The 144,179-nt window shown below is 45.5% G+C and overlaps 1 protein-coding gene and 2 long non-coding RNA genes across 5 annotated transcripts in view; 1 reads left to right on the top strand and 2 right to left on the bottom strand.

Moving 5' to 3' along the window:
* LOC141097560 (uncharacterized) overlaps nucleotides 1-29,683 on the top strand; it is a 65,250-nt gene extending 35,567 nt beyond the window's left edge. Inside the window, exon 2 of the long non-coding RNA XR_012233997.1 lies at nucleotides 28,603-29,683. This is a non-coding gene — a long non-coding RNA (uncharacterized lncRNA). The remainder of the gene's footprint in view (nucleotides 1-28,602) is intronic.
* Nucleotides 29,684-60,251: 30,568 nt separating this feature from the next.
* On the bottom strand, nucleotides 60,252-98,136 carry SKA1 (spindle and kinetochore associated complex subunit 1). Of its 3 annotated transcripts, none has more exons than XM_073584780.1 (7): nucleotides 97,999-98,136; nucleotides 69,927-70,020; nucleotides 66,852-66,976; nucleotides 65,941-66,032; nucleotides 65,168-65,302; nucleotides 62,003-62,172; nucleotides 60,252-61,282 (listed from the first exon to the last, which is right to left on the bottom strand). In XM_073584780.1, exons 1-7 carry the CDS (start codon nucleotides 98,122-98,124, stop codon nucleotides 61,134-61,136), a joined length of 891 nt encoding a protein of 296 aa, XP_073440881.1. In that variant the 5' UTR covers nucleotides 98,125-98,136; the 3' UTR covers nucleotides 60,252-61,133. The 3 variants fall into 3 exon arrangements, with proteins under 3 accessions (XP_073440881.1, XP_073440883.1, XP_073440884.1); XM_073584782.1 differs by lacking the exon at nucleotides 97,999-98,136 and adding an exon at nucleotides 79,549-79,774; XM_073584783.1 differs by lacking the exon at nucleotides 97,999-98,136 and adding an exon at nucleotides 74,140-74,328.
* Nucleotides 98,137-132,190: 34,054 nt separating this feature from the next.
* LOC141097557 (uncharacterized) overlaps nucleotides 132,191-144,179 on the bottom strand; it is a 13,195-nt gene continuing 1,206 nt past the window's right edge. The window contains exons 2-5 of the long non-coding RNA XR_012233996.1: nucleotides 143,725-143,872; nucleotides 143,493-143,639; nucleotides 140,230-140,320; nucleotides 132,191-132,805 (exon numbers count right to left, since the gene is read on the bottom strand). This is a non-coding gene — a long non-coding RNA (uncharacterized lncRNA). The remainder of the gene's footprint in view (nucleotides 132,806-140,229; nucleotides 140,321-143,492; nucleotides 143,640-143,724; nucleotides 143,873-144,179) is intronic.

Below are 144,179 nucleotides of genomic sequence, written 5' to 3'. Positions count from 1 at the left end.
AATGATATGCTTGTTCTCCAGGGCGGCCTTTTTAAAATAGATTTTTCTTTATACTCCTCAGGAAAACATCAAGCACATTTATTAACTGCACAGTAAACATGCGATTATGCTGCAGCGCAGGTGCCACTTTTCTGCAGTATGTACGGTACATATATTCATTACGTAAACTAGGGGGCAGGTCAATGAGGGATCAGTGACCTGTCAGCAGTCTGCATTATGAATAGCTAATCAGAGCACCACATGAAGACCCCCCACAGGCCGCCCCGGAACACGAGTATATCATTAACACAAAACTGAAAATAAAAGATTAAACAACCATAAGGCGGATTTCATCACCAGGTATCATTGTAATCAGTATAACAGTGCCGACCTGACACTGTCTGTAGGTTACTGTGCACAATCCTGCTGACAGTTTCCCTTTAATGACCAGGCTAAATCTTTCAATTCTGACCAGTGTCCTTTTATGTGGTTATAACTCTGGAATGATTCAACTGATCCCGGTGATTCTGAGAATGCTTTTTCATGACATATTGTACTTCACGACAGTGGTAACATTTCTTCAATATGACTTGCGTTTATTTGTGAAAAAAATGGAAATATGGCGAAAATTTTGAAAATCTCACAATTTTCAAACTTTGAATTCTTATGCCCTTAAATCAGAGTCATGTCACAGAAAAAAGTTAAAATTGCTATTGCTGCTTGGTTGTGGCCGGCAGACCTTGGCGGGCGCACTGAACATGCGACCGCCAATTTTTTTTTCAGGAAGAGGACGCTGGGCCGTGGGATGGAGCAGGAGGGACAGGTGGATGGCAGAGGTATCGGGGGGTGGGGGGGTCTATTTTCTCTCTCCTTTGACATGTACATCAAGTCAAAAGAGAGAAAAATCATTGAAAGAGTTGGCACACTTTTTTTTTGTGATCAATCACGTGATCAGACACCAGAAAATCTGGCGCTGATGATTTTCTTCTGGGGTCTCAGGCACCCCCAGTAGCCGAGACCTCGGAGATTTTCCGACTCTGGGGGGAGCTGCAGCCTTATTCCCAATCTCCATTTTAAAAAGGTGATGAGAGAATAAGTACCCTTAGCCGCCGCTGTTTTAATGTGTATTGGCAGTCACTAAGGGATTAAAAGTGATGGCGTTTACGTTGTGTTTTGAGTGGAGTGTACAAAAAATCCACCCAAAAATTTGTGTTCTGTACTGGTTTGAATTTCCATGGTGGACCTGGTGATGGGACCTAAATGCTCCGATTTTACCACTGAAGTTGTTAATGAGTATGTTATTAGGAAATGCCAGAAATAAGATTATGGGGTCATATCCCTCATGTTCCATGGCACTGATGGAAAATCCACCATTCGCCCCATTGTTTATTTCTTAATCTGCTCTTTAAAAGTGCCTCTATACTTTTCAAGTCACTTTTTTAATTTCTTCCGTTCATGCTGCTAGATCATGGACCCAGGAAGGTCTGCAGATCCAAAGTCACATAATCCCCTCTCTCTCATAAGTGGTTGAGCCACGAGAGAGCCTCTCCTCCTAGAAGAGAGATAAAAAAAAAGCCACCAGGAAAACTGGTGAGCCAACAGTTCAAAGTGCAGTATGCACTGATTGATGAAGCATCGGCTTTTCTTGAGATCTCTGTCATATCATGGTGGAACAGACAAAAGAGGTCCAGTTCCATGTGCGTGGATAGCAGCTGTCGAGGTAGTGGCAACTTGACCTGGTGTTGGTACAGGTGAGGCAGCTGGCGTCAAAGCACTTAAATGATTGTTCACCAACTGTAATTAGGTCAGAATTTGATCCAAGTGATTACATTGCTGGGTCATCCCCTGCTAATACTCAAGAGTGGGGTATTGAAACCAGAAAGGTCCATGGCCTGAGCAAACGGTCATGCTCATGGATCGTGGACCCACTGCGCCATGGGCTGGGCTTACCCTGGAGGGAGATGACTGAGCTGCTACCTGGTTTTCACTGGAGTCTCTAATGGTGAGTTCAGGCTTGAGCTGTAGGTATCTGCCAGGTACCACTCCAGGGCAGTGTCATGTACTGTAGCAGAGGACCCAAAGGTCAGGGATTCTGGTTTGGATTCTGAGTCCCAGGCAGGACCATGTACAGGTAGTGCAGCTTCTGGAAACAAGACAGAATGGCCACTCATACGGGTTCAGACAGTGCGGCTCCTGGATATAAGACGGGACGGCCACTGGTATGGTTCAGACTGGAGAGGAAAGAGAGGAAGGAAAGGTATGGACAAAGCAGTTTTCAGGTACAGGACTAGATGCAGGCACAGGTTCAGACAGGACAGTTCAGAGTCAGGTTCAGGCAGGAAGGATTCGGGGACCTGACAACTAAGCAGCAAGTACAAACTGACAATTTACCAAAGTTGCTCAGGCACCTTCCAACAGGTGAAGGTGCCTTGAGTGCTAAGTACTAAAGGTACAGCAGTGGAGGACACCTTACATAGCATTTAGAATTTCTCCATTTACTGTCCATGATTGGTCCTGTATACCTGGACTTTGTATAATAATAATAATTCTGATGTGTTCACAGACAGAGGAAAGTTCGCCCTCAAGTTATTTCAGGACAACCTGAAAATAGTTGAAATACTTAGAGCAGATGAAGTTCTTTTGATAAAGTATCCCTTCATACTCATCTCTGCAGACTACAAGAGGGTAAAAAGTTAGAATAAAAGGCATAATATTAGTCTCTGGATACAATTGTCTAGCATGCAGCACTATTCTTGTTATAAAAATGGCAGAACTCAGTTATAATAACAAACAAAACCTACTAGTAAATGGAAAAAAGGGTCTCATAGACTTGACAACCTAAGGAAATAACTAGATCCCTAAAAATTTTTTATTAATGTATTAAAATCATGAACGACCCACAGCAAATATACCGATGTATAGTACAGATATACCATCAAGGTAAAGAATTTACTTATACATATTTGTAGGGTGTGCATAGGATTAATAATGACCTAGGCTTACCTGGTAGATACCCTACCGAACTGCGGAGGTAGGCACCCTAATGTAGAGGCGTATCTGGTGGGGGGGGCATAGGGGCATGTTCCCTGGGCACAGTCGGCAGGGGGGCGCAGTCGGGCCTCGTAATGCAGCGGACCGAAGTCTATCCCCCAGCGGCTGCATTTTGCCGCCTCTTGACTGGGGAGTCGGCTGGTCTCTGAGCGGGCTGTCAAGCTGACAGCCGACACAGAGAAGCTGCAGTGAGCTGGCTCCAAGGGATCAATCTTACAGATGCGATTACAATTATAGCTCTGACGGCTGGGTCAGTGAGATCCCGGGAGTGTGATCAGATTATGTGATCACGCTGATGATGTCACTCGCCGGCGTTTAGAAGAGAGAGGTGGTAAGTGCTACTGTGGTTGAGAGTCTGAAGACACCGAAGACTTAGCATGGGGGGGTTTAGTGTGTGTGTGAATTTATTCAGTGTGTGTGTTTGTAGGGAGATTTATTCAGTGTGTGTGTGTGTGTGTGTGAAGCGGGGTGGATTTATTCTGTGGGGGTGAAATGGATGGACACAGTATGAGTATGAGGAGGACGTGTGAGGAGGAGCGGGGTGATGAGATGGATGTGGACAGTATGAGGATGTGTGAAGAGGAGCTATGGGGAGCGGGGTGTTATGTGTGCGGACACAGTATGGGGACTTGGGGGGATGTGTGAGGAGGAAATATGGAGAGTGAGGGGGTAAATATGTGAGGAGACAGTTTGGTTAGCAGGTGGGACGTACATGAGGTGGGAAGGGGAAATGTGAGGAGACAGTATGGGGGAGGACAGTGTCAGTGGGTACAGAATAGAGAGTAGTGTGGTGAACAGTGTAAGAGCACAGCCAGGAGGAGACAGTATGCCAAGTAGGAGTGTAATGAAGGGGCACAGTATAGAGACTGGGCAGTATAGGGGGGCGGAGTGTTACAGGACAGTGTGAAGAGAAGGCCTAGTATGGAAAGGAGGGGGCTGTGTGGAGAGCATATACCAGAATAGAGACAATGTGTAGGGGTCATATTTTGTGCAGGGAATATAGTGAGGGGCAATCATTTATTCAGGGGCTCAGCGTAGGGCAGATATTTTGATTTATGAGCATTATAATGACACTGCTGTCTTTAAGGGTATCGTGTGGGGAAGTGCTGCACAAGGCTGAAGAAATAATGACTCCAGAGACAATGTCATGTATAAGGTACCTGAATGTAAATGTTTTTCATACTGACTAATTCTTATATTATTTACTTATGTTAGGGGTATTAAAGGGGTTGTCCAAGTTTGTGCTGAGCCTGTAGTCATTCTATGTGACTGCAGACTTCTGAATTCTCACAGTGTGCACTGCAGGCTGTCAGGATTCTCTGGTGCCGTCGATTTGTATACGTGTAGTCACGTGCCAAATAGTCATGCGTCGCCTCGCTAATTGAAAATGAACAGAGTGATGCCGGACATGTTTAGTTGGAAGGTGGCCAAAAGTATACAAATTGCATACATGTGTTGACATTACAGTCTACTCTTGCCACTGGCAAGGGACAATCCTAAAAGTGTGCAGTGCATGCACTGGGAGAATTGAGAAGCTTGCAGTCACATAGATTGACTGCAGACTTTGATCTCAAACCTGGACGCACCCTTTAATTATAAAGTGAATCTCTGTAGCCAATTCTAACAATGTGTAATATCCTCATTGTAAGGATTCAGCTCTGCTTGCAGGTTCCAGCAGTCATCACATGACCACTTCACTTATATGAGATTATCATATTTATGGTCCTGTGGTATCAAGCTTTTCGTCCTGCCTCTCTGTTTTTCACTGAACATTGAGAGAATTAGGGAGAGCAGCTCGTCGACACATGACTAAGGCCGGAGTCACACTTGCAAGAAATTCGCACGAGTCTCGCATCTCAATACCAGACACTGCCACCGGCCGGGGTTCCTTTCAGCAGGTCCTGCAGGGCTCGGCGGGCAAAGTTTTTCACTAAGCGACAGTAATATCCAGCTAGCCCCAGAAAGGCCCGTACATCTTTCACCGTCTCGGGGGTAGGCCACTCCCGTATCACAGCTACCTTCTCCAGAGACAGTGTCACGCCCTCGGCGGAGGCGACATGTCCCAGATACTCGATCTGTGTGCGGAACAGGTGGCATTTCTGGGGCTTTACCTTCAACTCGTACTTTTGTAGGCGGCCGAGCAACTGGCTCAGACGAAGCAGGTGGTCCTCAAATGTGGCGGCATAGATGACGATGTTGTCAAGGTGTATTAGGGTGGCCTTAACATCACTGAGTCCCGGGCTTCCACATCCAATGCCATTAGGACCACTTCGGCCTCTAGGTTAGGGGTCATCGGGTGCATCCTCAACAACCCCCGCATTTGCTCTGTCCAGCTCCACAGCATGGTGTTACTGCCTGTGAACCTGGGCAGGTTGTTCAGCATAGCCCCTAATGATATGCTGGACTGGGGGCCACCCTCGCCCCCTTGGTCTGCAGCATCCTCGCTCACGCTCGGAGACAGCATCCTGCCGACTACGCCAAATGTATTCGCAGGATGCAGTGACGAGCCGGAGACAGAGCAAGTGCAAACTCAACCTTTATATATATTATGATGGAATAACAGTAAAGCTGACAATAGTTTTCCACGCAGGGAAGCTGGACACAATTACACCAATAACACGATATCAGACTATACAGCAAGTGCCGATAACTATATGGCCGCAATATGGCCGACTACGGGTCCTTGGACTATAAACAACGAACAACAAAGTGTCACTTATCATGATAACACAGGCCCCACTCTCATACATAAGAAAAAAGGACACAGGATACCGAGTTCTAAGCTTGGCATAAAATGGCCATGGCGTTTATTTTGAGTTACTCAACAACCAATTTTATTTCATCATAACCATTAAAAATCTCCATCACTGAATAAAATTACTCTCATGACCCAATCCTCTTTAAAACAGGGAGATTATCCACACGCCGTGCATATTAATACATGCCCCCCCAAAACGCCACAGCCATTTTTCGATGATGTCCTGGAAAACCAAGTTAAAGATGCCCAGGCCAACATCTGAAAGGTGCACAAGGTCCCTTCTGTACATACCGGGGAACTTTTCTTCCAAGTCGACGTGTCTGTAAGAAAATCCGTCAATCAAAACCATAAACTTCTGCATACTCCGGTTAACCCTTTTTCTTATTTTTTCAACAAACATATTGTGTTCTGCCCATAACAATCTAGGGACAATTTCTGAAAATACAAAAAATGATTTAAACAATTCCATTTTTAGTAAACTCAAATCCTTCCTCATGAAGGCTAATAAATCGAGTGTGTTAACTTTACCTAAATCGTTACCCTCTAAATGCAAAATTATTAAATCAGGATGTGGATGACTGACAGCTGTTGCATAAATCCAACCAAATTCTTCCATAACTTTCCTCTTCTGCTAAACCAAAAAATGTGGAGGGAAGAAGTATTAAATGAGAGATTCTCTGTATAGTACCGCATCGTCGCCCTTTTTTCGGCCCGATAAATATACGAGTGTCCGATGATCCACACAATTAGCGGACCTACAAAATGAATAAGATGTTAGCATTCATATAAATCTGGCCGAACATACAATTTGAACCTTTTTGATTCCCACCTTCCAATTTTCATTATATTAGTCTTGAAAACCCAACCTAGCCGCTTCCGTTGCTGCTCCAATACGAAAAGAGTGAGACGTGATTTTAACATTTTTCAAACCCAATTGGACCAGACATTTTTTAAAAATAAAATTAAATTGAAAAAAGTCACCGGTTTACCATTGCGGTGAATGAAAAATGGACCTTCTAAACTTGGTCCCATGCTAAGCCATCTTTTCACATTCGAGACTGGACAAATGACTGAATCTGAGATTGCAGATAAACTAACTGAATCTCCTCTTCCTAACTGATCCGTTTTTGTCTTTTTTATAAAAAAAAGACAGAGGATTCAAATACCTTTATATCCTCCATTAACGGGCCAGAAGGTGAATTTTTTGACTGAGAAACTATTTCCCCGACACGAAGAGCTGCAAAAAATGCTAATGTAAATGTTGCTGAAAACAAACAACTTTCTTAAAAATTGTCGCAAACCGATGGGAGAGACACGCAAATGTCTTTTAGCAAGCGAAATGATATGGGACGCCGATCATCCTGTTTAAAATTAGCCCTTCTGAATCCTTTTAACAATTGTTTCATCTAAAAATTGTCATACAACGGTTTCTTGTCCAAAGTTTTAAGGATGAAACACCAGCAATGTGTTTTGCTAACGCTGAATAAGACAGACCATTCAAAACCAAATGCTCTGCAAATTTCAGAGCTGTTTCTTCCTTAGCTTTTTTATATGAGTAACCGTTTGCTGTACAAAATCTTATCCATACATTCCAAGCGCCCGAATAATCGGAACAGGTTTTTTTTAGCCAAGGACTTTCCAATAAAATATTGAATTAGACCTGTACTATGTCCCATATACCGCATTTTTCAGACCATAAGACGCACTTTTTTCCCAAAATTTTTTTGGGGAAAGTGGGGGGTGCGTCTTATGGTCGCAATGTTCCTACCTCCGAGGCTGGTGCGGGTGCCACGGGGCTCTGTAGTGCGGTGGTGGCAGCGGGCTGTGCTCCTGTGCAGGGGCGGCGGCTCCGCTGGCATTTCCTCCAAGCCCGGAGGCCCCCGCACATCCCTTGCTGGCCGCCGCCATGTTGCGGTGTCCTCCGGGAGCATGGACGCCGGAAAGATGGCCGCCGGTCCGGGGACGGCGCATGCGCAGGTTCAGATCTCGTCACGAGATCTCGTTGCCGAGATTTGAATCTCGTCCCCCGAGATCTCGGGACGAGATCTGAACCTGCGCATGTGCCGTCCCCGGACCGGCGTCCATCTTTCCGGCGTCCATGCTCCCGGAGGCCACAGCAACGTGGCGGCGGCCAGCAAGGGATGTGCGGGGGCCTCCGGGCTTGGAGGAAATGCCGGCGGAAAATGCCGCCCCTGCACCGGAGCACAGAGAGCCGCCACCCTCACCCCACAGAGCCCACCTTCCCCAGCACAGCCCTGCTGCCCCAGCCCACCTGCCCCAGCACAGCCCTGCTGCCCCAGCACAGCCCAGCCCAGCCCAGCTGCCCCAGTACAGCCCAGCTGCTCCAGCACTGAGCCGCCACCGCACTAGCCTGGACCACTGAATGACCCCTGTGACCACTCCTCCACCTGTGCCGGATCCCTTCCCAGGTAAGCTGTATTCGGACTATAAGACGGACCCCCATTTGACACATTAATTTTTTCCCTATTTTCCTTCTGAAAATTGGGGTGCGTCTTATGGTCCGGTGCTGCTTATAGTCCGAAAAATACGGTATTCTCTGGGCAAATCGTTCCTTCTTTGTCGGCTCCGGGAACATGCTCCAAAAACTTTGACCACTGGCAGTGACAAATAAGTTTAGCACAATCATTAATTAACTCATTTAAAAATGACGCTTTTAACCAGATATTACACTCCATACAGGCAAGAACTAACGGCCTAAGAATCTGGTTAGCCCATCTGTTTTTATCCGAAAATGTATTTAACATAAAAAACAAACCTTGGTTGTTAGAACAAAATAATATACGCTTATTGCAAAGGCTAGGTCCCCACAAAAGAATGGCTACATATATGGCGAAAAGATCTAAAATTGCTCCCTTCTTAATAATATTACTTGTAAGACCAAGAACTAGGCCATCTGTTTGATGACCAGTGTGATTTAAAAGATAAACCAAAACCTTCTGATTCGTCCGTAACAATATACAAATCCAAATCTTCGGCAAATACAAACGGGGTCTGCCACATTGTCTTGCCATTAAATTTAGATAGGAACGACAACCAAGTTTTCAAATCCTCCTTAAGCTCGCTACCTAACCTCAGGTGTGAATTAGGCGCAAGGTTACCTGCTGTGGCATCGTATAGCCTTCTCGAAAAAACCCTACCCATGGGTAAGATTTTTAAGGCAAAGTTCAAGGAACCTAATAACGAAAAAAATTTTCAATAAAACTTTTTCCTTCAACAAAAAACAGATTAATCCTATAACAAATTTTGTCAATCTTTTCAGCAGGGAGAAAGCATGTCATAGATTCACAATCTATCAGAATACCCAAAAATTCCAAAGAAGTACAAGGAGACACGTTTTTTCTTCTTTTTTTTGCCATAGGTATTCCAAAATGCTCGCAAACTTTAACAAACTTATCCATCAAAGCAAAACAAACGTCAGAATCTCTGGGACCAATAAACAAGAAATCATCAAGATAATGCACTACTCCGCCACCTTTTGATTTGGACTCCACTACCCATTGAAGAAAAGTTGAAAACGTCTCAAAATAATAACAAGATAATGAAGAAACCCCATAGGGAGACATTTATAAAAAAAAAAAAATTATCTTTAAAACAAAAACCAAGGGATTTGAAACCTCTCGGATCAACTGGTAACAACCTAAACGCAGCTTTTGTCAGATTTTGCTAGCAATGACTTGTGACCAAAACTTTGCAGAAACTCCACTGCAACATCAAACGAAGTGTAATTCACTGAACAAATTTCCATATCCATTTCATCGTTTAGGGAACTTCCTATGGGATACGATAAGTGATGAATCAATATAATCGAACCCACCTCTTTTTTTAGGAACTAAACCCAAGGGAGAGACCCTGAAATTATCAAACGGAGGAGAGTCAAATGGGCCCTCTACTCTACCTGCTTCAATCTCTTTTAATATTTTTTCCTCGACTATCATTGGATAATCTAACGCTGATCGCAAATTGTTCCATTGTTTACAACCAGTACCTGAAAATGTTGGAACAAAAAATCCGTTACAGAAACCATTTTTTTAGCATGTAACTACTCTCCGTGTCTGGGTACATTTCTAACCATGGGACCATATTTTGTAACTTCACTGGAGTCAGCGCTCTTTGAAAGTGCATCTTTATTGGGTCCTTGCTGACCATTTTGTGACTGACGTTTGAAGCATCTAAACATTGGATGTGTACCCCCGCAAAACGAGCACTCATGGCAAAAACGACAGTTTGCAGCCCACTTACAGCTTGATTCGTTGAATGCAAAACACACCCCTTTTTTACTAGGTGTAGACATATTCTGCTTATATGTTGGGAACTTCTGGGGTAACATCAAAATTAGCCATAATCCCAGGTCTTTTTTACCCCATGATAGGTTAGGGTGCATGGCTAATTTTTGACGAAATGCTTTGTCATATTGTAACCATGACATGCCCCCAAAGTTCCGATATGCATCCAAAATTGAATCTAAATGCTGAAACAGCCCCGAACATAACGAAGGGTGTTTTTCACGCAGTACAGCAGCATAGATAGCAAATGCCTTTAGCCATTTAATGACCTCTGAATAACCACCCGTTTCTTTTCTTCCAGTTCATCTTCTCTTTCATATCTATGATATTGTTCTTTAATTGTTGGTAAAAGGGAGAAAATATCAATGTATTCCCCGTGCCAAATTTGTTCTTTTACTGACATATTAATATGGAAACCAAGTGGGGACATCTCACATTACAAAGATTCTTTTAACAGGGCTTCTAGCAGCCCTGTTTTTACAACTACTCTTCTGCTGGCTGCAACCTCATGAGGGCGTAACACTGGGGCTGTTCCTGCAGACATACATACACTTGGAGATGATTCCTGGCATACTTCGGTAGCCATTGCTCTCCTTGATAAAGCAGCAGCCACAGCCTCGCTGTCTTCATTTGCACAGACCGCTGCTGAACGCTGCCTGGCTTGTACTGGGGTTCCCTGGGCCGCTGCAGCTCTTTTACGGCTGCCGCGGCTAGATGTCTCCAGTAAGTTCAACTTCACCGCTGTTTCCCCGGGTGCTCCTCCCCGTCGCCTCACCGACGTGCCGGCGTCTGTGTCTGATGACGTGGACCGGCTTCGCTGGAGTTCTTGCGTTGCCTCATTAGTATCTGCTGAAGTAGTGAATCCATCTCCATCCTGCTTATCTTGAAATCCTCTTGAGGTAAACTGAGGTAACGGTCTCACACAGCTGATTATACAACAAGTTCTTCCTGCTCATACTCTGTCAGCCAATCAAAACAGGTTAAAAAAAAGAGCGGGAAGCCAAATCTGCCTGACAACAGGGAACCTGCTCATGAAATATCACAGTTTACTGAAACATTAACTCTTTGTAAACCAGAGCTTAACAAACCAACTGAACACCATCAAATTAATAGTTATGGGAGCCGCGTTATCATGTGACCCCCCTTGTATTCACTAAGGGGAGGGCGTTCAATCTCTGATGTCCTGCAGAGTGGTTGTCTGGGAGATGTCTGTTTGGCGTCTCAGCCGCTGGGCCCAGCCGATGAGGAGTTATCGCAGGCTTCAGGCGCCCCTACGCCCAGGTGCAGAAAGGGCGCAGCAGGCCTTAGGAGGATTCCTCACCGTCGGGGCAGCCCCTCCCAGGGGGCGAAGTGGCGGCAGCCGCGGGTCTCGACGTACAGGCCGCAGCCGCGGTCTCAAGTGGGGCAGTGGCGGCCGCGGGTCTCGGCGTACAAGCCACAGCCGCGGGATGGAGCAGGGCAGTGGTGGCCACGGGTCTCAGTTTGCAGGCCGCAGCCGCGGTATGGAGTGGGGTAGTGGCGGCCGCGGGTCTCAGCGTGCAGGCTGCAGCCTCGGTATGGAGTAGGGTAGTGGCGGCCACGGGTTTCGCTGTTTCTCTTCCTTGCACCACGCGGTACCGTCCTCTCCCTGGGTTAGTCGGGCCTGTCTTTCTGGAAGACGCTGGCTTGCTTTTGCTCTCCAGCGCCACCTAGGCTCCTCCTGCCTGCCTCTCGTCTGTCTCCTCGAGTCCCCCCTATTGGTCTCCTGTCCTCCTTTTATAGTCGCCCCGCCCCCACACGTTCTGTACCGCCTTCCCCCGGGAACAGACCCTCTGAGAACCTAGGTGACAGCCCCCTTAGTTCCGGCCCGGTTACACAGTGGGCCCTTATTCCAGGGTTCTCTCTCCTACAGATTGCCCACCTTAGTTTTTTCTATATAAGAGATTGTCCCTTTACATTACTACTTTCCATAGTCTTATGTTTCATTTGTGTATGGTTCAGTTTTTATACAGTAATATATGTTGACATGCTTGTGGCACGCTTTGGATGGTATTTGCATGGTACAATAATGGGGGTTATGTGTATTATTTGCCATTCAAATGCCTTAGATGTAAAGTGCCAGTTGTGAGCGATGATGTTATATATTGATCAGCGCTCATTTAGGATCCTTTTATATAGGCTGATGCATACGTTATCACTGTTCGGCCCCAATACAATTTGCATTTTGCAGACAAGCTATATCCTCATTACACGGGAAGATGTGCTACCAACACAAACTATTTAAAGACCCACAAAAACGATCCAATCAGCCAACAAACGAGAGTTTTGCATGGTAGCGGATGAGTTTTGGCATGATCACACAGGCAGTTGATCGGGAATGATCCATCTTAAAAATATTCGTTCAGCCGATTATTGGACCGTGTAAGTCAAGGTTCATGATGTGTATTTAGTGTGGATTTTACACCAATAAAATCCACAGTACCAGCAAAATGGATGAGTTTTAACTAAAGTGAAGGACCAGGACTTTTTTACCTTTTTTGCTTTGGGTCTAAAGACTAACAGACAGGTAGTTGGTTGCAACTACCTGCTTGCTCTGTCCGGTCCGGCTCAGAGCGATCCTCTCCTGCCGGTGATTCGGCTGCTCCATATCAACAGAGCAGCTGTTTCTCTTCCGCTCTGCCGATGGGGTGTTACTGCTGACGTTATGCTTATTAACAGCCAGATCCCTGCAGTTAGGCAACAGGGAGCTGGCTGTCATACAGCATGATGTTGGCAGTCGCGCCGTCAACAGAGCAGAGCAGAAGCCGCTGTTCTGTCAATATGACATCAGCAGAAGCCGCAGAATTGCTGTCAGGAGCGGTGGTCAGTGCCGGATACAAGAAAATGGATTATCCGGACTATTGACGATTTATTTTTTTTTTTACTACGAGCCTAAGAACTAACAGGTAGTTAGCAACTACCTGCCTGTTAGTTCTTAGGCTTGTAGTAAAAAAAATAAATAAATAAAAAAAAGTTCTGGATAACCCCTTAATCTGAATAACTGTGTTTTTTGTGCAAAATCTGTGGAGAAATTGGCTGTTTATATTTTATATCTGTGTCAGTTGTACTTGTGGAAACGCACCTTTCTTGGAAAAGATTTTACCAATTAATTTCAATGGAGACCCTAAATCCAGAGGTTAAACTGTTGGCCTAGTTTTGCTTTGTTGCACTTTTTTGGGGATACTTTTAAGCAGTGAAAAAACAAACATCAGAAACTGCATACATATGTCAGGAAAATACGCATAGATTTTAGATGCAGAAATAGTTTGTTTAATAATCTGCACATAAAATCAACTCAACATAAGCAACATGCAAACTTAACCTAAAGGAAGATTTTGGGTAAAGACAGGGTGTGCAGGGTGCAAGGTCACTGGTGACGTCTCCAAAAACAGGTCCCCATTTTATTACTGTTGGAGCCCTAGCCTTTGACATACGGTAAATCATTTTATCTCCTCTTGCTCCAGCATCTACAGAAAAAGCCGAACACGGCCTCAAACGTAAAGGTCAGTAGAGCAGAATTAATTCCTACATTATAAGGCATGGGGGGGAAATCATGATATTAAGAGATGTGTTTGCCTCGGCCATAGACTGTGCCGCCGAGAGTGAAAATTACCATTTCTAAATGTCAGTTCAACACGTCGTTTCCCCGGCGTGGTCCTTTTTTTTTTTTAATACCTTTTTGTTCTTCAGCGTTTTGCCACAAAGTGACAGCAAATTGTTGCGGCGGCTCAGGACACAGTCACGTTCTTCCGCAGCCTTGGACTTAATTAGTGGCAAATCAGTCTCTGCGCATCTTCTATGCTAAGGTATGCCAATGGAATAAATGAATTCTGCCATATGTGATAACAAGCAAAACCTCTAAAATAACTTCAGTATGGAAATGGGGTTGATCGCTAAAAGGCCTAAAGTTAAAGATGGAAGTTAAAGGAAATCCTTTGTATTTTAGGCCAAAAAAAAAAAAAAAAATAAAAATATATATATATATATATATATATATATATATATATATATATATATATATATACACACACACACACACATATATATATACACATATACAGCATAAAAAAGGAAAATCTGATATCAATGAGTTGGCTTGATGGAACTGACCTGTGGATGACACAGAAGGGAGTTTCATATCAGACGTTTGGTCAGGCGCCATTGAATACCTCAACAATGTCACCTATCGCTCCTCTATCAATACCAGCCTGTAGGGCCGAAGAATATCACAATACAGTTTTCCAAAAAAAATCAATATATATAATGCCCAAAAGATACCAACAAACAAGTGCCCAAATAATATCACTGTCCAAATTATATAATTTTATAGTTCCAGAATATATTACACTGTCCAACTTAAAACACCATACAGTGTCCAGATAACATTCCTACAAGTGTCAAAATAAACACACCATACAGTATCTAACAGAGTACTCCTACATGTATCAAAATAACAAGGTCATATAGTGTCCAAATAATGCAAAACACTGTCCAACTCAAAACACCATACAGTGTCTAACAATACTCTACCACGTGTCAAAATAACACCGCCATATAGTGTTCAAATAATGGCACAAAACACTGTTCAACTAAAAACACCATGTAGTGTCCAAACAATATTCCTACACGTGTTAAATCAACACCGTCATATACAATGTCTAAACACTATGAAACACCGATATATAGTGTCCAAATAATGCCTAAAAACATTGTCCAACTAATACTGCAAACATAGTAACCTAATACGATCATAAACTGGGCAAGCAAAACAGAACACAGTGTAAAAATACCACCACCAAGCAGTGTCAAAATAATACTACTACATAGTGTCCAAACAATACCAACTGTGGAACAGTAAAGGGTGTTTTACTGAATGGGAGATACATTTCTCCCAGCAGGTTAATGTTTGGCCAGGTTTTTTCCCTAAAGACAGGACCTGCGATGATGTCATGGTCACGTGATCAGCCCATGTGATGTCTACCTCATGGGTGGGAGGGGTTATGGGCTATGTAATGGAGGTTGGTATTTGGCACAGGGTGAGTGTGTGTCCGGATGTTACAGGAACTTGGCTGGACTTAGCCTGAACTTGTATACAGGATCCCCGTGCTGCAGGACTATAGCAGCAAGACTCTCAACAACCCTGGGAATGGCACCTGGCGGATACAGCAGGACCTGGCAGCCACTTAGTTAAGTCCGTCCTGTGCAAGGGGTGAGTCTGGGACCAGTGGTTCTCCAAGCTGGAGTACATTTATGTTTTTCCCTTATTTTCTGTTAACCTGCTGTTTGCAAAGTGACATTAAACCACTGAAATTAGACTTTGAGCCTGTGTGTTGCCTCGTTACTGCAGCCTTGCCATTACCTACCAGAGCGAATCCCTACACAGAGGTGCTATATACTGGAATCACCCCACAAGACCTGCCATATACTAGGAATACTCCAAAAGCCTTGCCATATATTTGGAACACCTCACAAGTCTTGTCGTTTACTGAGAACGCCACACAAGCCCTGGAATATACTGGAAACACCCCACAAGCCCTCCTGCGTATCATTAACGTCCCACAATTCCTGCAATATACTGGAAACAACCCACAAGAACTGCCTTATATTACAAAAGCCTCGCCATATACTTGGAATACCCTACAAGACCTGCCGTATAGTGAGAACACTCCACAATCCCTGGCATATACTGGGAACACGCCACAAGACCTTCCATATACCAAGAACACCCACAAGACCTCTGTAAACCTAGAACACTCCAAAAGGCCTCCTGTATACCAAGAACAACCCACAAGGCCTCCCATATACTGGAAACACCAAAGACCTGCTGTATACCAAGAACACCCCACAAGACCTGCCATATACTGAAAACACCTCACAAGACCTGCCACGTACCAAGAACACCTTACAAGAATTGCCATGTACCTAGAACACCTCACAAGACCTCTGCCTTATACCAGGAACACCTCACAAGACCTGCCGCATATCGAGAACATCCCACAAGCGCTGCTATATACAGAGAACACCTAACAAGACCTGCCGTATACCGAGAACACCTCACAAGACCTGTTGTATACTGAGAACACCTCACAAGACCTGCCGTATACAGAGAACACCTCACAAGACCCGTCGTATACCGAGAATACCTCACAAGACCTGCCGTATCCCGAGAACACCTCACAAGCCCTGCCCCATACTGAGAACACCTCACAAGACCTGCCATATAACGAGAATAGCTCACAAGACCTGCCGTATACTGAAAACTCCTCACAAGACCTGCCGTATACCGAGTAAACACCCCACAAGCCCTGCCGTATACTGAGAACACCTCACAAGACCTGCCATATACCAAGAACACCTCACAAGACCTGCCGTATACCGGGAAAACCGGACAAGACCTGCTGTATACCGAGAACACCTCACAAGATCTGCCGTATACTGGAAACACCTCACAAGACCTGCCGGATACTGGAAACACCTCATAAGACATGCCATATACCGGGAACACCGGACAAAAACTGCCTTTTCAGAGATGCTCTAACCCAGTCACATAATTTTTGCAATTTGGATCTTGTCAACATCGCTCAGGTCCCCATGATTGTCCATTTTTCCAGCTTACAACATATCAACTTCAAGAACTGTCTGCTCACTTGCAGCCATAATGTACACACCATATGGTGTCTGCATGGTACTGTTTTTGCACTGAAGTATAACATGGCAATATTGGGGTAGTATTTTTTCTTAAACCAAAACAAAAAACCTGTGGCCCCTGACTTCTAAACCCATTGGTTGTCACAGTGTAAGGAGGTGACAGAGGTCGTCATATGCCTCCCCCTCTTTGGATTCACATTAAATGTGTGCGGTTCCATAGTGTTTATGACTGTAAATGTATTCCTTACATTTGCTGTAATGCGCATGCATTTGACCTGTGTTGTGTATAGGATCAGGGATAGAATAGGATAGTAGTATAGAATAGTGGGGTACCATAGACATAGGGATTGAGAGTGTTAGAAGCATAGTTAGCATAAGGGGTTTTCCAGGTTGGGAAGAGTGAGGAGTTACAGATGGGTTTAGTACAGAACAGTGGGATATAGTGATGGAACTTCCTGATTAGTGAGGAGAGCCCGGGTAGCCATGCCCAGGTAATGAAGTAGTGATGCAGCAGTGAAAGCAGTCAGCTAGCCTTGGGGGTGAAGTTGCTGAAGCAATAAGGGATCCCAGGCTGAGCAGTGTGCAAGTAGTCACCATCTTAAATGATAACCATTCCAAGGAGGATCCGGGGCCTACGGCCAGGATTAGGCGGAGCTGAGATGGCGAGTCTTTTACCTATTCTTGTTGAAACCGGACAAGGGGAATGGGAGGAAGCTGGTGGACGTAAAAGCACGGACGTTACAGGACGGGACAGAGATTGCCCCAATCCGACAGAGATTGTCCAGCGAGGCAGAGACTGTCCAGTGAGGTAGCGCTTCCCAGGATAGGACAGAGATTGTCCAGCGAGGCAAAGATTGCCAGGACAAGGAAGGGACTGCAGGAAAAACAGGGATAGCTCCAGGAACATCACTGCATGAGAACTTTGCTGTCTCTGTGTCAAGAAGCCTGTTATTAAGTAAAGCTGAACTGTTAAGCATGGACATAGATTCTGGAGTCGTTTGTGAGAATCGTGAATCAGGAGCCGAGATGGCTGACGCAGAAGTAACCCTAGAATTTAAGGTGAGTGTTCTACTTTATGAGGTCTTAGTTCATAAATAGTGTTTATCGTATGAAATAATGAATACATCTCAGTGTACGGCCCTTTGAGGACCTGCAATCAGATTGGAGCTAATTGAATTACTAAAAATATCATCCATGATTCTATAGCCAATGTGTTCAATGAATGGAATGAAAACATCATAATAAAACCCCAAAAAAGGATGAGGTTTATACTTCCCATCATTTCTCTGGCAGGATTTCAGAACGGACCATTAATTATTCGCCAGCTGAACTTCATGCCCCATCGAGGTTCTATAGCCGAGGCGATTGTAATTAAGTGTGCAGCCATGCATCTCTGGAAACTATTAGTGATATTAGGGGATGAGTGCCGATGGTTGTAGCCATGTACGGTAATTACACTACTGGATGCTTGTATCACTCGTCTTGTGTTATTAGTAATCACAACAGCGATTAACCCAAAGGAGGCCAATGGGTTTCCTATTCACAGGGCAGGACATCACTTTCTAGACCCTAACAGATACCATAAATTACTGAAAGAAGTAGGTGATGTTTGATACTAATTAGAGTTGAGCAAAATGATTTACAGGACCCTGGCGGGTATGTTGGTAGTCATTGGCCACTGGACAAGAGCCTTGCGAACCTTCTATCTGGTGGCCTCACTTGAGGTCTTGTAAACCGTCATCATCGAAACCAGGGATGCCGGAAGGAGGTTGACTGGCTCTGGTCCACTGGTCTCATTACACCTGCAAAACATTTTACTTAACCCTAATCTTAAATCACCCATTATCATAAAATTTGATCAAACTGCTAATTACATTACACCATCGTACATGGAAATCATTTTAAGAAGTTGGGATTTGGCGGTCTTATTTTTTATGTATTAGTTTGACGAAAATTTCTCAAACAATCCTGGAAAATCCGGGCATGTTCTGATCCAAAAAGTGGTAGAGTTAACAAATAAGCTGCCCAAAACCGTGCATTTCCATCATGATGTGATCGTTTGTGGGGCGGTCCTGGGGTGATCGAAATGTAAACATTTCTATTTTATCAACTAAATGTTGACAAAGGTTGAAACACAAAATCACTAAAGGTGTACACCGCTTAAATTGGCATATCTAATTAGTGGCTGGTACCTCACCAAAAATGTTACTCCAGTGTAGGACTGCAGTGACATCTCTGGCATAAGGAACGCTGCCACTTTTGAAGAATGTGACAGGTGAGCGTAGGCACATCCCGTTTCCTCAAAAGTTCAGACGATTTTTTCAGAGCTGATCAAAAGTGCTGTGAAAAGGGCAAAAGCTGCAAAATTTTTGTGCAACTTTGCATTTTCTGGCATAAGCACTTTCATTAATTGCGGCCAAAAATTGCCAACATTGTGCTTCCCCTCTCACAGTTACAGCTAGAGAAATAAGTACATGTCACCAATATTCAAAGTAAAATTCTCAACAGATGTCGGTAACAACCCATCCAATCCACACAGGTAAAGAAATCAAACCATAGATGTCCATAAATTAAGTTATGCGTAATAATGAGAAAAGACACAGGGAAAAAGAATTGAACATGCTTACTGAATATGCTTACTGAATATAACTACTATACTACTGTATAGACTGTAAGACGATAACTGTAAGACTATAACTACTATAATACTACCTGTATGTACAAGAATATAACTACTATAATACTGCCCCCTATGTACAAGAATATAACTACTATATTACTGCCCCCTATGTACAAGAATATAACTACTATAATACTGCTATGTACAAGAATATAACTACTATAATACTGCCACTATGTACAAGAATATAACTACTATAATACTGCCCCCTATGTACAAGAATATAACTACTATAATACTGCTATGTACAAGAATATAACTACTGTAATACTGCCCCTATGTACAAGAATATAACTACTACAATACAGCTCCTATGTACAAGTATATAACTACTATAATACTGCTCCTATGTACAAGAATATAACTACTATAATACTGCCTCTATGTACAAGTATATAACTACTATAATACTGCTATGTACAAGAATATAACTACTATAATACTGCTCCCTATGTACAAGAATATAACTACTATAATACTGCTCCCTATGTACAAGTATATAACTACTATAATACTGCTCCCTATGTACAAGAATATAACTACTATAATACTGCCCCTATGTACAAGAATATAACTACTATAATACTGCCCCTATGTACAAGAATATAACTACTATAATACTGCCCCTATGTACAAGAATATACCTACTATAATACTGCCCCCATGTACTAGAATATAACTACTATAATACTGCTCCTATGAACAAGAATATAACTACTATAATACTGCTCCTATGTACAAGAATATAACTACTATAATACTGCCCCTTTGTACAAGAATATAACTACTATAATACTGCCCCTATGTACAAGAATATAATTACTATAATACTGCCCCTATGTACAAGAATATACCTACTATAATACTGCCCCCATGTACAAGAATATAACTACTATAATACTGCTCCTATGAACAAGAATATAACTACTATAATACTGCCCCTATGTACAAGAATATAATTACTATAATACTGCCCCCTATGTACAAGAATATACCTACTATAATACTGCCCCATGTACAAGAATATAACTACTATAATACTGCTCCTATGTACAAGAATATAACTACTATAATACTGCTCCTATGTACAAGAATATAACTACTATAATACTGCTCCTATGTACAAGAATATAACTACTATAATACTGCCCGTATGTACAAGAATATAACTACTATAATACTGCTCCTATGAACAAGAATATAACTACGATAATAATGCTCCTATGTACAAGAATATAACTACTATAATACTGCTCCTATGTACAAGAATATAACTACTATAATACTGCTCCTATGTACAAGAATATAACTACTATAATACTGCTCCTATATACAAGAATATAACTACTATAATACTGCTCCTATATACAAGAATATAACTACTATAATACTGCTCCTATGTACAAGAATATAACTACTATAATACTAACCCTATGTACAAGAATATAACTACTATAATACTTCTATGTACAAGAATATAACTACTATAATACTGCCCCTATGTACAAGAATAACTACTATAATACTGCCACTATGTACAAGAATATAACTACTATAATACTGCTCCTATGTACAAGTATATAACTACTATAATACTGCTCCTATGTACAAGAATATAACTACTATAATACTGCCCCTATGTACAAGAATATAACTACTATAATACTGCCTCTATGTACAAGTATATAACTACTATAATACTGCCTCTATGTACAAGAATATAACTACTATAATACAGCTCCTATGTACAAGTATATAACTACTATAATACTGCTCCCTATGTACAAGAATATAATTACTATAATACTGCTCCCTATGTACAAGAATATAACTACTACAATACTGCCCCTATGTACAAGAATATAACTACTATAATACTGTCCCCTATGTAAAAGAATATAACTACTATAATACTGCCCCTATGTACAAGAATATAACTACTATAATACTGCCCCTATGTACAAGAATATAACTACTATAATACTGCCCCCATGTACAAGAATATAACTACTATAATACTGCCCCCATGTACAAGAATATAACTACTATAATACTGCCCCTATGTACAAGAATATAACTACTATAATACTGCTCCTATGTACAAGAATATAACTACTATAATACTGCTCCTATGTACAAGAATATAACTACTATAATACTGCTCCTATGTACAAGAATATAACTATTATAATACTGCTCCTATGAACAAGAATATAACTGCTATAATACTGCTCCCATCTACTAGAAAATATCCCCTTAACAACCACCGATACGCCTTTTCACGACGGTAGTTGAGGGTATGGGGCTTTCACGTCGGAAAATCTCTGGGGTCTCGACTACCAGGGGTAGCTGAGACCATGGAGAACATTATTCAGGTCAGATTTTACCGTCCCCAGTCACGTCATGGCCGTTATTCACAAACAAAAAGTAAAAAAAAAAATAAAAAAATAAAATCAGATTTTCCATTAATTTCTCTCTCCTCTGATATGATTTAGCATCCCAGGCCCATCCCAGCAACACTTACCTGCCCAGATCTTGAAACAAATGCACTACAGGGTGCAGCCAGCCCATAAAGCAAGATGTCAGCAACACAGGTGCAAAATACCAGATTAACAGCCACTCTCCACCTACCCACTCCTGGAGGGGGTGACTGCCGAGTATACAATTGCAAAAAAAAAAAGTAGGGGCGTGACTAATAGGCTGTGAATCAGACACTGTGCGGTACCTGTGTGTGAACAACGCCCTATGCGGGCCTTATTGTGCAATTGTATACTGGGCTGTCCCTCCAGGAATGGGTAGGTGGAGAGTGTCTGTTGATCTGGTATTTTGCACCTGTGTTGCTGACATCTTGCTTTATGGGCTGGCTGCACCCTGTAGTGCATTTTTTAAAAAACTGGGCAGGTAAGTGTTGCTGCCTCTTTGTCTGCTGTTTAAAAATGAATTTTTGGAGACCTTGAGTCTTCTTTAGTGGCTTTGCACCTTGAGGGGTGCAGTTTTTAGAATGGTGTCACTTTGGGTATAAAATGGTTTTGTAAATTTTGTTGGAAAAATGAGAAATGGCTGGTCAAGGGCAAAAAAATTAAAGTTTGAAAATTGCTAAATTGTCAACATTTTTGCCAAATTTCTGTTTTTTTTTCATAAATAAACACAAGTTATATGAAAGAAATTGTACCACCAACACAAAGTACAAGATGTCACGAGAAAACACTCTCGGAATCAGTGGGATACGTTGAAGCGTTCCAGAGAGGTGACCTCATAAAGTGACAGTGGTCAGAATTGTAAAAATTGGCCCGGTCACTAAGGGGATATACTGTACTATAATACCGCATGCACCTTGAAAACCGTATTCTGGCATGTCTTCTTGTAAGATATGTTGTAGATTTTCCTATATATTTTCCTGGGCTGCATTCATCGCACTCCAGTAGTATGCTAGTGCATTTGCAGTCACATCTGCTTCTTGGTCTTATTGTCTTCTCTCTCTCTCTTATTGATTGATTAAATGATCATTCTGCATGCCAGTCAGGCGAGCGCGTTCCGCTGAGATTCCCTTCCTCGCCATATTATTTTCCTACTTAATTAAAAAGTGAGAAATGAAACCCATACACGGTTAAGCTTTGTAAAAGGTTGCACGCGACTTCCTCATTGTAAGATGAAATATAACTATATATTTACACATTGGTGAAGTATATTCGCATAGATCACATCTTCTCCTCTGTCCCAGCCTCCTAAAAGTTCTCTCGCTAAAAGTTCTGTATTAAAGGGAATCTGTCACCTCATTTTCAGCTTATCAGATAAAAACATCATTGTATTGAGTGTTTTCTATACATTTCCCACCTAGTTTTGAATTCTCCTGACTCCCCATGTACCACCCAAAAATACCTTTTTTCTTTCACCCGCGCTGTAGTTGGGTCCGGTCCGATGGACGTTGTTTTTGCCCCTTCCCGCTGTACGCAGTATTTCAGGTAATTTTTGCAGTTTTGGTCCATATTTCGCGCATGCGCATTGCAATCTCCACTCGCGCATGCGCAGTATGCTTTGCCCAGCTGCTCGGCCGATCGCTTGTACTATATAAAGTATATTGCAGTTTATAGTAAAAATCATCATCTTGTATGAACGCCAGCCACAGGCTGATCTTCACACAACATCCATCATGGGGGTCTACAAAAGGCCCCTAGCTGTCAATGGCAACCTACAATCATGTCGTGGGGGGACCTGTGGGCATTTGGAGTAGTGTGCCAATCAGTGTGTCTCAGTCATTGATTGACAGCATTGCCATGAAAAACAGTCAGAAATGGGGCAGGCCCAACTCCCAACCAGCACCGTACATGTGCAGCGCTCGTAGCCAAAAGTATGGTGGCACATAAAGTTGCAATTTATAAGTATTTTTATGCCATTTTTCCAGTTTTCTTTAAAAAATTGGCCAGGCATTGTAGGAGGGTGACAACTGCAGTCCAACAAATTTACCAACATTTATGCATTTTTTTTGTTTTTTTTCAAACAGTTTAAAGATGCAGCAAATTTATTTTACTCTTTCCTGCCACGACCAATTTTCATTTTTGTGCTTGTGTTTTTCCTCCCTTTCTTCTAAGAGCCATAATTTTCTGATTGTTCCGTCACTATATAAAGGCTTGTTTTTTACAGGATGAGTTGAAGTTTTAAATGACATAATTTAATAAAAAATGGGAAAAATAATAATTTTAGCCCAGGTGAAATGGTGTAAGAAAGTTGTTACTCACCTGTGGCATTTCTGGTGATGGGCTCCGCTTTCTTTCCCAATGGTTCCCTTTGTGCTAGTCAATGAAGACACCTTCACGAAATATCACATTGATCCTCCTCCCCAGATTATTGTGTGGGGTGGTATAATGTACAGTAGCCGCTCCCCTCCAGTCTTCATGTGAAGGGTTAAGACTAAAATCAGAGCTTAAGTTTCACTTCTCCATTTCTCTGTAGGTTTCGTTTCTTAACTTTTGTTGCTGTAAGATAAATTTTTGTAATTGGCATGGGCTGTCATGAAACCAGACTGTTCCCATCTGTACAAAGATAAGGGAGACGGGAGTGTAAAACTCTGAAGAATATGTCATTATACTACTTTCTATTTGGATACGGACATATATGTAGTTTCCGGTTTTCTTGCAATATTATTGGCTTACAAAGTGAAATGATTTTATTGGTAGATGAGAACTTTGCATAATTAAGCAAAATGTTATAAAAGATGTGACTAAAATAAAGGGGCTTAGTGATCTGCCTCGATCCTCCCGTACAGAGACCCCCGTCTCCGTGTGGTCATTCTCAATTGCTAGCAACACTGGAATAATTTGGAAATCACTGGCTCAACCGTGAAGGGTTTAATTTAGCCCTCCCAAAACAGCTACCTGGACTGTGGTGCCCAACGTGGGGCCCCCGAACAGGGACGCCTCTGCCCCCGGAGGACAACACAAAGGACTCTCGGAGCGGACACAGGTGCTGGAAAATTGGGACTGATCACCCCCCACGACAACCACGGTAAGTTGGCAGTTATACTGTTCAGACTGACCGTTGGTGTGGTTTTCCTGTGCTTCTTGCTGCAAAGAGGATCTGAGGTTTGTCCCCTGGTGGGGTGATTCATGGGTGGAATCATATAGAGGTGTAGTCCCGTTGGGGCCCAGTGCTCGAACCGTACCTCATAAGGGACGGACACCACCGGATTGACCAGTGATTGTGACTCTCTTTATAGTCAAAATATCCTGAAATTCCCGATCATTATTAGTATTGGGCGTGGTGAGTGATCGAAGATGGGTAGGATACGTAACTCAGGTATACATAGATATATATACACACACACATATATATATATATATAACCAGAGGTGTCCGGAGCGATAGTCTGAGACGCCCTCCTCCTTTCACTGAGTACCGCGAATTTTGGGCAATCCCAGAGGGGGATTATTGACCCGGTGGAACAGAGACTGAAACGGCCGCCAGATCTGTGCACAATTTAAGTCAGGGTATTTAGCTCTAAAGGATAGAATTATGTTTCTGTGGAAGAAAAAGAAAAGTTTGGAATTGTGTGAGGGATCAGATACTGTTAGTCTTATGATTCAAAGACGAGGAAAGAAATCTGTCAGGAATGCAGGGAAAATATTTTCGATTCTGGGATTTCCTAAGGGCGGGAGGTTGCAGCCTACGCTATGGGATGAAGGAGTTAAAAAAAAAAATAAAGGGAGATTGACTGATGATGGATAACTTAAAGGCGCTGAGGAATTCCGTGGTTTGGCACATGAATTGTATAATGAAGGTTATGTGGACATTGAACAGCAAGTGAATTCTGATTGTTTGTGTTACTGCTATGTTGAAGAAGGAAAATTGTCTATTATGACAGGGACGGGATGTATTGTGGCTTAAGAAAGGGACTGTGGTGTGAGAAAGTGATTGATTAAAGAAGGAATTGAGATTAATGATACTAATGTGTTAGGCAGATGAATAGTTAAAAGTGATGATTTGAAAGAAGAGGTCTTCCTGCTAGATGACAAATGTACAAGGAGACCGAGAGTCGCAGCCCCCACCTCTGCTGATGGCACCTATTATCATCCGCAGCCAGCCTCAATCCCCGTTCACCCGATCCAGAGGGAAAAAAAAAAGTTTTCAGTAGACTTTAACCTGCTCTGTTCAGGAGAGAGAGAAAAAAAAAAGCAAACTAGCAAGCTAGCAGCTGCTTCAGTACCCCCTCCCATCTTAGCCCACACCATATCCCCCTTCGCCCCCACCACAGCTGCGAGTACATAGCCAGTCTCTTATCAGTATCACTGGAGCACACACCAAACTCTGGCCCCCCTCAGACTTCAGCTACTGGGAACCCTGCTCCTCAGCCCCTCCCTGCTAATGCTGGTGCTGCGGGAGACTTGAACACTTTCAGAGAGATTGTCATTCCCCTGCTGTTTTAATCGGAGTAGATGGTAGACCCAATTAATATACTTTTATAAACCCCATAAAACCCTTCCCCGAGGTTACTATTCAGTTTGTAATCTCCCCCACATGTCCAGTAAATTTACTGGGGGTAGATTTATTATCACAGTTCCGCTCCGGAATACAATTCCAAGATGATGGTCAGATGGCTCTTACGCTATATAATCCCTATGTAGATGAAGACAGTGAGGAAATCTGTATTTTGCATGCCCTTCCTACAGTTATGATGGCCCTGATAGGCCCAGATCCACCCCCAATATTGCCTGAGGATCAATGACTCACCCCATACCTCTCAGAGATACCATCTAAACTCTGGTCAAAAGGGCCAAATGATATAGGCAAAATGCCTGTAGAACCAGTAAAAGTGTTTCTCAAACCTGGTGCCTAATCCTCATACTCTTTTGTCCCAAATACCCCAGGATGCTGCTTGGTTTACAGTTATTGATCTTACCAATGCCTTCTTTAGCATTCCGTTACACCCAGACTGTCAGTTTCACTTAGCAGGGACGACAGTTAATATGGACAGTTATGCCACAAGGGGCCAAAAACAGTCCCAACCAGTTTGCAAAAAATATGAGCAGGTGTCTTTTGCCATTGTTGTCATTGCTAGCTTTCCTTAAGCATCTGTCAGCACTGAACTGTCGGGTTTCGGCCTCGGGACTTCAGTTCTGCCTTGGTCAAGTGATGTTCTTGGGTCACTGTCTCCTTCAGGGTGCCAGACACCTCGCAGAATAAAGAAAAATAGCTGTCAGCTCCCTTCCTTTCCCAAAAGATGAAACTGAACTCCAGCGTTTTCTTGGACTATGCACTTATTTTTGTCAGTGGATACCGGATGCATCACGCATAATGCAACCCCTTTACAACGCCTTGAAAGACGGTATAATGAACTACAAGGAAAGATGGCAGTGATGAGGATTACCTCCAACATGATTGTTCCCAACTTCTGATAGAAGAAACAGCTACTCCACCAAATGTCAGTGAGAATTCACTCCCAAATCCTGATCTGGTGTTATACACGGATGGTTCAAGATATGCTGATGAGTTTGGTAGATTCCACACGGGATATGCTGTTACCACAGAGGACACTGTAGTGCACGCAGCTGCGCTCCCGCCCTCACAGTCAGCACAAGATGCAGAACTCCAGGCTCTTTCTACTGCATGTACTTTGGCCAAGAACAGACGGGCTAATATATACACGTACTCACGGTATGCATTTGGTATTGCTCACGATTTTGGGGCTCTATGGGCCAATCGAGAGTTTATTACTACTGTCGGAACACCAGTGAAAAATGCTGAAGCTGTTAAAACCCTCATGGACTCGATCAAATTACCTACTCAGGTGGCTATTATCAAAGTTAAGGCGCACGGTCCTAGGAACAGCCCACAGACTGGTGGCAATGCATTTGCGGATATGCAAGCAAAAGCCGCCGCTCTCTTACCCGTTGAACCAACTATGGTGACCACACGCTCTCAGCGTAAACAGTTACAAGCATTGACCCTACAAGAACCTGATGATCTACAACATACTGAAGTTTTCTGTCAGACCCTGCGAGACCGCTTAATGACGATGCAAAGAATGTCTCCAAAGGAAGAGGGGAAGCAATGGAAGACTGATGAGGCACGTATGGATAATGGTCTCTGGAAAAAGGACCAACTCGTGTCTCCCTAAGCAAATGTACCCTGCTATTGCCACATGGGCACATGGACCTATATATCGAGGAAAGAATTAGGCCCTCGCACTGGTGCAAAAATTCTACTGGGCCCCGGTTCTCCAGTTGGCCGGAAGCATTCCCTGTTACAAACATGACTGCAAAGACCACAGCGAAGAAACTGGTGATGGAAGTTATATGCAGATATAAGGTCCGGCCTTTTCTTCTCATATGTACCAAGAAGTTCTGACAATGCTTGGATCCACTGTAGCCCTCCATACTCCGTATCACCCACAATCCAGTGGGGAAGTTGAGAGGCTGAACGGCACACTGAAGGGACAATTGACCAAAATGATGCAGGAGTCTATGGCTCCATGGCCAGACCTCCTACCCATTCTACTATACCACATTCGTACTACCCCTATTGCAAAACATGGCCTGTCCCCATATGAGATATTGTTTGGTGCTAGGCCTCCAGTTGCAAATTTCCAGCCCCAGCAGTTATCAGAAGAGACTGACCGTGCTGTTAAAAATCTTGCTAACACCCATGTTCTAGTTTCTTCTTCTTTTCCAGATTCAGCAGAAACCGACACCTGTCATAACCTGAAGCCTGGTGATTTGGTAGTCGTGAAGAGGCATGTCAGGAAGCACGGACTAGAACCCTTGTATGACGGTCCCTATCAAGTTCTCCTCATCACCCAACAAGCCAATAGCAAATAAAGGGGACATAATGTTTTGGTTTATCGCATTTTCCATATTATTATTGGTAGAAGTTAAAAGTTAAAGTTAGAAGATATTCAAAGACTCAAAGATCAATACGATAAAGACAATGATTGTAATAGGGACAGTTGGTGGTCAGACACCTTCTCCATTCTCAATCCAGGCAATTGGTTTAAGGGAATTGGGGGCTGGATAGCTGGGATCTTACAGAGCTTGTTACACATTGCTGCCTGTATCCTTGTTGCATATGTGATACTAAAACTTGTTATTTGGTGTATTTCTGTATGTATTAGGAAAGTCTACACTAAGCCAGCTAATGATGATACCAAAGGTGTCGTTGCCCCTGCTCTTCTCTGCACCGATCTCAAAAGGCTACTTGATGAAGATGTTGAAGCCAAGCACATGCCTACCTACAAAAGATCCCCACCACCGTCATCAAAAATTGTTATTCGTGAACTGCAGTATACAGGGGGGACGGGTGCGCCGCGACAGCCATGACTGGTAACACGGCATCAGTCATGTGAAGACCAGTACCCCTCAAGCTGTTAGCTTGGGATAGCACCTCTGATGCTGCATATGTGTTAAAAAAAAATGTATCTAGGGGGGAATGTGAAGGGTTAATACTAAAATCAGAGCTTAAGTTTCACTTCTCCATTGGTTTCATTTCTTAACTTTTGTTGCTGTAAGATAAATTTTTGTAATTGGCATGGGCTGTCATGAAACCAGACTGTTCCTATCTGTACAAAGATAAGGGAGGCGGGAGTGTAAAACTCTGAAGAATATGTCATTATACTACTTTCTATTTGGATACGGACATATATGTAGTTTCCGGTTTTCTTGCAATATTATTGGCTTACAAAGTGAAATGATTTTATTGGTAGATGAGAACTTTGCATAATTAAGCAAAATGTTATTAAAGATGTGACTAAAATAAAGGGGCTTAGTGATCTGCCTCGTTCCTCCCGTAGAGAGACGCCCGTCTCCGTGTGGTCATTCTCAGTTGCTAGCAACACTGGAAAAATTTGGAAATCACTGGCTCAACCGTGAAGGGTTAATTTAGCCCTCCCAAAACAGCTACCTGGACATTCACTCTTGGTGCACTAATAGAATCGGTGTTACATTCATTTGGTCATGGGACCAGCGGTGCGACCATTTCTCCAGTGTCCCAGCAGCCATTTTTTCAACATGACAACACTTAGGCCGGTTTCACACTAGCGCATTTTCAACGCGCGCACGGCCGGGGGTAGCTCCGCCCCCGATCCGGCTCTCTGCCCGGCGTGCCCGCCCCTTCCTTGTAGCGCCGCCTCCTAGCGGACAGCGGCGCCTGCGATCGGCACACCCTATCTTTAGCATAGGGTGCGCCGATCGTGCGCAGGCCGTGCGCTAGTTGCGCTTTGACCTGCGCTGCGCACTTTTGACGGTGCGCCGTGCGCGCCAAAATCCGAAAAGTTTGATTTTGGCGCGCACGGCGCACCGTCAAAAGTGCGCAGCGCAGGTCAAAGCGCAACTAGCGCACGGCCTGCGCACGATCGGCGCACCCTATGCTAAAGATAGGGTGCGCCGATCGCAGGCGCCGCTGTCCGCTAGGAGGCGGCGCTACAAGGAAGGGGCGGGCACGCCGGGCAGAGAGCCGGATCGGGGGCGGAGCTACCCCCGGCCGTGCGCGCGTTGAAAATGCGCTAGTGTGAAACCGGCCTTAGCTGCATGTTGTTCATGCTAACGTGAGCAGTCTGCGTGGCCTAAACATGCTCCCATGGCTGCATTGTCTCCGGACTGGTTTTCCATCGAACACATCTGGAACGTCATTGGTCGATGATTACACAGGAGCTGCCAGCAGAGGATTTTGATAATCTGACTGAGCGTATTCAGGGCCAGAGCCTTCCTCAGACGTACCCAGCCTTTGACGTACCCAGTACATCATGAAGGGGAATGACCTCCCAACCTATGATGTATGGGGTATGTGATCGCTATCCGTGTGTTAAACTAATATCATACCTGACACTTGGCTCTCGCTGCCAGGAGTGGTTTATCCACCCAAATTCTGCGATCAAAATCGATCACAGCATTTAGAAGGCAGATGGAGAGGGCTCCTTCTCCCCTCCAATCAGCGCCCACGCCATGTGATTGCAAGGGACCAGTCATTGTCATGCTGACCCGATGACCCCCGAGTCATCAGACTAGTGAGCTTGTTAGACCATGCTCAGAGCAAGATCTGACAAGCTTGTGGGTCAGTGCAGATCTGACAGTTATAAAGCATTGCAATGCTTTATAACAGTGGTCAGACTGTAAAAAGTCATACCACCGAACAAAAAGTTAAATAAAACGCAATAAAAAAAAAAAAAAAATGTACGGTAATTAAAAAAGGTATCTCTGAAAATGTCGCCATACAGCTCAGTCAGTAAAAAAAAAAAAAAAATTAGAGCTCTCAGGAAAAAGCAATGCAATTATTTTTTTCTAAAATACTTTTTATCGTGTAAAAGCGCCAAAACATAAAAAAAATTATAAATGTGCTATTGGTGTAATCGTACCGACCCGAAGAATAAAGCGGTCATCAATTTTACCACATGCAAAACGGCATAAAGACCCCAAAAAACAATTCCTGAATTGCTGATTTTTGTTCATTCTGCCTCCCAAAAATTGAAATATAAAGCGATCAAAAAACTATGTGCCCCAAAATGGTACCAATAAAAACATCAACTCATCCCACAAAAAAACAAGACCTCGCATGACTCTGTCGGCCAAAGTATGGAAAAATTATAGCTCTCAAAATATGGGGATGCGAAAACTAGTTTTTTCAATAAAAAGCGTCTTTTAGTGTGTGACAGCTGCCAAACATAAAAACCTGATATAAATCTGGTATCGCTGTAATCGCACCGACCCGAAGAATAAAGTCGCCTACTCACTTAAACCGCACAAGAAATGGCATAAAAAATAAAATCAGTTCTTAACCTGCTGTTTTTTCTTTCTGCCTCCCAAAGATTGCAGTAAAGCTTGGCACATAATTATCTTGCGCTCTGCGCTGAGTGCTTACACAGGGGTCTCCGTGTAAATCTCTGAAATACGTGATTCAGGCGTAACCTCCAGCGGAAAATTCCCTATGAGGCAGACGGAGGCATTGTTGAAACCATCTGACCTGTGATCCGACGGTGTCCGTGATATAAAATTCTGTGAAGAATTCAGAGAGGTGTAGTTTGTAAAATAACATCACTTATGGGGGTTCTGCTGTTCTGGCACCTCAGGGGTTCTGCCAATGTGACATGGCACTCTCAAACCATTCCAGCAAAACCTGAACTCCAATATGGTGCCTCCTCCCTGAGCTTTGCACTGTGCCTCAAAAGTAGTTTTCGACCACATATGGGTTATCTGTGCACTCAGGAGAAATTGCACATCACATATTGGGGACCATTTTCTCCTGCTATCCTTGTAAAAATGAAAAATGCTGGGCCAAAAAGGTTTTTGTGGGATTTTTTTTTTCATTTTTATAGTTCAACATCATAAAATTCTGTAAAGCACCTCTGGGTTCAAGGTGCTCACCACACATTTAGATAAATTCCTTGAGGGGTGTAGTTGCCAAAATGGGGCCACTTGTGGGGGGTTTCCACTGTTTAGGCATATTAGGGGCTCTCCAGATGCGACATGACACCCGCACACCATTCCATCAAAGTCTATGTTCCAAAATGTCACTCCTTCCCTTCTGAGCCCTGCCGTGCGCCCAAACAATAGTTTTCCCCATATATGTGATATCTGAGTGCTCAAAAGAAATTGCTCAACAAATTTAGGGGCCCATTTTCTCTTATTACCTTTGTGAAAATAAAAATTTGGGCTAATTTTGTGGGAAAAATGCTATTTTTTTTCCTGCTCTACATTATAAACTGGTGTGAAGCACCTTGGGGTTCAAGGTGCTCACCACACATTTAGATAAAAACCTTGAGGGGTCTAGTTTGCAAAATGAAGTCACTTGTGGGGGTTTCAACTGTTAAGGCACATCAGGGGCTCTCCAAGCCCGACATGGCATCCGCTAACAATTCCGGTCAATTTTGTGTTAAAAACAGTGCTGATTCCCTTCCGAGCCCAACCATACACCCAAACAGTAGTTTCCCCCCACATATGGGACATTGGCGTACTCAGCAGGAAAAGCACAACACATTTTGGGGTACATTTTATTCTGTTAGACTTGTGAAAATAAAAAATGTGGGGTTTTGAATGTGGTTTTGAGGACTTTGAGGGGTGCAGTTTTTAGCATGGTGTCACTTTTGGGTATTTTCTGTCATATAAGCCTCCCAAAGTCATTTCAAATGTGATGTAGTTGCTAAAAAAATCTGAGAAGCATTGGGATCCGTTGAAACTTTTCTAGAGTTACTAGAGGTGTGCCCGATGCTATCGCATCGGGAGGGAAGTGTGTGTGTGGGGTGTGTGTGTACGTGTGTGAGTACGTGTGTGTACATGTCTGTGTCCTGAAGCTGCCTGCCCACCCACCACCGTGCAGTCACAGCCGGCAGGAAATAGGGTGGTTTGCTGTTATGATTGGGTCACCGAGGAGGAAAGCAAAACCAAGCTAAGCCACAGAATGCCAGAGAGGTTGGTAACTAAGCAGATTGCAGACCCCTGATCCTATCCACACAACTAGCAGTAGCTGTAGAGCTTACCTACGATGATCCTAGACGCCTCGACACAGCTGGAGAACTAAATAAGCCTAAAACAAACTGGCACAAGCAGTAACATAAGGATAGAAATTCAGCACAGCCCCAGCCGGAGCTGTCTGACCACACAAAACTGAAATAGACAAAACCAGATCAAATGTGAACAATAGCAAAAGAATACTTAGCTGAGCAAGCAGTGTATGAGCTGGAAACTAAGACCTCAGGAGGCAGGAAAAATCACCAGCAGGGATAGAGGGAGTCGGCTGTCTTAAATCCAGTCAGAAACTCCAGCTCTCCAGTCATCCTCCTCATTATTAGGTAGCAAACCTCTGTTAATTAGATCAGCTCCATTACCTTCAGTAACCACCAGAGGGAGCCCGGAAAGAGAACTCGCGACCCCTTTGTCAATACAACCAGCTCCACTACCTTCACTAGCAACCAGAGGTAGGCCAGAAAGCGAACTCACAACAGTACACCCCCTTGAGGAGGGGTCACTGAACCCTCATCCATGCCACCAGGCCGATTAGGATGGGCCCGGTGAAAAGCATGAACCAATCTTTCGGCATGAATGTCAGAAGCAGAGACCCAAGAATTATCCTCCTGGCCATAACCCTTCCATTTGACCAAGTACTAGAGACTCAGTCTAGGCAAACGAGAATCCAATATTTTCTCTACCTCATATTCCACATTGCCTTTAACCAATACAGGGTCAGGAGGCGCTGTCATAGGAACTACTGGCTCCTCAAATCTCTTCAACAGAGATTTATGAAACATGTTATGGATCTTAAACGTAACTGGAAGAGCCAAACGAAAAGAAACAGGATTAAGAATCTCCAAAATCTTATAAGGTAAAATGAATCTTGGCTTGAACTTTGGAGATGCAACCTTCATAGGAATATTCTTTAACGACAACCAAACCTTATCACCCACTTTAAACCGGGGACCAATGGTCCTATGCCGGTTGGAAACCCATTGGGCTTTTTCCTGAGAGAGGGACAACTTATCCACCACTTGGTCCCAAATCTGCTGCATTCTCTACCACAGTGTCCACACTTGGGCAGGTCGAAGATTCCACTTGCCCTGAAGAAAATCGAGGATGAAACCCAAAGTTACAGAAAAAGGGCGACATCAAAGTGGCAGAACTAGCTCTATTGTTTAGTGCGAATTCGGCCAAGGGCAAAAATGAGACCCAATCATCCTGATCAGCAGATATAAAACATCTCAAATAGGACTGCAAAGGCTGATTTGTTCTCTCAGTCTGCCCATTGGTCTGAGGAAATGCAGAGGAGAAAGATAACTGAATTCCCAGTTTGGAACAAAAAGCTCTCCAAAATCTGGAAACAAACTGGACTCCTCTGTCCGATACAATGTTCTCAGGAATCCCATGAAACCGAACCACCTGTTGTAAAAACAAGGGCACCAACTCTGAAGAAGATGGCAACTTTGGGAGTGGTACAAGATGGATCATCTTAGAAAATCTATCACAAATCACCCAGATAACAGTCATTCTCTGAGAGACAAGAAGATCAGAAATAAAATCCATTGAGATATAGGTTCATGGCCTCTTGTGCACCGGCAAGGGCATCAACAACCCACTAGAACGAGAACAGGGTTTAGACCGAGAACAGGTCCCATAGGACTGCACAAAATTCCTGACATCACGAGATAAGGCAGGCTACCAAAAAGACCGACTCACCAAATCTCTGGTACCAAAAATACCTGGATGACCAGCCAACGCAGAGCAATGAATTTCAGTCATTACTCTCTTCCTCCACTGGTCAGGAACATACAATTTCCCCATAGGGCAACGTTCAGGTTTCTCCTCCTGAAATTCCTCCAGGGCACGTATCAAATCAGGTGAGATGGCGGAAAGAACTACCCCCTCATTTAGAATGGTAGTAGGCTCGGTCACAATAAGAGAATCCGCAAAGAAACTCTTAGAAAGGGCGTCCGCCTTAACATTCTTAGTGCCCGGAAGAAAAGAGACCACAAAATTAAAACGCATGAAAAACAAGGCCCACCTAGCCTGTCTAGGATTCAAGCGTTTGGCCGATTGAAGATAAATCAAATTCTTGTGGTCGGTGAGGACCACAACTTGATGTCTAGCTCCCTCCAACCAATGTCTCCACTCCTCAAATGCCCATTTCATGGCCAACAATTCCCGATTCCCCACGTCATAGTTACGTTCAGATGGGGAGAATTTTCGAGAAAAGAAGGCACAGGGATTCATCTTAGAAGTCACCGGATCTTTTTGGGACAAAACAGCTCCTGCACCAATCTCAGAAGCATCTACCTCCACCTGAAATGGGAGTGAGACATCAGGTTGCCGTAGAACCGGAGCAGAAGTGAATCTCCGCTTAAGCTCCTGAAGTGCCGAGACTGCCTCTGGAGACCAATTCACCACATCAGCGCCCTTTATGGTCCCATCAGTCAGTGGTTTGACAATACCAGAAAAATTACCTATAAATTTACTATAGAAATTAGCAAAACCCAAAAACTTCTGGAGAACGTTCAAAGAAGTGTGCTGAACCCAATCATAAATGGCCTGTACCTTGGCCGGGTCCTTTTCAACAGCCGACGGGGACAAAATAAATCCCAAAAATGAAATACTCTGTACACCAAAGAGGCATTTCGATCCCTTAACATACAGGGAATTTTCCCTCAAAATCCGGAACACAGTCCGGACATGTTCCACATGAGAATCCCAATCACTGGAAAAGATCAAAATATCATCCAGATAAATGATCAAAAACTTATCCACAAAGTCCCGGAAAATATAGTTCATAAAAGATTGGAAGACAGAAGGGGCATTAGTGAGCCCAAAAGGCATCACCAGGTACTCAAAATGTCCCTCCGGAGTATTAAACGCCATCTTCCATTCATCCCCATGCTTGATGCGAATAAGATTATACGCCCCCCTGAGGTCAAGCTTAGTAAACCAGCAAGCATCTTTAACTCTGCAGAATAAATCAGAAATCAGGGGTAACGGGTACTGATATTTAACCGTAATCTTGTTAAAGAACGATAGTCAATACAAGGCCTTAATGAACCATCTTTCTTGGCCACAAAAAAACCAGCAACTAAAGGTGAAGAGGATGGTCTAATATGACCCTTCTCCAACGACTCCTTGATATAAGATCGCATAGCATCATGTTTGGGTACTGATAAGTTGAAAAGCCGACCCTTGGGAAATTTACACCCAGGCATTAACTCAATTGCACAGTCATAACTCCTATGAGGAGGGAAAGACGCAGACTTACTCTCACTAAATACATCAGAAAAATCAGCCAAATAGTCAGGAATATTATGAGACTGGGGAGAGGTGGAGAAAACAGGAGTGTCACTAAGAACACACTGACAACCCAACTCACCACAGACACAGATTTCCATTCCAAAACAGGATTATTAGTTTGCAACAAGGGAAAACCCAGAACAATAGTATCATGCAAATTGTGCAACACCAAAAATTTACAATTTTCTTGGTGGTCAGGGGCGACCCGCATTATCACCTGGGTCCAAAACTGGGGTTTATTCTCCGCCAAAGGAGTAGCATCAATACCCCTCAAAGGGATAGGAGTCTGCAGGGGTATCATGGGAAAACCACAACGTTTAGCAACGTCTAAATCCATCAGATTCAAAGCAGCTCCTGAATCTACAAAAGCCTTAGTGGAAAATGTAGACAAGGAGCAGATCAGAGTAATTGCCCAAACGAACTTAGGTTGTACACTGCCCACAGCAAATGTGTGCGCAAAACGTTTTTCTCGTTTAGGGCAGACAAATAGTATGAGAGGCGTCTCCACAGAAAAAACACAGCTTATTACGCCTTCTAAACTCCTGACGCACCCTAGACAAAACCCTATCACATTGCATGGGTTCAGACGTTTGTTCAAAAGGCGGCAACGCCTCTCGTGTAGTTTTACGTTCACATAAACACCGATCAACTTGAATGGCTAATGACATAGAATCATCAGGAAATCCCACCATAACATAATTTACGGTTTCTGACAAACCCTTCTGAAAGAGTGCTGTTAAGGCACCGTCATTCCATGTAGTAAGGACCACCCACTTTTGGAATTTTTGACAGTATAACTCTGCAGAATCCTGACCCTGGTTCAATGCCAATAAGGTTTTCTCTGCTTGATCAATAGCATAAGGTTCATCATACAACAACCTTAAGATTTGAAAAAAATGCATCCACATTAGTCAGAATAGGATCTCTAGGTGTCAGAGAAAAAGCCCAATCCTGGGGATCACCACACAGCAAGGAGATGACAATTTTAACCTGTTGCACAGAGCTCCCCGATGAGTTAGGTTTCAAGGCAAGAAATAGTTTACAATTATTCTTAAAATTCAAAAATTTAGACCGATCCCCAGAAAACACATCAGGCGTAGGGATTTTTGGTTCAACAGCAGATGATTGAGCGAGATAGGCGGAAATTCCCCGCACTTCAGCAGCAAGCTGCTCCACACGATCAGACAATTGCTTAATCTCCATTAAAGAAAAAAAATCCTCCTACGGCCCCAGAGAAAGAGGAAAAAATATATATATATATAAAAAAAATTCTGACACTTTTTTTTTTTTTTACAATTCTCTCCTGCTTTTGAGTACCCTAGAATCTGCGGTTTAGGCTGGTGATTCTGTTGTGATTGGGTCACCGAGGAGGAAAGCAAAACCAAGCTAAGCCACTGAAAACCAGAGAGGTTGGTAACCCCTGATCCTATCCACACAACTAGCAGTAGCCGTGGAGCGTGCCTACGATGATCCTAGACGCTTCGACACAGCCAGAGAACTAAATAAGCCTAAAGCAAGAAAGGTAAAATCTAAACTGCCCCAGAGCAGACCCCAAAGGAATAGATAGCCCCCAAAAAAATATTGTCGGTGAGACAAGATGAAAACACAAACGCAGGCAGGAAAATAGACTGAGCAAACGATGGGGCCCACACTAACTAGACAGGACAGGAAAGGAAAGACTGTCTGCAATCACGCAAAAAACCCTGCAAAAAATGCCCAACACGTCTGATAGAAAAATACTGAAGTCACTAGACTTCACCCACTATATCAGCACTCTGGTATATTCTAAAAGCAGAGCAAAAAGAGGCCAATCTAATAAGGGACAAAAACAAACTGGCACAAGCAGTAACATAAGGATGGAAATTCAGCACAGCCCCAGCCGGAGCTGGCTGACCACACAAAACTGAAATAGACAAAACCAGATCAAATGTAAACAATGGCAAAAGAATACTTAGCTGAGCATGCAGGGACTGAGCTGGAAACGAAGACCTCAGGAGACAGGAAAATATCACCAGCAGGGATAGAGGGAGTCGGCTGTCTTAAATCCAGTCAGAAACTCCAGATCTCCTGTCATCCTCCTCATTATCAGGTGACAGGCCTCTGTCAATACAACCAGCTCCACTACCTTCACTAGCAACCAGAGGTAGGCCAGAAAGCGAATTCACAACAGTTTGTGGCCTGTGCTGGAGATGTGAGTACATGTGTGTGTATATGTGAGTACATGTGTGTGTATATATATATATGAGTACGTGTGTGTGTGTGTGTGTGTGTGTGTGTGAGTATGTGAGTACGTGTGTGTGCAAGTGTGTTTGTGAGTACGTACGAGTGTGTATATTTGAGTACGTGTGTGTATATTTGAGTACGTGTATGTGTGTATGTGAGTAGGTGCGTGTATATATGTATGTGAGTACGTGTATGTATGTGAGTACGTGTGTGTGTGTATGTATGTGAGTACGTGTGTGTGTGTGTATGTATGTGAGTACGTGTGTGTGTGTGTATGTATGTGAGTACGTGTGTGTGTGTATGTGTGTGTATGTATGTGAGTACGTGTGTGTGTGTGTATGTATGCGAGTACGTGTGTGTGTGTATGCGAGTACGTGTGTGTGTGTATGCGAGTACGTGTGTGTGTGTATGTATGTGAGTACGTGTGTGTGTGTGTATGTATGTGAGTACGTGTGTGTGTGTATGTATGTGAGTACGTGTGTGTGTGTATGTATGTGAGTACGTGTGTGTGTGTGTGTGTGTGTGTATGTGAGTACATGTGTGTATGTGAGTACGTGTGTGTGTACGTGCATGGTGGGCAGGCAGCGGCGGTGGGGGGGTTCAGCGGTGGCTGGTCCAGCGGCGGGGGGGGGGATGTGAGTCCTGGCGGCAGCCAGCCGGCAGGAAAGACCGTGGGCTTTTCTTTCCTCCCGGCTGTGATGGAGGTGGGTGGGCAGGCAGCGGCGGGTCCGGCGGAGGCGGATCCAGCAGCTGCGGCGGTCGGGGGGTCCCGGCGGTGTCCCGCTGGTGGTACTGTGGAAGGGCCTGGTACCACCAGCGGGAGCCATATTGAAATAACTATTTCAATATGGCGGTCGGCATACTTCCGCTGCGGCGCGGTGGATTGTGGGATTCGGGGACATCCAGACGGAAGTGGATGACGGACAATTTAAGGCAATTATATATAGAGATTACCCCATGAAATGACAGTGGTCAGAATTGTAAAATTTGGCCTGGACATGAAGGTGAAAACAGGCACGGGGGTAAAGAGGTTGATAACCTCATTGATAGTAGCCGAGGCTGTAAGTGCCGGGATTTCTGCACATGGCCTCATACTCCATGCTGAATAAATCAAGATATTTTGAAAATATTGTTTCCATTTTTCCATCATTTGCAGATCAGTAACGTGTCAGTCCATCCTGTGATTTCCATCATTTCACAACTTCTCCTTCTTGGTAATGGCAATTTCAATATTGAGGAGTGTATTTTTGACTCCTGTGTTCACTTATTTCTTTTTATCTACATTTAAGACTCTGAATGTAGTTTTAGGTCAAATTTAGGGAAAAATATGGGAAATTGTGAAGGGTTCACAAACTTCCAAGCACCACTGTATTTATAAATGTGCTTTTTACTATTATTTTGGGGTAAATACAGCTTTCATTTTTTGTTTTCACACTTACCCCCCCCCCCTTTTTCCAAGACCTAGAAGTTTTTTTTTAACTTTATCCTTTTTATTTGGGGAGGGAAAAAAAGGGGAGTGATTTGAATTTTAAGTATTGTATATACTTGAGTATAAGCTGACCTGAGTATAAGCCAAGGCACCTAATTTTGCCACGGAAAACTGGGTAAGCTTATTGACTCGAGTATACTGTAAGCCGGGTATGCATAGTCCCCCCCCCCTCCCTGACTAGTATGCGTGGCTCCCCCCTTCCCTGTCCTGGTGTGCGTTTCTCCCCCCGTCACTGTCCTGGTATGCGTGGCTACCCCAATCGCTGTCCTGGTACGCGTGGCTCCCCCCCATCGCGTCCTGGTATGCATGCTTCCTATTACAAAAAAAAAAAAAAACAAAGATCCTACTCATCCTTCAGCGTGCCCTCCCAGCACCTCGTTCCGGCTTCCAGCAGCTCTTCTTGTGCTCAGCGGTCACGTGGCACCGCTCATTAAGGTAATGACTATTCCCCTCAACGCCTATGGGAATGGAGACGCGTGTACATTCATTACGTGATTGCTCAGCACAGAGCTGCCAGAAGTCGGCACCAACAAGATGCTTCGAGAGCGCCGGGACCAACGAGCTGCTGCGAGGGCACGCTGAAGGGTGAGTAGGATGTCTTCCGGAAGCCGGTGGCTGCAGACGTCACTGTGTGCACTATAAGAGAAATTAATATTCATTTCTCTTTAGCAGCGGCACAGGCTGTTGCCACAGCCGACGGCTCCTGCCTTTGTGACCCCCCTCCCCTGCCGGCCCTCTGGGACAATTGACTTGTGTATAAGCCTGGGGGGGGGGGGGCATTTTCAGCATTAAAAAAATGTGCTGAAAAACTCGGCTTATACACGAGTATATACAGTATTTTTATTGTTTTGAAACATTTCTCAACTATTTGTGTTTCTTTTAGTCCAAATTGTTTCTTCAGAGAGGAAAAGGACTAGAACTCTATTGCCCACCTATAGGAAGCAGCAATCCTACAAGTCAATATCGACCCTTTAACGAGCCTTATCACAATATATAGATTTTTTTATTGTACATCATTAGAATTGGTGCAAATCGATTTTCACATCCCATTCCATTCCATCCACCATGACAGTGGTCTGTGGTCACCAGAGCAGAAGGACTTAATTGACAGGCACTTTAAAGGTGCCTAACGTTGCACATTTTTTATGCTGCGTGCAGTTGCACAAAAAATGTGCAACTTTGTGATTTTATGCCTGACCACCATTTATAAAAAACAAAACACAAAATAAAAAACATTGACAGGGCATAGCGAGAGGTGGCGAGGCTTTGGCAGAATTTACAGCAGAGATCTATATATAGTATTTCTTGTTTGTCGCATAGCCCAAAAGATGTCCCAAATTTGTTAGCCCTTCCCACTACTTCCAATTTTTGTTTTTAGAATTATTTTTTCCTTCCCCTTTTTTAAGACCTAAAACTTTTTCTTTTGACTTTTTAGTCCAGTACAGTTTTACCGCATTCCAACATTGGGTGTAATAGTACACCGATGCGGGACTCCCCCAGTTTGGTGCGGGCTCCGGCGCTGAGCCAGCACCTTTCCGGGCACATGTCAGCTGATCTAAAAAAAAAAAAAATATATATATGTTCAAATCACCCCTCTTTCAAAATAAACCAATAAAAAAAAACAAATACACACTGAGGCAGTGACCGATGTCATATGTGAGGGTCGCTATGTGTCCCCCAGGATGTGCTCTGAAATGTATTAGATCCGCTGCCTTGTGATCACAGCAATGTGTCTGTGACTCGCAGGGCAGAATAAAAGTAAGTTCGAACCTGGTCAAGCTATTTGGACCAAAGAGTTTGTTTAGGAAAACCCGGTATGGGCTTTTATTTTTGAAACAGACTGCAGGCAGGTAGTGGGGTCTGGTCCGTTTCCTCCAGCCCAGGTCTTATGAGTGGCCTATGGCCACAGGTTGGAAAAGGAAAAAAAAAACCCCTACAGGGAGGGTTCATTTGTTCAGTGTTGCTCTGGTAAGGAAACAGAGCAGGAGATCTGCAGAGCACGCCCTGTGTGAGTTAACACAGGGCCAGCGGAGCCAAAGCGACTGGCAACCCTTCCTGCATATCCGGCAGTACGTCGCTCACGGCATCTGCCCTGGACTGGCGTTTTGTTTACCCGGCTGCGATCCGGAACATACAGCGTGCTGTGCACGGTGTGAGTTTTATTGGACATTAAAACCCTTTTTGTTTTGAACTTGCTTGGGTACCTGCCTCTTAACAGCACAGCGTGGACACCGCTGCTTTACACTTGGTTGGAGAATGCGGGCAGTGTGAATTGAGGCATACCCAAAGCGTGCTGCATGTCGTATATTAGGCCTGCAAAGCTGCAGTTTAAGTCGACTGATAAGATGGAGGAAATACTAAGACAGTTGGCCGCCTCACAGGTGCGACAGCAGAAGCTGCAAGAGGAACAGCAGCAAACCAACAATTTAATTCTGCAGCAGATCGCGGCTCTGCAAGAGGCAGGAACCTCAGCCACCACATACCGATCGGAAGCCAGGTACAAGGTCCGCTCAGCACTGAGGAAGACGGCACCTGAGGATGACATGGAGGCTTTTCTCACCATTTTTGAACGCACTGCAGAGCGGGAGAACTTGCCGGTGGCTCAGTGGGCTGAGGTGGTGTCCAATTTCTTAACGGGAGATGCACAAAAGGCCTACCTGGACCTCAGTCGGGACGATGCCCTGGACTATGGGAAGCTGAAAGGTGAGATCCTTGCGCGACTGGGGGTTAATACATATGTGCGGGCCCAACGGGTGTTCCAGTGGTCATTTTCTGAGACTCGCCCTGCCTGGTCTCAAGCCTATGACTTACTGCAACTGGTTAAAAAATGGCTACAGCCTGAGACTTTAACCCCGATCCAGATGGTAGAGAGGGTGGTGGTCGACCGGCTGGTGAGGGCCCTGCCAGCCGCCATACGTTGGGTGGGGCAAGGGGACCCGGGCACTCTGGACCAGGTGGTAGGACTGGTTGAGCGGTATACAGCCACTCAAGACTTTATACGGGACACTGCCCCACTTCGGCTGTCACGTAAGGCCCCATCAGCTCTGGAGCCTGGGAAAAGTCTACAACCCTCCACCAAGGCCAATACGGATCGTGCCCGTACTGAGGGGATATCTCGGAAGGAGAGTGTCAACTGCCCCATGTCCCCTAGCGTAGACCCAAGGTTCCCTCGGGCCCCAGTCCTTAAGTGTTTGCGGTGCCAAGAGTCTGGATATATGATTGCTAACTGCCCCCTAACAACTGAATCCATGGACTGCGGGTATACTCGCCGGGTATCTATGTATGCCCAGCCAGTCTGCACTGTCACTACAGAACCTGCCGGTACCGAACCTCAGCGGTGCGAGGTACTCGTCAATGGGTACCAGACGGACGCTCTCATGGAATCAGGGAGTTTGGTGGATGGTTGCCGGGGATAGACCTAATGGACGGAAGGTGGCGGTAGTGTGCATACATGGGGACCTCCATGAGTACCCGACTGAGGAGGTCACGTTCTCCACCCCGTTTGGGGAGATCAAACATGTAGTGGGAGTGGTAAAGACTCTTCCGTATGGGACTGTATTAGGAAGAGACTTTCCCCTGTTCTGGTCCCTATGGGAGACCAGGGTTAACCCTCTCAGGGTAAAAAGTATTCCGGGTGCTGAACCTGAAGATCCTGAGTCAGGGATTCCTGCCGTAGGGGTCACCAATATAGGGACAGAGTGTAACCCCGATAGGTTTCGCCTAGAGGTGTTGGCAGGAGAAGTTGAGGAGAACTCACTGATTCCTGAACTAGAGTTGTCATCTGGTAAGTTCAGGACAGCTCAGCTCCAGGATCCCACTTTGGCATGGGCACGGGCAAGAGTAATTGAGATAAATGGGGTGGCTCAGCAACCGGGTGTGGAGATGGAGTTCCCATGGATGGTAATCAACCAGGAGCTACTGTACAGGATGGATAAAATAAGGGGTGAGGAGGTAGAACAGCTGGTAGTGCCCCAGCCCTACCGCCAGGTGGTGCTCGACATGGCTCACACTCACATGCTGGGAGGGCATTTGGGAGCCAAAAAGACTCAGGAGCGCATACTGCAGCGGTTCTTCAAGCCAAGTGTCTACGATGAGGTCCAAAAGGTATTGTGTGATGTGTCCGGAGTGTCAACTGACCTCACCCACCACGAACTACCGGAGCCCATTGGTGCGTCTGCCCATTATAGAGGTACCTTTTGAGCGGATTGCGATGGATCTGGTAGGGCTAGTAGTAAAATCCACCCGGGGTCAAGAACACATATTGGTAGTCGTAGACTACACCACCCGGTATCCAGAGGCGATACCACTCTGCCACACCTCGGCTAAATTAATAGCCAGGGAACTGTTCGCCATGTTTTGTCGCCTTGGGCTACCCAAGGAGATTTTGACAGATCAGGGAACCCCTTTTATGTCTAAGGTGACCAAGGAGCTGTGCAAGTTGCTCCAAATTAAACAGCTATGTACATCAGTGTATCATCCACAAGCCGATGGGTTGGTGGAGAGTTTTAATAAGACCCTCAGAGCCATGCTAAAAAAGGTGGTCGCCAAGGATGGAAGGGATTAGGGCAGTAACATGTCCCATCTCATGTTCGCCATCCACGAGGTACCACAGGCATCCACGAGGTTCTCCCCATTTGAGCTACTGTATGGCAGGCACCCGAGGGGACTGCTGGATGTAGCCAAAGAGACGTGGGAACAGGAGCCCACTCCCCATAAGTGTCCTCGAGTATGTGGCAAAATGCAGGATTGGATTGCGGTCATGCGGCCCATAGTAAAGAAACATCTGTTGGAGGCGCAGGCTGCTCAGAGCCGTACATATAATAAAAGGGCCACGGTCAGGATCTTTAAAGAAGGGGACCAGGTGTTGGTACTAGTACCCACCCCAGAGAGTAAACTCATGACCAAGTGGCAAGGGCCTTATGAGATACGGGGGAAAGTGAACAATAAAGTTTACCAACCCGGAAAAAGGAAACCCGAACAGCTGTACCATGTAAACCTGCTAAAGGCCTGGAAGGACCGGGAATGTTTGGTCACGGAGGCGACTCCAGTCGTACCAACAGAGGGCCCTCTGGCACTGGCCAGGGACACAGCCGGGGGACAGGTTAAAATAAATGACTTTCACCAAACTGCAGCGGCGGTAGGCTCGGGCCCTCGTGCAGAGGAATATGGACGTATTCTCAGAGCTGCCAGGCCGGACCTCGGTGATACATGACATTATCACTGAGCCCCAGGTAAGGGTGCAGATGAAATCGTATCGAGTACCAGAAGCCCGAAGGCAAGCCATCTCAGCTGAGGTGAAGCAAATTCTCCAGTTGGGAGTCATTGAGGAATCCCGAAGTGAGTGGGCCAGCCCCATTGTCCTGATACCGAAACCTGATGGGTCTTAACGCTTCTGTAATGACATCAGGAGGTTAAATGAAGTGTCAAAATTTGACCTCTATCCCATGCCACGGGTGGACGAGCTAATTGGGAGATTGGGGAAGGCCCAGTACTTCACCACGCTGGACCTCACAAAAGGCTACTGGCAGGTCCCCTTAACTGAGTCTGCGAAAGAAACGACCGCTTTTATAACACCAGAGGGCCTCTATCAATATGTCATCTTGCCTTCTGGATTACATGGGGCTCCGGCCACGTTCCAGAGGCTGATGGACATTGTGTTGGCGCCTCACCGGGGTTACGCGTTGGCCTATTTGGATGACAGTCCTTTTTAGTACCGACTGGGATGCTCATCTGTCCCAGGTACAAGCAGTGCTGGAGTCTCTTAGAATCGCGGGGTTAACAGCCATCCCAAAAAAGTGTACATTAGGTCTCACCGAGGCCCGGTATTTAGGATACGTGATTAGCCGAGGGGTTATCAAACCCCAAGTTAACAAAATGGAGGCCATTCAAAACTGGCCCAAGCCCTTAAGTACCAAACAAGTGAGGGCATTCCTTGACATCATTGGGTACTACCACCAGTTTATACCCAATTTTGCTGGGAAATCAGCACCCCTAACGGATCTGCTAAAGGGGAAGACTGTGATGGTCCGGTGGAATCCTCAAGCGGAGGAAGCGTTCCACTCGCTGAAGTCGGCGTTGTGTGGACAGCCAGTCCTCGTCAGCCCCGACTTCAAGAAATCCTTTATTGTCCAAACTGGTGCCCCAGAGGTAGGCTTAGGAGCGGGTGCTGTCGCAAGAGGTGAACGGGGATGAGCATCCAGTTACCTATTTGAGCCAGAAGCTGACCCCGGCAGAGAAAAATTATAGCGTAATGGAGGAGTGCTTGGCGATTAAATGGGGCTTGGAGTCCCTGCGCTACTATATGCTCGGGCATCAGTTTCGGTCGGTAATGGACCATTCACCCCTCGTCTGGAGTCTGGATAAGAAATGCAAAAGAGAGGAATGCCCGAGTCACCAGATGGTTCCTGTCCCTACAAAACTTCAGCTTCTCAGTGGAACATCGGGCGGGGAGGAAATCACAGGGAAATGCGGATGCAGTCAAGGGCCCCCTGTATGGTGACAAATGTTCAACCCCACAAGTTTGAACAGAGGGGGGGGGATATGTGAGGCAGTGACCGGTGTCACATGTGAGGGTCGCTATGTGTCCCCCAGGATGTGCTCTGAAATGTATTAGATCCGCTTGAGTGCCTTGTGATCACAGCAATGTGTCTGTGACTCGCAGGGCAGAATAAAAGTTCGAACCTGATCAAGCTATTTGTACCAAGGAGTTTGTTTAGGAAAACCCGGTATGGGCTTTTATTTTTGAAACGGACTGCAGGAAGGTAGTGGGGTCTGGTCCGTTTCCTCCAGCCCAGGTCTTATGAGTGGCCTATGGCCACAGGTTGGAAAAGGAAAAAAAAAAAACCCTACAGGGAGGGTTGATTTGTTCATTGTTGCTCTGGTAAGGAAACAGAGCAGGAGATCTGCAGAGCACGCCCTGTGTGAGTTAACACAGGGCCAGCGGAGCCAAAGGTACTGGCAACCCTCCCTGCATACCCGGCAGTACGTCGCTCACGGCAACTGCCCTGGACTGGCGTTTTGTTTACCCGGCTGCGATCCGGAACATACAGCGTGCTGTGCACTGTGTGAGTTTTGATGGACATTAAAACCCTTTTTGTTTTGAACTTGCTTGGGTTACTGCCTCATAACTGCACAGCGTGGACACCGCTGCTTTACAACACATATTTGGTATCGCCGAGTTCACAAATGCCCGATCAATATTAAAAAAAATAAATAAATAATAATCTGATCAGTAAACAGCGTAACAAGAAAAAAAAATTCAAAAACACCAGAAGTAGGTTTTTTTGGGTCGCCACTACATTGCAATAAAATCCAATAATGAGCGATCAAAAGATTCTATCTGCACCAAAATGGTATCAATAAAAATGTCAGCTCGGCACACAAAAAATAAGCCCTCAACCAACCCGAGATCATGAAAAATGGAGACACTACTGGTATCGGAAAATGGCGCTTTTTTAAAAAAAACAAAGTTTGGATTTTTTTCTCATCACTTAAACAACCTAGACATGTTTGGTGTCTATGAACTCGTAATGACCTGGAGAATCATAATGGCAGGTCAGCTTTAGCATTTAGTGAACATGGTTAAAAAAAAAAAAAAAAATCATCAACTGTGGAATTGCATTTTTTTTTTTTTTCTTTACATTTCACCGCACTAGGATTTTTTTCCCCGTTTTCCAGTACACGGTATGGTGAAACCAAAAGTACAACTTTGTCCCACAAAAAAAAAAAAAAAACCCCAAGCCCTCACACGGCCATTTTGACAGAAAAGTTACAGTTCTGGGAAGAAGGGGAGCAAAAAAAGAAAATGCCAAACCTGAAACACCTCTGGACACCGTCAGTTTTACTACATAATGTCTTGTTAAACAGAATTGGTGTAAAATGTCCAAGTCAGTCCGGTTACTGTGATACCGAATTTATTTTTTATGTATATCTATTATATAAAGCTCAAGTGTGTGTGTATGTCTGGGATAGGCATCCGCACCGTCGCAGCTACAGCCACAAAATTTGGCACAGTCGCAAATCTGGACCCCGAGAGCGTCATAGGCTGTGTGTGAGGCGAAATTTTAACCCTGCGCGTTCCATTTCACCAAACAATTTTGCCCCTATCTACATAATGGGGAAAAAGTGTGTGTGCGTCAAGCCCCGCCCCTCATTATGATGTCACAATGGTTGCCATGGCGACGCTGTCGTCATCATAGGTTGCAAGCCCCGCCGCTCATTATGATGTCATAATGGTTGACTATGGGATGGAGGATATGTATGATGGGTATATGGGCACTGGACTATGGGATGGAGGATATGTATGATGGGTTTATGGGCATGGGACTATGAGATGAAGGATGTGTGATGGGTATATGGGCACGGGACTAAGGGATGGCGAATACGTATGATGGGTATATGGGCACGGGACTATGGGATGGAGGATGTGTGATGGTATATGGGCACGGGACTATGGGATGGAGGATGTGTGATGGGTATATGGGCACGGGACTATGGGATGGAGGATATGTATGATGGGTATATGGGCATGGGACTATGGGATGGAGGATGTGTGATGGGTATATGGGCATGGGACTATGGGATGGAGGATATGTAAGATGGGTATATGGGCACGGGACTATGGGATGGAGGATGTGTGATGGGTAAATGGGCATGGGACTATGGGATGGAGGATATGTATGATGGGTATATGGGCACGGGACTATGGGATGGAGGATGTGTGATGGTATATGGGCACGGGACTATGGGATGGAGGATGTGTGATGGGTATATGGGCACAGGACTATGGGATGGAGGATATGTATGATGGGTATATGGGCATGGGACTATGGGATGGAGGATGTGTGATGGGTATATGGGCATGGGACTATGGGATGGAGGATGTGTGATGGTATATGGGCATGGGACTATGGGATGGAGGATGTGTGATGGGTATATGGGCATGGGACTATGGGATGGAGGATATGTAAGATGGGTATATGGGCACGGGACTATGGGATGGAGGATGTGATGGGTATATGGGCACGGGACTATGGGATGGCGGATGTGTGATGGGTATATGGGCACGGGACTATGGGATGGAGGATGTGTGATGGTATATGGGCATGGGACTATGGGATGGAGGATGTGTGATGGGTATATGGGCATGGGACTATGGGATGGAGGATATGTAAGATGGGTATATGGGCACGGGACTATGGGATGGAGGATGTGATGGGTATATGGGCACGGACTATGGGATGGAGGATGTATGATGGGTATATGGGCACGGGACTATGGGATGGAGAATATGTGTGATGGGTATATGGGCACGGGACTATGGGATGGAGGATGTGTGATGGGTATATGGGCACGGGACTATGGGATGGAGGATATGTATGATGGGTATATGGGCATGGGACTATGGGATGGAGGATGTGTGATGGGTATATGGGCATGGGACTATGGGATGGAGGATATGTAAGATGGGTATATGGGCACGGGACTATGGGATGGAGGATGTGTGATGGGTATATGGGCATGGGACTATGGGATGGAGGATATGTATGATGGGTATATGGGCATGGGACTATGGGATGGAGGATGTGTGATGGGTATATGGGCACGGGACTATGGGATGGAGGATATGTATGATGGGTATATGGGCATGGGACTATGGGATGGAGGATGTGTGATGGGTATATGGGCATGGGACAATGGGATGGAGGATATGTATGATGGGTATATGGGCACGGGACTATGGGATGGAGGATGTGAGATGGGTATATGGGCACGGGACTATGGGATGGAGGATATGTATGATGGGTATATGGGCATGGGACTATGGGATGGAGGATGTGTGATGGGTATATGGGCATGGGACTATGGGATGGAGGATATGTATGATGGGTATATGGGCATGGGACTATGGGATGGAGGATATGTAAGATGGGTATATGGGCACGGGACTATGGGATGGAGGATATGTATGATGGGTGTATGGGCATGAGACTATGAGATGAAGGATGTGTTATGGGCACTCGAATATGGGATGGCGAATATGTATGATTGGTATATGGGCATTGGACTATTGGATGGAGGATGTGTGATGGGTATATGGGCATCGGACTATGGGATGGAGGATAATTATAATTTGATTTGTTACAACTATCTACAGTTGGTTACTATGCCCGGGCAGCGCTGGGCTCTTCAGCTAGTATGTATGTATATATATATATTTTACTGCTTTTAAAAACTCAGTTTTTTTTTCTTTTTTAAGAAAAACACTTTAAGTTTGTGGAGCTTTGCAAACATCAATTCTGGGGACATTTTTAGGGTACGTGCACACGCTGCGGATTGGGATGCGGATTTGGCCGTGCGGATTTTGTAAAATCCGCAGGTAAATCTGCAGGTCAAAAGACCTGCGGTTTTACCTGCGGATTGGCCTGCGGTTTTTCATCTCCACAATGGAGATGGCAAACCCAGCGGAATCCGCAGAAAGAATTGACATGTCAATTCTTTCTGCGGTTTAGAAACCGCAGGAAAACCGCGCGGAAAAATCCGTACCGTCTGCACTGCGGTTTTTAATATCCATAGGATATTATTGTACTTTACACCGCAGCAAAAACTGCTGCGGATCCGCAGCGGCCAAATCCGCTGCGGAACCGCAGCAGAATCCGCAGCGTGTGCACACACCCTTATGGCTTTTATAGACATTGCAAGCCCACATTTTATTTTAGCAATTTTTAAAAACATGTCTTAATTATGTTTGAGGCGGATGACGGCTGTAAAACACAACCGGCACCCGTAATTTAAGCGAAATCCGTAGAACAGGAAACCTAGTGATAACGAGGCATTTAGTGTGGGTATCTTCATGGAGACATGCCCACCTATGGGAGCTTGAACTTCATAGGCACTGGCACTTTATGGAATTCGCTGCTATTTATTGGTCTTCCCCATCCACTAAAATAATTTTGGACCTTTCGTTTTACACCTGTGTACTAAGCTATCCACTTTGCCTGTAATTCGACCGTTGTTACTTTTTTTCTGTGATCAACTTTATTTATTTTTTTTAAATCTAGGACAAATTGGCACCCGCAATTGTAGGAAGAAGGGGTCAACCTCCATATACCTGCATCCATATATTATTTTTGCGGATGCCAGTAAGGGGTTAAGAGGTGTATTGAATTTGGCAACTTTACAACTGTAGACTTCCCAATTCCGTAGCGAGAAACGCCGTCCGTGCGCGTCCATTAAGCCTCTCCTTCCAGCTGACGGCACCTGATGCACGCGAGATCCACTCGTAAATCATTAGCGGCACGAAACGGACGGCTGGATACAGCTCAGCCCTTTGTAATTTACACGTTTATTTTCAGCCTGCATATCATTATTCCAGGAGTATCAGCAGCTACAGACAGCGAGTCAAATACCAAAACGTCATCAGTCCACACTGCATCGATGATACTGCAAAAACCGGGGGATGAAAATCAATGCTGAAATTAAAGGGAGAGTCCGAATTCTAAAGGGAGAGTCCGAATTCTCCCTATTAAGCCTGTGTCAGGTAGTCATTTATGTTTTCTAATCTAGCTACTATTGCTTAAACATTTTGGCAAATTGCTGTTAATATTTATGAAATTTTGACCCAAGTCAGGCACGTTTTTGGGCTGTCATAACAGGGAGCAATCTTCTGAATGATTCCCTTTAAATGTATACCTGAAAAAGTGCTGGGCCCATCGGCATGCCTTACACCACTGCATCCGACGCTCGGCATTGTGCTTGGTGATGTAAGGCTGTATGCAGCTGCTCGGCCCTGAAGCTCCTGGCGGGGGCGCAATGTTTGTGCTGATGTTAAAGAGTTTGGCAACTACTGATTTGTTTATTGATGGCCTATCCTTAGGAATGGTACCCCCACCGTTCTGCTGATACCAGCGCCAGTTGGAAGTTCTCGGATGATGCCAGAACACAGCAGCTCTATCATTTTGTACATGGGTTGTGGCAGGGTATTGCAGATCCATCCTGTATTCAAAGGATGCCGATTGCACTCATACCCAGGGAATGACGCTGCTTGCACCGATCTCAGGCAGGAGAGGCGGGTCACTAAAAGAAAAGTCACCTGTCAATCACTGACAGATGGTGGGCGGGCTGCAAGTGTGACTAATTTGCATAATTAATTTTTCTAAAATGTAAACCAAAGAGTCAGCATTTACAACAACGATTTTACATAGATGGCATTAGGTAGAACGACTTGATGACCGGTTCCCTTTAATCAAAATGCTCCAAAAGGCCACATGGATTCATTCAAAGCTCCGTACTGACACCTAGTGGTAGTTTTTTTTTTTTTGTGTTTTTTTTTTAGTGGTTGCATTTATATTTTCTGCTCTCAAATAGAATAGTGCATCGTAAAGAAGTGGATACTACCCAAGTGTACGTGACAACTAAACCCTTTTTAAAACCTTTTTTTAAACTTTGAAAAAGTATTTTTATGCCTTTTAAAAAAAAAAAAAAAAAATGGAAAAAGGAGTTTTGTGTACTCACCGTAGAATCTCTTTCTCTTAGCCTTTAATTGGGGGACACAGATCCATGAGTGTTATGCTGCTGTCCACTAGGAGGCGACACTATGCATAATCTGAAAAAGATTAACTATGGCTCCTCCTCTGCAGTATACACCCCTGGACGGCGTCCGCCTTCTCCAGTTTTGTGCAAAAGCATTAGGAGGAAGTTAACAGAAATAACATAACCATGCCTGTAATAAGGCCACCATGTACGAGATCAAAGAACAATATGAGAACTCAACCGTAACAACGGCCCGTAAGGGTAACAGGGTGGGAGCTGTGTCCCTCAATTAGAGGCTAAGAGAAAGAGATTTTACGGTGAGTACACAAAAATCTCCTTTACTCTGTCGCCTCATTGGGGGACACAGAACCATGGGACGTCCCAAAGCAGTCCCTGGGTGGGAAGCAAAGGACGAATATTGTGCAGACAGGTCCCTAAACTTGGGGCACTGCCGCCTGCAGAACCCGTCTACCCAGACTCGCATCCGCTGAGGACTGGGTATGAACTCTGTAGTGTTTCGTAAATCTGTGTAAGCTAGTCCAAGTGGCCGCCTTACACACCTGTTGTGCCGAAGCCTGGTGCCGAATGGCCCAGGAGGCCCCTACCGCCCGCATAGAGTGTGCCGTGATACCGGCCGGGAGAGGAGAATTGTTAAGGCGGTAAGCCTCTTATATGGTGGACTTGATCCACCTGGCAAGGGTAGCTTTGAAAGCTGGCAGACCTTTGCGAACGCCTTCCGGAAGAAGAAAAAGGGAATCAGACTTCCGGAAGGGTGCAGTCCTAGACACGTATATACGCAATGCCCTGACGAGGTCAAGTGTATGCAGAGCCTTCTGCACTCTATGAACCGAAACCGGGCAAAGGGATGGCAGTGAAATTTCCTCATTGAGGTGGAAGTTGGACACAACCTTCGGGAGAAAGGATGGGACTGTACGGAGAACCACCTTGTCCTGGTGAAAGGCTAGGAAGGGCAGTCTGCAGGAGAGTGCCGACAATTCAGACACCCTGCGAAGCGAGGTGATTGCCACCAGAAAAACCACCTTCTGTGATAGAATGCGGAGTGGGACTTCCTTAAGGGGTTCGAAAGGTGGTGCCTGCAATGCTGTCAGGACCAGGTTGAGGTCCCACGTTTCCAGTGGACGTCTGTAGGGGGGAAGCAATCGGGAAACCCCCTGGAGAAAGGTCCTTACTTGCGGCTTGTTAGCGATGCGCCTCTGAAAAAGCACTGAGAGCGCGGACACCTGGCTCTTAAGCGAGCCCAGGGATAGCCTGGCGTCCAGGCCCGATTGGAGAAAGCCAAGGACTTTTGGGAGGGAATAAGGTAGTGGAATCTGGCCGCGAGATTCACACCAGGTGAAGAAAGCTCTCCAGGTACGGTAATAAATCTTGGCGGAGGCTGGCTTCCGTGCCCTGATCATGGTTCTAATGACGTCCGTTGAGAGTCCTGCCTGGGTTAGAACCCAGGTCTCAAGGGCCACGTCGTCAAATTGAGAGCCCCTGAGTTCTGGTGGTAGAACGTGCCTTGTGACAGAAGATCGGGACGGTCGGGGAGACGCCAGGGACGTCTGCTGTAAGTTGTACGACGTCGGCGTACCATGTACGTCTGGGCCAGTCTGGCGCGATCAGGATGGTTGGAACTCCCTCGTGCTTGATCTTCCTCACGACTCTGGATATCAGGGGGGAGAGGTGGAAATATGTACAGAAGCTGGAACTGGGTCCAGTCCTGAACCAGGGCATCTGCTCCGAGCGACCGCGGATCGCGTGTCCTGGCCATGAAGTTGGAGACCTTGGCATTGAGATGAAATGCCATTAGGTCCACGTCCGGGGTCCCCCAGCGATGGCAGATCTGTCGAAAGATTTCGGGATGGAGAGACCACTCTCCCGAGTCCATTCCTTGTCTGCTTAGGAAGTCGGCTTCCCAGTTGTCCACACCCGGAATGTGGACCACAGAGAGTACCGACCTCGTGTCTTCCGCCCAATGGAGGATATGTGCCACTTCTCTCATCGCCTGGGTACTGCGGGTCCCGCCTTGGTGGTTCACATAAGCCACTACCGTGGTATTGTCCGACTGTACTCTGATATGAGAGGCTGCCAGTAAGTGACGAAAGGCTCTCAATGCCAGGAAGATGGCCCAAATTTCCAAGACGGGCATGTTCGCTTCCACTGGTGACCACTTGCCCTGTGCCCTGTGATGTAGGTGCACTGCACCCCAACCTGTCAGGCTCGCATCGGTGGTCAGGACCTTCCATTGACCTGAGAGAAAGGATTTTCCCGTTGCCATTGAGGTTGGCTTGAGCCACCAGTGCAGGGACCTCCTGGTTGCCGACGTTAGCCAGAACTCCCTGTCGAGGGAGAAAGGATTCCTGTCCCAGGACATGAGGATGGCTAGTTGAAGAGGCCTGAGATGAAACTGGGCAAATGGTATCGCCTCCATTGCTGCTGCCATCCTGCCAAGGACTCTCATGGCAAACCGGAGAGTTCGGGGGAGATTGCGGAGGAGTATGCAAACTCCTAGACTGAGAGCCAGTGCCTTGTCTCTTGGAAGGAGCACCAGCCCCCTGGAGGTGTCGAATAGCATCCCCAGGAAGGTCAGAGACTGACTCGGGGAAGTCGATGACTTTTGTAAGTTGACTAACCAGCCCAGGCGACTCAGTGTCGATTGTGATTGAGACGCTGACCTCGCAGTCCTTGAAGGTGGAAGCCTTGATGAGAAGGTCGTCCAGGTATGGAACGACTACTATGCCTCTGGAGTGTAGAATGTCCATGGTGGCAGTCATGACCTTGGTAAATGTTCTGGGAGCCATGGCCGAACGGGAGAGCCACGAACTGGTAGTGGTCCTGGTCGATTGCGAACCTGAGAAATCTCTGATGGGCGGAAGCAATCGGTATATGTAGGTATGCATCCTGTATGTCTATGGAGGCGAGATATTGTCTTTGCTCCATGGACGCAATGATGGACCAAAGGGACTCCATGCGAAATTGACGAACTCGTACATACTTGTTGAGTTGTTTTAGGTCTAGTATGGGCCGGACGCTGCCTCCTTTCTTGGGGACTACGAATAGATTGGAGCAGAACCCTCGGAAACGTTCGGCTGCGGGAACCGGTACTACGACTCCTGCTTGAAGGAGAGAGGAAACCGCTTGGTGGAAAGCACAAGCCTTTTCTGGCGGTTTTGGTGGAACAGAGAGGAAGAACTGGTTCGGTGGACTGGAAGTGAACTCTATCTTGTATCCAGAAGACACTATTTCCCTGACCCACCTGTCTTCTGTAATAGGCAGCCAGACTTGCTGAAAGAGTAGAAGTCGTCCGCATACGGGTGGGGTGTCTTCCGGAGTTCATGAGTCATGATGAGGAGAAATTCTGAGGTTTTCCTCCTTTGGGCTTCGCCTGGCCTGTTTTCGACTGCCAGGTCCTGTCTGGCCTCTGCGCTGTCCGTGGGTTGTCCCTGCGTGGAGAGCGGTTACGATTTTGTGCTGGACGCGAGGCGGACCAGCCCGAAGAATTTCGAAAGGATCGGAATCGTGTTTGGTTACGCCGGTTGAACGTGCGTTTAGGTTTTAGTTGAGGGAGAGAGGTAGTCTTTCCCCCAGTGGCAGTGGATATTATTGTGTCCAACTTTTCACCGAAAAGCCGTCCACTGAGGTACGGGAGATGCATGAGGGACTTTTTTGAGGCCGCATCCGCTTTCCATTCCCGCAGCCAGAGGATACGCCGAATCGTGATGGCGTTTGATGCTATCCCCGCTACACCTCTTGCGGAATCCAGGGCTGCCATGAAGCATGTAATCTGCTACCACTGCTATTTGAACCGCTTGGTCCGACAGCTCAGGATTTGAAGCTTGGAGGCCAGTTTGCAATTTTTTGGCCCAAGCCAGAATGGCCTTGGCCGCCCACACTGAAGCGAACGCGGGAGCCAGGGAGGCCCCTGCCGCTTCGAAAACTGAACGAGCCATGCGTTCTACCTGCCGGTCTGCAGCGTCCCTGAGGGTTGAGCTATCTGGCAGTGATAGGAGGGTCTGTGCTGCTAGCCTAGAGACTGGGGGGGTCCACTTCGGGCGGATCTGTCCACTCCTTGGTGTCCTTTTGTGGGAAGGGGTACCTAGCCTCCAAATATATTTGCGATTGGTGAATTTCTTCTTAGGCTACGAAAACTGCTGAGTAAGGATAGCCTAAAATTCCGGGTGGTTAGAGAAGACGTAAGGTGGTTTCAGAACACCTTCAAAGCAAATCTTGTGTTCTGGGGCTTCCGGGGTTGGATTGGAAATGTCCAGCACCCGATGGATGGAAGAGATTATGTCCTCAACTAGCGCTGTATTGCTAGGGGGACAAGGGACCAGGGACGTCTCAGTTTCGTTGTCTGAGTCGGAGTCACAGATGCCTTCCGAATCCTGCGTATCGCTGAGGCGTTCCCTGGTGGGCGAGCTGGGGCGAAGGCCTTCTGTCGACGGGGATCGCTGTGGAGATCTGCGTTGTCCGTCTCCGGTAGGGGACGGTCTAGGTGACCTGGAACTACGGTGTCTCTCCCTAGAGGGGGATGAACGTGTGCTATGGGATGACGCAGAGGAACGCGACGTGTGGGTGCGCTTACGTCTGGGAGAGCCAGAAACGGCCTGTCCCTGAGTGGAGCTTTCCCTTTGCTGGGAAACGCTCATTGCTGAGACATGACCCTGCAGCAATGTGGAGGTTAGGTTATCTATGGACTGCGACATCTGGGTAGCCCATTCCGGCATGGTAGCAGCCGCTGAAGCATTGGTAGGAGCCTCTTGGGGTTCTGACCCAGTATTCTGGATACAGTCCCGACAGTGCGGGTACGTGCTGCCACTGGGGAGAGTGGTATTGCAGGCTGTGCAGAATGCATAAAAGCAGTTCTGCCTGGTTCTCTTTGACTGAGCCCGGCATAGTGCACCGAGTGCAGAAGGGCTGGCTATGCAGAGCGTCCTACAGGGGTGGCTATGCAGGGAAAAACCTATAGGAGAGCCTTACAGGGAATCCGGATTCACAGCTGAGTAAAAAACCCAAGCTGTGATCTTACCCCACCAGCGTGCCCCTAGGTCCAGCGCCGAAGATCCACAGTCCTGTGCCCCCCCGGAGACTGGCTGGCGTGGTGCTGCTGATGCCTGCAGCAGAAATGGCCGCCGAGAGGATGAGGAGGGAGAAGCGCGCAGAGATGTGTAAAAACGTGCCGTCTCGATCCGCCCCTTCTTTGACACTGTAGAGTGTCATATTTGTCATCCGGGGGGCGGAGAGGCGGCGGCGACCTCAGCTAGGCTGAAGCCACAGCCTAAATTAGTTACCGATGTCCAGAAAGGGCTCCAGTCCGGCGCGGAAGTCCGGGAGGGTCGGATCTGAACCGGACCCCACGGACAGAAAGGCAGGATAGCGGTGGGGCCACAATCGGAAGCGGGGCCCTGTGATGGGTCCCCCTTAGGCGCTATGGAGCTGGTGCTGCCGCAGGAAGCCCTGTGTCTGTATGTGCCATGCTTGCCCGCACTCCCCCCCGGCCCCGACAGGAGCCCGCAGCTGGGCTGGGGTCCCTGGATACTGTGAGCTGCAGATTGCCGTGGTACACACCCTACCTGAGGCGTCTGAACCTAATTCCCCCAGAGGGGGATTAGGGAGGGTGCTGCTGTCACCATCAGGGGGCTTCCTCCTCGCTTCGACCTCAACCCAAGACCAAAAGGATTTGGGGAAGGAGGGGGGTCTCGACTTCGAACCAGCACCCGCAGGACTAGGGAAGGAGCGACATGGGGAACAGCCATCTCAACTTCAACCGGGCACCCCATAATAGGGGGCCGAGGAACGAGCCATGCCGGGAGTCTCACAGGAGACCCACTTTTCTTCATCTGTCCTATGCGACACCAAGCAAAAACTGGAGAAGGCTGACGCCGTCCAGGGGTGTATACTGCAGGAGGAGCCATAGTTAATCTTTTTCAGATTATGCATAGTGTCGCCTCCTAGTGGACAGCAGCATAACACCCATGGTTCTGTGTCCCCCAATGAGGCGACAGAGTAATGAAGCCTTCGTACAGATAGGTCTTTTTCAGGAGGATTCTACCTGGATACCGCCTGAAAAAGCGCAACAAAAAAAAAAAAATTATCATGGTGCACAGAAATATGAATAAAATGACAATCCTGTGTACATGTTCCCAGTTCTTTTAACCACGCCAGGGTTCGGAAGCCATAAGTTGGTTACCAGAAGTCGATTTCTTCGGGCAGCTGCCACTAAGAAACCAGTCGCCACTGTAGCGTAAAGATCAAAAAGGCTGCAAAAATAACGGCAAAGCCTCTCCAGGAAAGAGACCCACGGCTTTGCCTAGAAAAAACGGCGGCTCTGCTGCCAGAAATAAGACGTCCTATGCAAACACTTATGGAACGTTCACACGGATTTTTCTTTTTTTTTTTTTTGCTTTAAACATTTGCTGATCCCTAAAAAAAAAAAAAAAAAGTTTTGTTTTTTATGTTTCGCCATTTTTAAAGAGCTATAACTTTTTTTTTTTTACTATTTTAGTTACAGAAAGATAACTTATTTTTTGGTGCGATGAACTGCAGCATTTATTGGCGCCATTTTGTGGACTTTTTAAGCCCTTAAAATTGGAAGAAAAAAAAAAATGTGTCTCCATATTTGTTTTTTTTTTCAGCGATAAAGGTGTATGCGGGGCCTTGGTTTTTTGTTTTTACAGGGTGAATGGTAGTTTTGGTTGGTATATTTTTGGGGCTAGTGACTTTTTAAGCTTTTAAAAAAAAAAAAAAAAAAGTTTTTAAGGGTGAAGTGATCAAAAAAAAATAAGAATTCCGTCTTTTCTTTTTATTTACGGAGTTTACTGGGAGAGCTAAAATATTGAAAATACAACTTTTAAAAACTTCACGGTTTCCGAAGAGTTGACGTAAGCGGGAACATGTGCATGGCAGTGTCCTTTTTACATTACTATGCATTATTTTACTTTTAGTTGTTTTGCATCGTGTGCACATAAACTTATAGTTCACGTTGTTGCAGATGCCAAATGTGAATGTTATTTTTTCCCGGTAGGACTGAAAAATGGAAAAAAACACTTTTCTATTATCATTTTTTAAAAAATATTTCTAAATCTTTCTCATTTTCCTTTGCTGGTGTGATCCACATCTTTTCTTACATGGGGTCCCGAGGACGCATTACCTTCTCCTGTCCCTGCTGCCATGTTCGTGTGTTGGGGCCATTTTAACAGGCTATATCTCAGTCGGGATCACAGGTACAGAAGCGATACTCAGCTACAAAATGAGCCCGGAATCCCCGCTATAGTCAGAAACCAGCCACAGATATTACATAGAGAATGAGAAAGTGAAACACAGTATATTGGAACGTTGTGGAACTTTTTTTTATTTATACACCAGTTTATTACATACAGTAAATCCAATATTCTAATACTTAAAGGGATATTCCAATCTTCAAGGTCTTATCCCCGATATGTGATTTGTGTAATAATATTAACAAATACCTCCAATTAGAAATGTAGTATAGTTCTTCTGATAAGTCATGTCACTTACCCATGTGCAGGGCATTACAGTAGCTTATGTATCCATGGTTATGACCACTCATACAGTGACAGTTAGTTGTTAGTGGTCGTTATCATGGATACCTAAGCTACTGCAATGCCCTTAACATGTGGTAAGTGACATAGCTTATCAGAAGAACTATCCTACATTTTTCATTGGAGGTATATGCTATTATTATTACACCTACTAAATATTGGGATAGGATATTCGAGATGGGAATACCCCTATAATGTACAGACCCCCCCCCCCATAAACACAATAGATGTCGGCTGAACAATCATTCGGCTGACAGTCTTTTTTCCTGACTCACCCATACACGGGAACACTCAGCTGGGAGCGTCCATGCTCTCTATATGATACATACGCCTCTGACAGCAGCTTTTCTACTGGAAAACAAAAGGATCAGTCATTGAAATCCCACATCATCTATTGGGTAAGAGTTGGGGGGGCCGCCACACAAACTGACAGCCGATCCCGCTAAGATCGGAGGCTTCAGATGACTTTTGTCTAGAGTGCATGGAGGCGGGAGGCCTTAAAATCAGGGTCAGAAGTGAACAGTTCTAACAGCGCGGTTTGCTGTCAGTTTCCCGCTTCGTCTTTCGCCTGTTGAAGGCCCGAAGAGTCCTTCCTTTATCTGTAGTGTCGACCCGGCTGGGGTGGAACGTCTCATCCAGGAGTGGTCAGCAGATAACGTACCGGACGATCCCTTTCCCGCGCAGCTCCCGGATGCGGTGGCAGTGCCTCAGGATGCTAAGCATGCTATGGAAGCGCTTGTCCACCTTCAACTGGGTGAATTCTTTGATATCTGTGTCGACTATGAAAAATTGTCCTGGGGGGGGTAAAATAAAAAAAAGTTAGTAGCTGAAGAAATAGTAGTGATTACTACTTACAAGCAGGGCTGTGGAGTCGGAGCCCATTTTGGTGGAGTCGGTGTCATGGTAATTGAGGACTCGGAGGTTTGGCTTACAGACTCCACAGCCCTGCATCGGAGCCCCAGGATCGGGTCATGGGAGGCCGATAGGAACCGGCACATTTTTGCTCCCGCTGTGACGCCATTTATATATATCGACGTCAGAGACTGACAGTGTAAATAGTTATCGACAGCCGACTCATATGGCGCCTGATAGAGACAGATGCCAGCTATTTAATATAGCCGGTATCTGTCACGCTTGGTAGGAGGTCCTGACCCACCACCACACACAGTCACCCCAGAGTACGACATACAGTTACGCCCATATGTGTGAAGTGGTTAGAGGGGTAGAAGAGCCCAAATACAATGTGGCATATAATGAGAGATTGAAGGGGTCAGCCACTTTTGGAGAACCCCCTTGAACATCACAAACTATGTATAGCCCTTTACCAAGCAAGATTCAACAACCGAGGTACAGGACAATAAGGCCACAATCCACCCTTGTATGTTTAGATCCATAATATCATACAACGCCAGCAGCTGAGGGAAACCCTTCCGCATGATACCGGGGGTCTCCTAGGACTTTCAGTATGTTTGCACCCCGCTTTCTAAAGCCGCCTGATATAATACATTACCTACCTTTCGTGTCTGGAGTCTCCTCTTCCTTAAATCTCCCCAGCTGCTTCCTGGCTACGTTGTTCAGCGTCTTAAAAGGTTGATGCACAATCTTGTATTTGCCCACCACGGCCATGTTGACTTCTTCTATAAAGTGGTTGACCTGCTCGTACGTCAGGCGGTTCTTCATGTATCTGAGCAGGGAAACGTTGAGGAACGGTTTAGCGGATTAAGTCTGGCATCACATTGCTGGGTAGCGGGAAAACACACTCCTTGACAAATGTAGCAAGATTCAAGTCAAAGAGCAGGTAACAAAACTTTTAGGAGTCATAGAATGTTAGTGTTGGAAGGGACCTCCAGGGTCATCGTGTCCAACCCCCTGCTCAATGCAGGAGTCACTAAACCATCTCAGACAGATGTCTGTCCAGCCTCTGTTTGAAGACTTCCATTGAAGGAGAACTCACCAGGTTGCTGTTTGCAGGATCTCCACTTCTAAAGAAGCTCTAAAATGCAAGCATCCTGCAAATAGCAACCTACAGTTGTGGCCAAAAGTATTGACACCCCTGCAATTCTGTCAGATAATACTCAGTTTCTTCCTGAAAATGATTGCAAACATAAATTCTTTGGTATTATCTTCACTTATTTTGTCTTAAATTAAAAAACACAAAAAGAATTGTCCTAAAGCCAAATTGGATATAATTCCACACCAAACATAAAAAAGAGGGTGGACAAAAGTATTGGCACTGTTCAAAAAATCATGTGATGCTTCTCTAATTTGTGTCATTAACAGCACCTGTAATTTACCTGTGGCACCTAACAGGTGTTGGCAATAACTAAATCACACTTGCAGCCAGTGGACATGGATTAAAGTTGACTCAACCTCTGTCCTGTGTCCTTGTGTGTACCACATTGAGCATGGAGAAAAGAAAGAAGACCAAAGAACTGTCTGAGGACTTGAGAAACCAAATTGTGAGGAAGCATGAGCAATCTCAAGGCTACAAGTCCATCTCCAAAGACCTGAATGTTCCTGTGTCTACCGTGTGCAGTGTCATCAAGAAGTATAAAGCCCATGGCACTGTGGCTAACCTCCCTAGATGTGGACGGAAAAGAAAAATTGACAAGAGATTTCAACGCAAGATTGTGCGGATGTTGGATAAAGAACCTCGACTAACATCCAAACAAGTTCAAGCTGCCCTGCAGTCCGAGGGTACAACAGTGTCAACCCGTACTATCCGTCGGCATCTGAATGAAAAGGGACTGTATGGTAGGAGACCCAGGAAGACCCCACTTCTTACCCCGAGACATAAAAAAGCCAGGCTGGAGTTTGCCAAAACTTACCTGAAAAAGCCTAAACCGTTTTGGAAGAATGTTCTCTGGTCAGATGAGACAAAAGTAGAGCTTTTTGGGCAAAGGTATCAACATAGAGTTTACAGGAGAACATGGCGGAGGTTCCCTGATGGTTTGGGGTTGCTTTGCTGCCTCTGGCACTGGACTGCTTGACCATGTGCATGGCATTATGAAGTCTGAAGACTACCAACAAATTTTGCAGCGTAATGTAGGGCCCAGTGTGAGAAAGCTGGGTCTCCCTCAGAGGTCATGGGTCTTCCAGCAGGACAATGACCCAAAACACACTTCAAAAAGCACTAGAAAATGGTTTGAGAGAAAGCACTGGAGACTTCTAAGGTGGCCAGCAATGAGTCCAGACCTGAATCCCATAGAACACCTGTGGAGAGATCTAAAAATGGCAGTTTGGAGAAGGCACCCTTCAAATATCAGGGACCTGGAGCAGTTTGCCAAAGAAGAATGGTCTAAAATTCCAGCAGAGCATTGTAAGAAACTCATTGATGGTTACCGGAAGCGGTTGGTCGCAGTTATTTTGGCTAAAGGTTGTGCAACCGAGTATTAGGCTGAGGGTGCCAATACTTTTGTCTGGCCCATTTTTGGAGTTGTGTGTGAAATGATCAATGTTTTGCTTTTTGCTTCATTCTCTGTGTTTTTTCATTTAAGACAAATTAAATGAAGATAATAATACCAAAGAATTTGTGTTTGCAATCAATTTCAGGAAGAAACTGAGTATTATCTGACAGAATTGCAGGAGTGTCAATACTTTTGGCCACAACTGTATATCTAATCTACATTTACACCCTATAAGTAAGACAGTGGAGAGTTTAAAAAAAAAAAAAAAAAAAAACACTTAAAGAAAAACAAGTTTAAAGGCTGTGAACCAACCCTTCAAGCTTTTATTTCATGGAGATTTTAAGGCGCAATCGGCAAGGAAATCCATGTGAAAATCGATTACAAATTTCGGTGGAAAATTTTTGTTGCCAATTATTCGGCCGAAAAATTTCATCGTGTGGATTTGAAAGTAACTTTCATAAATTTTTAAAAAAGTCAACACGGAGGGTAGCCCCACGCGGATCGGCGTCATATGGCGATTAGATGAGGTAACACGTGTTAGCTAAGACTGAAATGTGAGGAGAGGTCTCCGATCTCCGCAGCAGCTTCCGCTGTAAGTGCACAGTATATATTTCCAGGTTATACAGTGACTTGCTAAAGTATTCATCCCCTTGGCAGTTTTCATGTCTTGCTACCTCACAACCAGGAATTTCAAACTTTTTTTTTTTTTGAGGGTTTGCATCAGTTCATGTACAGACCATGCATACAACTGTGAACAATCGGTTTTCTTTTTATCCTGAAGCAAACAACAAATAAGACAACAAATAAGACAAAATAACTGAAAGCTTAAATGTGCATAACTTTTCACCCCCCCCCCCCTAAAGTCAGTACTTTGTGGAGCCTCCGTTTGCGGCAATTACAGCTGCGAGTCGCTTTGGATAAGTCTCTGAGTTTTCCACATGTTGCCATGGGATTTATTAAGGGAATTGCTTAAACTGGAACCTTTTTGGCGCTTCATAGCTAAAGGGGTGGATACATATGCACATGCCAATTTTTAGTTTTTGGATCCCTTAAATTTAAGCTATGACTACATTTTTCTCACTTCACTAATGTAGACTATTTAGTGCTGATTGCAAATATTTACACACAGGTTGTAATGTAACAAAGTAAAAAGCCAAAGGGGGTGAACACTTTCACAAACCAGTTCACTTCTATTGCTTGATGTACGGCTTTACGGCTTTCCTATTTGTCGCAGTAAATGGACCTTTTCTATTTCTACCCGAGATTACTTACGCTGGCACGTTGGCAAAATCTTGCACCGTGATCAGCTCCATTTCCTTGATGGGCTTCTCTTTGACGGGCTTCTTCGCCGGCTCGGGAGCGAGGACCTTAACTTCCGCCGGAGGCTCCTCGCCTGGGACTGAATGACTGGTAAGACAGATGACACAAAATATTAATATTCAGAAGCTGAAGTCTGTAATCCCACAGAGAGAGGGACAGGAGGGAACGGCCATTCTGCACCGTCCGCAGTCACGCGCTCAGCTTCTCATCAGGGGTGGACGGCTACAAGGTCGCTGCAAACAATGGAGGGCATGAATGTGGGCGGACTACAATGAGCAGAGCCAACATGAGACAGTGCGCGGAGCGGTCCTAGCAGTCAGACATTTAGGATGTATCCCCACAGTATCCACCATGAGACGACACCTTATCTCCGGCCCTGGATCTCCGCAGTCACTGATGTATAACACATCGGATATAAGGCTCCCTTACATGGGCCGATAACACGGCCCATTCCGCATATTGCTCTCTGACCAGTGCTGGCTTATAATACAATCAGATGCGCAGCACGCATCACCGCTGCAGCCTATCACTGATCTCAGCGGTACACATGATCTGTATTGCTGCAGCCAGTAAACCGAGGGCTCCGCTGCACCAGGGGAGGGCGAGTTACATCTGTTATTATTTTAATTCAGCACTGGCAATAAGAAGCCAACGGGCAAGAGTAAGAAGAGCGTAAAACAAGTGAGTAGACGGCGGAGACTGGATTTCCCAGGACCTCATTATACCTTTTTGGACATTTCCTGGGAAGGTGAGGTGGAATGTTGTCGCTGAGATGAGCCGCTTCCTTGGCGTCGCTCTCTAGAGTCACCTGCAGCTCCTAAAGGAGAAAGAGTAAGTCACGTAGAGAAATATATATATCCCAGGGACAGATAATCCTCTTCTATAGCTTTCCGTCATATGCTGCAGATGTTTTATCGCATAGCACTCGTCCGTATTCATCGCTAGTGTGACCCTGGCCTAAAGGTTTAAATAGTGTTCTTCTTTACAGGCACATTGTACGGATATATACTGAGGTCTCTATATATCTGTATATTAGGAGTAAAATAAGGCAGCGAATGTTTCCCCTACAAAATTAAGATTTCTAAATGAGTAAATTCTTTGAAATAAAATGGCAAACGTTCACCTTCTGACCCGTTACACTATGTTTTGCTCTGAATAAAACATGGCTACAAGAGATTTCCAAATCGTGTAATTCTTGCTTTCTGTGCACTTTACAGACTATCACACAAACCAGGAAATAATCAGGGCATAATTGACATCCCTGTAGTTGTAAAAACATGTAAAATACTATAACAAAATTTAACAGAAATGTATCACTTACATGCATGTTTGGCAAAATAAAAAACAACCTGAATCTTAATATCGTGATCATTCGTTTTCGGAATGTATAATGTTATCTCAGCATGCTCGGGTGCTAAGAGTGTCTTCGGTGTGCTCGAAAAATATATTCGAGTCCCCGCGGCTCCATGTCTCGCAGCCGTGCGACAGCTGCAACACATGCAGGGATTGCCCATTTGTTAGGCGTTCGGTCAGCACCTGCACCTTACCTGAGCATGCCCGCTCATCACTAATGATGAACACGCAACAGAATACTGCGACAACCCCTGCTACAGGAGCCATGACTCCCCCATCTTACCTTCAGAGACTTTGCGATCGTTTCTTGCCTCTGAACTTCGGTCTCCACTTTATTCAGAAGCTCGCACAGCAGGTGCAGCTCATAACCCACTTTACGGAGCACGTTACCCAACGACGGGTCCTGACCTGTACACAAAATGGGGACACTGTTTTTTGTTTTTGTTTTTCTCCCCTTTTTCCCAAGAGCCGTAGCTTTTTTACTTTTCTGTGCACACAGGCATACGAGGGCTTGTTCTTTGCGGGACGAGTTGTACTTTTGTATGACACCATTCATTCTATCATGTGATGCGCTGCAATGCAGGAAATAAAAATCCTAGTGAATTGAAAAAAAAAAAAAAAAAATGCATTCCCACAATTGTTTTTTGGGTTTTTATTTACCATGTTAACTATATGGTAAAAGTGACCTGACAATATGATTCCCCAGGTCAGTATGAGAGCACAGATACCAAGAATGTATAGGTTTTTTTTTTTTTTAATTAAAATAGTGAAAAAAAAAAAATTGGAAATTTTAGAAAAAAGAACCTTCTGCTTGTGTCTCCATTTTCCGAAACCAAATATGTGTGTGTATTTTTTTTAATTGTTTTATTTTCAATGGGGCATGATTTCTGTGTTTTGTTTTTTTTTTAAATTCTTGCCATTTTTAAACTTTTTTATTTTTTTCAACCTATCACCAGGTTTGGCCAATACGAGTTATGGCCATCGCCTTATCTACGGCATTCTATTATGCTGTAGATAAGCCCCCGGTCTGTCCTGCAAGACCTGCACCGTGGGCAGCACGGTGGCTCAGTGGATAGCACTGCAGCCTCCAAGGACAACATCTGCAAGGAGTTTGTACGTTCTCCCCGTGTTTGCGTGGGTTTCCTCCGGGTTCTCTGGTTTCCTCCCACATTCCAAAGACATACTGATAGGGAATGTAGATTGTGAGCCCCATCGGGGACAGTGATGATAATGTGTGCAAACTGTAAAGTGCTGTGGAATATGTTAGCATTATAGAAAAATAAAGATTATTATGAAAAATAACTTTTATTATACTCACCCTGGGGATGGTCCGGTCCGATGGGTGTTGCAGGTCCAGGTCCGGCGGCGCCTCGCTTCTTCTTGCGATGCCGCCCTCCTGCTTGGTTTGTGGCTCCCCGGGATCGTGCTCCGGCGCAGGCTTACTTATCTGCCCTGTTGAGGGGAGACCAAAGTACTGTAGTGCGCAGGCGCTGGGCCTCCCTGACCTTTCCTGGCGCCTGCGCACCCCAGTGCTTTGCTCTGCCCTCAACAGGACAGATAACTACGCCTGCGCAGGAGCATGATGCCGGGGAGCCATGAAGCAAGCAGAAGGACGGCATCGCAAGAAGATGGGAGGCGCTGGACCCAGACCTGCAACACCCAATGGACCGGACCGCCCCGCAGGTGAGAATATTAAAAGTTATTTTTCATCTCTTTCAGGTCGGACCGGGGGCTTTTCTGCAGCATTATGGAATGCTGTATATCAGCCCTGACAGGCGGTGGCCGTAACACGTATCGGTCAAACCTGGTGACAGGTTCCCATTAATAGTCCCCATACGGGACTTAAAGCTGTGATCATCTGTGCTACACATAGCAGGGCATCAGCCTTGCTATGTATAGAGAAAATCACGATCTCCCAAGAAAGTCAGTCACGGGCTGGCGTTCACAGAAGAATCATCAGGACAGGCACCTGGGTCTTCAGAAAATCTTGGGTTGTCATGGGACTTGTGGAATGACGCGCACCCTGTCGATGCTTGTTACATGCTGCTGTCAGAGACTGACACGTTAACAGCCATGGCGGACAGAGCTCCATTCCATTCGTGGCTGTTAAAGGCACATGATGGCTGATTAAATCAGACATCATCAGCCAGGAAAAATGAAGGCTCAGCGTGAGAGACCGCTCAAAGTCGCGACATATGACGAAAATGTACATCATATGTCATCAGGGGGTTAAAAAAAAAAAAAAAAAAACTACAACTCTAAGTAAAAAAAAAAAAAAAAAAAAGAAACCCCCACACAGCTCCATTGGTGGAAATAAATAAATAATGGGTCTCAGGAAATGGGGACACAAACCATTTTTTTTTTTTCATTAAAAAAAAAAAAAACAAAACAAAAAACAACCCTTATAAGTTGGTATAGCCATATTTGTACTGTTGATGGATGAACACTCTGTAGGAAGATGGATCTTGACAAGCCTAGAAAGGTTCACCAGGGTCTTCTCCACCGTTATCTAGATGGCATCAAGCCATCGGGTTGCTGGTCTTCCTCTTCGCCACGTTCCTTCTATTCTTCCGGCCATGATGTCCTTCTCCGGTGATCGCTCTATTCATACGATGTGTCCATAGTAAACAAGCCGTAACTTGGTGGTCCTCGCTTCCAATGACATGTCTGGCTTGATTTGTTTTTTCTGCTTGCCATCCATACGGAAAAACGAATGGCGTCATTCAAAACTACGAACGACTCGTCCCACGGAAAAACAAACCCTCGTACGGTTATGTGGATGGGAAAATTTAAAAAAACAAAACATACTTATGGCTCTTGGAAAAAAGAAAAAAAAAAAACAACAAAAAGGGCAAAAATTAAAATGTTCTGCGTCCACAAAATGGTTGTGCGTCCCTGGACAACACCTTCTTTGAACCTTCTACTATAGCAGATAGATGCCGCAATGTGGGGTGAAAATATTATAGGGGAGTTTAGTAGAGTAAGAGAATGCCAACAAAAGTTACCCGAAAAACATTCAATAAAAAAAAGTTTCATCTTTATTAAGCAAGGCATAAACATGTGATTTAAAAAAAAAAAAAAAGTTTAAAGGGGATAGTTTTACAAAGACAGGAATGGTCATCAAGCCACTATACATACAAATACACAGATACGTGATTGATCATATGATATAATTAACCAATGCTTTGTATAAACCATCTGGGTATAAACGCCATCAGGCAAAATACACATGCTGTGGCTCCATCTAGTGGTTGTGTGCAAAATATATATGGCCTTGTAAGGAATACACACGGCGCCCGCCTTACCTGCCTACAGAACATTGTGGGGTGCAGCGTCTGACATTAGGGGGATCACTCACCGATGTGACGTAACTGCAGGGTCTTCTTGATGATAGAAATTTTGGAATTGATGTGAAAACATAAACCGTCCATGTCCGGGGTCTCCATCTGTCGCTGGGAAAGAAAAATCGAGGCAGTGATGAGTGTGGGGTCCAAAAAGGGGTTCGAGAGGCTGGGCAGAATGGGGGGCGTCAGCCGTGGTGAAGGGGCATTATACATGGAGACTGCACCAATGTGGCGGAGGACAATGGCTACACAGCCGGCAGGTGGTTCAGGTATACGGGCACTATGATGGGGATACCGTGCCACGCTCCTGACTGTCCCATCCTGGTGCACACCGTCACTGGCAGACACTGTGGCTGCTCTTATTGGGACCCTGTAGATTATTCTGGGGGCGCTACGACAAGAACTGTAATGGGGCAGCTCCAAATACATACTGATAGGGAATGTAGATTGTGAGCCTCATCGGGGACTGCGATGATAATGTCTGTAAAGCGCTGTGGAATACGTTAGCTAGAATTTTCTTTATTTATTTCATTAAAATACAAGCATGGCTGCTATAGTCATCATTGCGGCTTTTACCCAGACATGGGATAGCCGCCAGGGCTGTGGAGTCGGAGTTGGTATAAAATGGACCGACTCCTAAAACATATAATAAATTGGGTACAGTAATTCAATGCAGAATGTGCTGAATATTTTTTCATAGGAATTTGGGAAAGTTATGAAATGTCCTATAAATGACTGTTCTATTCCTGATCTAAGGCTACATTCACACACAGCGTTTTTTGAGGATACGTTTTTCAGTTGCAAAAGCAGATCAGCTTTTTAAAAAAAATCGCATCACCTGAAAGGTTTTTGAGCTCATAGATAATGTTTTCAATATCAAAAGCAGATTAGAAATCTGCTCAATCCATATCTGTCTATCCATATCATATCTGTACCAAAAAGAATGAAAGCCGGATAGCACACAGACTAACACTCCTTTTTTTTTTTATCACCAGTCAAGTACACCTCATAGCTGCCCAAAAGGACGCCCAGGACAGGCATTGCTCGTCTTCAGTAACATCAACTGATAGTTGGAATAAATAGACTGCATTCATCACCACATCTTCTTAAGGTGCAGGCTTTATTTTCAAGTGTAGGGGTGTGAAGTATGAGGCTCTGCAGCAGCTGAGGTGTGCAGTGTGAAATTCTGCGGAACAGTATGAGGTTCTGCCCCCCCCCAAGGTTTGATCCTGGCTACACCCACAGTGTGAATGTAGCCTGAGGATCTAGGCTTTATCTTAGCTGAAATAAGTCATAGTGTGTGTGTGTGTGTGTGTATGTATATATATACACATATACACACACACACACATACACACAGTACAGACCAAAAGTTTGGACACACCTTCTCAATCAAAGCGTTTTCTTTATTTTCACGACTATGAAAATTGTAGATTCACTCTGAAGGCATCAAAACTATGAATTAACACATGTGGAATTATATAATTAACAAAAAAGTGTGAAACAACTGAAAATATGTCTTATATTCTAGGTTCTTCAAAGTAGCCACCTTTTGCTTTGATTTCTGCTTTGCACACTCTTGGCATTCTCTTGATGAGCTTCAAGAGGTAGTCACCGGAAATGGTTTTCACTTCACAGGTGTGCCCTGTCAGGTTTAATAAGTGGGATTTCTTGCCTTATAAATGAGGTTGGGACCATCAGTTGTGTTGTGCAGAAGTCCAGTGGATACACAGCTGATAGTCCTACTGAATAGACTGTTAGAATTTGTATTATGGCAAGAAAAAAAGCAGCTAAGTAAAGAAAAACGAGTGGCCATCATTACTTTAAGAAATGAAGTTTAGTCAGTCCGAAAAATTGGGAAAGCTTTGAAAGTGTCCCCAAGTGCAGTGGCAAAAACCATCAAGTGCTACAAAGAAACTGACTCACATGAGGACCGCCCCAAGAAAGGAAGACCAAGAGTTACCTCTGCTGTGGAGGATAAGTTCATCCGAGTCACCAGCCTCAGAAATCGCAGGTTAACAGCAGCTCAGAATAGAGACCAGGTCAATGCCACACAGAGTTCTAGCAGCAGACACATCTCTACAACAACTGTTAAGAGGAGACTTTGTGCAGCAGGCCTTCATGGTGAAATAACTGCTAGGAAACCGCTGCTAAGGACAGGCAACAAGCAGAAGAGACTTGTTTGGGCTAAAGAACACAAGGAATGGAGATTAGACCAGTGGAAATCTGTGCTTTGGTCTGATGAGTCCAAATTTGAGATCTTTGGTTCCAACCACCGTGTCTTTGTGCAATGCAGAAAAGGTGAACGGATGGACTCTACATGCCCGGTTCCCACCGTGAAGCATGGAGGAGGAGGTGTGATGGTGTGGGGGGTGCTTTGCTGGTGACACTGTTGGGGATTTATTCAAAATTGAAGGCATACTGAACCAGCATGGCTACCACAGCATCTTGCAGCGGCATGCTATTCCATCCAGTTTGTGTTTAGTTGGACCATCATTTATTTTCCAGCAGGACAATGACCCCAAACACACCTCCAGGCTGTGTAAGGGCTATTTGACCAAGAAGGAGAGTGATGGGGTGCTACGCCAGATGACCTGGCCTCCACAGTCACCAGACCTGAACCCAATGGAGATGGTTGGGGGTGAGCTGGACCGCAGAGTGAAGGCAAAAGGGCCGATAAGTGCTAAGCATCTCTGGTAACTCCTTCAAGACTGTTGGAAGACCATTTCCAGTGACTACCTCTTGAAGTTCATCAAGAGAATGCCAAGAGGGTGCGAAGCAGTAATCAAAGCAAAAGGTGGCTACTTTGAAGAACCTAGAATGTGACATATTTTCAGTTGTTTCACACTTTAATTATATAATTCCACATGTGTTAATTCATTGTTTTGATGCCTTCAGAGTGAATGTACAATTTTCAGTCATGAAAATAAAGAAAACTCTTTGAATGAGAAGGTGTGTCCAAACTTTGCTTTGTACCGTGTACATGTATACAGTGTATTACATATTTACAATTTATTACAGTTTTTTGTGTTCTAAAGTTGTATTCCAATAAATAGATATTATGTTCTAAATATCTTGATTATTGGATCATAGAAATGATTAAATGTCTGATGTTCACATTGTACTACAATAAATTTTTCACTTAAATATAAGCAATATATGTGGGAGTCGGAGTCGGAGTAAGGGAAATTGAGGAGTCGGAGTCGCAGGTTTGGCTTACCGACTCCACAGCCCTGATAGCCGCACAGAAAGTGCCCAGGAGGTTCTGCTGCCAGTCTGCGCCCCCCCACAGCAGAAACCACCGTGCCAGTCTGCGCCCCCCCCCACAGCAGAAACCACCGTGCCAGTCTGCGCCCCCCCCCCACAGCAGAAACCACCGTGCCAGTCTGCGCCCCCCCCCACAGCAGAAACCACCGTGCCAGTCTGCGCCCCCCCCCCCCACAGCAGAAACCACCGTGCCAGTCTGCGCCCCCCCCCCCACAGCAGAAACCACCGTGCCAGTCTGCGCCCCCCCCCCCACAGCAGAAACCACCGTGCCAGTCTGCACCCCCCCACAGCAGAAACCACCGTGCCAGTCTGCACCCCCCCCACACAGCAGAAACCACCGTGCCAGTCTGCACCCCCCCACAGCAGAAACCACCGTGCCAGTCTGCACCCCCCCACAGCAGAAACCACCGTGCCAGTCTGCGCCCCCCCCACACAGCAGAAACCACCGTGCCAGTCTGCACCCCCACACAGCAGAAACCACCGTGCCAGTCTGCACCCCCCCACAGCAGAAACCACCGTGCCAGTCTGCACCCCCCCACAGCAGAAACCACCGTGCCAGTCTGCACCCCCCCACAGCAGAAACCACCGTGCCAGTCTGCACCCCCCCACAGCAGAAACCACCGTGCCAGTCTGCACCCCCCCACAGCAGAAACCACCGTGCCAGTCTGCACCCCCCCACAGCAGAAACCACCGTGCCAGTCTGCACCCCCACAGCAGAAACCACCGTGCCAGTCTGCACCCCCCCCCACAGCAGAACTCACCGTGCCAGTCTGCACCCCCCACGGCAGGGGTCACCGTACCAGTTTGCAACACCGGCAATTATGTGTTATGGGGGGAACATATGCCGTCATAGGTGAACTATGGTAACATTACACATGACGTCTCGCCGCCATCACGCACTGCACACGCCTCCTCCAGCCCTCAGCCCCGCGCGCACTATAGAAACCCGCAGTCACCGACCTGACAGCCGCGCCGGCCCCGGGAAACTTTCAAATCAAGCCGCCGAGAGCGCGACTGACGTCACATAAATGAGCCAATCATTGAATGAAAAGCGTCCAGACGCTGGAGGTCGCGCAGGAAACACAGGCTTGTCCTTAGGCGGCCATATTTCCGAAGACCATGATTCAGCTGCCGACCGTGGGGAAAGCTCCTCCGTGTAGCTGCCGAGTCAGTGTTTTTTCTTTATTACCACAGTGCTGCAGCATCAGGTCTATTTCCATGCTCGGACAGTCCTCAGAAACCTTTCTAGTGGATCTTGTTGCAGAGTCATGTGGCTTTTTTTTTTTATTAACTCTTTAACTTCCGCTTGGAAAACACCAGATTTTTGAAATGATTTAACTGCAAAAAGTTTATTTATTTATTTATTTTTTTTAAATTTAGTAAAATTTGCAGTTTTGTATTTTTTTGATCATTTTCGCATCAGGTTTTTCCTTTTTTCAAAGCGTGTAACCCAAAACTGGATCCCATATTCTAGATGTGGCCTCACCAGTGATTTTTAAAGGGGTAATAATACGTTGGGGGCGCGGGATTTTCTCTCTTTTTATAAATCTGAAAATCTCGCTTGCTTTTGCAGCTGCTGCCTGACAGTGAGTGCTGCTGCTCAGCTTGTAACCAGAATCCCCCGTCCTCCTGTTCTGTAGTCCTGAGTATTCTCCCATCTAATGTATATGCAGCTATAGGATTCTTCTGTCCTCGGTGCATTACTCTACGTTTATCTACATTAAACCTCATTTGCCAAGTGTTTGCTCATCAGACATCTTATCCAGATCGTTCTGTCAATGTCGTCATCAAAGACTGACACTTTACTCCACATCACATATAAAGCATCCCCCTCATAGAATATAATGCTGCCCCCCCCTCATAGGGTATACTGTAATGCTATATATACAGTATATAGATAGATATAGAGATAGATAGATAGTAGATAGGTAATGGATAAATAAATAGATATAGGTATAGAAAGATAGATATGGGATAAATAGATCTATGGATAGATGGATAGCTATAGATAAATATAAAGAGATAGATAGAGATTATCTATTTATCTATCTGTCTCTATATCTAAAATAGAGATGGATATATAGCTAGACAAAGACTGTGCTGTGAGGTCGAAACGTTGCACCATTTGGCGCTGGATTAACCCCTTGCCTACATTCGATGTACTATTCCGTCCATGTTACCTGGGACCTAAGTCCCAAGGACGGAATAGTACGTCTAGTGAGATCAGCAGCGGTGTCAGCTGATTATCACAGCTGACACCCGGCACAATCCCGACACTTTAACCCCTTGCACACCGCGATCAAACACGATCGCGGTGTACCGGGGGTTAAAGGGAAGCATCGGCAGGGAGGGGGCTCCCTCCGTGCTTCCCTGAGCCCCCCACGGCAGTGCAATGTGCAGCGCTGCTACGGGGGTCTCTTTCCCTACAGGCCCCCGGATCCAAGATGGCGACGGGGGCTTCGGGGGGCCTGCAGGGAGCTGCTTCCTCAGTGCCTGCAAAGCGCAGGCATGATGAAGCCTGCTGATCTGTCACCGTGATCTGTGATGTGACAGATCAGCGATCTGTCACAGGACAGTGATGTCCCCCCTGGGACAACCTAATAAAGTTAAAAAAAAAAAAAGTGTAAAATTAATTTTAAAAAAAATCGCTAAATAAATTAGAAAAAAAAATATTCCCAAATAAATTCATTTTTTGGAAATAAAAAAAAAAACAATAAAAGTACACATATTTGGTATCGCCGCGTCCGTAGCGACCCGCCCTGTAAAACTGTCCCATTAGTTAACCCCTTTAGTGAACCCCTTAAAAATTAAAAATAAAAAACAAAGCAAAAAATAATGATTTATTATCATACCGACGAACAAAATGTGCAATAACGCGCGATCAGAAAGACGCATATAAATATCCATGGTACTGCTGAAAACGTCATCTTGTCCCGCAAAAAACGAGCTGCCACACAGCATCATCAGCGAAAAAATAAAAAAAGTTATAGCTCGCAGAATAAAGCGATGCAAAAATAATTATTTTTTAAATAAAATTGTTTTCATTGCATAAAAGCGACAAAACATAAAAAAAATGACATAAATGAGGTATCACTGTAACCGTACTGACCCGAAGAATAAAACCGCTTTATCAATTTTACCGCACGCGGAACGACGTAAACGCACCCCCCAAAAGAAATTCATGAAACGCTGGTTTTCGCTCATTCTGCATCACAAAAATCAGAATAAAAAGCGATCAAAAAAATGTCACGTGCCCGAAAATGATACCAATAAAAACGTCAACTTGTCCCGCAAAAAATAAGACCTCACATGGCTCAGTGGGTCAAAATACGGAAAAATTATAGCTCTCAATATGTGGTGATGCAAAAACTATTTTTACAATAAAAAGCGTCTTTTAGCGTGTGACAGCTGCCAAAAATAAAAACCGCCATAAATAGTAAATCAAACCCCCCGTTATCACCCCCTTAGGCCTGTTTCACACTTCCGTTTTTGACCATCAGTCAAAATCCGCCGTTTTAAAAAAAAAAAAAATGGATCCGCCATTTTTTTGGCGGATCCGTTTTTTTCCCCATTGAGATGCATTACCGGCGAATCTTGACGGATGGCCATCCGTTGGATCCGTTTTTTTGCGGATCCGCCAAATTTTTTGCGTCCGCCGACGTGCCCGGACGGACCATGCAACTTTTTTTTGCTGCAGGATCCACATTTTAGAGTGCACATGCCCGGAGGAAGGAAGTCAGCTGGAAATTTAACCCTGAAATAATTTCTGGCGGACGGAAAAAATTCTCTCTCTCTCTCCTCCCCGGGCTACGGTTCCTTTAAAATTCTTCATTCATCGGATCCGTCAAAAAAACGGTCTGGTGGCATCCGTTCACATCAGTTTAGCAACGGATCCGCTTTCCGCCATTTTGGCGGATTTTGGGTATGTGCACACGCTGCGGATTCTGCTGCGTTTCCGCAGCGGTTTTGGCTGCGGTGTACAGTACCATTCAAATGAATGGTAAAAAAAAAAACGCTGTGTAGACGTTGCGGAAAAATCCGCGCGGATTTGCTGCGGTTTTGAAACCGCAGAAAGAAGTGACATGTCAATTCTTTCTGCGGAATCCGCAGCGGGTTCCTATCTCCACCATTGTGGAGATGGTGAATCCGCAGGACCAAACCGCAGGCAAAACCGCAGATAATCCGCAGGTCTTTTGACCTGCGGTTTTTGCAAAATCCGTGCGGATTAATCCGCAGCGGATTCCGCAGCGTCTGCACACACCCTTTGACTGACACAAAAAACTGAAGTGTGAAACAGGCCTTAGCGAAAAATAATAAAATTAAAAGAAAATGTATTTATTTCCATTTTCCCATTAGGGTTAGGGCTAGGGTTAGGGCTGAGATTAGGGTTAGGGGTGTGTTGGAGTTAGGATTGGAGTTATAATTGGGGGGGTTTCCACTGTTTGGGCACATCAGGGGCTCTCCAAACACAACATGGCGTCGGATCTCAATTCCAGCCAATTCTGCGTTGAAAAAGTCAAATGGTGCTCCTTCCCTTCCAAGCTCTGCCATGCGCCCAAACAGTGTTTTACCCCCACATTTGGGGTATCAGCATACTCAGGACAAATTGCAAAACAACTTTTGGGGTCCAATTTCTCCTGGTACCCTTAGGAAAATAAAAAATTGGGGGCAAAATATCATTTTTGTGGAAAAAAATGACTTTATTTTCACGCCCAGGCGTTATAAACTTCTGTGAATCACTTGGGGGTTCAAAGTGCTCACCACATCTAGATAAGTTCCGTGGGGGGTCTAGTTTCCAAAATGGGGTCACTTGTGGGGAGTTTCAATAGTTTAGGTACATCAGGGGCTCTCCAAAAGCACATAACACCCGCACACCAATCCATCAAAGTCTGCATTTCAAAACGTCACTACTTCCCTTCCGAGCCCCGACTTGTGCCCATACAGTAGTTTTCTCCCACATATGGGGTGTCAGCGTACTCAGGACAAATTGGAAGACAACTTTTTGGGTTCAATTTCTCCTGGTACCCTTGGAAAAATAAAAAATTGGGGACTAATTGATCATGTTTGTGGAAAAAATGCGATTTTTTTATTTTCATGCCCGGGCATTATAAACTTCTGTGAAGCACTTGGGGGTTCAAAGTTCTCACCACACATCTAGATAAGTTCCTTGGGGGGTCTAGTTTCCAAAATAGGGTCAGTTGTGGGGTGTTTCCACTGTTTAGGTACATCAGGGGCTCTCCAAACGCGACATGGCGTCCGATCTGAATTCCAGCCAATTTTGCATTGAAAAAGTCAAACGGCGCTCCTTCCCTTCTGAGCTCTGCCATGCGCCGAATTAGTGGTACCCCCATATATCAGGTATCAGTGTACTCAGGACAAATTGCACAATAATTTTTGCAGTCCAATTTCTCCTGTTACCCTTGGTAAAATAAAAAAAATTGAAACTGAAATTTTTTTTTTGTGAAAAAAAGTTAAATGTTCATTTTTTTAAATGTTCAAAAAATTCCTGTGAAGCACCTGAAGGATTAATAAACTTCTTGAATGTGGTTTTGAGCACCTTAAGGGGTGCAGTTTTTAGAATGGTGTCACTTTTGGGTATTTTCTATCATATAGACCCCTCAAAGTGGCTTCAAGTGTGATGTGGTCCCTAAAAATAAAATGATGTTGCAAAAATGAGAAATCGTTGGTCAATTTTTAACCCTTATAACTTCCTAACAAAAAAAAATTTTGGTTCCAAAACTGTGCTGATGTAAAGTAAACATGTGGGAAATGTTACTTATTAAGTTTTTTGTGTGCCGTATCTCTGTGATTTAAGGGCATAAAAATTCAAAGTTGGAAAATTGCAAAATTTTAAACATTTTTGCCAAATTTCCATTTTTTTCACAAATAAACGCAAGTTATTTGAATGAAATTTTACCACTAAAATGAAGTACAATATGTCACGAGAAAACAATGTCAGAATCACTGGGATCCATGGAAGCGTTTCAGAGTTATTACCTCATAAAGGGACAGTGGTCAGAATTGTAAAAATTGGCCCGGGAGTTAACGTGCAAACCACCCTTGGTAGTGAAGGGGTTAAAGTCCACAATTTTCCCTTTAACGGGAGTGCTGCCTGTTTTTTTCTATTTATATTTTTGTGTTGGACAACTGCATTATTCAGGACTATTGCACCCAAAATCTGCTCAAGTTTGTGCTGCTGTCTGTTTTTTCTATTTAGCTAGATAGAGATAGATATAGAGATAGATAGATACTGTTGATAGATAGATAAATATAAAGAAAGCACAGCAGCAACCTGTGAATGCCAAGACATATAATATCAATGGAAATAAAAACTTCCAAACGCTCTGTCCCTCAGCAAGATGTACTTACAAAAGCAAACGTTCTTAGCGCATGATTTGGCCAATTCATGTGTGCCCGTCAACCACGGCAAGGTGACACTTCTCTGACGGGTCCTGTCTGAACCTTTCCATATCCTACTGTATATGCCACTTTCAGGTTTAAAAAAAAAAACCTTTTAGAAAGGACAAACATGTCTCTCCTGGGCTGCAAGCCTACAAGTGAATGGGCTAGTAGAGAACACCTGCAGGTTAACGGGAGGAGTGCAAGGGTCAAGCAGTGGGAGTCACACCCCCCTAAATTTAGCTATACAAAAAATAGATATGGAGATAGATAATAGATTGCTAGATAGATAAATAGAAAGATAAGATAGATAAATAGATATAGAGAGATAGATAGATAGATATAGATATATATATATAGGAAAAAAGGAAACAGCACAGTACTTAGCTTCGGGTGCACGGCCCCTGGCAGAAAGTCCCATTTTCAGCCACAATTTCAATATTCATTCCAAAAAAAGGCAGCACTCCATAGTAACGTTTTTCAAAGTGGTGGTGAGTTTTATTCAGCCCACATATCAAGGCAACGTTTCGGCTCAACTGACACTATTAAGCCTTTATTCACATAATATTAAATCCCTATATATCAAGGTAAAGAAAATTTGCAGCCTTAATGGATTTCCCTATATATAAATAACAGCGTTTTTCCTATATATAAATAATAGCGTTTTTTCAAGAGTTGCAGCAATATTGTGACTGATGGTGTCATAAGATTAATATAGTAGTGGCCTTAGGCCTCTTTCACACATCAGGTTTTCGCCGTCAGGCGCGATCCGGCGCTTTTGACAAAAACCGGATCCGGCGAAATGCAATGCCGGATCCGGTTTCCCCCCATTGACTTGCATTAGAGCCGGATCGAGCCGGATGGCCATACGTTTCATCCGATTTTCGCCTGACGCGATCCGGCGTCTGGAAAAAACGGCTACTGTAACTTTTTTTGTCTCCGGCTTTTTCATACAATGAAAGCCTATGAGCGCCGCAATGCGCCTGATCCGGCGACAGCCGGATCCGGTGGCCGGATCCGTTTTTTTTGGTCTGAGCATGCTCAGTAGCTCCGCCCACAAGACATATATAAAAGCAAGACAGTGGGACCCACAGCCACACCCAACATGCCACCCAAGCCAAGAACCAGGAGCAGGAGAAGGCAGCAGAGCATACAATGAAAGCCTATGAGCGCCGCAATGCGCCTGATCCGGCGACAGCCGGATCCGGTGGCCGGATCCGTTTTTTTTGGTCTGAGCATGCTCAGTAGCTCTGCCCACAAGACATATATAAAAGCAAGACAGTGGGACCCTCAGCCACACCCAACATGCCACCCAAGCCAAGAACCAGGAGCAGCAGACATCTGCAGCAGCACCATCAGCACCACCCCAAATGGAGCAGCATGCTGAACAACGGGAGGGGAGTCCAGCAGCAGATGAGAGACGGTAATTATCAAATCCCCCATTCCTCCAAACTAGGGCTATGGAATATCAAGATATTCATTGGCCCTTTGTTTCTCTTTATTCAACAGCCGCCCAATAGATGTAGCAGCAGCAGCAATGGCAGCAGCAGGAACACCACCCACAGCCATGGAGTCTGGCCATCAGGAAGACAGCACATCTTCTTCTGGGAGCCCTCCCTCGCATCGTCAGCGTTTGACGGTAAGTTTTTATTTCCAAAATCCATCATCTCTGTAATATATGTCTATTCATTGCCTTTTATTTCAAAACAGGATTCACAAGGTGAAGAGGAGCTCCCAGAAGAAGAAGGAAGGGGTGGACAGACACCTGGAGTGGGCTCACAATTGGTACGTTTTTTGCATCAAACGCAGAAACACAACATCACACTACACACAACACATAGAAAACAATGTTCTGCAGACCACACACAGCAAACAAATGCCTACATCCAAAGACATAACATTTTTTGTTTTCTTCTCTAGTCTTCCCAATCTGGTGCTCGGCCAAGAGGTCCTCGCAGTGCCTCCCAGGGTCGTCGGCGACAGCAACGCGGCGGTCACCAGCGTGTAAGTATAAATATTTTTGCTTTGTTTTTTTGCACTTTTTATTTCATTTCTTTTGTGGAGGCTAATTATGTTATTTTTGTCTTTTTCTTTAACAGCCTTCACAGCGTGCTCCCGACTCTGACGGTGAGGATGGAGGGATTGATGTGGACCACCTCATCGATCTCGTCAGAGAAAGGGAGCCGCTCTGGAATATGGCTGACCGCCGCCATGCTGACCTGATAGTTACCCGACAGCTCTGGGAGGAAATCTGTTCGCTCCTTGTGGACCGCTGGGAGGACCTCGAAGCTCGGGCCCAGATTAAAGAGCGTAAGTATATACAGTACCGGTTGCTTGATTTAAACCAGTGTTTCCCGAACTCCAGTCCTCGTGGTCCCCACGGATCATGTGTTCAGGATTTCTATTTACTTTGGAAATCCTGAAAACATGACCCCTGGGGACCATGAGGACTGGAGTTTGGGAAACACTGATGTTGTATACTAACCACTTTGTCCTTTCTCGTTTCAGGGGACAGAATTGTGAATCGGTGGCGGTCTGTGAGGGATCGTTTCAAGAAGGAGTTCAATAAAGAGATGCGGGCCCCGAGTGGATCTGGAGGACGCAGGAGCAAGTACAAGTACGCACGAGCCCTGTCGTTCCTCCGGGAGACAATGCTCACCAGAAGGTAAATATTACACACCACATGTGACAAAAAAATGTTTAGATGTAACTTTTTTTTTTCAGCCAGGGCCATACCATGTCACTATTTTAATTTTTTTTTTTTCTCTTTATTCCACAGCATGGTGAGCTGCACTCGGGAGCCTGCACGATTGGACCCTTCTGAGGCGATCCCTGAGGAGACCGGCACCGAGGGACACTTCGACCGCCCCGGTACATCTGCACCTTCCCAGCCTTCCCACACATTCGACCCATCTGTCCCATCCACCAGCACATGAGCATCGTGGCCGCCTACATTACATGAAGCTGCTGGTGAGGAGATCGCTTTCCCTTTACCCCACCCTTCTGCCCCTGCCACCTCTAGTACACCTGCGGGTACTGGGCGGCAGCGGCAGAGGGGTCAGGAAAAGAGTTATGTGCCAGAGTTCTTGCATCTGAATGCATCTTTCCAGAACTGTCTAAAAGTCTTGTCAGAGCAAATCTCCGCAGGCTTTCAGCAGATCAACTCCAGCATTCTGGAGGTGAAGACACTTCTGCAAACCATGCATTCAGAAGCAAGATCTTCGCCAAACCACACCTTTTTCAGGTCTGTTGTGGAGCGCATGGAAACGCTCTCACCTACCCAGCAGATGTATGTAATGCATTCGTGCCACGGTGCTCTACAGCAAGTTACCTCCCAACCTCCACCTCCCACCACTGTAGTTCCTCCACCTGCACCCCCTCCAGCCACTTTCCATCCTCCCCCTCCTATTACATACCAGCAACCTCCCCAGTACCAGCAACCTCCCCACTTCCAGCAACCTGCCCCGTACCAAACTCCTTCCCCATACAACTTTCCATCAACATCATCTGCTCCTACAGTCCCTGCCCAACCCTCCACTCCACCGCCCACCACCTCTTCTGCCTCCCACATGTCCACCCATTCTGTAGCTTTTTCCACACCTTCACCTCTAACTGTTCCTTCCCCACCACGATCCCAGTCTTCTCTCCACACTCCCATTGTCGAAGTGTCCCGCAGCCCCTACAGCAGTATTTCCACCCCACACTACACAGATTTATGATGTGTTTTGTAATAAAAATGCCCAGTTGGTTTCAAACCTTTATTAAAAAAATTTTTTTAACTTTAAAAACAGTTTACAAAAAAAAAATATTTTAAATAAAAGTTAAATTATTGTTTACACTGGTTGTCTGTCATTTCTTTCTGCGGCGAAATATGTTTAAAAAAAAGGTTAAATACAGGGTATTTAAAAGGTAAAAAGGTATTCAAAACCAGGTATATAACTGTGGGTAAATTTTAGCTTTTTGCCACAGTTGTGTTCCTGGTTGTGTTTGAAGCAAAGTATTTCACCTAAAAAGTTGTGTTTATTGTTGGTGATTTCCTAACAATGTACACAACTTTTGTTAAAAGGTGAAATACTTTGCATAAAACACAACCAGGTACACACCTGTGGCCTAAAGGTAAAAATAGTAAGACCATGACAAGATAGCCAACTTTGGTTGGCAAAGGTATATACTGTTGGTACAGAAGGTACACAAGTTTGGTTGGGCACAAATCTTTCACACTCTGTCATCCTGCCACTGTACTCTGCCTTGAGGTGACATAAAGTATAGTGCAAAATTGTCCCTCATTACTGAAACCGTCACAGAACTTCTAGTGGTAATGTCATGGTAATCTTGCAAGGTGGATTCTTCAGAGGTGTCCTCAATGGAAATGGGTTCCTTGCAGATAACAAAATTGTGGAGTACCACGCAAGCTTTGATCACCTCGTCAACAGTTTCTGTCTTGAGGTTGATCGCAGTCAATAGGACCCGCCATTTGGCTGTCAGAATACCAAAGGTACATTCAACCATTCTTCTTGCTCTTGTGAGGCGGTAATTAAAAATGCGTTTTGGTCTTGTCAATCCTCTGCTAGAGTACGGTTTCAAAAGGTGTTCTGACAGCTGGAAGGCTTCATCCCCTACACAGACAAATGGCATAGGTGGACCAGATGTTTGCGGCAGCGGTCTAGGGGGTGGGAACTGGAAGGTGTTTCCATACAGTTTCCGCCCCATGGCAGACAGTTTGAAAACTTGAGAGTCATTGGAGCGGCCATAGGCCCCAATATCAACAGCAATAAATTTGTATTCCGCGTCAGCGATGGCCATGAGGACAATTGAAAAATATTTCTTGTAATTGAAATATTCCGATCCCGATCCGGCTGGCTTTACAATGCGGATATGTTTCCCGTCCACAGCGCCCAAGCAGTTGGGAAACTGACATATCTGTTGAAACTTGTCAGCAATTTCAATCCACCTCTCTGTTGTGGGCTCTGGTAAAAACTCTTCAGCTAAGGAGTCCCACAGTGCACGGCATGTGTACTTCACTATTCCAGATATGGTGGAAATCCCGAGTCTGTACTTGAAATGCAGTGACGAAAGGGATTCTCCAGTTGCAAGAAATCTGTGGGGAATTAAAAAACAATAAATTAGTTTTAAATCACAGCATTACATACCAAAACTCAGCTATAACACTTGGAGATACAAACTACCACCAACAAGATTGCAGTGAAAGTGTGCTCTGATGCGATCACATCCAATAAATGTGGCTTACCTTAAAGTCACCATCAGACGCTCTGCGGGTGAAACAGAGAAGCGGCAATAGGTGTCCGCTTTTCTTATGAGGTGTGCAATGCGCTCCACCAAGTAATCAAAATTCTCCATTTTCATCCGAACATATCCAAAAAATTTATCCGGGTTTCGTCGAAGGTCCATGCAGAGTGTAGAATAGACCCCACGCGTCATTCTCTTGGCTGTGATGGGGTGGATCCACAAACGTCGTCTACGATGCCTGATGCGCTGCTGTCTCGCTCTCTCCTTCTCCAGAACAATCACCCTCAAACGATTCGCCTCCGCTATAAAATCCACCAAATTCTTCAAAATATTTCCAATCACAACATCCATCTTCGCCAGTAACTTGCTCTTCTCTCCAACCTGCACTTTCTCCTCTACAACCTGTCAAAGAAGGGCTGTAGGAACACGCTATATATAGTTTTCCAGTAGCCAATCCCGTTCGGAAGGCCACAAGGGTCAATTTTAAAAACCGGATCCGGCGTAATCCGTCGAAAAACGGATAGAAAAACGGATGAACCGGATGAGACGGATCCGGTTTTGTCTGTCAAGAACAAGACGGATCCGGCAGAAAACCGGATCCGGCATATCAGGTTTTACAAAACATTTGCTGGATCCGGCGTTCCGGCACGACTCCGGATCGCGCCTGACGCCGAAAACCTGATGTGTGAAAGTAGCCTTAAATGGTTTATGTAAAAACGCTGGTTAAAAACCTAATATGGATGTGGATAAAGGCTTAAGGCCGGGGTCACACTAATCTACGCAAAATACGGTCTGTAGTTTACAGGCGTAATACGGATAAATGACCCCTAAATAGTGCTCCGTAGGTCATCTGTAAGCAAGGTGTGGTCACGTATTTTGCGCATGTCAGCATCCGTATGTAATCCGTATGCAATCCGTATAGCGAGATTTTCTCGCAGCCTTGCAAAATGGACATTTAACGGTTTTGAGGCCTGCTAACTATTTAAATCATTAGCCTCCACCCTATTTATTGGCTGAGGAACAGGTGGCAGTCTCCATTCTGTCCATTTGTGACCTTGCCTTCACTAGGTGTGTTGCTGTTGTATGTGCAGCATGTCAGACAGTCTGACTTTCAACACAACTGAGCAGGTTCTCTTCAACTGGCTTTTGTCATGGTGCTTTGGTCAACCATACCCAGTGATAGTGGATCCGCGGAGGAGGAGACGCATGTGGGTCCATCCACTTTTGAGGCAACGACTCACAAGAGGTCATTTTCACCGCCTCTATTATTCTCTATGGGAGCATCCTGTTAAATTCTACCAATACTGTCGCATGAGCCTTGCAACATTTGCTACACTCTTGGAGACAGTGCGCCCTGGGATAACCTTTCAGGATACAAGGATGCGCAAAGCGATATTATTATTATTATTATTTATTGTTATAGCGCCATTTATTCCATGGCGCTTTACATGTGAGGGGGGTATACATAAAAACAAGTACAATAATCTTAAACAATATAAGTCATAACTGGTACAGGAGGAGAGAGGACCCTGCCCGCGAGGGCTCACAATCTTCAAGGGATGGGTGATAATACAGTAGGCGAGGGTAGAGCTGGTCGTGCAGCGGTTTGGTCGATCGGTGGTTACTGCAGGTTATAGGCTTGTCGGAAGAGGTGGGTCTTCAGGCTCTTTTTGAAAGATATCTGCAGAGGAGCGACTTCTACCCACAATACGGTATGTACTACACAACCACATTCTCTATGTTCATGATGTGTTGGGCAAAGTTTGAATTTTTGCCTTCTTGGAGTAATTTTTAGGCCCTCATCTTAGTCCACATAAGTTTCAACTTACAGACACGAATGTTGTGTGGAATATGGACTGAATATCACTTACTCATTGTGCAAAGCAAGATGTGTGTGTTATTTGCTCTGAAATCTTACCAAGTTTGGTATGTATGGACCTGTTTGTTTTGTAAATATGTGCATTCGACAATCATCCTTTTCTGTTGTTCTTCAGCTTCCTGGCCACTGGCCTGTCTTATGCTGCCCTCCACCATGAGTTTCTGATTGGAAGATCAACCATATCTGGCATAGTCAGGTCAACATGTAGTGAAATATGGACAAGACTCCATCAACTCGTCATGCCCGAGCCCAGGATGGAAGACTGGTTGAGGATATCAAGGGACTTTGAGGAGGCCTGCCAGTTTCCTAATTGTATTGGGGCCCTTGATGGCAAACATATCAGGGTGTGTAAGCCGCCGAACTCTGGCTCCCAATTCTTCAATTATAAACAATACTTTTCTGTTGTATTGTTGGCTCTGGTAGACCCTCAATACAAGTTTATAATTGTTGACATTGGGGCCTATGGAAGGACGGGAGACTCTCGAGTCTTCAATACTTCCATTATGGCTCGGCGGCTACGCACCAACCAGTTGGATCTACCACCACCACGCCAGCTATCAAGCTCCACTCAAGAATCTGTCCCTTATGGTCTTGTGGCAGATGAGGCCTTTCAGTTAACGCGCAATGTCATGAGGCCATGTCCCCGGCGCAACCTTCACCACAGGCGCAGGATATGTAACTTGCGCCTATCATGTGCTCGGCGACTGGTGGAGTGTTCCTTTGGCATTCTTTGTGCCAAATGGCGGGTACTCCAGTCTGCCATTCAGCTGAGTAAACAAAATGTTAATGAAGTAGTGAAAGCCTGAGTGGTACTTCATAACTTCACCAGGATACATGATTGTTCCTCCTCTGCTGGTGTTGTGCGTAGGCCGGACAATGTGTGTAGGGTGAGACCACCTATCAACCATCAACGTAGACCGATCTCTGGCCTCAATGTGCGTGATCATTTCACTAATTACTTTATGGCACCTAAGGGGGAACCTTCTTGGCAAGAGCATGCTGGATCTATGTTGGCAATGTTGGTTTGATGTGTGTCAAAATATATATATTTCTACCCCTTCTGAATTTATGACTGTTGCTTTGATTTGGTAAGCGTATTTTGATATGGGTTTGGACAATTAAGACAGAGACGTAAAGTGTAGTTGGCCAATTTTTACTTTTGGCTTTTTTGTGTTTTTTTTTTTCAGTTTGTAAGGCAAACATATTCTTGCCCTTTGAAAAACTTGGGCAATGGCCCAAATTGGGCTTTTGGCATATTTCAACACTGTTGTTCAAACAAAATTACAAACATATCCTACAACATACATAGTGCAATAACAACATTGCAACTGTACACATTTGGAATCCTAAGTAAAAAAGAGGAGTTATCCATCATCAAAATGAGGTACACAAGATAATACTAACATTTATTATGAATGTTTTCAAATCATATTAATAAGCCACCATGACAGGCAAGGCTACCTTACGCGTTTCTGACACATATTACATGTCTGCAATAAACACAATATTTCACCGCACTGTACTGGGAAAGTCAAAGGATCAAATTAGAAGACTGACTTGATAATACATAGAGAGAGCGTGATGGTCTTGAGGCTGTTTGCCTTGATTTTGGAATATAGTTAGCTGGCCTAAATTGGACTAAGAGAATATGGACAGCACGCCTTTTCTATGCATTTTCAAGTGAGTACTCTATTTTGATCCTTTGACTTTGCCAGTATAGCCCCGTTAAATATTGTATTTTTTACAGACATGTAATATGTCTCAGAAACGCATAAGGTAGCCTTGCCTGTCATGGTGTCTTAATCATATGATTTGAAAACCGTCATAAGAAATGTTAGTATTATCTGTTTTAGCTCATGTTGCTGCTGGATAAAACCTCTTTTTGACTTTGCCTTGGGATTTTAACCACCAGTTCAAACACACTGGACATCTCCTCCCATCAGACCAATTAAGAACAGTCATGTACAGTATGGGTTTACTAAGTCCATGTTTTAAGCCACTTACAAATTGTGGAATGTTGGGGAAGGAGAAGGCGGAGGAGCAGCCTGTGGTTGCTGCTGACTACTTTGAGCAACATAGCCCTGTGTGGGTGCATACTGTTGCCCATGCTGTTGGTACTGACCTTCCTCCTGTGATTGTTGGGGGTAGTGGCCATAGTAATACTGCTGAGGGGCATCTTGTTGGGGCGGGTAGGCCCGTGTCTCATACCCACCAATATAGCCATGTCGTCCCCAACCAGGTTGGGACCAGCCTCCAACACTGGGTGGGACTAAGTGGCCATATTGGTGGGGTTGGCTACAGCCAGAAATGTGTTGCTGTTGTTGGGAAGGTTGGGTAGGGGGAGGAAGGTGGTGACGTGTAGGCCCACGTATTAGAGGATGTTATGTTCAGACCCTGCTTGAGCAAGGATCTGTGTGGATGGTCTCATGCGCATTAGATTTCGGGGGAAAGCTGCCACCTCTCCAGATATTCGAAAAGCTCATATGGGGTATGGTGGGGGTGCTTGCATCAAGCAGGATCTGAAAACATCCCCTAATACGGAGCCTGACCTCACGGGTAAGGGCACGGAGATAAAGGGTCAGGCTACGTGAGTAGGCCTCCTCCCCATCACCTGTAGTGACTCGAGATAAATAATTTAGCACCCCTGTGTCCACATTGGTCCTGCTCTCTTGAACAGTGACCTGGCGCCTTCTTCAGCCTCGCCGGGATGTAACAGCAGCCTGTGGGGATCCCCTGATCTGGCCAGTTGGGCTGCTGCTCAAGTTGCCCGGCTCTTCCAGGATGGGTGATGGGGCAGCAGCAGACCGTCCTGGTGGTGTTGTTTGTTGGGCAGCCAATGTGTTCTCCTGTGATGACTCATCTTCTGCCATGCTTCTTGTAGGGGGAGAAGATGGGCCAGCCACCTCATCCCCTACAGGATCAATTATGGGCTCTGTCTCTGAGCCCGTTCCTCGATCCGTAAGGTTGGATTGAGTTCTGTTATGAAATAGAACAGAGGCAAAAATACATCAATATTTTTGGCCCTGTAAAGTATCTGTGTAATGTGGTGTGAGGTATCTACTTACGGTCTCAGATCCAGAATTGGGGCGAGGAAGGAGAGCCGGTCATAATAGATGCATTTTCGTTTTACGTATCCCGCACCCCCACTCCTGGACCGCTGCTGGCGTTCCCGGCGGTATTGGTCCCGGATGCTTCGCCAGCGTTTCATCACATCTTCCACTGCAATGTGACAGGAAGTATTGTCAAATTCACATACTTGAGAGGTCACATTTGCTACCAGTAGTCTAGGCATGGGGCCTTCTGGGGTGTGCTTTCTACCCATGGTGGCATATCTAATTGGGAAGATACACAGGGTCTCTTTAGCTACACTTAATAATTGTTTTGTCTAGGAGGATGAGGAGCTTGTGGCCTAACCCCAAATTATGGCTGTGTGAATCCACGTGTCACATCCAAATCTAACGGCCTCATGAGGCAAAAAGTACATGCACAGGAAGGGGGGGTGCCAGAGGCGTATCTAGGCTTCCTGGCACCCGGGGCAAGAATTTGGTTTGACGCCCCCCCCACTCCAAATTCCCCTCACATTCATCCCATCCCCACTCATTTTCCCTCATCCCCACTCCAAATCCCCCACACATTATATAACCCCCATCCCCACTCCCAAATCCCCCCCACACATTATGTACCCCCCACTCCAAATCCCCCACATATTAACCCCATCCCTACTCATTAACCCCCCAAACAATAACCCCCATCCCCACTCATTAATTCCATCCCCACTCATTAACCCCCCCAAACAATAACCCCCATCCCCACTCATTAATTCCATCCCCACTCATTAACCCCCCGTCCTTACTCCCAAATCCCCCAACACATTATGTACCCCCACTCCAAATCCCCCACACATTAACCCCCATCCCCACTCATTAACCCCCAACAAATTAATTCCATCCCCACTCAATAACCCCCATCCCCACACATTAACCCCATCCCCTCATTAACCCCCCACACATTAACCCCCATCCCCACTCATTAACCCCCCACACATTAACCCCATCCCCACTCTTTACCCCCCACACAGTAACCCCCATCTCCACTCATTAACCCCCATCCATTAACCCCCATCCCCACTCTTTAACCCCCCCACACATTAATCCCTATCCCCACATTAACCTCATCTCCACTCATTAACCCCCCACTCATTAACCCCCCACACATTAACCCCCATCCCCACTCATTAACCCCCCACACATTAACCCCCATCCCCTCTCATTAACCCCCCCCACATTAACCCCATCCCCACTCTTTACCCCCCATCTCCACTCATTAACCCCCATCCATTACCCCCATCCCCACTCATTAACGCCACTACACATTAACCTCATCGCCACACATTAACACCCCCCATCTTCGGTGGTTTCTTCAGCTCCACATTGGAGCACACTTACCACCAGCGCTGAGCGTTCACTCTGGGCGCCGGGGAGTGACGTCAGCAGCATGATCACATGACATGTCACGCTGCTGACGTCGCTCTGGCCCGGCGGTCAGAGCTGCAATTGTACTGGCGTCTATACAGACGTCAGTACAATTGTTCCCTGGGAGCCGGCACGCGCACCTTCTCTGTGCCAGCTGTCAGCTTGACAGCTGACACAAAGAACCGCCGACTCTCAGGCCAGGGGGGCGGCAGAACGCAGCCGCCAGGGAGGACACTGTGGACCGCTGCATTCGACGGCCCGACTGCGCCCCCCCTGCTGGCTGCGCCCGGGGCAACTGCCCCGGTTGCCCCCCCCTAGATACGCCCCTGGGGGGTGCTGATTCTATATTCCTTTTTTGTTGTGTGCTAAGGTTACTCATGTTTTGCCTTGTACTTACGAATTTTATGCTGCTCCTCACGTTGTCGATCACTAAAGTCATGGTACATCTGGCGACAGATGCGCCTCCATGACGCCTCCTTTCTTGCCCGGTTTGAATAATTGGCATCGCGTTGGTCCCAGATTTCGGGACGCTCCTGCACCAGGACTATTAACATCTCCACATTTATGTACGTGGACGCCATGCTGCTGCTGAACTCCGTGGAGGCGTACTTCCGGGATGTCTGGAGCGCTTTTTGAGCTCATTTGCATGTCTCGGCTTCCTAATGATGGATTGGCCCATTTCCTGTCACCAGCCAAAAGACCTGCATATTGCTCGCAGGTCACACGTCTGGTCCGTGTGTAATCCGTATTTTTTGCGCACCCATAGACTTGCATTGGCGTACTACGGCCGTAGTATGCAGACAATCGCAGCATTCAAGTCTCCAGGTCCAGATGAATTACACCCCAGAGTACTGAAGGAGATAGCAGAAGAAATTTTTGAACCCCTCTCTATAATCTTTGAAAATTCTTGGAGAACAGGAGAAGTGCCAGAAGACTGGAGAAGAGCAAATGTTGTTCCTATCTTCAAAAAGGGGAAGAAGGTGGACCCAGGTAACTATAGGCCGGTGAGTCTGACTTCTATACCAGGAAAGATCTTTGAACAAATTATTAAACAACATGTATGTCAATACCTGGATAAGAATGAAGTGATTAAACAGAGTCAGCATGGGTTTGTAACTAATAAGTCATGTCAGACTAACTTAATTTCCTTCTATGACGGTATCACTGATTGGTTGGATCAAGGAAATGCTGTAGATATAGTATATCTTGACTTCAGCAAAGCATTTGACAAAGTCTCTCATACAATCCTTATTGAAAAAATGATTAAGTATGGAATGGACAAGGCAACTGTTAGGTGGATTCATAACTGGCTTAGTGATCGGACCCAAAGAGTGGTCGTAAATGGCTGCACATCCAGTTGGAAGAATGTCTCAAGTGGGGTACCACAGGGCTCTGTCCTGGGCCCTGTATTGTTCAACATCTTTATCAACGATTTAGATGAAGGAATTGAGGGTAAACTGATTAAATTTGCTGATGACACAAAGCTAGGAGGGATAGCTAATACTAGAGAAGAGAGAGAGAGGATTCAAAAAGATTTAAATAAACTGGAGAAGTGGGCAGCAACTAACAGAATGGTTTTTAACAGGGAGAAATGCAAAGTACTACATCTGGGCAATAAAAATGGAAAAAGCATATATAGAATGGGAGGAATAGGGCTAAGTGACAGCACATGTGAAAAAGACTTGGGTATACTAATAGATCACAGACTGAATATGAGTCAACAGTGTGATGCAGCAGCAAAAAAGGCAAATGCAATTCTAGGATGTATTAACAGAAGCATACAGTCTAGATCACGTGAAGTCATTATTTCCCTCTACTCCTCTTTGGTCAGACCTCATCTGGAATATTGTGTCCAGTTTTGGGCACCACATTTTAAAAAAGACATCAACAAACTGGAGCAAGTTCAGAAAAGAGCGACCAGAATGGTGACCGGTCTGCAAACCCTGTCTTATGAGGAAAGGTTGCAGGATTTGGGAATGTTTAGTTTGCAAAAGAGAAGACTGAGAGGAGACTTAATAGCTGTCTACAAATATCTAAAGGGCTGTCACATTGTAGAAGGATCAACTTTATTCTCATTTGCACAAGGAAAGACTAGAAGCAATGGGATGAAACTGAATGGGAGGAGACACAGATTAGATATTAGAAAAAACTTTTTGACACTTAGAGTGATCAATGAGTGGAACAGGCTGCCATGAGAAGTGGTGAGTTCTCCTTCAATGGAAGTCTTCAAACAGAGGCTGGACAGACATCTGATTGGGATGATTTAGCGAATCCTGCTTTGAGCAGGGGGTTGGACCAGATGGCCCAGGAGGTCCCTTCCAACTCTACGATTCTATGATTCTATGATTCTATGCTGCGATTGGCACGGAACGTAGAATACGGATGAGAAATATACGCCTGGTGCGAGGGACCCCATAGAGAATCATTGGTCCGTGTCTAATGCGTGCTTTTAGCGCCTCTCAGCCGTATTACTCGCCAGTGTGACCCCGGCCTAATAGTGTTATATGACCTTCTGCCACATACAATATGGTGTCTTTGAGGTGATGCAGAGAGAGGAAATGCCACACATGCTTTTCTATTGGCTGGCTGCACATGCTCAGTTGAGCTACAGGAACGCCAGATGTAGCGTTTTCAATGTTCATGGCATCCTCCATGTGGTAAACCAAAGGGATTATGAGACGCTGTAATACTGTATGACTAATGTGCAATCACAAAAACACTAATAAGATGAAGCTTAATGGAAAGTATAAAGATTGTATTGAGCACAAAGCACTTTTTGCACATATGGAGCCTATTGACTATAATGAAAGAAATTGTGTGCACTGAATTGTCATTTCTTGTATTGTATTGTAAAATGATTGACAATTGAGAGATTGTTATATGGTCTATAAAAAGACACTTTTTTGTAACACCCACTGCTGGAGAAAGGCTCAGTTGAGCCGAAACGTTGCCTTGATATGTGGGCAGAATAAAACTCACCTACCACTCTGAAAAACGTTACTATGGAGTGCTGCCTTTTTTTGGAATGAATATATATATATATACATACATATATATATATATATAGATAGCTATAGAGATAATAATAATAAATTTTATTTCTATAGCGCCAACATATTCCGCAGCGCTTTACATTTCAGAGGGGATTTGTACAGACAATAGACATTACAGCATAACAATAATCACATATAGTAGATTATAACAAATACCAAGAGGAATGAGGGCCCTGCTCGCAAGCTTACAGTCTAGGAGGAAAGAGGTAGACATGATTGTATGGACCAGAGATAGGTAGCTATAGAGATAGATAGATAGATAGATAGATAGATAGATAGATAGAACAGACAGCAGCACAAACTTGAGCAGATTTTGGGTGCAATAGTCCTGAATAATGCAGTTGTCCAACGCAAAAATATAAATAGGAAAAAATGGGTTGAAAGTGATGAAGTACACTTGGAGGAAACGTTGAATAAAATGACACAGAAGTTTAGCCAGAGGGGATACCCCAAAAGACTTTTAAAGGCGCAAAGAGCTAGGCCACAGGAGGTTAAATGTGACTCCTTATTTGAGACAAAGGAAAGACAGAATTTGAGTAGGATTCCCTTTGTCTCTAATTTTAGCGAAGAGAGTGGTGCTTTATTACATGTAATTAAAAAACATTGGAAAACTTGAATTTAAAGAACCCCCTCTCATGTCATATAGGCGTAATAAAAACATTAAAGACCAATTGGTACGTTCAGAAGTGGGATCAATCAAAAAACAAAGCCGACCTCTCTTGTTGATTCTGTCACACTAAGGTGCGACCCGTCTTAATTGTCTGTGGCCGAATTGTAGCTTTGGCACAAGGTATACGTATACCTTGTGCCAAAGCTACAATTCGGCCACAGACAATTAAGACGGGTCACACCTTAGTGTGACAGAATCAACAGTTGGCGCTCAAACAGTGGGGCTCAGGACGATACCAGATGATCACAGCCGCAACAAAATCTCCCCCCAGGACGGACGTCTTTCCAGCGGGACGAGACTGCAGCTCGAGACCTGGTGAGAAAATATATCATCTTACCTAACCTTCTGTATTCACGTCCGGCTGGGAGGAGATAGTTGGCTGTCTTCTCTGAACCCTTAAACTGACCACGTTTGAAAGTCCTGAGCCTACGGACCCGGTCAGGTATATAATTCCTTAATTGTCTGTGTGTATTATCCGGTCTAACCAATTCGGAGGGTGTATCTAGAATCCATCTAGTATCTGATAAAAACTATTTCATACTGCACTAGGACTACTAGAAGCATACAGAGCAGAGTACAAAGGGGATGTTTCCACTGGGTTATCACCCTGGTTCCGACCTTAGACGGTCGAAGAAGTTATATATATATATATATCAGATATATACATATAGGTGCTCACGTCCGGCCATACGCCCACGGTATAAACTGGGCCCGGTGACGTGAATGACACGGTATATACATTTTTAAGGAAAGAGGTGATTACTAATTTTTCCCCCTCTGCTGAAATATCAACCACCTATCTAGAAGTGATTACCACTATTTACTATACCTAAAGTGACAAAAAGCCCAGCCCTAGTTGCCTTGGTAACAAAAGAACAGTGAAAGGGATAAGGAATACATTCATAATAGTTTTTTTTATGTTTGAAGTATTGATGCATTGTTGTGACACGCCTGTCCGCAGCTCTCATATTGGATATACTGCCATACTGGTTAGACTGCTATTTCAGCTGCATTTCCTGAATGCAAAGTGTTTAACAATCACGCTACATTATCTGTATTCGGTCCGGAGGATATAAAATATAGAGTGTAATAAGTTGTTTTATAGTATACACACAGTAACCCTTCAAGCATATTTATAATTACGGTAATCTAAAAGTTTAATTGTCTGCCTTATCTGCTTTGCCTCTCTGCTTTGCTGTTTTGGTTGTTTGCATACGTGATTGTTACCTCAGCCAGCCTGAAAAGGAAAAAAAAAAAATATAGATAGGGAGACGTACTGAGCAAATTCACTGTCACTCTGGTTCCGGTCCTGCTCTCGGCTTGACCGATGATCGCAGAAGTCTGAACTGTGTCTCTCCCAGTGGGCAAGTGGGAGTAGGGGCTTGATTACTCTCAGTGATTTTCCAACCTCTAAGTGGTTGGTGACTTCTTGCGGGTTTCCCACCGGACATCATCTGGCTAAGATGATGGTGTTTTAGCTGCAGCATAGGTTCATAAGTTATATGGGTGGAAGGGTAATTTCAATTACCGTGTTGATGTGACTGAGTGATTGCTCTCTCCCTGAAAAGTATGGTTTGCCCAGGTGTAGATTTTTCACCTCTACAAATCAGGCTGGCATATGGATAGGTAAATTGCGAATTGTTTTGGTGTCAAGGATTCGCAGTATTTGATGTCAGTACCAGTTTTAAATTCATTGTCTTTTGTCTTTTGTAGTGTGTATAATTTGCAGGAGGCGTACTAGCATGTGGTTAAAATTTTTGAATGCATACATACATATGTTGTGAAATTAGAGAATTGGATAAACTGGTTTTGTTCTGCATACTATAATTATAAGGTTAGTTGGTTCAGGTAGAAAGAGAATTACTTGAATGGTAATTGCTTGATTTGTACAGATATCTCTGTGAGATCCGAGGTCTATTGTTACTTTTTAGTTATTGTTTTACTAATGTCACTACATTTCTCTATGAGATGGTTTTCTTTGAAATATTTTAGAGCGAAAGTTTTGAGGAAACAGAAATTTTAACAATTTATAAGGTATTTTTATACTACGCAGTTTCTGGATACACAAGATTTGTGAAATACTCTGGTGTTAGTTGTTGGTTAATTCCCTATATTACTGTGTTCAAGATAGCTAGACATCACTATGTTCACTGAAGACCCCTTTACTCGGACATAAGGAGTACATACAGCTTTTACAGTCACATATCCAACTGTTCATAACCCCGTGAGAATTTGTTTCAAGACGCACACATACATATGTTTTTCAGATATACTCAGAATTCAGATGATAGAATGGGTGGGAGCAGTCAGTCGATATCTATAAGACAGATATGACTCATAGTGGAGTGAGAAAGAAAATGTACGTTAAGAAACCCTCCGATCACGAGGGGAGGAGCATTAGATAAGAAGGGATAGAAGAATGTGTTACTGAGTGGAGAGCAGCGTCCCAGCCTCAAGTACTATGAGGTGTTACAGGACCCTGAAGCATTTTATAAGAAGGCAGAGGAAGTTAGGAAAAAAGGCATGAGGAGAGGAATATAACAAGATTGCTGAATTTTGTGCAAAACAAATATTTACACAGGAAGATGTCAGTTGCAATATCTGCATTACATTCATTTATACCTCTATATACATTCCAGATGACTGGACGTGTGCCAGCTGTCAAACGCAGAATGCAGAACATCGTGAGACTTGTTCTGACTGTCAGATGACCTACCCAAAGAGCCGTACCTTCTTTCCAACTATTTATATAGACGGCACGTCTTATGCTACATCCTGTCCAGCATCCATTATAGTTTTATTAATTAATGTAGTTTATGAAAAGAATAATGAAGAAAAAGATGAATATGACATGGAGGTATATAAGTAAACAGAACCGGAGGAGACAGGAAATAAATAGCTCAGACTGATAATCTACAGTATTTATCGTTATATGGTGAGGGGACATAATTATCATCATCATCTTTTAAGCCTCAAAGCTCATACTTTTATACACAATCTACTACATGCAAGGACTCCTGGAAATGCCAGGAGACAGATACCCTAGTAAACAGCTCGCCCCCCCCCACAAAAATACAGTAGAGAAACAACATCTCTCACCCAGACAGAGGTTGAGGATACTCCTCTCAAATTCCTGGTGGGTCCCGATGCAATCAGAAGAGTAATCAGGGATATTGATCTACTTGCTGAAGAAGTATGTAGTCTTTTCTTTTTTACAAGACACATCTGTAGATCATGTGGGCGTTGAACTAATGGCACTGATCCCAGACTCAATATTGGCAGGCTGAAAATCCAGTTTGTAAAGGTGGGGCCGAAGCCAGTAGCCCTGCTGCCAAGGAAATTGCAATATTCATCCTATTTCACCCTCCATTTCATAATTTGCAATTATTTCTATGAAGTTATGGATAATACATGACTTATGTGCTGTCAATGAAGTTATAGTACTGAACACATCTATGGTATCAAACCCACACACTATGTTTTGTTTTTATCAATTCTATTTATTTTTCTATGGTTCACGGTGATTGACCTGGCCAATGCTTTCTTCAGTTTATTTCTACATGCTGCAAGCCAGTACCTGTTTGTTTTCACACGAGGGCCAGCAATATTTTGGACTATAATGCCTCGAGAGGCACAGTATAGCCTCTCTATGTTCACCCGAGCCATGACCACGGTCCTGGAGCCCTGGAAGAGGATACATCCCACAGCCACTTTTTTTTTTTTTTTTTTTACAATACATATGGATGACCTCCGACCCTGACTGAAGACAGCCAAGACAATACTGCTCTTCTACACATGCAACCTTTTTTATAACTATTTTAAGGTTAACCAAAGAAGGTATTGGTGTGTTTTATATGCTAAATTGCAATCACATTTTCACAGCTATAGGACTGCCACGCTATACTGAACTGTTTTGTCTGTTTGTCATGAAGAAGCCTGACCATGTAAATGGAGTCCTAACACAGCTTCACGGAGGAAGACAATGCCCTCCTGGCTTCTACTCTCCAAAACCTGACCAAGTGACTCGTGAAGTCCAAACCTGCATGAGAACCGTGTTTGCAACCCACCTGTGCTGGATAAAGCTTCTGATATTTCTGTCTGCAATGCCCTACTCCGCTCCCGGACAACGTCACCATCTCCAGATGTGCTGTCCATAATCCAGCTACTCTTCTACCTCTGCCAAAGGAGGGAGGAAGATGGAGGATGAAAACCACATCTCTGACACATTAGTGGAAGAGGTAGTCGACTCTGAAATGGCTGAACGCGATTGTCTTGCTGTCATGAGGCAAGAGAACACCTGGAAGATCCTGACCTGATGCTCTTTGTGGATAGACCAAGGTATGCAGACCAAGAAGGCCGTTCGCACACTGGTATAGCAGTAGCCACAGAAGTAACTTGCTGCCAGCAAAACCACTGCCTACATCCAAAGGCAGGACTGCGGGCCTTGACAGAAGCATACAAGAGGTCCACTCAACATGAAGCTGTCAAGATCAATCTGGAGGGAAAGAGGCTTCATCACGGCTAACGGAACGCCAGTCTGACACCACAAAGCCATACAAGAATTAATGGAGTCCTTGTTGATGCCAGGAAGAGTTGCGGTGGTAAAAGTAAAAGCACACACACTGGAGACACTTCAAGGGAAGCAGTGGGCAACAGACTAGCGGAAGTAACAGCAAAAGAAGCAGCAGTAATACCGGTTGACACGGAAACAGAGGAAAAGGAATAACACTCCAGAAACAAGTATCCAAGGAAGAAAAGAAGAAATGGACCTAAGATGAAGTTATACAGGATGAAATACGCCTAAGGATGAACAAGGAAAATTTAAGGCCTCGAACAAAACTCTACATACTTGATGCTATACAGGAAACAGGGGTCATAGCATAAGAGTTTAGTCTTTCCCTTGGGTCACATACACGCACAAGTATAATTGCCTATATGTAGACTAAGTTTAAAAACATGTGACTAAAATGCATTTTCGAGTCTTTTCATCCATCCCAGATCCTGAGGACATAGGAGCCCACCAGATCCTGCCCGGTGACTGAGTCCTCATCACCAAGAGGTTCAACAGACGTACCCTTGAACCTAGAGATGACAGCCTGTTCCAAGTCCTGTCAACTATCGCAGCAGTCCATGGGTCCTCGCTTCCCACTGCAAGGAGATGCCGGATCCAGAGTCCAGTAGCGGCTGCCACTCTTCATCCATCTGGCACTTATCCTTTTTCCTAGCTCAAGGGGTAGTCAGTCACCAAGGGGTAGTCACTCATGAGAAGGGCATACTGACTTTCTGGTATAATGTCTCCACCCCAAGAGTAACATATCAATTTGACTACTGTCTTACAATAAGAATGTCCAGGCCCCATGGCACAGTTTCATATCAGGTTTAATACACAATTCATCTGTGTCACTACTGCTGAAATAGGGGAAGGTTCAAACTGGGAGGATTAGTCTCTTGTTGGGTGGCACACTGGTGAAAGTGACTGGAGACATCAACCAGCCCAGGCCCTACAGCGAAGGGACAAATGGGGAATAAGCCTATTAAGTCGCATGACCCTGTCCAAAGCCCATTTTAAGGGTCAGAGTGGCCTTCCAGATTCAATACTCCCTGTCACTGCCACTCACTGCCCCAAGGAGGGATGCATAGTTCTGTACCTTACTATTGACAACCCTTCAGAGTATGAGCAAGGGTTATATGTACTAGGCTCAAGTACTAAACTTGGGAGGGAAAATGGTGACACAAAAGGTAAATTTTGGCTAAGAAGCATAGATACCAGTGGGGGCACACAGGGAGCACCTGACAAATTCAAAGTCGAGAACGAGACAATAGTTGTGTTTAAACCCACAATCCCCGTAAATAAGAATGCAAAGCGGATAAACTATTTATACAATAATCAACAACGGTTTATAAAATACACTGGGGATGCCTTAAAGGCAATTATTGACCCATTAAGTTTGCAAAAGTTATTTTATGTCCTTTGATCATATTTTCTTTAATTCTATGCTGCATAGTGCCATGCCTTAAGAAAATGATGATGAAAACTATGGAAACCACAGTGATGACCATGCATGCCGATTTTGAAGATCCCCTGTATGAAAGATGTCCCAATGAAAACATGCAAGCACCACCTCCGGAATATGCCTGCTTGAAGCAAGCCAATGAGGGAAAGTCCAGGATCTGACTTCCTCCTGTGCAAAGTCCGTTAGGAGGGGGTCCATCTACTAGAGATGGGTCGTCTCGTATATACGGTGAAGATTAGTTAGTTAGGTTCCAGCATTGTTGAGATAGGTAGGCCGGGAGGACAGATCGATAGGTTCGACGAGATTAGGATTTTGATTTTGCATATCTCCAAAGGAGGGACTGTTAAGGGAAGAATATATGGCACATGAATATATACAAGAATCAAAACTGTATCACTATATGGACGCTTTGCTGGATATTGAGATCATGTTGCTTTAAGATACTTCTGATTTTCTTATATTTTCTTATATTTTCTTAGAGTTGTTTCTGTATGGTATCACTCACCTAAGCTTCATCAAATATTGAATAAACTGCCAGGGTGAGCCAAGCTAGAAGACAATACTTGTGTATATAAGTATTGTCTAGCAATGTGGGAGCAGTAAACGGTAGCCCAGAAGTGTACATAATGATTGTGTAGCGACCTGAGAAAAGCAAATAGTAACTGGAAATATGTCCATGATGTAACTGATGATGTAGCTCAAATTCTGTTATAAAAGCTGTACGCGTTTGATTAAAGACAGAGAAGAATCATACTGACACGATACCCTCTTGTCTTGTGTATTCTTTTCTCGAGTATACGTATACCTTGTGCCAAAGCTACAATTCGGCCACAGACAATTAAGACGGGTCGCACCTTAGTGTGACAGAATCAACACTCTTACAGGGGATTCCTCCGGTGGGCCAGTCCGACGCTGTCCCTGCGGTTCCCACTGCTTCCAGTACAGATCCCTGCGCTCCCCTCTGCTCCCAATACAGATCCCTGCGGTTCCCACTGCTTCCAGTACAGATCCCTGCGCTCCCCACTGCTCCCAATACAGATCCCTGCGCTCCCCACTGCTCCCAATACAGATCCCTGCGCTCCCCACTGCTCCCAATACAGATCCCTGTGCTCCCCACTGCTTCCAGTACAGATCCCAGCGATCCTCACTGCTCTCAGTACAGATCCCTGTGGTTCCCACAGCTCCCAGTACAGACCCCTGTGGTTCCCACAGCTCCCAGTACAGATCCCTGCGGTCCCAACTGCTCCCAGTACAGACCCCAGCGGTCCCCACTGCTCCCAGTACAGATCCCTGTGGTCCCCACTGTTGACTATGTAGGTAGGTGTGCCGACAGGGGGGTGGTCCTCTTACCACCGCAAACCAACTGAGATGAGACTGAAGTGCGTCCAACAGGTCCTCTTTATTGGCCGTCCTCTTGACGACCCGCAGCAACATACAGCAGCACCTAGACACTCTCTGCACACAGGCCCGGGTACCTTCGCTTCCTCCTTACTTCCGTATGACGGCCCTCGCGGCTCTTTCACTGCAGCTGCCCTAGACCTACCACTATAGTGCTTCACCTGCCCGAGTCCGTCCATCTTGTGGTACCCCCAGGCTCTCTCCGTCTGCGGCTTCTCTTGTCAGGGCCACCACCCTGACTGTCTCTGTTATCACTTATCAGTCCTTCCTGGAGCTTCTTCTGTCTCTCCCTTCAGTCTTCTCTCCTAAGCTCCTCTCCCTGGACTGACCACTTCTAGAACTCTCCAGCCTCCTTTTATCCCCCTCCTTGGGAATTCCCCCTAGAGTCCTTGTAACCCCGCCCCCATGACTGTGCGGTTTTGTAGCCATAAGCTGATGTTAAGTCCTCTGCTCACAACTCCCTACTCCCATCTTGTGGCCAAACTGTAGTACTACACCCATCTTTCCTTTCTCCAGCTGTCTCCCATCCATAAATGCAACAGTCCACCTAAAGCACACCATACCTTTACCTTCCCACTGCAGACAGGTCCGTACGTCAATCCACTTCCCCAACAACTATATCCCATTTAGAGAATGTACCATTTATGACAACTCTTTGTTTCCGGTCATTTGGCCAATTCCTTACCCATCTGCTTATAGCTTCCCCCAGTCCCGGCTTCTGTAGCTTCAGTATAAAGCTTACATATCAAAATAAGGAAATGGTTGCACTCAATTGCATTAAAGCATGTCAATGTGAAATTCATGAAGTGTGAATAGCACAATGGCTTTTGAAATTTAGGAAAATACATGAGATGCTTAGCACAAAATTTGGCCAAAAAATGTGAGCCCATTCACCAACGCCAAGGTAATCTCATGAATCGGATGGATCCCTGACCTAACTGCCCGGTGTGAACACTTACCTATGGCCAATATCTTGGTAAAGCCTACATTTATACGTTGGTCGGAACCTGATGTGATGCGTGTAACTGCATTGTGAAGGGTGGAGTGCTCAGTCAGAAAGCTAGTATACAAATAACAGAAAACTGATGGGACATCAAGGACTAGCCTGAACAAGTGCATACCAAAAATATTTTTTGGTATGCACTTGTTCAGACTAGAGTTGAGCGAAACGGGTCGAAAAATTTCAAAAGTCGCCGACTTTTGGCAAAGTCGGGTTTCATGAAACGAAACCCGACCCTAGGATGAGGTCGGCCACGAGGTCGGCGACTTACGCGCCAAAGTCGCGTTTCAAAAGTTTGTTTTGCGCTCTTTTTCAGCCAATCAGGATCCACGGACACTGTGGGTAACGTGATGACATAGGCAGGGGTCACCACCATCTTTCAGAAGGGCATGCAAGTGATTGGCTTGCTTTGGTGGGCGTCACAGGGGGTATAAAAGGGCGTGCACGCCGACCGCCATCTTACTTCTGCCGATCTCAGTATAGGGAGAGGTTGCTGCTGATTCTGTAGGGAGAGCGTTAGGCAGGGAAGAAGACAAAAAAACTGCTTCTGCTGCTAGCGATTTGGCCTGCACAACACACCAGTCACTGTGTGTGCAGTGCAAGGGGAGGCTATATAGTGGTGTATCAGTGGTGTTGGTTGTTGGGCTGCCTTCTAAGGCTTCCTGACATTCCTGCATTGCTGTTTACCCACTGCTCCGCAAACTGCTTTTTTAAAAGCAATCCCAATTTTTTTTTTTTGTCCTGCTGAGAAGAAAAAAAAACTGCTTCTGCTGCTGGCGATTTGGCCTGTACAACACACCAGTCACTGTGTGTGCAGTGCAAGGGGAGGCTATATAGTGGTGTATCAGTGGTGTTGGTTGTTGGGCTGCCTTCTAAGGCTTCCTGACATTCCTGCATTGCTGTTTACCCACTGCTCCGCAAACTGCTTTTTTAAAAGCAATCCCAATTTTTTTTTTTATCCTGCTGAGAAGAAAAAAAAACTGCTTCTGCTGCTAGCGATTTGGCCTGCACAACACACCAGTCACTGTGTGTGCAGTGCAAGGGGAGGCTATATTGTGGTGTATCAGTGGTGTTGGTTGTTGGGCTGCCTTTTAAGGCTTCCTGACAGGCTGGCATTGCTGTTTACCCACTGCTCCGCAAACTGCTTTTTAAAAAGCAATCAAATCTCCCTTATCCTCTAGTCACTTTGGTCACAGCTGTGCCATCGAGCCTGTCACATAGCGCTCAGATATTCATTGGGTCTCACACAATCCAAAAGTGTCCAGTGTCCACAAGTGTGTGCAGAAATTCAAAATCTCCCTTATCCTCTCGTCACTTTTGTCACAGCTGTGCCATCGAGCCTGTGACATAGCGCTCAGATATCAGTGGCCCTCACACAATCCAAAAGTGTCCAGTGTCCACAAGTGTCTGCAGAAATTCAAAATCTCCCTTATCCTCTAGTCACTTTGGTCACAGCTGTGCCATCGAGCCTGTCACATAGCGCTCAGATATTCATTGGGCCTCACACAATCCAAAAGTGTCCAGTGTCCACAAGTGTGTGCAGAAATTCAAAATCTCCCTTATCCTCTAGTCACTTTGGTCACAGCTGTGCCATCGAGCCTGTCACATAGCGCTCAGATATTCATTGGGCCTCACACAATCCAAAAGTGTCCAGTGTCCACAAGTGTGTGCAGAAATTCAAAATCTCCCTTATCCTCTAGTCACTTTGGTCACAGCTGTGCCATCGAGCCTGTCACATAGCGCTCAGATATTCATTGGGTCTCACACAATCCAAAAGTGTCCAGTGTCCACAAGTGTGTGCAGAAATTCAAAATCTCCCTTATCCTCTCGTCACTTTTGTCACAGCTGTGCCATCGAGCCTGTGACATAGCGCTCAGATATCAGTGGGCCTCACACAATCCAAAAGTGTCCAGTGTCCACAAGTGTCTGCAGAAATTCAAAATCTCCCTTATCCTCTAGTCACTTTGGTCACAGCTGTGCCATCGAGCCTATCACATAGCGCTCAGATATTGATTGGGCCTCACACAATCCAAAAGTGTCCAGTGTCCACAAGTGTGTGCAGAAATTCAAAATCTCCCTTATCCTCTAGTCACTTTGGTCACAGCTGTGCCATCGAGCCTGTCACATAGTGCTCAGATATTCACTGGGCCTCACACAATCCAAAAGTGTCCAGTGTCCACAAGTGTGTGCAGAAATTCAAAATCTCCCTTATCCTCTCGTCACTTTGGTCACAGCTGTGCCATCGAGCCTGTCACATAGCGCTCAGATATTCATTGGGCCTCACACAATCCAAAAGTGTCCAGTGTCCACAAGTGTGTGCAGAAATTCAAAATCTCCCTTATCCTCTAGTCACTTTGGTCACAGCTGTGCCATCGAGCCTGTCACATAGCGCTCAGATATTCATTGGGTCTCACACAATCCAAAAGTGTCCAGTGTCCACAAGTGTGTGCAGAAATTCAAAATCTCCCTTATCCTCTCGTCACTTTTGCCACAGCTGTGCCATCGAGCCTGTGACATAGCGCTCAGATATCAGTGGGCCTCACACAATCCAAAAGTGTCCAGTGTCCACAAGTGTCTGCAGAAATTCAAAATCTCCCCTGTCCTATAGACACCTTGTACCTTGTTTTACATTACTATATAGTTTGTTGGATTTTGTCTACATTTCTACCAAAAATGAGGAAGGCTGGTGGAAGAGGCCGTGGAATTGGGCGGGGGTTGGCAGCTGGTAATGATGGTGTTGGTGGTGGATCTGATGGTAGTGGCAAGAGCAAAATAGGACCGAATGCAGGAGGTGTTGAGCCTGCGTCATCGTCTGGCTACATAAGGCCTCGAACGCTTAGTTTTCTAGGAGTTGGCAAACCGATTTTAAAGCCAGAGCATCAGGAAAAAGTTTTGTCTTACATTGCTGACTCAGCCTCCAGCTCTATCGCCTCCTCTTCTTCAGTTGTAAAAAGTAAAAGCACTGAGTCGTCATTGGAGGCTCATGTTCATGAACCACACCTTTCCTTGTGTCCTTCACCCCAACCAAGATTGAAGGATGACGCAGGCCATACTACTGATTACTCCATGGAGCTGTTTTCACATACCATGCCTGGATTATCAAGTCAAATGGTGAATTACCCAGGCCAAGATGAATCTGACATGGAGTGCACTGATGCACAGCCGCTGATGGATGATTCTGCTGGTACATTCACTCAGAGCACTACATTGTCCTCGCAGTGTACAGAGCCAGATTCTGACCCTGATGAGACTCAGGTGCCCCTTCCCGCACACTATACCACCATACACGGTGACACAGAGGAAGGTGCACATGATATAGAATAGGAGGTGATGGATGACCCAGTTGTTGACCCAGATTGGCATCCATTGGGGGAAGAGGGTGCTGCTTCCAATAGCTCAGATGAGGAGCATCCACAGCAGACATCGACATCGCAACAGCTGTTATCTGGCAGGCCCGGAGAACTCCAAAGACAGGTTCCAAACATCAAAAGAGTTGCTGGACAGCTTGTCCAGAGGGTCAAAAGATCACAGCGTGCTAGGCCGCAAAATGTCTGCCAAAGTAGGAAGAGTGCAGTGTGGCACTTTTTTGACCAAAATCCTCATGATCAGGCCAAGGTTATCTGTAAGAAGTGCGCAAAGACCTTTAGCCGAGGGAAAAATCTGAAAAATTTGAATACCAGTTGCATGCTTAGACATTTAACCAGCATGCACTTGCAAGCGTGGACACAACACCAAACCTCAAGTGCCACATGTGCAACTGATCACAACGAAGGTAGTCAGCAACGCTACATTGTTTCCCCCACTGTAAGCCCACCGGTTAGCACAGCAGCAAATGTTGAGGTGTCGTTGCAAGGCCACAGCAGTCAGGGAATCCCACTGTTATATCAACGAAAGACTGATTCTAGGCCATCAGAAAGAACACCAACTCCATCACCATCATCAACCCTCTCTCAGTCCGCCCTGTCCACCTTTACTTCCACCATATGCAGCTCTCAAGTCCAGCTCACCCTCCCAGACACTATGAGTAGGTCAAGAAAGTACTCAGTCTCTCATCCGCGTACACTGGGTTTGAACGCCCACATTGCCAAACTAATCTCATTTGAGATGATGCCCTTTCGGTTGGTGGAAAGCACAGCTTTCCGCGAACTCATGGCCTATGCAGTACCACGCTATGACCTACCCAGTCGCCACTTCTCTCGCAAAGCCATCCCAGCCCTCCACCATCATGTGAAAGACCGCATTGTCCATGCACTCAAGCAGTCAGTGAGCAGAAAGGTGCACCTCACAACTGATGCATGGTCCAGTCGGCATGGCCAGGGCCGTTACGTGTCCATCACTGCGCACTGGGTTAATGTGGTGGATGCAGGGTCCACAGGGGACAGCGGTGGTGGGACAGTGCTGCCTAGCCCACGGTATAGGAAACAGTTGGCTGTATTCGTTCGACTCTCCTCCTCCTCCTCCAGAAGCGAAAGCTCGTCCACAGAACGCAGTCGTACGAGCACTCCATCTGCAGCTGCCACTGTTGCACACGATGTGTCCCCCTATCGAGCAGCTAGTGGAAAGCGTCAGCAGGCTGTGTTGCAGATGATGTGTTTGGGCAACAGACACACCGCCGAGGTGCTGGCCGAGTACTTGAAGCGACAAACTGAGTCATGGCTGGGCAGTGTACATCTTGAGGCAGGCAAGGTAGTTAGTGATAACGGCCGTAATTTTGTGGCAGCCATAGCCCTTTCAAAACTCAGCCATATACCTTGCTTGGCTCACACCTTGAACCTGGTGGTGCAGTGCTTCCTCAAAAATTATCCGGAGTTAACAGCCCTGCTCCAGAAGGTGCGAAGACTGTGCGCGCACATCCACCGGTCGCCAGTACACTCCGTTCGTATGCAGAAGCTGCAGCGATTGCTCCACCTTCCCAACCACCGCCTCATTATTGACATTGCAACAAGGTGGAACTCCACTCTGCACATGGTGGAGCGGCTGTGCGAGCAGAGGCAGGCCATAATGCATTTGTGGGAGGATACACGGCCAGGCACTTTGAGAGCAGACATGGAGTTGACAGGTGTGCAGTGGTCGAAGCTGAAAGACCTCTGTAAAGTCCTTCAGTGTTTTGAGGAATGCACACGGCTGGTAAGCGCAGACGACGCCATCCTAAGCATGAGCATCCCACTTATGCGTCTGCTCATGCAAACTTTGACGCACCTTAAGGAGCAGGCGTCTGCAGCCAGTGTTGATGAGGAGGAAGAGGAGGAGGGAATCCTTGATGACATTCAGCCATTGTCTGCTCAGGGACCTCTCCTGGACGAGGTGGAGGAAGAAGAGGAGGAGGAGGAGGATGATGGGGATGATTACTTAGGGGAGGAGGATGCATCTCGTGGGGCAAGTGAAAATGTTGGCGTGGCAAGGTCTGGTACAGGGTTTGTGCGTGACTGGAGGGATGTGGATTTGCCAGAAAGTGCTCCTCCAACCAGCACTCGCAGTGCATCATTGACACCGGGAACATTGGCCCACATGTCAGATTATGCCTTGCAGATCCTAAAAAGGGACCCACGCATTGCCAAAATGATGAACGATGACGACTACTGGTTGGCCAGCATCCTGGATCCACGCTATAAAGGCAAATTACAAAACATCATGCCACAGGAGAACCTTGACCTAATATTGGCTAATAAACAAGCAACTCTGGTAAATCGGTTGCTTGAGGCATTCCCTGCACACAGCAGCGGTGATGGTTCTCACACGAGCCGTACGGGCCGGGGGCAGCTTGGCAGAGGTGTTCGTGGTGCACACAGCAGAAGTGGCGTTGGAGACAGGGGTTTCATGACAATGTTGTGGACTGATTTTTCAAGTACCGCTCACACAACTGGTAATACTGCATCGATGGAAAGTGACAGGAGACAGCAGTTGTCAACTATGGTTACAAACTACTTTTCCTCCCATATCGATGTTCTCCCACACAGGTCATTCCCCTTTGACTATTGGGCCGCTAAACTGGACACCTGGCCTGAATTGGCACAATATGCCTTACAGGAGCTCGCTTGCCCAGCTGCAAGTGTGCTATCGGAAAGAGTCTTCAGTGCAGCTGGATCAATCCTGACAGAAAAAAGGACCCGTCTGTCAACCTAAAATGTGGATGATCTAACCTTCATTAAAATGAACCACGCATGGGTTTCCAAGGATTTTGTCCCACCTTCCCCTGATGACACATAGGGTGACAGAAAAATGGCTTGCTTTGGTCCACCTCTTCCTGGGACTTGACCTATTTCACCTTTTGCATCAGCTGAATGTCCAACATCAACATATGCCACTTTCTAAAACTCCCTAACTGTGCTGCCTCCCCCCCCATGGCCGGGGTCACCACCTAGCGCACGACACCGTGCGAGTGCTGTTGCCCTGGACAGGTGGGTAGGCCGACTCTTGGGCGCGGGCACTGGCACAGGGTCCTTCATAGTGCAATCAAGTGTCTCTGACGGTGGTGGTGCACACCCGCCGTCAGACACACCGCCGTACTATGAGGGGCCCAGTGCCAGTACCGACGCCCACGAGTGGGCCCCCCTTGCTTGGGCAGGGCCCCAGCATTTGCAATCTTTACCTCTCCCTGCTCCTCCGCTGTGTAGTCTGGGCCGTCAAATCCATACTGTGCCTGACACCGTCTGAGCCTGCCTCCTGATGTATAGACATATATTTTGAATGTGTACGCTATCCATACATGTTATCTGGGGATACGGTACCCTTTCTAACCTTTGTGCAATCACGTGCAATCCATACTGGGCCTAACACCGTCTGAGCCTGCCTCCTGATGTATAGACATATATTTTGAATGTGTACGCTATCCATACATGTTATCCGGGGAAACGGTACCCTTTCTTACCTTTGTGCAATCACGTGCAATCCATACTGGGCCTAACACCGTCTGAGCCTGCCTCCTGATGTATAGACATATATTTTGAATGTGTACGCTATCCATACATGTTATCTGGGGATACGGTACCCTTTCTAACCTTTGTGCAATCACGTGCAATCCATACTGGGCCTAACACCGTCTGAGCCTGCCTCCTGATGTATAGACATATATTTTGAATGTGTACGCTATCCATACATGTTATCTGGGGATACGGTACCCTTTCTCACCTTTGTGCAATCACGTGTAATCCATACTGGGCGTGAGAACGGCTGGCGAGCTGTTAAGCAAGCTACAGCACCTGTGGTTTGCACACGTAAGTTTTTCATTTTTTCAGGAATGACGGTTAGGCCTAATTCCGGAACTGCGGTTGACCTGCACTTACTGGGAAATCATTGTTCGCGGGTAATAATTGTAATCAGTGATCCCCATCACTAACGTTGTTCAGCGGGTTATCTGCACCTGTAAGCGACAAACGCTGGCCTTTTCAGTGTAGCGCACATGCAGCCACGGACATGTAAGGGCATGACACACCAGTTATTGGCCAATCTCATGTGCCAGAGCCTCACGTGTCCCTCTAGTAAGCCGGACTCGGACCGCGGGGCATGACGGAGTCTCGTTCGTTAACGGAATTAAGCTTGCAATGTGTGCATCTGTTCTGTAGCTGGCATGGTTGAGGTTTCCCAGGTGGAGTCGAATTTAACCATAGGCTCCACTCCTGGTGGTGCCCTTCTGGACATTCCTTTAAGGTTCAGCTTTGCAACCATACTGCCCACGTAAAACAAACACTTTGCCTTCATGAACGCTGTTTGGAGGGTCATGACTCGTGGGAATAACGCCGCCCAATCAGTTAACCTGCTAGAGAGATCGTTCGTTGCTCCCAAGCATGACATCACACTCCCTAGGAAGAAGGTAATGCCACTGTGGCGACCGTACTCCTGGGGGCGACACAAGTGCACTGATGCCCAGCCACTGCTCGATGAATCTGCTGGTACATTGACCCAGACCAATACATTCCCCTCGCACGCTACACGACCTGAATCTGACCCTGATGAAACTCAGGTTACCCTTCCCATATACAGTTCCATCTTACATGGTGACAAAGAGGAAGCTGCAGATGAAAGTGCAGGTTCGGCCCACCCGCCATCAGACACACCACCGTACTATCAGGGGCCCTGTGCCAGTGCCGTCGCCAACGAGTGGGCCCCCCCTGCTTGCTCAGGATCACAGCACTTGCAAAGTTGAAATACTGTGCAGTGAGATGGAAGATGGGGACGACGAGGAATCCAGACAAGTACAGGGATTCCCTGTCGAGGAGACTTATTTGATTGTTTTCAATGTTGGGACAGCAATTTTTGGGGAGCACTATACTCTGGAGAATGATAGCTGGGGCCCACCATACACTGGAACATTCCAAAGGTGGACATCAGACACTGGAGCAGCATTTACAGGGCCCATTATACACTAGAGCATTAGAAATGGGGCCCATTATGTTTGGAGCATTATTTGGGCCCATAATACAGTGGAGCTTCATCCATGGGGACCAACATATACTGTAGCATTATGTGGAGCTCATCATATACTGTTTCAAACATTATATGGGACCAATGATTCTGTATGGAGAAATAGATGGGCCTCGTCATGAGATGTAAAAAGTGAGGTATTTTTCATTGTACTATACCGCTATTTCTCTGCCGTATCGGAGCATGATGAGTTGTGGTATGTGTTAAAGGGGCGCTCTTTCGCCCAGGGCACATGAAAACCTGCAGCCAGCCCTCCCCCCCCACAACTTTAGCCAAATAACCCCCATTTTTCAGTGCGTAACTTGTATTATGAAGTTAATTAAGGTTGACAAGCTTAAGTAAGAAGAATTAATGCTTTTGGCATTCAAATGGGCACTGTAGGTGTGTTTCCTGTCCTCCTCTCACTGCCGACTTTTATTCCCCATTGACTTACATTGGGTTTCGTGTTTCGGGACGACCCCGACTTTTCCCTATAATCGGACGATCTTGCTCGACCCGACTTTTGGAAAAGTCGGGTTTCACGAAACGAAACGCGACCCTAAAAAACCAAAAGTCGCTCAACTCTAGTTCAGACTAGTTCATGAGGTGCCATCAGTTTTCTGTTTTCAGTATAAGGCTATCACGTGGAACTGTATCAAATGACTTTATAAAGTCCAGATAAATCACATCAGCCGCACGACCAACATCCAGATCTGCACTCACCTCCTCACAGAAACCCAACATGTTGGTCAGACACAACTTCTCCGGCGATTTGTTTCTCTGTAGATAGCTTTTCCAGCTTGATTTCTTTTTTACATTTCTTATTGAGATCTTTTTACTCCTGAAATGCTATTTCTGTATTCTCGGCCTTCAGGATTCTGAATGCCCCGTGTTTTAGTCTTATTAAACTTTTAACTGTTTTATGTATCCATAATGGTTTCTGTTTATTCCTGGACGTTTTATTCTAGTAGTACAGGCTTAAAAACGCCCCATTTACGTTTTGTATCCCCAGTTACCATGAGATGGTCCCAGTCTACTCAAGCTCTTCCCTTAATTTGTTGAAATCGGCTTTCCTAAAGTTCCAGATTTTGGCATTTCCCCTTTTGAATTTTTGATTGAAAATAACATTGAAATTTACCATATTACGGTCACTGCTTCCCAAATGCTCCCTGACCTGTAGATCTGAAATTGTATCTGGTCTATTTGACAGATCCAAATCCAGCAGATTACCTCCCCTGGTTGGTTCATCTACCAGTTGATTCTTTAGATTATATGACACGTTTTACCCCAAATTTGGGTGTGTGTGTCTCAGAATTCGAATATACCTTGCAGACTGCCGTGGAGAGGGTCCCGGGTTTGCTGCTGGCTGAGGCAATAGTGGTGTAATGCTGTGGGCCATCATGCTGGGAGGGGTGTTCAGAGGTGCAATGCTGCGTGTGTTTGGTGGTTCCGGGAAGCGAGATCTCAGTGCCCCCGACAGCCATTTTTCCCGGAGTCCACCGCAATGTAAACCATGAAAGTGCGGGGCTCCAGGCTTTCACAAAATGTTGGCGAAGCCCCGCCACCACCAAACACCCACATTGTCGCACCTCCGAACACTCCTTCCTTCCAGTCTGGGGTCCGCAGCATCGCCCACTCCTGCCTCTGCTAGCAGCCACCATGAGACCCCACTCCACGGCAGCTGCCACTCCCGGTAAACAATAAGACACACGGATTATAAGAAGCACCACCATACTATTAAAAAATGTTTTCCTATTTTTCTCCCCAAAATTTTGGGTGCGTCTTATAAACCACAAAATACGGTAATTATCTTGAACTGTGGATAAGAATTTGCAGCTTTTCAGTAAAAACAGAAGTTTCTATGCCCCATTGAATGTCTGGATAGTTAAACTCCTTTATAATAATGACCCCATTATTATTTGCTGCCTTTTTAGCTTGTTGCAGCATTTCCTTCTCTACCTGTCCAGCTATATTATGAGGCCTGTAGTAAACTCTAATTAGCAGCTTTCCATCTCCATGTACATCTACCCACACTGACTCTACATTGTCGCAGTGCCTCCCAATGTCACCATTGAGCACAGGTTGGATTTAACGATAAAACACACCCCTTCACCTTTTCTGTCTTCCCTGTTTTTTACAAATGTAGTGTAACCCTCTAAGATTGTCATCCAGTCATAGCTTTCATCCAGCCGGGTTTCTGTATTGCCCACCACATCCTATTCTGTGGCTGACATAAGGGTCTCCAGTTGATTCACTTTGTTTGCAAGACTTCTTGCATTTGCCAGTAGACATTTAAAACTTTTAGCACATTTGTTACTTCTACTCAGCTCTACCTCCCTCTACCTAATTTCATTGCATGTCTCACCTCCCCAAATCCTCATTGCCCTCTACTGTCTCGTTCTCTGTCACCGCTCCCTCCCCTCAGATCCTAGTTTAAAAGCTCCTCTATGCGTCTAACCATTTTTTACACCCCAAGCACAGCTGCATTCACCCCATCGAGGTCCCTACCATAGAGCCTGTAGCCAACACAGAAGTGGGCACAGTTCTCCATGAACCCAAACCCTTCCTTCCTGCACCAATTTCTAAGCCACTTATTTATCTTTTCAACTTCCTGCTGTTTTTATAGTGACACTAGTAGCACCCGCAGTATTACTGAAAACGCCACCTTGGAGAAAATGGCCTCCAGCTTCTCTCCTAGTTTTCTGTAATCATTTTAAGGACCTTCCACCACCTCCTAACTTTGTCATTGGTACCGATGTGTACAATGACAGAAGGGTTTTCCCCAGCCCCAACAGACAACACACTACTCAGCATTCACAATCTTGGCGGCCAGTGACCCTCTCTGTCCTCCTAATTATAGAGTCCCCTACCACCAACATCTGTCTGGCCTTTGCTGCACTCTTATCTCCCTCCTTCCTACTGAGTCGTTTTCCTAGTTGCTAGGAGAAACGTCCTGCTGTAGTGATCCCAGTCCTTGGCCGGCTGTAGTGGTCCCAGTCCTTGGCCCGCTGTGGTGATCCTAGTCCTTGGCCGGCTGCAGTGTTCCCAATCCTTGGCCCGCTGCAGTGATCCCAGTCCTTTGCCTGCTGCGGTGATCCCAGTCCTTGGCCGGCTGTGGTGATCCTAGTCCTTGGCCGGCTGCAGTGATCCCAGTCCTTGGCCCACTGTAGTGATCCCAGTCCTTGGCCAACTGTGGTGATCCCAGTCCTTGGCCTGCTGTGGTGATCCCAGTCCTTGGCTGGCTGTAGTGATCCCAGTCCTTGGCTGGCTGCAGTGATCCCAGTCCTTGGCCGGCTGCAGTGATCCCAGTCCTTGGCCGGCTGCAGTGATCCCAGTCCTTGGCCGGCTGCAGTGATCCCAGTCCTTGGCCGGCTGCAGTGATCCCAGTCTTTGGCCCACTGTGGTGATCCTAGTCCTTGGCTGGCTGCAGTGATCCCAGTCCTTGGCCCGCTGTAGTGATCCCAGTTCTTGGCCGGCTGTAGTGATCCCAGTCCTTGGCCCGCTGTAGTGATCCCAGTCCTTGGCCCGCTGTAGTGATCCCAGTCCTTGGCCATATTTACTAGGTTGTGCCAGATCCGGACTGGGCTCCCTGGCAATTTTCCCACTACCCCTCCTTCTAACCGTCACCCAGCTGCCCACTTCTGGGTCTTGATCTTTGCCACCTCCACCCAACAACTTTATATAAAAAAATGGTTTGTGTCGCTATTTTTTGGGATCCACTAGGGATGGGCGAATCTACTCGTTAGGACTCGTTACTCTGCGAGTAGTAGGGGACTCGCAGGAGTCGGTACTCTGCAAGTTTCCAAGCGATTACTCGCACAGTAACGAGTCCAATGCAAATCAATGGCAATCCTAGTTTTTTCAGAATTTAATACAAGCAATCCTAGTTTCTTAGCGATTTTGTGTCCCGCTGTCAGCAGCGAGTCTTAGCGAGTCTAGGACTCCTATATACTGTATTCGGGACTCGCAGAATACAGAATATGTTAATTTTCAGAGACAACCTAGTTTGTTAGGTGAGAAAACTGTGAAGAGCACTACTATGATTGGCTGCTGTCCATCGTGATGCCTATGTCATGTATCACAGGCAGGGCTGTATATAAACCCTGCCCCCGCCATTTTGGGCACATTCCTGTGACGATCTGAGCTAGTGCAGGGCGAGTTGGAGACATAGAGCAGATCTAAGGACTGTTAGTCAGTGTAGGACCTCAAGATTCCTCACATATAACACAAAAGTTCTTTTCAGAACTACCAGGACGGAGGAGTACTGTAGAGGACTGTAGGCAGGGAGAAAGGCAGGATCAGCCTTACAGTGCATACAGCACCATCCTCAGAGGTTAGCGCACTCACTCAGCTTCCATCAGAGCTGAAATCAGAAGCATAGCTGAGCAAATTTTCTTTTTTTTTTTCCACCAGATATTATTGGGGTCATATTTACCCCTGCAGCGTTATTGTTTCTGTGGCAGACCAGTGCGTTGCTGCTATCTATCCCACCAGCTAATAGCACGCACGCTGCCTGCTTGTGTGCACTAAACAATTTTTTCAGGGAGAGTGCGTCGCTTCTCTGCTACCAGCTAATAGCACGCACGTTACCTTCCTGCTGTGCCAATACGCATCACTAGCCTTGATTGTCCTCCTATTACAGTCCCCTGTAGTTATCCCCTTTGCACTGTGCATCCCCTGAGACTACAGCACGGGTCACATCACATCCCCCAGTGAAGCAGACCCCGGCCCGGTGCTGGGTACCACGGTTTCAGTGCGTCACAGACGCCAATGGTGACACAAGAAATCTCACTCTCTCCTAATCCAAAAAAGGGTACAGTAAAAGAAAATAGAAGAAATGACTTCACATAACTCTTACCCATGTTTGCCTGCCCATCTTCTCCAGCGTGATCAAATGATGGGAACATACTTCTGGCGATGGACCTCCAAGCCATATTTCGCTGTCTTTCATCACCATAGCCAGGGTGGGTGGGCTGCCACAGCTGGGGCCACTCTTCAACCAGGCCGATCAGCCTCTCTGTATCACGTCTGCTACACATCTTTGGTGGGCCTGTGTGTGCAGATCTGATCGCCCTGTGTGTGCAGATCTGATCGCCCTGTGTGTGCAGATCAGATCTGCCTGTGTGTGCAGATCAGATCAGCCTGTGTGTGCAGATCAGATCAGCCTGTGCAGTAAATCGGTTAGCACAGGCGACTTCCTGTTTAGCTTCTAGCATGATGTAGAAACGATTTTCTGTGCTTTAGGGATGAATTCTAAATCGCTAAGCTAGGGGCCACTTGCGAGAGTAAAGAGTAAAAAAAAATGGCAGCACAGGAATCGCTGCAATACTCGCATCCCCATTCATTAACATTGGACGCGCTAGACTTGCAACGAATAGCGAGTTTCCGAGTCTAGCGATTCCGAGTATTTCAGGATTCGCCCATCCCTAGGATCCACCCATAACCTTTTTTTTTGTGCTGAGTTGTAGTTTTTATTAATATCTTAGAATGTGGTCATAGATCAGCTGGCAGAAGAAAAAGCTGAGCTCAGAAAAAAAGAAAGAAAATATATATTCTGCAGCCAGCAATGTGTAAGTAATTAAAACTTGTCACAGCCAAATAGTGCAACATTTTTAATGAAAGCCAACTGCAAAAAGTATTTTAAGGGGCAACCGTCATTTTAACTTTTATTCCATAAATCAGTAGTACACGTGAAAATAAGCAACGGTGGAATAGATTTCAGCAGATTTCTCCGTCAGTCACTACAGATCATCATGACTAAAAGCATATGTGCATCTATAAAATCTATACTATTAGGCTAGGTTCACATGTTGCGTTTTTGCTGCATTTTTTTAAAGGGAATCTGTCACCTCATTTTAACACCTATAAACTGCGGCCACCGTCATCAGGGGCTTATCTACAGCATTCTATAATGCTGTAGATAAGCCCCCAATGTAACCTGAAAGATAAGAAAAACGAGTTAGATTATACTCACCGGGGGGGGTCCGATGGGTGTCACGGTCCGGTCCGGCGCCTCCCATCTTCTAGTGATGACGCCCTCCTTCTTACTTCTGCTGCGGCTCTTGCGTAGGCGTACTATATCTGCCCTATTGAGGACAGAGTAAAGTACTGCAGTGCGCAGGAGCCGCAGCAGAAGTAAGAAGGAGGGCGTCATCACTAGAAGATGGGAGGCGCCGGACCGGACCGTGACACCCATCGGACCCAGACCGCCCCCGGGTGAGTATAATCTAACTCGTTTTTCTTATCTTTCAGGTTACATTGGGGGCTTATCTACAGCATTACAGAATGCTGTAGATAAGCCCCTGATGTCGGTGCCGGCAGCTGATAATCCAAAAAAAGGTGATAGATTCCCTTTAATGCAAATTTTAAGCTGCATTTCACAGTACCAGAAAAAAACTATGAGATTTCAGAAATCTCGTGCGCACACAGTTTTTTTTTTCCTGACTGATTTGGGAAACTGCAGCACGTCACTTCTTTCAGTAAAAGAAGCAAAAGAACGCAGGTCCTGTTGCATTTTTGGTGTAAAAACCTCAGGAAGTTCCATCATGTTTTTTTTTTAATGCACTAAACTTTATCAACATACACAAAAGACAAATATACCTGAAAATAACGCAGCAAAACCTGCTGTGAGTGACGAGGGATAATTCATTTTGGATTATAAGTTCCGGACATCTCCGTCCACTCCTGGAATGTGCCCTCACCTTGGCATTTCCCCAGGCCATAAAAAGTCATGCAATGATTATCTTTAATTATTATTATTATTATTTATACAGCGCCATTGATTCCATGGTGCTGTACATGAGAAGGGGTTACATACAAATTACAGATATTACAGTAAACAAACTAACAATCACAGACTGATACAGAGGGGAGAGGACCCTGCCCTTGTGGGCTTACATGCTACAGGATGGTTGAATAATTGAAAGACCTAGGAATAATAATAATAATAATCTTTATTTGTATAACACCAACATATTCCGCAGCGCTTTACAGTTTAACAGTTTCAAAACACAAGTCATAAGTAACAACATTAACAATACAATAATTAAAGCAAAATAAGACGACCCTGCTCGTGAGAGCTTACAATCTACAATGAGGTGGGGGAGATACAGAGTACAGGGGTGTATTTACAATGAAGGTCCAGCCATCTTGAGGGAGTGAGGGATGGAGATAGTGAATGGGCTACACACGCACACTTAAGGTACTGTCACACTTAGCGATGTACCAGCGATCCCGACCAGCGATATGACGCGGTCAGGATCGCTGGTACATCGCTAAGTGGTCGCTAGTGAGCTGCCACATAGGCAGATCTCACTAGCGACATCGCTGGGGACGGGGATCGCTACTTACCTGTCACACCAGGCGATCCTGCGTCCTCCCGCCCGGCTCCACGCGTCGCTCGTCCTCACAGCAGGAAGCGCCACAGGAAGCTGACGACGAGAAACAGTCCTGAACGTTCTCGCGCGATCAGCGATAACCAGCGGGGGAGCCGGTCGTAGGTAAGTATCAGACACAGCGATATCGCTAGCAATATCGCTATAATGTCACTAGTTATAGCGATATTGCTAGCGATATCTCTTAGTGTGACATGCCCTTTACACATAGAATGACTGTGATTAGTGAACGTGATAAGCCGCTCTGAACAAATGCATTTTGAGGGAGCGCCTAAAACTGTGCAAGTTGTGGATAGTTCTAGTTTCTTGGGATAGAGCATTCCAGAGGATTGGCGCAACACGGGAGAAGTCTTGGAGTCGGGAGTGGCAGGTACGGATTAGCGCGGAGGTTAGTCGAAAGTCGTTTGCAGAGCGCAGCGGTCGGTTAGGCCGATAGACAGAAATGAGGGAGGAGATGTAGGGGGGTGCCGCACTGTGGAGAGCTTTGTGGGTGAGAACAAGTACTTTGAATTGGATCCTAAAATGAATGGGCAGCCAATGTAAGGACTGGCGAAGAGCAGATGTGTCCGAGTACCGATTAGCCAGATTGATGACCCTGGCTGCTGCATTAAGGAGAGGATTGGAGAGGGGATAGTCGAGTAACGGGGAGGCCAATTAATAGAGCGTTGCAGTAGTCCAGGCGGGCGAGAATCAAGCTGGCCGTGCGCTAGTAGGATTTTAGCGTGCGCTGCACACTTTTGAAGGTGCGCCGAGCGCGCCAAAGTGCAACATGCTGCGTTCGGCGCACACGGGCGCACCTTCAAAAGTGCGCAGCACACGGCCAGCGCACGATCTGAGCACCCTATGCTAAAGATAGGGTGCGCAGATCGCATGCGTCCATGTGCGATAGTAGGCGGCGATGACCGGATGGGGCGGGCAGGGAGTCGGCAGGGGGCGGGGCTTAGCGGTGCCGTGCGCTGCATGGAATAAATGCTAGTGTGAAACTAGCCTAAAAGCGGCACACCACGCAGCTGCGATGGGGGCCCGTGCCAGCTGAGCAGCAGTGGGTGACAGGAGGCAGGAGCCCCTGTCCCGCTGCTAAAGAGAAATGAATATCCATTGCTTCCCATGCCCACATGGGCGTGGGAAGCAGTGATTATCATTTCACTCTCGGTCTCCACTCCGCATTCCCCCAGAGGCCCCGCCCCCCAGCCTGGGCAGCCGCTATGTGGCAGTGAGGGCCGGCGCCGCCCTCAATTGTAATGGGAGAGAGTGGCAGATGATGCGCTCTCTCCCATCAGTCCCCTCTGCTTCTGACTCACAGCCGATGCGCGATGACGTCACTACATCGCGCACCCGCTGTGTGTCTGGCAGAGGGGGCAGCTCCTGACACTGAAGCCGGCTGCCGGAATCAGCGTGGGAGCGAGGAGGAGAGGTGAGTATTGTGGTTTGTTTTTTTTATATCTCTATATCTTCATATCTATGAAGTGCATTCATAGTGCAATGTGCAAAATTGCCTCAATTAATGAAAAGATATCTCCGCTTAAAAACCATTAATATCTAATAACGTCCTATAATTTCAAATCAACGGCAAATCAATTTATTTTGATTTGTTGCGCTATTATTATTGGTGCGCCTATATATCTGAATTATGTCAGATGATGTTATTTTATATCAAACAAAAGCTGCACACAGACATGCGCTGTATTTCATTCCCCCATTACAGATGGCGCCGACACGGATGGTGGCCAGTGCGCATGAGTGGGATTCATGTGATGCTTACATGCTGGACTTCTGTTCCTGCGCATTGCACAGTGTGAGACACCGATGCATGGCGCGATTACAATGGTCACTATGGGGTGCATCCTGCTCATTCATATGTTAATACAGCTGCCACGGATTTGAAATTCTAGGACGTTACTAGATATTAATGATTTTTAAGCGGAGATTAATATCTTTTCATTAATTGAGGCAATTTTGCACATTGCACTATGAATGCACTTTTTAATTGTTATTCATGTTTTGTATTGCACTGCTTGGGAAAGGTCCACAACTCCCAGGACCGAAACGTTGCTGTATGGGCAACTAGCCAGATGGGCTAATAAATTGCACTTTGACTGGAACTCTTTTGGTGTGCTGCTTTCATCTTGAGGACGATCTATCTCTAGATCTATGGATGGAAAAAAAAATCAGGCAGCGCTCCAGTTCAAGGAAAAATTGTGGACCTTAATCCAGCACCAAGTGGTGCAACGTTTCATCCTCACAGCAGGTCTTTGTCAAGCTCAAGTTTGTGCTGCTGTCTGTTTTTTTCTATTTATCTCTATATCTATCTACTGTATATCTATATCTATCTATCTCTATATCTACCTATTTATCTATCTCTCTATCTATATATCTATCCTATCTATAGACATCTATCTCTATAACTATCTAGCTATATATATATCTTTATATCTATCTTCTATCTATCCTTCTATCCATAGATCTATTTATCCCTTATCTATCTATCGATCTCTATATCTATCTATATAGCATTATACCCTATGGGGCGCTACATTATATTCTATGAGAGGGCTGCTTTATATTCTATAAGGAGGCTACCCCAACTCCTGCTACATAATTAAGATGTGTACTACCTTATATTATACCCTGATATTAGGCTATTTTACCGCACAATTGGTGGTCTTGTATTTATTTCTATGTAGCTACATAGTGGGCCCCAAGAATGATTTTCTCTGGTGGGCCCAAGGTGCTCCAGTCCGCTGCTGGACTGGAATATAAACCCACTCAAATGGTACAAGCAACACACCCAAAATGTCACCCTGACCGGACCCTCACTAGCTGACCTGTGCCATAGTCACATTAGAAGCCATCGTAAACAGAGATGTACAGTTCAAACTGATAAGAGACGTATTCAGTGGTCATAATATTAATCGCCTGTACCATTGATTTATGCAACGTTTGTTGAAAGTACAATTCTGTTTTAAATCTAAGGTAAAAACAGTTATTTCAGGAGAACTTGCAGCGGAATGTGTCTGCCTCTAGCTCCTCCTTCCTTCTCTCCATAGAACTTAATGTGCACCAACTGTCATCTCAGTAATGGAAAAATGTATTATTTTAATTATTATGCATTTCTTATATAGCACCATCATATTCTCCAGCGCTTTACATATATTATCACTGTTCCCAATGGGGCTCTCAATCTAGATTCCCTATCAGTATGTGTTTGAGAGGAACCCAGAGGAAACCCACACAAACAAGGAGAAAACAAACAAACGCCTTGCAGATGTCCTTGGTGGGATTTCAACCCAGGACCCCAGCAATGCAAAGCAACAGTGCTAGCCACCAGCAAGTCTACAGTGCTAACCACTGAGCCGCCGTGCAAGTCTACAGTGCTAGCCACTGAGCCGCTGTGCAAGTCTACAGTGCTAACAACTAAGCAAGTCTACAGTGCTAACCACTGAGCAAGTCTACAGTGCTAACCACTGAGCCACCGTGCAAGTCTACATTGCTTACCACTGAGCAAACCTAGAGTGCTAACCACTGAGCAAACCTAGAGTGCTAACCACTGAGCCACCATGCAAGTCTACAGTGCTAACCACTGAACCACCGTGTAAGTCTACATTGCTAACCACCGAGCAAACCTAGAGTGCTAACCACTGAGCCACCGTGCAAGTCTACATTGCTTACCACTGAGCAAACCTAGAGTGCTAACCACTGAGCCACCATGCAAGTCTACAATGCTAACCACTGAACCACCGTGCAAGTCTACATTGCTAACCACCGAACAAACCTAGAGTGCTAACCACTGAGCCACCATGCAAGTCTACAGTGCTAACCACTGAACCACCGTGAAAGTCTACCATACTAACCATCGAGCCACCATGCTGCCTTCACTAAATACAGATATTACCCCCGAATTGAGAGTGAAAAATCAGTTCAGGAGGAGAAAAGAAATATTACATAGTTGCTTATTTTCACATGTACTATTATTTTTTCCCCCATAAATAAACACAATGGTTACTCCTTAAGATTAACATGTTTCAGGACCTGTGCATACATTGCAGATTTTGTCTTGTTTTTTTTCTGCTTAGATTTGTTGCAAAACCTGAAGGGTTTCCTGATGCCAGCAAAGTGAATTTGTGGCGCCCATGAGGCTCGGTCGCCACAGAGGTACTGCACCTTCTCCTAAGGTGTAGTGCCCCACCATCCAGGTAAGGTGGGAACTCCTTTCCACGCTCCAACACTCACACCCTAGACAACACAGTAGTTCAGCAAAGCCACATTGCGGCTCTTGCATAGAGTGTAGCAGAGCACCTTTGGTGGCTCCCTGCTTGGAACACGAAACGTGCTGGGAGGTGGGTGGAGCTAGAATACATAAAAGAGCGGGGAGGTTTAGAATTGCTGGTCAGTCCGGTACGACAGTCCATCAGGGCAGTCTGACAGGAGGTTGGAGAGAAGGAAGCCACTCGGAGAGGAGTGGGGATCCCTGGAAGAAAGGATGAAGGAAAGAGTGCTGCAGCTGCCTCAGTGATCTGAGCCAGCTGGCACGGGAAAGGAAAAGAGGAAGAAGGACATTGAACTATAACCTAAGCATCCATAGGAAAGAGAGATTAGTACGGAACAAAGGAGTAAAAGAGAACAGAGAGGACGTGGGTTGGAAGGAAGCACCCTGCCTATAGGTTCTAAGTGCAAGGCCGGGGCCCGGTTCCCGAGGTTGTATGGATACTGATGGTCCTGCAGCAGACACCGGTGGAGTAGTCGGCTGTAAATGCACTACTCCCATCTAAGACTTGGGGCACAACAGCACTTGGAGAGAGAGCCGGGACTCAGGAGAAGGGAGTCCCCGAAGCAGGCTACAGCTGTCTGCCATACAAGTAGAGTTCTTGGGAACATCTGTCAGGAGGAACTCCGGTGTAACTCAGTACTAGGAGATCTTCACACTTAAAGGCGCTATAGAGGAGACGTTCAGAAAGGTACATGTTGGCGGAGTGTTGGAGGGGAGCATCCTATCTTGCCTGGAGGTTGACTGAGTCTCTGACCCGGAGGACACAGCACGGAGGCAGGCACCTGTGTGTACTACAGACTGTGAGTAAAGCTTTGGAACTACAAGCCCTGGTGTCCTCCATTCATTATTGTGCCAACACACCTGGTCCCGATACATCTGGGTACCAGCTTCCACACCGCCTGCGCCTCTCCTCATCCATTCACCTACACTGCCGTGGGGCTACAGCTCCACCTGTGGGGAGCTTCATCATCTTGGCTGCACCACACCACCAGCCCCAGAGTATCTCTATGCAGCGTCAGCTTAACACCTCACTTGCCGAACACCACAGGTGGCGTCACAAACTATTCATTCAAACCATTACATTCCCCCATTACTTGGGCGCCCAGGGCTACGGTCCGGGTCACTGCTGCTGTGACACATCCCCCTGACACCGGCCCGGTACCGAGTACCCCACAGCCCTGGGAGGGCGACCCAACTTCGTATCCCGGCGTCTCATACACTCGTTGCTTATTTGTGACTTTCAGATATCGTGCAGATTTAAATCTTCAGCATGTCAATTCTCTGTGTTTTTGCTGCAGATTTCACTAAGGCTATGTGCACACGTTGTGGAACTCCCGCAGAAGTTACCGCGAGAATTCCGGAATTCCATTCCGCCGGAAAACCTCATTATAAATTCCCGCGATTTTCCCACGGAAAAACTAGCGATTTGAAAGCGTAATTAGCTTGCAGAATGTTAGCGTTTTCCAAGTGATCTGGAGCATCGCTTGGAGAACTGATTGACATGTTGGTCTCACTCGTCAAACATAGTGTTTGACGAGTGTGACTAACTTTTTACTACTGAGGCCGCCTATGCAGCATCAGTAGTAAAAGATAGAATGTAAAAAATAAAAAAAAATAAAAAATTGTGTTTTTCTCACCTTCCGACGTCCTGCGCAGCCTTCCCTATCATCGCGATGCTCCCGTTCCAAGTAATGCCTTACGAGACCTTTGATGACGTAGCAGTCTCGCGATACTGTAGTGGTCTCGCGAGACTGCTATGTCATCACAGGTCCATGCCGCAAGGCATTACTGGGAACGGGAGTTGGCGGGAGATTAAAATTAAATGAGCAAAATTAATGAGCATGCTGTGTATTTTTCCATGATGCGATTCCGCCGCGTGAAAATCCGCAGCATTAGCACAGCATTGTGGAGTCCCATAGGATTGCATGGGATGCTTTTTTTTGCGTTTTCGCTGCAAAATCGCGCGTTAAAAACCGCCGCGAAAAAAACGCAACGTGTGAACGCAGCCTTATACTACTAAGTGGGGAAAAATCTGCACCACAAATGTAAAAAAAAAAAAAAAGTGGCAAAAATGCTTAAAAACACCCACCTATTTTACACAAGTTTTCCATGCCAAGAGTGCAGAAATTTCTGCCCCAAATATTTAACGTGCACTTACTGTCAGAGTTTTCGGTTTGCAGCTGAAATAAGCAAAAGCAAGAGAAGCAAATCCACAACTGACCTAGAGACGGCTACAGCACTCCGATACTGCCAAATACTGTACATCCATCATCCCCAGGAAAGGGGGTCATTGAATCTTCTCACTGAGATGCCTACACCTTCATACTGATTTATTTTCAATTGCGCTCTGTTTTTTTTTTTTTTTTTTTTTTTAACCTAATCCGAACTACCGGTTATGATCTTATTATTTTAGTTTAGTAACAGATTGCATTATTCACGTGTATGAATGGATAAAGCTCCTCTGGTTCTTGCTTGTCTGATCGGTAGTCTCTGAACCACAGGAGATATGTACCATCTTTCAAAACGTAAATCTGTCAGGAAATATGACGTATTTTTACTTGGGCTAGCCACACATACCGAGCTCTGCTACATGTCCTTGGTTTTGAGAATGACATACTCCAGCCATGATCCCCTCTTGCTGCTTCCCCCCTTCACAGCTGCATGTGTGTGATTCCAGCCCCACCTCTCTTTCCCCTGCTATACAGCTGTAATGAGACCAGTGGCCCTAAACTAGTTGAAAGCAGCCTGAAGCACATGGCAAACCAAGATTTCTTAATAATAATAATAAATTTTATTTCTATAGCGCCGACATATTCCGCAGCACTTTACATTTCAGAGGGGATTTGTACAGACAATAGACATTACAGCATAACAATAATCACATAGATCATAACAAATGCCAAGAGGAATGAGGGCCCTGCTCGCAAGCTTACAGTCTATGAGGAAAGAGGTAGACACGAAAGGTGGGTGGTAACAGTTGCCCTGATTGTATGGACCAGCCATAATGTTAAGTGTGTGACAGTACAGACACAGAGGGCTAATGGATGCATAAAGCATGTGGGAACATGATGCGGGGAACCTGGTTATGGTAAAACTTTTGGCTGTGCCACACAGGGATAGATTAGGTTAATGTGTTGAGGTGGTAGGCCAGTCTTTATCCTAGTACAGTGTTCATTAAAGATCATATATAATGGCACCAATTATTGATATAGGTGAAAAACTTACATTTCTGGCAGCTACATAAGTAGAACCACCACCCAGAGAGTTTTCTAAGCTCCAGCACCAGCAGAATCCGAGAAATGGATTTCTACTTAACCGGGTCATACAGCCACTTCATGTTTAGACTTTTAATAGAAAACTAATTCCAGAACAAGAGTAATGATAGTCCCGCCGTCGCTCTACGAGGTTTCCAGCCATAGATATGGAATTAATAAGGTTTTGGTAACTTCTGGACAAGGGAAGTACATTCTATAGCTCCGCCCACTCAGTGAGGTCATGAACAGAGGGTATAAGATTATAAAGTGCAATTAGGAGGGTGTCTTTTGCCGGGGATCCAGCTATGAGAGACTGTGGATTGTGACCTGATGAATTGGGACAGTTTCCCTCCCCCACCAACCATCTCCACATGGCTTGCCAGTAACTGAAACATGTAAGCTCATATTTAATCCATCTTTATTTTGTAATTGCTTGTACATACTGTAGATTGGCTCATTGGTAAAACCTTTTTATATTTTTGTAAACACTGCCTATTTCTTTTTCTGGATCATTTTGCCACTTGGCTTCCACATTTTCTCTCCTGTGACATCCCTACCCTCATCATGGGAGATTTCAACAGCCCCATTGCTCTTCCCCTCTCCCCATCTGCTACTCACCTTTTATCTGTAACCTCCTCGTTTGGCCTTTCGCAGCTTACTAATTCTCCAACGCATGAAGACGGGAACTCCCTCAACTTGGTCTTCTCTCAGCTTTGTGCAGTGGATGATTTTGCAAACTCCCCTCTCCCGCTCTCTGACCACAATCTTCTTTCATTCTCTGTCAAGAACTTCCAGGCTGCTCAGGTCACCCCCACTGTCCATATTTATAGAAACATACAGGCCATTAACACCCAGAAACTTATGAAGAACTTGCAGTCTTCATTGGCCCCTATCTCTTCCCTCTCATGTCCTGATTCTGCATTGAAGCATTATAATCAAACACTTCAAAGTGCCCGGGATGAATTTTCACCCCCTATAAATAGAACACCACAACGCAGATGGCGACAACCCTGGCACACCCTGCAAACACGTTTCCTGCAGCGGTGCTCCAGGTGCGCCGAACGTCTGTGGAGAAAATCCAATCTACACGAAGATTTCATCCATTTTAAGTTTATGCTTAGAACATACAACACTGCCCTTCACCTCTCCAAACAAGCCTATTTCAACACCCTCATCACCTCACTGTCCAATAACCCGAAACGTCTCTTTGACACTTTTCATTCTCTACTCAACCCAAGAGTACAGGCCCTAACCACGGAGCTCCGAGCTGACGATCTGGCCAATTACTTCAAAGAAAAAATTGACCAGATTCGACAGGAAATTATCTCCCAATCACCTCATACCATGAACTGTCCTCCCTCCCCCACTGCATCTAGCTCACTCTCTGGTTCATAATCAGTCACAGAAGAAGAAGTAAGCAGGCTGCTTGCATCTTCTCGCCCAACCACTTGCACCAGTGACCTATTTCCTTCACATCTCCTCCAGTCCCTTTTCCCCTGATGTCACCCCTCACCTAACTAAAATATTTAACCTCTCTCTTTCTTCTGGTATCTTTCCCTCCTCATTTAAGCATGCCATCATACATCCACTACTTAAAAAACCATCCCTCGACCAAAACTGTGCCGCTAACTATAGACCTGTCTCTAATCTTCCCTTCATCTCTAAACTCCTGGAACGCCTGGTCCACTCCCGTCTGATCCACTATCTCTCTCATAACTCTCTTCTCGACCCTCTCCAATCCGGTTTCCGCTCCTTACACTCTACTGAAACTGCCCTCACTAAAGTCTCTAATGATCTACTAACAGCTAAATCAAATGGTCATTACTCCATGCTAATTCTCTTGGATCTCTCTGCAGCATTCGACACTGTGGATAATCAGCTCCTCCTCACTATGCTCCGTTCCATTGGCCTCAAGGACACCGTTCTCTCATGGTTCTCCTATCTCTCTGACCGCTCCTTTACTGTATCTTTTGCCGGTTCCTCCTCCTCTCACCTTCCCCTTACTGTTGGGGTTCCTCAAGGATCGGTTCTAGGCTCCCTCCTATTCTCCTTGTACACTGCCCCTATTGGTAAAACAATCAGTAGATTTGGTTTCCAGTACCATCTCTATGCTGATGACACCCAATTATACGCTTCTTCTCCTGACATCACGCCAGCCTTTCTAGAAAACACCGGCGATTGTCTAAACGCTGTGTCTAACATCATGTCCTCACTATATCTGAAACTGAACCTGTCAAAGACTGAACTCCTGGTGTTTCCTCCCTCAACTAATGTACCTATACCCGACATTGCCATTTCTGTGTGTGGTTCCACTATTACTCCCCAGCAACAGGCTCGCTGTCTTGGGGTCATACTTGATTCCGAGCTTTCCTTTGCCCCCCACATTCGATCACTGGCTCGCTCTTGTCATCTGCACCTCAAAAACATTTCTAGAATTCGACCTTTTCTTACTTTTGACTCTGCAAAAACTCTTACTGTTTCTCTTATTCATTCTCGTCTCGACTATTGTAACTCTCTTCTAATCGGTCTCCCTCTTACCAAACTCTCCCCTCTCCAATCTGTCTTGAATGCTGCAGCTAGGATCATATTCCTCACCAATCGTTACACCGATGCCTCTACCTTGTGCCAGTCATTACACTGGCTACCCATCCACTCCAGAATTCAGTATAAACTTATTACCCTCATCCAGAAAGTCCTCCATGGCTCAGCACCACCCTACATCTCCTCCCTTGTTTCAGTATACCACCCTACCCACGCCCTCCTTTCTGCTGATGACCTGAGGTTAGCATCCTCAATAGTCAGAACCTCCCACTCCCGTCTCCAAGACTTTACACGTGCTGCGCCAATTCTTTGGAATGCACTTCCCAGGTCAATACGATTAGTCCCCAATCCCCACAATTTTAAGCGTGCCCTGAAAACGCATTTATTCAGACTGGCCTACCGCCTCAACACATTATCCTAATCTATCCCTGTGTGGCACAGCCAAAAGTTTTACCATAACCAGATTCCCCGCATCATGTTCCCACATGCTTTATGCATCCATTAGTCCTCTGTGTCTGTACTGTCACACACTTAACATTATGGCTGGTCCATACAATCAGGGCAACTGTTACCACCCACCTTTTGTGTCTACCTCTTTCCTCATAGACTGTAAGCTTGCGAGCAGGGCCCTCATTCCTCTTGGTATTTGTTATAATCTACTCTATGTGATTATTGTTATGCTGTAATGTCTATTGTCTGTACAAATCCCCTCTGAAATGTAAAGTGCTGCGGAATATGTCAGCGCTATAGAAATAAAATTTATTATTATTAAAAGCCATGATATTTACTAGTTTGGTATTCCTTGCTCTAATAACTTATTGCCACATCCTCCGAACTAAGTCAACGCTACTGATTGGGTTGGCTCCTGACCCGCTATTAATCACTGAACAAGGAACTGGTGGCAGCGAAGTGTTCTGGACTTTTGGGGTGACTGACAGTGACGGACGGACGGAGAATTCTTTGTGTGTGTAATTCTCACCTAAGATGGAATAGTTTCACTGCATCGTGCCCAAGAGCCAGTACATAGCAAAGTGGCCCTTCTGGCGACTACTTATCCTAAGTGTAGTTCCCTGACTGACCTGAGGGTAAGGGAGGCACCAAAGAGCTGTAAGTTCCAAACCGGAACTGGAAAGTGGGATATAATAAATCCCCTGATGAACTGGGGGCAACCAAACGCCCCCAGTTCATGACAAAAGCTGACAGAAGGACTTTTAGGAAAGAGATTAATTTTCAAGTGACAGTGGAGGTCCAGGTGAACATTTAATAGATAATGTTTATAGCACTTATTAGATTTTTACTTTTGTTCAAGTGTAAACTTAGCTCATGCATGTGTAAGGGGGTGAAGAGCAGAAGATGTGGTTCATTAACATCCTAGGGCACTCACAACGAAATGTGGCCTCTGCTAAGTGAACCGAGAAGGTCAGAACTAAAAGATGGAGGACATATATTTCTAGAGGGAAGAACTTGAAGGGGACACCGGGTCAGGTTGTAAGGTGCCAGAGAGCGGTAACCGTGATCGAGCTTCTGCTCCTTACGCCTTGGCACTTTACAGGAAAATAGTGTCCCAATCCCAGTGTGCTGTCTAGTGTTGCGTTCGTTACACTCACTTGTAGGCCACAGATCTCCTCTGTCATCTGGTCGACTTCTTCAGGAACAGCCACGCATATAACATGTGACACCTGGGATTTCCTGTCCGGCTCCGCAGTGTTGACGAGATCCACTACCTTTACTATACGCAGTTCCACTCCCATCTCCCTCTGTATGGAAGGGGTTAAGGTACTCTCCATAGCACCTGTTTTGAGCCTTAGGCTACGGCTGTTACAGGAATATCCACAGGGAGTCTTGTAAGGTCTCATAACACCCAGAACACTTTGTACTCGCTTCTGTCATTAGCCCACTGCAGTTTTGAACATCACCTTGTCACTTAGCAAACAAGCTCTCCTCTAGAAACAGAAAGCAGTCTCCTTTTTACTGGCCCTAACCTTTCCCACTGTGGGCTAGAACAAAGCTTAGCTATATCAGTTCATGCAGCCTGATGCTGGGCATATCCGCCTTACAAATACTATGCATCTTATTAACAGTATTCACTAAGCATATTACACTTAAAATAGAGTGTGATAAGCAGCGTATTACCTAAATCTTAATCTATGTCTTATCCTATACGGTCCTATGCTGTATACTACCAACACTATCTAAGCACTAAACTATGTGTTTTCCTATGCTTACCCTATACTCATGCTGCAGTGTACATTACTCGCACTAGGCAATACCTTTCCGTACCTACACAGCAGCACCATTACCTAAAACACTATTCATTATTACACATTGCATTCCAAAAATACATGCAAAAAAATGCATGACTCTATTCACTTTACACAATTGTTGTCTTCAGGGACTAGAACGCGACAGTCACGGTCCACACCTTTACAAGGTGAAAACCTCAAAAAGAGGAAAAAATCCTCCAAAAAGTTCAGATACAAACCAGACAGGCCTAAATGCATCTGCACTAATCCAGGGTACAGCGAACCCAAGTAAAATGGCAGCTGCACAGGTGCATAAATACCAAATGAAGCAGCCAGCCTACAATCAGGGATTGGCCGTGTGGTACACCAGTGCAGAAAAAATAATCCGCATGTGGCAGTGTTCACACAGGGAATGCAGGGCTTCTGGTTCACAACCTCTCAGTAACACCATATAGTGCCCAGTGCATTCTAGTTGGCACTGGGCAGCCCCCCTATATGGTGTTACTGAGAGGTTGTGAACCAAAAGCCCTGCATTCCCTGTGTGAACACTGCTACATGCGGATTATTTTTTTCTGCACTGGTGTACCACACGGCCAATCCCTGATTGTAGGCTGGCTGTTTCATTTGGTATTTATGCACCTGTGCAGCTGCCATTTTACTTGGGTCCGCTGCACCCTGGATTAGTGCAGATGCATTTAGGCCTGTCTGGTTTGTACCTTTACAAGGTGGTAGCTGAGGTGCAGTTATCAAATACAAGATGCCAGAGTGATAAAGTGGGAAGTCAATTGGCCCCAGAAAGTGAGACCGACAGGACGTGCAAGCTGTAGAATGCAGAGACACAGTGACCGGAGGGTGGCTGGAGACCTGGGCAGGCGAGACATTGTTGGTCGAGTACCGAAGCCAGATTCCATTGGTCAAGACCCAAAGCCCGGTCTTCACCAGTCAAGACCTGACATCTAGCCGCCGACACTTTAAGCACTTCAAGCACTTTAAGTCGGATGCTAATCTTTCAGCATGGCCGATGTGGTGACGAGGAGACCCGAGTGTGGGTTGTAGCTGCAGGCCAGAAGGGATAGATGGCCGCCAGTGAGACTTAGTGACTCATATATAAAAGACTTCCAACCTAGTGGGAAATACCGGTGACCCCCCCGTTAGTGCCAATATAACAATGAAAGCTTTTGAATATTGCATTATAGTGACTGATTTATTGCTGGGGGAAAGACGCCCTTTGAGCAAAGACAGAAAGTCATTAATAGTCATTTACCCGAGAAATAGCTAGATCGTGTATAGAATAAGGCATCACAGTTGTTACAGTTCTTGTCACTATTGCTAAGATTGTGTTACGGGTTCCCATATACTTGAATAACCATCTGTTCTTATAGTGAAATTTTCATTCTGTGGTAAGAGAAAAACAGCTTTAGTTGATACATTTGCATCATCATTATCTGCGTTGTTGCATTCCTGTCACTTGTTCACACATGCCTAAAATGTCTGGAGCATATTAGTTAAGCACGTGTCAAATCTTCCGGGCTGAGTTTCGCACTCTCCCTGTGGCAAAAGCCCTTTGTAGTGCTTTACTTCCGGTCTTAGAAGTGTCCTGGCATTCAGTGACCTCTTCCAAAGCCCATGAGAAGGTAGCAAGCAGTCGACAACCAGCAGATCGGGGTTTTTTAAAAATCACTGGAGTTTAAAAAGATGAATGCAGAAGAAAACACTGGATGGTGAAAACTCCAAACAAAACAACAACTGAACACGTTAGGACATACCCCCGTGTTTGTATATGGAGACTAAGGCCTCTTTCACACATCAGGTTTTCGCCGTCAGGCGCGATCCGGCACTTTTGACAAAAACCGGATCCGGCGAAATGCAATGCCGGATCCGGTTCCCCCCCCCCATTGACTTGCATTTGCGCTGGATCGCCATGCGTTTCATCCGATTTTCGCCGGATCTGGCAATGTGTCGCAATCCGGCGTCTGGAAAAAACGGCTACTGTAACGTTTTTTGTCTCCGGTGAAAAAGCCGGATACGCCAGATCCGGCTTTTTCACACAATGAAAGCCTATGAGCGCCGCAATGCGCCGGATCCGTTTTTTTGGGTCTGAGCATGCTCAGTAGCTCTGCCCACAGCACACATATATAAAAGCATGACAGTGGGACCCTCAGCCACACCCAACATGCCACCCAAGACAGGAACTAGGCGCAGGAGAAGGCAGGAGACCACTGCAGCACCACCACCACCCCAAATGGAGCAGGAAAGGGAACATGCTGAACAACGCGAGGGGAGTCCAGCAGCAGATGAGAGACGGTAATTATCAAATCCCCCATTCCTCAAAACTAGGGCCATGGAATATCAACATATTCATTGGCCCTTTGTTTCTCTTTATTCAACAGCCGCCCAAGAGATGCAGCAGCACCACCCACAGCCATGGAGTCTGGCCAGCAGGAGGACACCACATCTTCTTCTGGGAGCCCTCCCTCGCATCGTCAGCGTTTGACGGTAAGTTTTTATTTCCAAAATCCATCATCTCTGTAATATATGTCTATTCATTGCCTTTTATTTCAAAACAGGAATCACAAGCTGAAGAGGAGCTCCCAGAAGAAGAAGGAAGGGGTGGACAGACACCTGGAGTGGGCTCACAATTGGTAAGTTTTTTGCATCAAACGCAGAAACACAACATCACACTACACACAACACATAGAAAACAATGTTCTGCAGACCACACACAGCAAACAAATGCCAACATCCAAACACATACATTTTTTTCTTTCCCAATCTGGTGCTCGGCCAAGAGGTCCTCGCAGTGCCTCCCAGGGTCATCGGCGACAGCAACGCGGCGGTCACCAGCGTGTAAGTATAATATTTAAGTTAAATTTTGTTACACTTTTTATTTCATGTCTTAAGTGTGGTGACTAATTTTGCTATTTTTCTATTTTACTTTAACAGCCTTCACAGCGTGCTCCCGACTCAGACGGTGAGGATGGGGGAATTGATGTTGACCACATCATCGATCTCGTCAGAGAAAGGGAGCCGCTCTGGAATATGGTTGACCGCCGCCATGCTGACCTGATTGTTACCCGACGACTCTGTGAGGAAATCTGTTCGCTCCTTGTGGACCGCTGGGAGGACCTCGATGCTCGGGCCCAGATTAAAGAGCGTAAGTATATACAGTACCGGTTGCTTGATGTAAACCAGTGTTTCCCGAACTCCAGTCCTCGTGGTCCCCACGGATCATGTGTTCAGGATTTTTATTTACTATGGAAATCCTGAAAACATGACCCCTGGGGACCATGAGGACTGGAGTTTGGGAAACACTGATGTTGTATACTAACCACTTTGTCCTTTCTCGTTTCAGGGGACAGAATTGTGAAGCGGTGGCGGTCTGTGAGGGATCGTTTCTAGAAGGAGTTCAATAAAGAGATGCGGGCCCCGACTGGATCTGGAGGACGCAGGAGCAAGTACAAGTACGCACGAGCCCTGTCGTTCCTCCGGGATACAATGGTCACCAGAAGGTAAATATTACACACCACATGTGACAAAAAAATGTTTAGATGTAACAATTTTTTTTCAGCCAGGGCCATGCCATGTCACTATTTTAATTGTTTTTTTTCTCTTTATTCCACAGCACGGTGAGCAGCACTCGGGAGCCTGCACGGTTGGACCCTTCTGAGGCGATCCCTGAGGAGACCGGCACCGAGGAACACTTCGACCGCCCCGGTACATCTGCACCTTCCCAGCCTTCCCACACATTCGACCCATCTGTCCTATCCACCAGCACAGGAGCATCGTGGCCGCCTACATTACATGAAGCTGCTGGTGAGGAGATCGCTTTCCCTTTACCCCACCCTTCTGCCCCTGCCACCTCTAGTACACCTGCGGGTACTGGGCGGCAGCGGCAGAGGGGTCAGGAAAAGACTTATGCGCCAAAGTTCTTGCATCTGAATGCATCTTTCCAGAACTGTCTAAAAGTCTTGTCAGAGCAAATCTCCGCAGGCTTTCAGCAGATCAACTCCAGCATTCTGGAGGTGAAGACACTTCTGCAAACCATGCATTCAGAAGCAAGATCTTCGCCAAACCACACCTTTTTCAGGTCTGTTGTGGAGCGCATGGAAACGCTCTCTCCTGCCCAGCAGATGCATGTAATGCATTCATGCCACGCTGCTCTCCAGCACGTTACCTCCCAACCTCCTCCTCCCACCCCAGTAGTTCCTCCACCTGCACCCCCTCCAGCCACTTTCCATCCTCCCCCTCCTATTACATACCATCCACCTCCCAAGTACCAGCAACCTCCCCAGTACCAGCCACCTCCCCAGTACCAGCCACCTCCCCAGTACCAGACCTCTCCCCACTTCCAGCAACCTGCCCCGTACCAAACTCCTTCCCCGTACCAAACTCCTTCCCCATACAACTTTCCATCAACATCATCTGCTCCTACAGTCCCTGCCCAACCCTCCACTCCACCGCCCACCACCTCTTCTGCCTCCCACATGTCCACCCATTCTCTAGCTTTTTCCACACCTTCACCTCTAACTGTTCCTTCCCCACCACGATCCCAGTTCTCTCTCCACACTCCCAGTGTCGAAGTGTCCCGCAGCCCCTCCAGCCGTATTTCCACCCCACACTACACAGATTTGTAATGTGTGTTTTTTAATAAAAATGCCCATTGGGTTTAAAACCTTTATTAAAAAAGTTTTTTTCACTTTAAAAACATTTTACAAAAAAAAAAAATATTTTAAATAAAAGTTAAATTATCGTTTTACACTGGTTGTCTGTCATTTCTTTCTGCGGCGAAATATGTTTAAAAAAAAGGTTAAATACAGGGTATTTCAAAAGGTAAAAAGGTTCTCAAAACCAGGTATATAACTGTGGGTAAATTTTAGCTTTTTGCCACAGTTGTGTTCCTGGTTGTGTTTGAAGCAAAGTATTTCACCTAAAAAGTTGTGTTTATTGTTGGTGATTTCCTAACAATGTACACAACTTTTGTTAAAAGGTGAAATACTTTGCATAAAACACAACCAGGTACACACCTGTGGCCTAAAGGTAAAAATAGTAAGACCATGACAAGATAGCCAACTTTGGTTGGCAAAGGTATATACTGTTGGTACAGAAGGTACACAAGTTTGGTTAGGGCACAAATCTTTCACACTCTGTCATCCTGCCAGTGTACTCTGCCTTGAGGTGACATAAAGTATAGTGCAAAATTGTCCCTCATTACTGAAACAGTCACAGAACTTCTAGTGGTAATGTTCTGGTAATTTTGCAAGGTGGTTTCTTTAGAGGTGTCCTCAATGGAAATGGGTTCCTTGCAGATAACAAAATTGTGGAGTACCACGCAAGCTTTGATCACCTCGTCAACAGTTTCTGTCTGGAGGTTGATCGCAGTCAATAGGACCCGCCATTTGGCTGTCAGAATACCAAAGGTACATTCAACCATTCTTCTTGCTCTTGTGAGGCGGTAATTAAAAATGCGTTTTGTTCTTGACAATCCTGTACCGTACGGTTTCAAAAGGTGTTCTGACAGCTGGAAGGCTTCATCCCCTACACAGACAAATGGCATAGGTGGACCAGATGTTTGCGGCAGCGGTCTAGGGGATGGGAACTGGAAGGTGTTTCCATACAGTTTACGCCCCATGGCAGACAGTTTGAAAACTTGAGAGTCATTGGAGCGGCCATAGGCCCCAATATCAACAGCAATAAATTTGTATTCCGCGTCAGCGATGGCCATGAGGACAATTGAAAAATATTTCTTGTAATTGAAATATTCCGATCCCGATCCGGCTGGCTTTACAATGCGGATGTTTCCCGTCCACAGCGCCCAAGCAGTTCGGAAACTGACATATCTGTTGAAACTTTTCTGAAATTTCAATCCACCTCTCTGTTGTGGGCTCTGGTAAAAACTCTTCAGCTAAGGAGTCCCACAGTGCACGGCATGTGTGCTTCACTATTCCAGATATGGTGGAAATCCCAAGTCTGTACTGGAAATGCAGTGACGAAAGGGATTCTCCAGTTGCAAGAAATCTGTGGGGAATTAAAAAACAATCAATTAGTTTTAAATCACAGCATTACATACCAAAAGTCAGCTCTAACACTTGGAGATACAAACTACCACCAACAAGATTGCAGTGAAAGTGTGCTCTGATGCGATCACATCCAATAAATGTGGCTTACCTTAAAGTCACCATCAGACGCTCTGCGGGTGAAACAGAAGCGGCAATAGGTGTCCGCTTTTCTTATGAGGTGTGCAATGCGCTCCACCAAGTAATCAAAATTCTCCATTTTCATCCGAACATATCCAAAAAATTTCTCCTGGTTTCGTCTAAGGTCCATGCAGAGTGTAGAATAGACTCCACGCGTCATTCTCTTGGCTGTGATGGGGTGGATCCACAAACATAGTCTACGATGCCTGATGCGCTGCTGTCTTGCTCTCTCCTTCTCCAGAACAATCACCCTCAAACGATTTGCCTCCGCTGTAAAATCCGCCAAATTCTTCAAAATATTTCCAATCACAACATCCATCTTCGCCAGTAACTTGCTCTTCTCTCCAACCTGCACTTTCTCCTCTACAACCTGTCAAAGAAGGGCTGTAGGAACATGCTATATATAGTTTTTCAGTAGCCAATCCCTTTCGGAAGGCCACAAGGGTCGATTTTAAAAACCGGATCAGGCGTAATCAGTCGAAAACCGGATGAACCGAATGAGACGGATCCGGTTTTGGCTGTCAAGCGCGAGACGGATCCGGCAGAAAACCGGATCCGTCACATCCGGTTTTACAAAACATTTGCCAGATCCGGCGCTCCGGCACGACGCCGGAACGCGCCTGACGCCGAAAACCTGATGTGTGAAAGTAGCCTAAGGCTACTTTCACACATCTGGTGTGTGGGGTCCGGCGGCGTGCGGCGAAAAGCTGGGCCGCCGGATCCGGCCTGCAGCCGTGACACCGGATGTGTATGTGGCGAGACATACGGCTCGGACATGATTTAAAGGAGCCACAGGAGGAGGTGGACAGAGGCAGCCGCTGAGAGACAGTGGCTGAAAGGGAGGTGCGGGGAGGAGACAGAGGAGAGGAGAGGGGAGGGGAGAGGAGAGGGGGTGGAGAGAGAGACATGGGGGGTTAACACTTAGTGTCCAGGCGAGAGAATCTCTCTCTCTTGCCGGGCACTTGTGGGGTTAACCCCACAGAGAGATCTCTCTCTCTCACCCAGACACTGTGAGTGTTAATCCCACAAGTGCCCGGTGAGAGAGAGAGAGAGATCTCTCTCTGTCACCTGGACACTTGTGAGAGATCTCTCTCTCTCGCCGGGCACTTGTGGGGTTAACATTCACAGAGTCCGGGCATGCGCTGTGGAAAAAACTGGTCCGGCGCTGACAAAACGTTGCAGAGAACGTTTTTTGCAGATGCCGGACGGCTAATTTTTGCCGTGTCCGGCAGCAACCGGACACGACGCATAACCATCCGGCACGATGCGGCGACCATGAAAGCTTATGGGACAAAACCGGATCCGATGCTGGATCCGGTTATGAAAAATTTTGCAGCATCGTGCCGGATTACAAAAACCGGATGTGTGAAAAAGGCCTAACCAGTCATTTGCTGTAAGCATCATGAACAGATACTTAGAGAGTATTCAAATTAAGTTGCAGTCATCTTTCAAACTTCTGTGATTCCTACAAACTTCCAGACCTGCTTGTTAACCACTGCTTGCTACCTGCTCGTTCACCCATCATTTGCTACAAGCATCACAAACAGATATTTAGACATTATTCAAACTATGCTGCAGTCATCTTTGCAAAATCCTGTGATTCCTACAAACCTCCAGACCTGCTGTTGAACCCTCTACTTGCTATGTGTTGGTTAATCCATTGTTTACTGTAAGCAAAGTTTGTTATTAGAGTCAATTAAAATGACATTGCAGTCTGCTGTGACTCCGCTATCGGCATCTGTGTGCTCCTTCAAACCTGATTTTTTCCCTCATCATCCTGGTTCCGTGGCCTCCGGTTGCCCAAGTCCTTGCATTTTTGCAGTGCCAATGTCCTGGATCTCCCTGACTGGCGGCTTTGTGACTGCTCCTCACCTGGTGGGTCTTTCAACATTATCCTGTAACTCTGGCAAGGATGTGAGCAACATAACAGGACTTGAACGCTTGCTGCAAGCATTATATAAAGGCCGGAGCCAAGCACCAACAGCACTTGGCTTACAAGTAAGAGATGGAAGCAAGTAGGCAGATAGCTGCTGTCATATGTCATAGGACATATTGATGTAAGACTGGTGTTAATGAATGGGAAACGAGCAGTCTTTGACCATTTACACTTATCATACAGCCTTGATAGTAAGCCTTAACAAAAGTAGTTGCTTTGAAGCAAGCACTTTAGAGAGGACTTGTCACCAGGTCAAATGTGGACAGTTATTATCACATTTTATTCAAGCTGTTCCCATGGGTATTTTGGTTTCCTTTTCTCAATTCATGTGCTTTCAGAGATGAGGTCCTTTTTATTTGATGCAAATGTTGTATGGTCTTTGCAAGAAGGTGTGGCTCACAGAGTAACTAAGCAGAGCTGCTAATGACACGCCCCAGAGGATCCCATGGGCCACACCCCTTTAAAATTAATATTAGCATCAAATTAAAATGCCGATAGCTTTGGAACCGTATGGCGGATTAACAGAACACAAGAGCAACTGTGTACACAGGAAAGCAACGGGAACAAATCAATAGCAAATAAAAGTTGCCACTGGGGGCTGATCCTTTTCAACTTTTAGTATTCTGAGCACAGACGAATATAGATGCAATACAAATGAAATCTAGTCTCTGAAACAAAAAAAAACACACCTTTAATCCCTTCTGAAGATGCCAAATATGCAGTCAAAGACGTTAATCTGGAAATATGCCATCATCAGGTATTTCTCTGTGCTGCAGGGAGCTGTCATGAAGAACCAGTTTTATGAAATTTAGAGACTGGTGATCTTGTTACAGCGATTTATCCAGTTGATGATTTTTAAACATGTTAAGGCCCCCTTCACACATCCTGGTAATTTCAGTACTTCAAAAACCAGTACTGGTGAGACCTGTGTCCGTGTGCCATCCGTGTGTATGAATGTGACATTCGGGTGTCTGCATGCTGTCAGTGTGACATGTATGGAATGAAATGCAGCAAAGAAATAAGAGTTTTGTGTGTCAAAGATTTTCAAAGATAGAGATATAGTGTTGAGTAACATGATAGATACAAATGTCAGTATTGTCATGATACCAGTGCTGGTGGACCAGCACTTCTGGGGTTAATGGTTTGATCTCAGTGCAGACTCTTACCTGCACACCTCGGACTTATTATGGTGGCCTCTCATTGGTTCTGGGAAAGCTTCTTATTGCCCCAGGAAGCTCCCATCAACCGTCAGTTATACTTTCGCCCTTGGCATTGTGTGGTGACCCCCGAGTGTGTTAGTGCTGTGTTTTGGTTGCTTGATTCTCTGTGTACGACTCGGTCTGTTCTCTGGATATTGCTTGTTGGATTCTGCTTGGTACCTTCTATGTCTGTTTGGTTTTGACCCCTGCTTGGCCCCGACTATCCGTTCTGTCTCATCCCTTGTACTTTACTGCTATCTCTGTGTATGACCTCCATTTTGCCTGACTATTTCTGTATAGTGTCCTGCCATCTCTGAAAGCAGGACGCTAAGCCCCGCCCCCTTGCAGTCACATGACCGTAAGTCTTTCACTGCTTGCTAAACTTCTGCGTCCACAGGTCCTGTGTATCTGTACTTTCTGGCTGTTCCTGACCCCGGGCCCCCCTACAGTGTGGGTGAGTCCCTGCTCCACGGAGGCTGCACGCCGGCGCTGGCAGGATGCTGACAAGTATGATTTCGAATCAGTGCTTTGTGTATTTAATTGTCTGTACTTGTATTTGCTTAAATAAAATAATTTTCATTACCAGTTGAGGGAAAGCCGACAGCTGGGGGCTGATGTTAACATTCTAGGAATAAAAGGTTCCCAGGCTATTAATAACAGCTCACAAGTTTCTGCGTAGCCTTTACTGGTTATTATAGGGAGGACCAAAAAAAATGATGTGGGCTCCCCCTAAAATTACTAACCAGCAAAGGCTAAACAGACAGCCACGGGCTCATATTAATGGCCTAGCAAGGGGACAAAGATATTGGCCCACTCTCAGACTAAGAATATCAGAAATAGCACATCCATTAGATCCACCAATTCTGGCTCTTAGCCTCCACTCTTCCCACTTGCCCTAGTGGTTAATAATGGAGAGGCATTTATAAGACACCTCCATTATGCTCACCTTTCTGTCGATAATCAATGACCATGTCCCACGACAATCCAGATGGTTTGTCAAGCTATCACATCAGTGATGCAACCTCTCACCACGCCAGCAGGAACACGCTGAGCGTGAAAAATGCGTGCAGCTGCGTGTGATCAGCGGTGACATCATGAAAGTTACCACCAGCAGCACGCATTTTGTCCACGGTGCGTTAATAAAAAGGACGTGTCTGTGGGTTTTTCACATGGACCATGTGAAAAACCTGACATGTGCGCACTACCACTGAATACAACGGGTATGCGCGTATCAGTATTTGTGGTCCTCGTAAAATGGGCCACGTATGGACATGAAAATCATGAACATGTAAAAGGGGCCTAAGACAAAGCCAAGAATGAGTTTATATTTCAGTCATCATTTACATGAATTTCTACATATTTCTAGAGGCAGCGTGCAAACATCATGATGGAAAAAAAAGGGACAAGTCGCTGACTGGGTATTTCTAAGCATGAGTGACCTTCTTCTCCAACATGTTGCATCTTATGACATTTCCACTGTCATCTTAATATCAGCCAAGCCACACATGCTTTTCTTTATTTCACCAATATCCTATATCTATCACCTCTCTTTGTGTACTCCTTCTTTCAGCTTCAGGACTTCTCTTGTGCTGCACCTATCCTATGGAACTCATCAGGCTGATAATATGCACAGATTAAAAAAATGACTGTGCACCATTTAGGATTCTCTTTTATTCAATAGAGTATGAAATACTGGCTGGTTCATTATATAAATCCCCATTATTGTTCAAACAACATGCAGCACTAAATTCTTTTTTAAACAGTAACCTCTTAAAGGGCAGGACAGACTAACAAAAGTGTGGTCGTGTGTCCTCAAAAAGGCGGACATTGCTAAAAGCCAGCCAAAAGAAATACTCATAAACACAAACAGGCTGAAATAACACATTATGTGCATACTAAGTGCTCAACCTGTATGTAACCGTTAATTGAAAAGGACCCCAATAAAGATCCATCGTAACAGTACTATAAAAGAAGGGGGGTGGAAAAAGATCCACTAATATACGACCACAGATCCAGTATAAAAATAGAATATCTTTATTAGACAGGTATGCAGAACAAAACCCCTTTATTGGGGTCCTTTTCAATTAACGGTTACATACAGGTTGAGCACTTAGTATGCACATAATGTGTTATTTCAGCCTGTTTGTGTTTATGAGTATTTCTTTTGATTTACATGTTTCTGTGTTTTGCACAGGTGAGACTCGTAAAGGGATGGACTATAAAGCCAGAGAGACATCCTGGCTAGGACAGGTTGACCAGGTCTTCGACAATGGCGGTGTGAGTGGTCAATCAGTGGGTGATACTGGATTTGAAAGTCTCTGCGATGAAGCACAGACATTATTATTACGACGCACCAGGATTTGGTGGAGTCGTGCTTTTCCACAGAAATATATTGTACGCAAAATGATCCCGAGAGGCCTTAGGATAAGGGTAACACCCACCTTTGTGGTGGAGGACCAGACTTTCATTAATGAGTGGGAGGAGACGTGTAACAGGTGTTCTGAGAATTTGATGCAACTATTGATCGGTCTGAATACTAGATTGATCAATGAGCTTGATAAAAACATTGATTCTACTTTGTCGGATATACGTGGAAGTAATTCTGAGGAACGCATTAAGTCATTTGAGATTGAACTGGAGAAGACGATCGATGGTGTAGTTAAAAAGATCAGTGATTCGCAGACATCCAAAATCAACCGTGATATAAAGGACTATAAGTCTAATAGTGTATATCACTGGAGAAGGATACCTACCGACACACGCCAGATACAGAGGGCTACATCTCATCAATCTGTATCTTCATTAAACACTGAATCTGATGTATCAGTCTCCTCGATGACGACTCGGTCAGGAAATACTCGGTCAGGAAATAGACGGAATAGGAATCATGATTACCATCCCTATAAAAGATATAAGACCCGGCTCCATGAAAGTGGCCATGATACAAACAAGGTAATTAATTTGAGTCAGCACATGCTGTCTGACCTTGATTGTTCACTACTTTATAGAGGTCTTTCTTTTTCTCCAGCTGCCGGTCCGGATGTTTTTTCCATAATAAAGGACCTACATGTTTTTGCACGCTCCCTTTTATTTAAAAGATTCTTCTTTAATAACGATATACATAAACTCTTCCCTACAGAAGATGAACAGACAACGTTAAGGATTCTGGAAGAATTATCTGAGGAGCATACCACAGTTGAAGGAGGTAAGATACCTCCTTCGATTAAGCCACGTTCGAAACGTTTTCCTCCACTTTCCAACTGTGGCCCTATTGATTTATTTGTTAAGGTGGTGTCTAACGAACTATCTGGTATTCCACGTTTTATTCGTAGTGATAACTTGAATCTGGAGGAACGGGAAAGGTTGAAGCTTCTTCGTGGTCTCTCGGATGTGGTAATCAAACCGGCGGACAAGGGGGGTAACATAGTTATATGGCCGAA

The sequence above is a fragment of the Dendrobates tinctorius genome, unplaced genomic scaffold, assembly GCF_039654945.1.
Source record: "Dendrobates tinctorius isolate UK_male_01 unplaced genomic scaffold, ASM3965494v1 ptg000085l, whole genome shotgun sequence".
In the NCBI taxonomy this organism is placed as follows: Eukaryota; Metazoa; Chordata; class Amphibia; order Anura; family Dendrobatidae; genus Dendrobates; species Dendrobates tinctorius.
Note: the sequence above shows the minus strand (reverse complement) of the source record. Positions and strands in the feature narration are given on the sequence as shown.

Bases quoted from the DNA above. Each gene is read 5' to 3' on its own strand.
- SKA1 (XM_073584780.1), bottom strand. From the start codon at position 98,124: ATGTGTCTTGTAAAAAAGAAAAGACTACATACTTCTTCAGCAAGTAGA. The intron at 65,303-65,940 runs GTATAATGAGGT...CTGTCTTACCAG, and splicing joins CCCAGGAAATGTCCAAAAAG to TCATTCAGTCCCAGGCGAGG. The intron at 62,173-65,167 runs GTAAGTAATCTC...TTCCCTGCTCAG, and splicing joins GATTTTGCCAACGTGCCAGC to ATACATGAAGAACCGCCTGA.